Source organism: Pholcus phalangioides, unplaced genomic scaffold (genome assembly GCF_987345545.1).
Source record: "Pholcus phalangioides strain wild (caught in Gottingen) unplaced genomic scaffold, Ppha-v1.0 ptg000007l_1, whole genome shotgun sequence".
Classification (NCBI taxonomy): domain Eukaryota; kingdom Metazoa; phylum Arthropoda; class Arachnida; order Araneae; family Pholcidae; genus Pholcus; species Pholcus phalangioides.
This window is the reverse complement of record NW_028301600.1, coordinates 34151669-34283533: the sequence shown is the minus strand read 5'-3', so window position 1 is coordinate 34283533 and position 131865 is coordinate 34151669. Positions and strand designations below refer to the sequence as shown.

The window sequence follows — 131865 nt, the reverse complement described above, 5'->3', positions numbered from 1 at the left end:
AAATTTCGCAAGGTAAAACTTTTTTCATCCTCAACTATATGTAAGGACCAATAAATATATTTTAAATTATACTTTTGTTGTACAAGTTGTATACACTCGTAATTAATTGGTCAAGTTTGAAACTGAAAATTGTACGAATTCCGTAAAGTCAAACTCTGAAATGAATCTACTACTTATGAATTTGGTTTGTATTTTAAAAATTGGAAACTGGGAAACACAGAAGAATAGCACTATGGTTATTGAAAACTATTGTGAAAGATGGTGATGCCATCTATTTTCCCCAATTAGTGATAGAAATTCTATAGTTGTCATGTCATTTAGTACTTTAGTATAACATTTTTTTACATAAACCTGTACTTACGACAAGAGAATCTGGAAAAAAAACTGCTGCACAGGCGGGGATGGACTTGAAGTTCTGGGGGGGGGGCATGATGATGATGATGATGTCAATTCATATATACGTTAATACATTAGATCAGTCGGCTTCACCTTTGACGCTGGGGGGGGGCGAAAGCATGCTTCCCCCCGTATCTCCACCATAGGCGGAGATAGACTTGGAAGTCTGGGGGGGCAAGATGATGACGATGTCAATTCATATACAAGTATACATATATACATAAAATCAGTTGACACTCCACCTTTGACGCTGGGGGGGGGGGCATTGTACCCCCCCCCCCCCCCCGGTATCTCCGTCGTCCATGATCTCCACCGCTGTAGCTGTTAGTTCAGCAACGGAGCCAATCAATTTTGCAATGAAGAAGAAAACTCGATCATTATTAAGTTAATTGAAGTTTAGAGAAAATAAAACAATCTTTCCGTCAGTTACAGAGGAAAATGGCTTTTCTTTTGTCCGTAATTAAATGATCTTCTTGGGAGATACAAAGTATATTTTGCTTTTCCAGTATCGTGTATCATATATACAGGACGGTTCAAAACTATGTAAGAATTTTGAGAGGACATAAAAACAAACAAAATATAAATCATATTCACATAATCTTTATCTATCCTAAAAGTTTCTGAGTTTTGGACCACCCTGTACTAGTTTTAAAATCATTTCAAATTTAAGTTAAACCCAAGTTTTATCATTTTAATTTTTTAATATATTTTTACACCTTCTCTAACTTTCAAACTAATTTAAACTAACTCAAGACCGTATAGAATGCAATAAAGAAAAGTAATCAACAACAGTTTCCTCTTAAAAATGACCATACCGATGACTATTACGCTTTGTTAGTTCAGTTTTACTGTACTTTACCGAAAAATTCATTAAACTTTTCTGAAAACATCCTTTTCACTATGCCCAAGGGACTGTCTTGACTATATTTCTCAAAGATTAGCAAACAAATCCTTACAGATATCTTCCCAGAAATGTAAATATGCATAAAAATCTTTCTTTATTTTGTTGATACTATAAGCTGGGACGTGTTAAAATGCAGATCTGATGCCTTAAACAGAGAAGTTCAGTTTAATACTACACTAATATTCTCGCATGAAGAAAACTAAAATCAGCTTAAAAATGTTTGTGATAGTCTCTCGTATGAAAACTTTTCATATTTCATAGATTCATAGAAATCTTGCTTATCTTTCCTAGAAAGATTATTTCATTTATGTGTAAAAGAAATATTAACTAGCAGAAACTAGTCTAAAAATTTTGTTTAAGTATTTCAGTGATAGTAATAATGATTCATTAAGCCACGGTACGTGCAAACGTCCCACAAATATCGGTCTGAATTGGAAAATGACTTTTATTAGTTGATCTATATCTCGATTATTTTTCATTTCGCATTGACTATAGTCTTTCCAAAATTATCAGTTTGCTACGTAGATCAAACATTGACTGGACTGAAAAATAATAATAGTCTGGGTTTTTTGAGTTATTGTTAAATATATAACAAATATACACATACAAAAGCCACAACGGGCAAATTGTCCAACGAAGTGGCTGAATAGATTATGCCCATAAAAAATATGTATCCCCCAAATATAACCAAAATACAGCAACCCGATTAAATAGCATGTATCACCAATAAAAAAAATTAATAATTAATAATACACTATATAATACAGCCCATAAAAAGATTATGGTTGTCTTATCAACGTATGGATAGCTTCTCGATTTATCCCACTATTTCTATCGTACTTCTTTTTAAACGTATCAATTGTGTTAGAATTCACAACTCCCGGATGTAAGCTATTCCATTTATTCACAACCCTATTAAAGAAAAACTCCCTGTGACACCACAACCTAGAATTGTTCCTTACTAAATGATACTGGTGTTCTCTCCTTTGTCGAAGCAATTGATTGACGGTGTATTAATAACTCATGGTATACATCCTATCCACCCCGTTGAAAATTTTAAACAGTTTGATCATATCCCCCGACACCTGCGTTCCTCAAATGCAAACATATTCAAGAAGTCAAGTCTCAAGTCTTTCTTCATAGCTCAATCGTTGTGTGCCAAAAAGAGCACGCGTAGCTCTTTTAAGTAAAGTTAAGCTCTTAGTAGTAAAGTGAAAGAATTAAGGAAATAGATATTTTTTGGATTTTATGCCGAGGTGAACTTGGAAAGAAAAGTCATCTGGTCTCCACGGGGACTCGAACCCAGGCCCTCTTGCATTCCGGGCGAGCATGCTATACGTGGAAGAATCCATTTAAAAGAACGCAAATAGACCTTTTTCAGAATGAAACAGAGCATTCTATTCGCTTTTCTGACCACCGCTGAACAGTGTTCAGAAAACCAAAGCCGGTCGTGAGAATTCCCAAATCCGTGGCCCTATGCTATGGCGTCAATAGCCATCGCTATCAGATGAAGCGGGAGAGTTCCAGTTTCCAGCCCAATATAATATAATAATAAGAGAAAAGGGAAAAGGGGACTTAAGCCATTTAAATTGTACAAAACATGCTCTTTCGCCTTCATCACCACTACTTAATTTTATGGCAACTTACTTAAAGGGCCCCTTCAAAGTTTACCTAATAGCCGCTCCGTATTCTTCTTTTCTCTATCTCTCCCCTATATACTGAAGCCTATTGACCATTGTATTGCCACCTGCAGGCAATTGACTTTATTTCTGACTTTCTTGCTTCCTCTCTACTTTTCTTTTCCTTCTTTTTTTTGTACACCCCCCCCCCCCCCCCACAGAAAACGTCTTCCTCCCATATGCTTCGAAAGATCGTAGGGGGTGAACCTTGACCAATGATGTCAATATTAATACTAATTTGTACCTACGTAATCGTCATCACCCAATGGAAGGATCTTTCTTTGAAGCCGGACTACCAATTAGAAATAGGGGGTTGGTACCCCTCAAAACTTTCCTTTTTGGAATCTTTGAAAAATTTAAAGCAGATTGATTAGTGTAAGCTAGAAATCAAGTTGAAAAAAACGATGTAGTTAGATTTTTGTTTTTACACATTGCAATCGATGAGCATCAGGAGCGGCGATCATCCGTGATGAAAGGGATGGAGGAAAGGTAGGAAAGAAATTCTTACCACATTTTTAGTGAATTGTAGAGGTTTAGTTAAAACCTAAATTAGGAGGAATTAACAGGGGGCAGATGGCGAAATTAGGTATAAAAGTGATTAAAGAGAGAGTTATTCCAACATCAAGTTAAAATTATTATAATTGAACATATAGTATTCTGTCTATGTATTATGCAGATTTTGGTATCGTGGAAATGGATTTTTTAATTGACTTTTATTTGTGTAAATAACTCGTTCTTTTCATATGATCATTTGGTTAAATATTAAATGCTATTGAAATTTAACTGATTCTTTCTTTTCATGAGTCATCGTTTTATTCTAAATGCATATTGGACCACTAGGAGCCTGGGTTAATCTAGATAATTACATATATACATATTCTTCCAGTGGTTCGATATAACACCTAGTTGCATCCGGGGTAGTGATACCATTCAACTCGTAAGTGAAACGTGGATTGTTCGAACCGAAACGTTTTAGCGAACTAACTATCGTTAGCGAAACGAAAAAAACGTTCTAAATTTGGCATTTTTAAAGGTTATTTTCTTATTCAAGAAGTATTGAAAATTAAAAAGAATGGATCGTGTTCTTGTATAATTTAAGTGGATATTCACCACGTAGTACACTATAGTTAGAAACTGACATGAGAAATGTTTGTTCGTGTTTCGCGTTGTTCCAGAGATAACCGCATTATGACGATTTATATCAGGGGTGGCCAACCTGCGGCACGCATGCCACAAGTGGCACGCCATGGTATCAGGAGTGGCACACGAAAGCTTTTCAAGCCGAAAAAACAATGCAATGCACATTCCCTCTCCTGCGTACATGCTTGAGTCCCGTATATACTGTACGACCAGCAATTTTCATTTTCAGCCCCCCCCCCCCCAATGCTTCCTTCATGTCGACACCTCTGAAATAAGAATGGTTTTCTGAAGAAGTGCATATAATATATTATGCTAAAACAGTAGCCGATTGTTCCAATAAATTTATTCTACACATGACACCCAACGTAGCGAATGAAGACTACCAGCAGATAGATATTTTAGCCATCTGAAGCCGCAACAACACTTACACACCTGTACATTATCTTTGTACCCAAATGTATTACTGGAGGCCTTTTCCGAAAAATATTTTTTCAAAGACTTGCCATGGGACGGGCTCATAGATGGAAACGATCATGTTAATAGACAACTACTTCTAGTGCTAAACCAACAGACTTTTGGTTATGTCATGCGAACTTTAAATGCCACCAGTATAATCCGAAACATGCAAACTTCGGCAACATAAATATGTTAGGGCGACGCATATACACACACCATGTTCCTGCATGTAACAATTCGTTAGAAATTCCCCAGAGGAATGTTTGCAAGTTGCATGCATGGCTAAGTAGTAGTAGCAGACTTCAAATGTAAAAAACAAAATGTTGGCACTTGAACTTTTCAAGGGTAGCCATTAATTTAAATTAAAAACAGTCGGAATTATACTTGAAAAAAAATGCGGAGTTTTTAGTAAAAAATTAAAAATTTTTGATTTGAAATTTTCTTTTCGAATAAATGCGAAATTTCTGATTTCAAAACTTTTTTTTTGCGAAATGTGCTTATCTCTAATGATGATAAATATAATTCACTGAAATCTCACAAAACAATCCAATAAAACAATAACTAATTGCCTATGACAATTTCTGTCATACTCCAAAAAAACAAAAAAAACACGGGACAAGTTTTTGGATATACGGTGAGTTGTTGATTTGAAATATAGATGGCCGCAGCTATTTTGACGTCGTCGTGCACATGATTAGAAACATTTGTCATCAGTTATTCGCTGCTGTCTGCAACAGATGGCGCCACTACAATAAGTGCACTTATACAACAATCCACCTATAACTAGAGTAAACAGATCCGAAAACAGAAAGGACGACGTCTGCGCACGCACCCTTAGTGACGTCACTTATCTCAATTTTCCCAATGGATGGCAACACTATTCCGACCAATAAAATCACCCACAACAATATTTTTTCCCAACTATAAAGCAGAACTGCTAAAAAAAGCAGAAACAGAAAAAATTCTGGAAATTTAGATGGCTATTGGTGAATGCGTGGGCGTAAAAAAACGCAAAACACTCATATCAATGAAGAAATATATTGTTTCAAAGTGGAGAAAAAAAATTTTCCTCAGAAAAAAAAGATTAATTCCGGAAACCCGAAAAGGAGGACAAAAGGGTGAGTTTTCCGAAACGTAGGAGGAAGCTTGAATCATTAAGGAGGACGGTTGGTAACCCTACCTGTAACCGATTGTTTGCACAAGAAACTATTCTCGTAATGCCCCTGGCGGTAACGAATTCTAACACAGTTTTGTGATAACCAACAGAATCATTCGGAGTCACTGCAACAAAGTTTGATTACATTGGCCAATACTCGTAATTCTTTCGCTAAAACTACACAAGTGACCCCCAAAAAAATTCAGGACAGCAATGGGTCATTCTTTGAAATTCCGTCCCTAAAACCCTAACTAACAAAAAAAAAGATAGCGGTCTTAATAAACATAAATATTCAACATTATACATCCCACTGTAGATTCTGACCCATTTTTCATTTATACAGATGAAACAAAAAAACGATTCTTCGTAAAAGCATGGTGACATTTTTCGCCTATGATTTTAGTATTTTTCCTAAAAACAAATTTGTTCTTATTTTTTTTCAATATGAATAAATAAAAAAATATAAAAAAGTATGTTAATTCTTTTCCCGAAATGGAATAATAGCATCACGTTATTCCGGCGTATTAGAGAGCGATGATTGTTACAAAACCAACGGGGAAAATCTTATTATCAATTTTTTCCACGTTTATTTTAAAAAGAAGAATATATAATTAAATCTTTAAGCTTCGAGTTACTCATTTAAATTTTAAAATAAAGAAAATAAATTTATAAAACACTTTTGTGTGCGTGTGCGAGCATTAGATCAAATTTTTCTCTTTTAAAACTATTCATAATTGGTATTGCAGCTATGAAGTATTAGTACCAGAGGATATTAATTGATAAACTCGCATACCTAAAATAATTTTAATTATATCTTGACAGCTTCATTAATTAATCTATGGAACGGCTTGCATTCAGGCTGTTGTTAAAAGGAGGGAAAAAGGATAAAGAAAAAAGAAAAAAATTGGGAAAAGAGGGAGAAGAATTTCAGGCAATTTTTCGGAGAAACATACTGCATCATGAACAAAGATTATGGAATGTAATAAAATGGTTTAGAGTCAAATTTCACTGCAGTTTTATTTAAAAGAAGAAGCTTATGTATATAAAGATTGTAGTTTTATTATAAAAAGGTTTTTAAAAAATAAATATTTTTCTCAGTTTCAATCGAATACAAACCATAGAATCTTTCAAATATCAAAAACTACAAAAAAATTCGTTTCCAACTACTATGCATTTTGGATAAATATCGCTTTATTTCATGTTTTGTATCATAGAAATTCGTACATAACTTAAATATTTATTGTTTGTTGTTTCGAAATCTCATTGGGTAAGGTGAAATAAAAATGAAAAGATATTTTGGATGTTTCCGATCTCCACGAAACATATATCATTTACTGCATTTGTAAGCTTGATCGAGAAGATTTGAAGAAGATTGAGAAGATAGAGAGAAGATTGAGAAGATAGAGAGGAGATTGAGAAGATAGGGAGAAGATAGCGAGAAGATAGAGAGAAGATAGCGAGAAGATAGCGAGAAGATAGAGAGAAGATAGCGAGAAGATAGCGAGAAGATAGAGAGAAGATAGCGAGAAGATAGAGAGAAGATAGCGAGAAGATAGAGAGAAGATAGAGAGAAGATAGAGAGAAGATAGCGAGAAGATAGAGAGAAGATAGAGAGAAGATAGCGAGAAGATAGCGAGAAGATTGAGATGATTGAGAGAAGATATCGAGAAGATAGAGAGAAGATAGAGAGAAGATATCGAGAAGATATCGAGAAGATAGAGAGAAGATAGAGAGAAGATATCGAGAAGATATCGAGAAGATATCGAGAAGATATCGAGAAGATATCGAGAAGATTGAGAAAATAGAGAGAGGTTTGAGAAAATAGGGAGAAGATTGAGAAAATAGAGAGAAGATATCGAGAAGATTGAGAAGATAGAAGATTGAGAAGATAGAAGATTGAGAAGATAGAAGATTGAGAAGATAGAAGATTGAGAAGATAGAAGATCGAGAAGATAGAAGATCGAGAAGATTGAGAAGATAGAAGATTGAGAATATAGAAGATTGAGAAGATAGAAGATTGAGAATATAGAAGATTGAGAAGATAGAAGATTGAGAAGATAGAAGATTGAGAATATAGAAGATTGAGAAGATAGAAGATTGAGAAGATAGAAGATCGAGAAGATGTAGAAGATTGAGAAGATAGAAGATCGAGAAGATATAGAAGATTAAGAAGATTGTTGAAGAAGATTAAAACTAGTCTACTTCATGAACATTAGTGATTTCGATGAATGTGAAGGCTTGAATAATTTAAGTATTGAATAATTTTTTCCTTTGTTGTATACGTTGGTATACGCAAATATATTTCACACACAGAACTAGTAATACAAATTTATATATAAACGTATATTTTTTTTAATTGTCATATTTTGAATGTAGCTACTCATCTGGGAATAAATCTAAAAATGAGAAGCCCTGTTTGAAACGTAAACTTGATCACGTAAGTCTACGGAACAATTTTTTTTTTTTTTGACACATTTTATGCTGAAGTGCTATGAATTAGGAATATGCAAATTTCGCATATGCGTCTTTGTATAAATACTGTAACAAAATTCCAATAATTGTCATGCTATCTGATTCATGCATGTCGAAAAGAGAAATATTAATACGGGGTTACAGTATATATATTGCCTGCGCATATATCCAGGAGGAAATATCATTGAATGGATTTTATCATGGTATGGGGTGATGATGTAAAGCTGTAACAACTCTTCCCAAAGATGAAAAATTAATTTCTGCTATTTTTAGCTTGTTGGTTAAGCTCGATGGTTTCTAGACTTTTTGAAGCGTGATCCTCTTTTGACAAAATTTTATCGACGGCTCCCTGCATAAAGTGACTATATGTACCGGATAACCGGAACATATCAGAAAATTTTTGTTAATAAATGCGCTGTAGCTTCCATAGTCAGTAGTAAATGCAATAGAATTATTTTTCAGCATTTAGTTGCAGAACTGTTTTAGTATGAAATTCCAAATTACCCACATGTTTTTTTTTGTAATTTGAATCGCCCGGACGGTGTGTCATAAACACAGCCGTGAATTAGAACGGAATGCGTATCCTGCGCATCGTAATGATGCAGAGTGGATAACTTAGTAACCAAACTCAGGGACACCATTCCCAAACGCAGGGCCCGATGTCAATATATTTTCGGATTCCTTCGTAGGAAGGATTAATTTTAGTTTATTTGTGTTTATTTGTTATATTATTTTTGAATATTCATAACATTTTCATGGTTGTGGCACAGCCATCCTTTTTTCATATTTCAATCATAGCAGTATTTTTTATTTATTTATTTAGTATACAAACCTGTGAAATGCCAACGGGCTCTGACTTCACTAGGTGCACAATACAATCAATGAAAATGGAAAGAAAAAGCAGGGATATCAGTAAAAAACACTAAACTAATCAGACACACGTAGAGGGGAAAATACATAAAAGATGACGCTAATAAATGTGTTAAAAGAATCCCTGAATATGCATAACAACCGAAAAAATACACATGCACATACAAATAAAATTCAATCAAATACAAAGTCTTTCACTTTTCGTACGGACACCTTATTTGCGAACAATATTCCAGGATGGGTCGCATAAAAACTGTAAATGCGTGCATGAGTGTTTTGCTGTCACATTTATGATAGGCCTTTCGTAGAGAATAAGAAGCGAGTCTCGCTTTACACACTATATTTAAAATAATTAATTTTATGTAGGTCGAAATTTCCGGTGTTGCAAATGGTGATTCCCAAGTCTGTGTAGGAAGTGAACTTCTGGAGCTCTTCGCCATCCATCTACACTGAGCTTGAATTCATTCGGTGTCCCCCTATGTACATGACACCTCTTTTATTAACTGATATTGGAAGACGATTGACTTTTCTATTATAGCAAGCATCCAGTGTACTCCCCCACAATATTTTCAGCCCCCTTCACCTTCTTCCTGATATATTTGAGTCTTTCCGATGTTTCAATAACTTTACTTCTTCATCAAAAGAGCTTCATAAACGAAACATTAGCGTTATTAATTGTTCATATTCCAAAAATGTAGGCATTTTCCCTTTACATCATCATTCTGTGTGTTTTTAATTTTAAAAAATTATAAAAAAAGTTTAAATCGAATGATTCTTTCTGAAATCCTTGCACAAATATTAACGATCTATTGATTATTGTACACATAAAATTTGATAAATAACGGTAAGTAGTAGCTGTTTAGCTGAGTTGAGCTATTTTCTAGTTTTGACAAATTTTTACTTACGTTCCGGAAAATAAAAATAATTTTCTTTTTGTTCGGACGTTTTCATTTTTGAGAATCTCTCGCGACCCCCCTCCCCTAGTTCATTAACTTGCTGAGCTATTCATTAGCTTGGTGAAATATTCATTAGCTTGGTGAAATATTCATTAGCTTGGTGAAATATTCATTAGCTTGGTGAAATATTCATTAGCTTGGTGAAATATTCATTAGCTTGGTGAAATATTCATTAGCTTGGTGAAATATTCATTAGCTTGGTGAAATATTCATTAGCTTGGTGAAATATTCATTAACTTGGTGAACTTAGTTGATGAACTACGTTTGCTTAGTTCGTGTGGATCGCGACCCACACTTTGGGAACCATTGGTTTTGCTCAAAGTTATCGACAGAATAAGAATGGGTCGGCTACGCACTCTGAGACAGAATACTGAATATCTCAGTTTAAAATCAGTTTTAAATCAGTTAATCTTTGTTTGAAAGCCAATGACGCCAAATCAATTAGGTAGTCTTGAAGCAGTGATTCGAACTCTATGGAACATCTGTGGAGAATTCTGGCTGAAGAAGTTTTTAAAATCCTCGAGAAACATCCTTTTTGAACACACCAGAAAATTCCATATGTTGATACAGATGACATGTAAACACGTTCATTTTCGTGTTGATATTGAATAGATATTTCAATGAACCCCGTGTCATTAAATTTAAAACTGTGACATGAGTGTAATAAAGAAAGTACCTCATATACGTTCACTGCCATACGTTTGGGAGTCACCCCCTTCGCTAATGGACGAACCTAGACTTTTGTGATGGTCAACGATATTTCATGCGAATTTCTTTGGGTCGGTAGCAATTTTCCCCTTACTATGAGAATTAAAAATGAATAGGAAAATAGACATTTATCTCGTACGTGTGCAAAAGAAGTGCGGCTAATTCTTGAAGCAATAAGCACGCGATCGTCCTAGACTCATCACTGTGTTAAAGTTTATGGTGATTCCATTAAAAACACAGCTCGGCAGCGGCGTGATCTTTTCATGCACTTTTTCTGCGAAGAACACGTTTTGGGAATGAAAATATGCTGAAGATATAGGAAAACTTGTGTGTGTATCTCTCGGAAAAAAAAAGTGTCTGGGATAATCTGTGATATACTTTTTTTTCAATTAAAAATTAAAAAAAACACGCTTCTTAGAAGTACTTTGAATGTTCTCAGTAGCTTGGTATTAACATCGATTTTTTTTAACACTTCTTTCACTTTTCCATGTCTTTTTTTCATGTTTTCCAACATTCACAATATAAATACAGTATATTACAAAAAAAACTGCCGCCACTGTCAATATGCCTAACACGCGTAAAGAATTCAAAACGTAGACATACTTATGAAACACAGAAAATATTTGTTTTTAAACTTTTTTTTAATTAAAACAAATAACAGATCACAAGATACAGATACAAATATATAATATCCAAATACATAACATAAATTACACAAAGACAATGACACAAAATACAGACATATATTACATGCACCATGTAACCACAAGGGAATGTAAGGTCCTTGCAGCAGGTCTATATGATTTTTATTATTAAATTTTTTTCAGCTATAGCTCTTTTATTTATATAAGATATATATATATATATATATGTATATATAAAATCCTAGGCTCTAGAACCTAAGGGCTGAGGCCATTTGAGCCGTTTTGATATGAATATTTGATATGAATAAATATTTGAACTGAATAAACTTGTAGTCTGCCTCATTTTTCAACTACACTCAAAATTTCTCGTTTATTCACACAACATTTTAATTTTTAAAAAATTTTAAGAAATACAAAATCTTCAAACGACAAAAATAAACAATTTTGAAAGATTGAAATAAAATACAAAAATGGAAAAAAACTAACAATAAAAATAGAATAATACAAGAAATAAAATAAAAAAAATTGAATGATTAAATAAAAAATAGATTAAAAAATGTATAACACACTAATACATATAAAATAATGAAAATAGGGAAAAAACGAAATACGTGAAATAACAAAGACAATGAAAAGATTAAATAATAATATTAGTGTCATGTTTTTTAATTCACTACAATTTGCAGTAGCGCTTCATTTCCCGCGATTGGTGACTTGTCTGTGATTTTAGTACGAGTTGGCAACTTTGTTTTGGCATCATTTTTTGGCGTAATTGGCGATGTCCCGTATTTTCCCGTATATCTCGTAGCCCGATTTCCCGTATTTTTCTCGAGAAAATACGGTTAGCATAATCATTATATACGCGAGTATAGATCTTCAAAAAATAGTACTTCCTTGTGTTATGAGGTAATAAAATAATAACAATGAAAAAAATAAAAATAAAGTGAAATATAGCAAGTGAAGTAAATATTTTTAGTGATTCAAATAGAAAATGAAATAAAAATTAAGTGAAATGAAATGGATAAAAAATGATAACAATGAAAAAATAATAGCATGAGAAAAAATACAACAATGAAAATAAAATGATGACACAAAGATGATAAAAATCAAATAAATAAAATAAAAATATAACGATGAAACAAAAAGAGAAAAAAGTTTTGAATGAAGAGAAAATGAAATAAAAATAAAATAAAATGCATAAGCAAGTGATACAAATAATTTTTAAGTGAATGAAATAAAATAAAGTGAAATAAATAATTTTTTTAAGTGTTTGAAGTGAATAAAAATAAAATGGATAAAATAATAATAACAATGCATAAAAATAAAATACATGTAATAATTTTTTATAATTTTTGTCGCACCACAGTCATTTTCTGCACACGATGGTTAATTTTTTAGACCGGGACCTACAGTTTATTGCTGATTCCGAACGGCAGGCCTGATCTTACACTCATCGAGAGGTTGGTGCGCTAACCCTTCGATGGGGGATTCCTTGCGGTAACAGTTTTTTCTGCGGTTATATCGCCGTTTCTGTTGTACCTCTGTGTCAGGAGAGTTTTCTGACAAGGACGAACTGGGTATCGAACTCGCGACACCTCTAAACATCCTTTGGTACTTAAAGCCAGGTTTTCCTACGTAGAAGCAGATTTCTACAGCGCGTGCAGCGTGAAAACTCTGGTGGAAAAAAAACCTGAATTTCAAGTTTTTAACCAATCAGCGTTTTCACGCTGCACAAGGTGCAGAAATTCTACTCCTAGGGAAACCCGGCTTTAGGCGAGTATCTTATCGACGTGGGCTACCGCGCCCTGGAATAATTTTGAAGTAATTGAAATACAGAATGGTATAAAAATAAAATAAGCGGAATAATTTTTTAAGTCATTGAAATAAAATAAAAAAAATGAAAATCAAAACAATAAAAATAGAATGATATATTAAAGAGAAATAAGTATTAATTAAACCTAGAATGAAACAAAATAAGTGTTATAAATAATTTTTAAGTGTTCGAAGTGAATAAAAATAGAATAATAAAATTGGGATAAAAAAATAAATTTTCTCATAAGAGACATGCTTCTCACATAACGGTTCATTTCGATGAGAAATCGGGGACTAAAATCAAGTTCTTTTATAAAACCGATGAGTATTTAATTATGTCGAATCAGAAATATCATGAATTTTCATATTCATCATTTTCATATCATGAAACAGAAGAAATCGCGATGTCTAAATAAATGCCAGAGAAAATCGGGACGACATCTAAAAGTTTGATAAAAGTTCTTTTATATCACAACGCACGGAAATTAAATATCGGTAGTGTTGCCATCTGGTAAAGAATTATCTCGTCATCAACCTGGGTCACGTGATCAACCACCTGATCATTGGATTTTCTTTCACCATTAATGTATTCTTGACACGGTCGAACACAAAAAGCTGCATTTTTCTAAAGATTTCAAATATTGAACAGTCCATGTGACGGATGTCTCTGGATATAATTTTACCAGATGCAAGTTGCCACTGTGTTGAAGAAGTATGGACACAGAAGTGTGCTATACCAAAATATCTCCTCTGAAATTACAAAAGGAACAAAAATTGTAATTTAATTCAGTTTTTAATGAGTAAAATTTATGAGAATTGATCACAACATTTGCAAAAACGGCTCGAGTCATTTCGTATTACAGAGCTAAATAGTGTGGGGTTTGGTCAGAACATGATATCTCCAAAAAATGACTTTTTGATCTAAAAGTAAGTCTTGCTAATTATAACTAATTATGAGTGATATAAATGCACAAATTCGCATGTACGGCTAAACAACATGATAATGTAGGACATTTTCATTTGTGTTTGTGTGTATGCTTTATTTTTAATTTTTAAATAACAATGAAAAATGCTTATGTCTCAAAAATGTGATTTTGGAGTTATATTCTGGCCAAACACCTCAGAATTAAAATACTATAATTATTTGAAAACTCAATTTTTTGCACGTAGATCAAGCCAAGTAATATTCAAAGCCATCTATGAGGTATGAACTTTTTTTGTCTGAAAATACTGTATGAGACACATATTGTCTCGAAATGAAAAAAGAGACAGCGCACAATTGGCAAATAATGAATTTTCAACACCAACATATGTTCCGGCACCCGTGGGTGCCGTTTTCAAGGCGGTGCTAAAGAACTTCTGTAAAAAACGAAAACCGTGGTCGGAATGAGGGAGCGTCAGCAGGGCTAGGAAGTTAACAGTCCGCTGTTTATTTTCATTTTCAGCGTCAGAGTTGTTACCTTCTGTTTTAATGACGTCATAGTGTGTCTTTTTATAGATACAAATTACCACAGGCGGAACGATAACTTATGGGAGTTTCCCCTTCAGAAATCTGAAGTTTGTGTTTTAATTCAGCGGAACAGAGAGGTTCTAGTTTAGGTTAACATTTCTAAGAGTTAAGCCATATTAGGGTGTGTGTGTGTGTGTATATATATATATTCTTCATTTCAAAACATTTCATGTTTGACCACACACTTGTAAATTGAATGTTTTTGTCTGCATACATCATTTTTATCTGATCTGGTACACTTTTCAACTACCATAGCATTCAAATCGCGAAGAGCATTATTTGCAGTTTCGTAAAAACTTTCAATCTTTTTATAAATAATAACTGCAGTGGAATTAAAGTGTTTGAAGGTTTTTAAATTTTAGTCTGAGCTCAACTTGACATTGTTCTGAAGACATTGGGCAATTTGGATGTACCTAAACAAATAAAGCACGTTTGTGTTGCTAAGATGGCAGTTTAAAAGCAAAGTTTTTTGAACGGTGAAATCACCTGGGTAATAACAGGCTCTATACTTCTTTTAATCCACAAACACTGTCTCATTAAATGATTCAACGCATATTTAAAAATACAACAGTTCACAAAAATTATATCCTGGAAGGCAGGAATTCTGTCTTTAATGCCCCTGATCAATTTACATATTTTCACTGGCATTTACTAGCAGATATCTGACAACTTATCACCAGGTTTTTTAATTTTTTCCAGCATTAGATTATAGCTACACACCTTAAGAGAGATTCTTGGTTAGTAGACAATGAAATAAAAGAAGTCAGAAGTAATAGAAAAAAGCATGATAAACGCCAATAGCGATTCAGACCATTTTTTGAAGCGACGGCAAACGAAATGTCTGCTAGAACAAATATTCTGAGAGAAAATATTCCGCGAACACCCGGACAATGCATGATTGATGATTGGATAATGGCGAAGAAGCTGTGTTTTTATTACAAACTAATGACTGCTGCGTTTTGAACGTGATATCAGAGACTTATTGTTGTAGGTACGAAAATCGACGCACCTCAGTAATAAATCATCCTTCACTGAAGCCATACCGATGTAATCGAACTAGTGTTCTTATCATAGAACGACCATTTGAGAATTTTCAAACATTTTGTTCAGTTTTGTTCAGATTATGACCAACATAAAAAATTTTCGCTTCCAGTCACAGACTTTCAAAAAAAAAGAAAACCGCTATTGGATACAATAGGATACAACTTATTGATTGCATGTTTGTGTTCACACTCTTCTTATATTTTTTGAAATAAATATAATTACAGATAATCATCAAGAATACTCTATTGTGAAACATTTTTGAAACATTGTATAAAATAAAAGGTATTTTACGTATAATTTAAACATTCGATCTTCCAATTAAATGGAAAAATCTTAGCAATTATAGCAATTATAGTAGGAAAAATAGAAGTGACAGCTTAAGCGCTTGATAGTTAGGACTAGAAGAGATTATTATTTCTTGAGAAGAAAAATAAAAACATTAATAGTGAAACCCTTCAAGGCATTAGTATCAAAGAAACCATTTCGTTTCCTAGAAGATAATAACTGCAATTTCTAATGGATTTTTTCCCATTTCTTTCGCAGGCTAAATCGATGACAAATTTTTCTCAGAGTTTAGACGTTCATTTGTTTCTTTAAAAAAAGTGGTATTGGTATCCTTTTGAATAAATATGTATATTTTGTTTTTATAATTTTTTCTTGATAAATTTAATGCCTCTCGATTACATTTCATTGTTACAAGATACATTTTATTGATTACTTTTTATTACTTACAAGGAATTCTCAAAAAACATTTGATATGAAAATAGCGGAAATTCGTTATAACGACAGTTCGAGGAAAATTGCCGTTATATATAACGGATTTCTCGTTGTTAGTTAGCAGAAGTTTTCAAAGATCGGTTGGAATCAGTCGGGGCGGTAAGTCAATGGGAAGAATTTAGTACGACGATATCTTTCTTTTGCACGACGTTATTATCTTTGTTCGAAAAAAGCGTGTTTGTACATCGCGCCCCCTATGGTTCACGGATAGTGTGCGGAACCTTTATCTTGAAAAGAAAAGAGCATTCAGAGAGTATAAAAGTGGACGAGGTGACCTATCATTGTTTACTGATAAAAGAAGGCTGTTGAAGAAAGCGATAAGGGATAGTAAAAAGGAAGTTGAATCTAGGTTGGCAGACAACATTGTCTCCGACCCAAAATAATTTTTTAGATATGCCAATAATAGATGTAAGGGGACAGTTGGTTCCCCTCTTGAGAGGAGGGTCTAGGTTAGAGAGCAAATGTAGGTATGTGTAGTGCTTTCAATGACTTTTTCGCATCGGTTTTTAATAGAGAATACGATATTCGATGTACGGGTGTTGCATGGAGCAATAAAATTTTCAACCATATTCAAGTGGAAGATGTGGAGGTCCTAAATCTTCTAAAAAATTTATGTGCGAGCAAAGTACAAGGACCAGATGATATCTATCCAAGGGTCCTCACGGAATGCGCTAATGAACTGTTGGGGCCAGTCTAGCAGATTTACAGGAGTAGTGTTGCTGAGGGTATCGTCCCAAGGGATTGGAAACTTGCTAATGTTGTTCAGATATTTAAAAAGGGTAGTAGAGAGAGGCTGTGTCCAATTGTCGTTCAGTGAGTTTGACGAGCTCCCGTTCGAAAATTTTGGAAATTATTATCTAAAAGCAATTGGTGGAGTGGCTAGACGAGAATAGTGTATTGTCGGATAATCAGTATGGGTTCGGGAAGGGGAAGTCATGTGTAACTAACCTCCTTTGCTTTTATGATCACGTGACTAAGGCTTTGCGTAAGGGTAAAAATGTAGATGTTGTTTACCTTGATTTCCAGAAGTCATTCGATCGGGTCCAACATGGTAAACTCTTCAAGCATTTACACGAAATTGGGATTGGGGCAACTTGCTGAATTGGACAGAATCGTGGTTGAAAGATAGATCACAACAGGTCATGGGGAACGGGGAATTCTCTGATTGGACAGGCGTCACTAGTGGACTTCCTCATGGAAATGTCCTAGGCCCCATACTTTTTTCACTTTTACACGTTTAAAAAGAGATACGCATAAACATGTTGGTGTAAATCGAGAAGCTATCCATACTTAGAATAAGACAACCATAAATACATTTATGGCTGTCTTATGGTTGTCATTAAACGTCTTATATATATATATATATATATATATATATATATATATATATATTTTACAATTTTTGTCATTGCATTTTTAATTGGGTTGCTATATTTTATTACTATACATCCATACTTGTTATGGGCATCTTTTTCTCAGCCACCTGGTTGGGCATTTTACCTGTTGTGGCCTTGTATTTGTATTTATATTTGTATTTATTTGTACTAGTGAATTTCCATTTTTTGCTCTGTTAGGTTATAAAAATGATAAAATATTGCTGCTTTATCTGCATTAAAACGTCTTATAGATAATTTCGTTTGATATCAACGGTTATCGCTACTAAGTTTCATGGCTTCTTGTCACCATTTTCCTGCTAATCGTCAAGTTTTTTTTAACATTATTCATTCTGGATTTCGGAAATGACTTTATATGAAGTAAGTTCTGGTTCCGAGGTCTCTTAGTCACTGCGAGAGACAAAAGTCGAATAAAATCACCATATATCACATGTGTGCATTAAGGAAGCCCAAAAATTGGAAGAGAGGAGTTAAAAATTTTGACTTTTCTATGACCATGTCTGCTAGAAGTATCTCACAGTAATTTTAACGATTGATAGGCGTAATCATGTTGAATTCTTGAAGAGAGATAGAAAGAAAAACTGAGTCTTTTTTTTGAGAATTTTCGACGTTGTAGTGAATGCTTCCTAATTTTCTGCTCTCTATAACTAAATATTTTCTGTATCTTTAAAATTAGCTATTCGACAATCGTTATAGCGAGATGGCGTAATAAACCGTACTCTTTACATCGGACTTTCACTGTACATAGAAACTATTCACACGGGATTTGCGGAACAATGTTTGAATTACATTTAGCGTAATGTGGCTGTTTAGTTGGTGTGTGATACTCATGCGGTTGATGCGAAGAGATCATACATACGAATAATACAACGTCGAGAGCATTAACACGTTGAGATCATTCCATCAAAGTCGATATACATTTTCAGAACAACCTTCTGAGGGATCGTTAGAATACGAGGGAAACTATCCGCCTCGAGTATTTTCCATTATTCCAAACTGTCTAGAAACTTGAGTGGCATGTCGCTAGAGATGGCTATTAGCATGACCGTCGGTCCATCAAAGGGCAGCTGGGTTGGTTACGTGAAACTGATTAATACAATGGCTAGAATAATAATATATTGAGCTTAAAAAATTTTTCGAAGCCCTCAAAGTGGCTCATATATGGTATATGGTGCCAAGAGAAATTATTATTAATATAAAAACACGAAACACACACACCAGGAAAGAATTTTTTTATTTTTTTTAAAATCAGAATTAGGGCTGGTCCGATTAAATCGATTAATCGGGTCAGTTACTGGATCAATCCGATTCAAATTATTATAAAAATTTCGTAATTTATTTGGATTTGTTTGGCAAAATCGATCAGATGTCTTAAAATTATATTCCCACATATAACATTTCGGATAACTGACCATATTTAAAAATATTTGAATCAATATTTTGATCAAATTTTTACACAAGCGAGAAATACAAGTCGATTCTACGAAAAAAATGGTGATGTTTTCAGTTTTAAATTAGATTTGATGAAAGTTTTATAGAAGACAAAATTTGTTGTCACCACTATGAACAGCAGTTTTCGTATTTGCAAAATATCAGCCCCCCCCCCCGTTGCTACTATTTGGGAGTAGTTTTAAGGCGAAAATGTAACAGTATAAAAATCGGAAGTAGTTGCGACTTACCTAATCAGTGACTAACTTAAAATTACTGATTTTCTGAAGAGGCGACAAGATCCTAGAGAAGAAATTTCAGGATCTGACAAAAATGTTCAGTATCACTTCAAGCGTGCAGCCTTAATTTCTTAATCTATTCTAATATTTGTTTAATTCTAGCGAATAGGTGACTGAAAGAAAAATGAATAAAATATATTTTCGTAGCATCAGTTAATTAAAAAAGTTACCAAATAATTTTATTGTAAAGTAATAGCATTTAAAAATAGTCGATATTAAAATTCGAATAGAGTTTTTGATTAACCAGTTGATTAATCGATTCCCGGCCCTAATCAGAATGAAACAAAACACTTTATCTTTTTCAAAAAAAGAATGAGTTTCTTTTTCGAAATAAACTTTATTGGTGGAAAATCGAATGGATTTAGAAAAATTTCTTTTCTAAGGTAACGAAGACGTGAGACACCTGCCAGTGTGTTTGGAAATTTAGTATGTCGGAAAATCGGGGGGAAAAAAGAAACGACCAAGAAAAGTGCAGAAATTCGTCCTGTAGTCGTATCTTTAGTTCACATCGTGACAGAAGGGATGTCGGCAAAAAAAGAAAAGATATCTCTTCAATGTCAGGGAATAAATCCACTCCTGCAATTGGCAGAGAGATGGAAAAATGTAACAGTTTCCTCGCAACCATTATTGGGGGACAAGAAGCCCTCATAAAGATAGCCCGAAGGGAAAGCACTACAAATACAAAAAATAATAATCGAACAGAGCAGTTCAGCTCTGGACTTGAATATTTCATAAGTTTCGGTGTGATATTACAAAACTCCTTTCATTTTTTTTTTCTAGCTACCCGTTCTCGTTTCTATCAAAACATTCAATATAACGAAAGAACAGCAAAGAGTTGAAATATGTTTTATGGATTGTATATTAAAGAGAGGTGACCAACCTATTTTCAAGCCGTGCCACAATTAGGGTCTTTTCCTTATCACTGCTCACTAACTCCGGTCACATATCGTCATATGGCAATTTACTACCGATCGAGTTGGGTCGAAAATCTTTCTCTTTAGAGGGAGTCATGTTATACTTCTCTCTTCGTTTTTGATATAGGGGCCTTTTATCGAGAGCATGCTGAGGCACCTTCTCTCGGTGGTCGCGTCAGTTCCGATAGGAGAAGAACTTTTGTAGCAGTTTCCTGGGATCGAACCCGTGGACCTAACAGTCGCCTTCATGGTGGTAATCGAGCATTTTACCAATGCGCCACCAGTGGTCCTACAATTGGAACCATTCCCGATGTACGTGCCACGTTCTAAATTTTAACAGGTAGACTACCTCCCGCTTTTACGGGAAAAGATCATCTCTCCCTTCCCAATGTATTTTGGCTATCTTCTCTTTTTCATAAAAATGTAAATTGAAATGTTCACGCTGTCCATTTTTTGAGTAAAACAAATGCATTTTTTTTTTGTTTATGAATCACAAATTTGATTATCGTAATTCACATCGTGTATATGATAATATGATATACGAATACAAATACAAAGGCCACAACAGGCAAAATACCGAACGAGGTGGCTGAAAAAAAGATGCCTATAAAAATATGGATGTCAAATATATAACCAAAATAAAGCAATCCAATATAAAAGCATATACGTATTACGAAAGACCGTCGTGAGACAGGTTAGTTTTACCCTACTGTTGACAGGCCGGGATTCTACGGATCGATACAGGGGGTGAAGCTTCACCTTGGTTGGTGCACGTTTTGCACTAAGCCCTGGGGTCAGCGGCTTTAGCTCTGCAGCTATAGCCAAAACCACACGACGGACATTAAGGGGGGGGGCGACACCTCCCCCTCGAATCTCTCTCTACCGGCACTCGACTCGGGATTCATTTCCGTTTCGTCCTGCCAGAGAATGTGCTGAGCAAGCATGGTAGCGTCCGATTTACGAAGTTTACCTACATACCTTTAGGGCTGGGACAGGGGTGTATCAATGAGATACGTATAACGAAAGAAAAATTAATAATTAATACTATATAATACACAGCCCATAACAAAGAGCTGTCTTATTCTAAGTATGGATAGCTTCTAGATTTATCCCACTATGTTTATCGTACTTCTTTTTACATGTATCAATTGTGTTACAATTCACGATCCCAACAGGTAAGAAATTACATTTACTAATAACCCTATTAGAGAAAACTCCCTGCGACACCACAACCCGGAGTTGTCCCTTACTAAACGATACTGGTGTCCCCTTGTCGAAGCAGTTGATTGACGGTGTATTAATAATTCATGGTCCATTCTATCCACCCCGTTGAAAATTTTAAAAACTTCGATCATATTTCCCCCTCGAACACCTACGTTCCTCCAATGTAAACATATTCAAGAAATTAAGTCTTTCTTCATAGCTCGTGCCAACAAGAGCACACATAGCTCTTCTCTGCAATAAACATCGATACATCGATAAAAGTTACGAACGTCATGTTGGGTATATAAGCACCGGAACCTGGTGGTAAGGGGTACTTGGGCCCCCAAATGAACCTTGCTTGGAGGCCGAGCCCCTCCCCCCCCCCCTCCGCCAATAATTCATGAATATGCAATGCATGCTTCTTTCTTATATGAACGGGACGTCCAGCAACACACCCCCCTCCCAATAAATAATTTCTTCGCATCACATAGTCTCTGGATATTTTCAGCATGAGATACCTCACAAAAACACATTAAATAAAGAGCTATTCATAAGCGAATACAGGCTCCTTGAACAAGAATCACCACGGGTGTGTATAATGAACGAGGGAGGGCAAATGTCCACAACCGCCCTTCCTCCTTATGTCAATAATACAATTTTTTCTTACTGTACAGGGAGGTCGATTACTCCTATTGAACCCCCCGTATCCGACTATGAAACTATCACATAATTATTGTTTAGAGAGCCTATAATACAAATGCTACAGAATACAAAATGTCCAACGAGTTGGCTGAAAAAAGATGTCCATTTAAAATATGGATGTCGAATACAGCAACCCTATAAGAGAAAAATAAAAAACCAATAATTTCATTGATCATTTTTGTCGCACCACGGTCATTTTCTGCACACGAGGGTCAATTAGACCGTGACCTACAATTTATTGCCGATTCCGAACGGCAGGCTTGCTTTTTATCATGGAGTTTTTATCATTGTTTTTCCCTCATCGAGAGGTTAGTGCGCTAACCTCTCTGCGGTCATGTCACCGTTTCTGTTGTACCCCTGTGTCAGGAAAGTTTTCTGTCAAGGAGGAACCGTGTATCGAACTCGCGACACCTCTAAACATCGTTTGGTAGTTTAGGCGAGTATCTTATCCACCTGGGCTACCGCGCCTAATAAGAAACCAATAATTATGATAAAATATAAATATACTTTTCCATAAAAAATTATGGTTCATCTAATTATGAATACACCTTCTTCATTTATCCCAATATGTTTATCATTTTCTTTCATGCGTGTCAATTACATTAGAATTCGCGACCCCCGGAGGTAAGCTATTCCGTTTATTCACAACTCTATTAGAGAAAACCTCCTTGTGACACCACAACCTAGAATTCTCCCTTACTAATCGATATTGGAGTCCCTTTATCGAAGTAGTTGATTGACGATGTATTAATAACTCATGGTCTATTTTATCCATCCCGTTCAAATAGGTGTATATTTTTGGTATATAATTTGGTACCCTTTAGAGCCATATGGATAAAAAAAGATCGTTCACAAAAATTGTAGGAAATTTCTTCGAATGAAAATCGAAAAGATTTCAAACAGAATTTCTGAAACTTTTGAAAGAAGCCTTTGCGGAGCACTTGTGGTACGCGTGCCACAGGTTTTCCACCCCTGGACTAAATCCTTTTTCTGATTTCGTATATAAAAGCTTTTCCATTCGTAATCTATCATTTGAATAAAGAGACGAAAATGTCGAGTTAATTAATTGTATTAAATGTAATTAATTAGCTCGAATCAACTAATAATTGATATATTTTTAAAATCAATTAATATTTTTTCTCAAAATGCTTATTCAAAAGTAAAATCTGCACCATGGTTTTTTTAGTTAAATACAGTAAATATATCCATATGTTGAGCGTTAAAAAAACCCAAAACCCTATGATTACGTGTCTCATATACGTGTCGTATTGCGAATAACATAATCAATATTCATCAAGAATTCCCGGAATTCCGAGAAATCGTCATCAAGAATGAATAGGGGAATTGTTGCGTGTTTACGTCGTGATTCGTTTGGTAATCATTATGATGAAAGTTTTAAATAGACAACAGGTGCGACAAACACAATTGGCTAGGAAATCATATAAAAAGACCAGCCACTAAATTGCAATATAGTGATATGGCCAGAGTTGGTGTTTGATGAAGTAGCCATGGACGGCTGAGGATTAAGTTTGTTTTCTTCAGTTCCAGTTTCTTGGTTGATTTTGAAGATAAAATGGCACTGTTCATGAAGCTCATTGTTGCTGTTACATTCGTGCTAGTCCTTTCGGATTTCATTTGTAAGAGATATCCTTTTCATTATTACCATTTGAATTGAGTTATTGGAGCTTTTGTAGTTAAAATAAATCATTTTAGTTCGTTTTCTTTGAAATTCAGCTAATTTCTCAATCGCATAAAAATTTTCGAATCGAAGAAAGCACTAATTAAAATCTGTTTCTTCATTTTATTTCCCTCACTGTTAATTAAAACAAAACACATTTTAATTTTAAAAAAAGCTAGAAAAATTATATTATCGTAGTATTTTTGTCGGAATTTATGATATTTTTTGGGAGCCAAAAAAAGAATCATCATAATGAGAAAAGTTGCGGAATCATCAAAAATATTGATTTGGTTTCGTGTGCTGGTAATTGATTTAAAATTAACTGAGATTTTATTTGTGCAGATTGCCACACAATCCGGTAATCAATCGACGTATCGATGTTGGTATGATGTGATGGCTTCTGATCGGATGGGTGAGGATCGGAGTATTGGAGTTCAGAAGAGGGATCGGAATTCGAAAACGCGTTGGTCATTTTAAGTTTTAATCTTGGTATTTTTTATGCCGGTTGCCATGCTGTGCTCAAATATAAGTCCTTCTTCCTTCAGCCCAAAAAAAAACAAAACCAACGCGCTTTCGAATTCCGATCCCTCTTTTGAACTCCAAACCTCCGATCCTCCCCATCCAATCAGAAGCCGCCACGTCATACCAACATCGATACGTCACTTGTTTCACGTCACAAAAGGCAAGCAAGGATTATTGCTGCTGGAAAGATCCAAGCAGACTCATCATCCGCCATCACTTCGCACTGTGACATACAATGTATTATCGCTACAGTCGCTATCTGTCCTCTATCAACACCGTCTATAGCAGAAAGCCTCCGCGCGAAGCCCGTGACGTCACTGAAGTCGTTCATTTCACTTATAGTCATTGGATATACTGCCAAAAAAAAAGGTACAGCTTTCGCATACGTCAGCCCGCTATATCCAATTGCTACGGGTGAAATGGACGACTTCAGTGACGTCAAAGCTTCGCAAGGAAACTTTCTGCTATAGAAGGTGTTGCCTCTATATCGTTTTTTAATGACCAGACGTCACTTTGAACTGAAAACTGGTTTACCCGCCATAAGATGAGCCCGGTAGGGTTTCAAGACGTCTTAACAACGATATGATACAGATTCTCTCTCACTCTTTCCGTCGCGTCTTCAGCGGAAGCACCAATACACTATTCAGGAGGTCGTTTCGTCTCCTTGCTTGCCGTCACCTGCACACCTGCACCGATGACGTCCAGTAGTCAAGTAGTGGACGAACCTTCTGCTGACAGAGGCCTTGAACACGACCTATAACTGCCCAAAAAACTCCGGCTGTGAAAGCCTGCCTTCTTACATCAATGTTACTTTATAATTGTAATACAAGAATTGAATAAATATTTTCAGAACACGAAATATCGATGAGTATTATCATTATTTTTCAACTTTGGTAATTGTACCCTATTTCAGTGGTTCTCAAACAACCGGGGGCCGCTATGTCGCCCCCTTATGAGAATAGGATAACATAAGGAAGCACGTTCAAATGGATGGGGAAGCATGACAGGTTGTTAAGTGGAGGGGAGGGGCACAGAGAGCTGTGGGGGAAAAAAGTTTGGTTGTGAAGAAAAATGAAGATCTCGAATATGGGGGGTGCGAGTATATATATATATACTTTCAGAATCCAACAGAACCAAGACCATCTTTACACAGGGCCATAAAGCCAGGACCTTTAAAGCAAGCCAGAAAATTATTTCTGGGGGGGGGGGGGGCAAAGTGATAAAACAATATACTTAAGCATGTAATTCCACATACAGGGTGATTCTAAATTCATGGGACAAACTTTAAGAGTGGATATAAGACACCTAAACAAGAATTTTTGATCATAGAATGTGCGGTCGAATCGCAATAGCAAAGGCGATAGAGGGTGTTTTTAGATAGTGCTCAACAGCACTTCACCAAAAACAAATAACATATTTTTCCGATGGATTTGCTACGATATGTGCTATCAATCATTCGATGATGAATATGCACCTTCGAATTGGACTGGAGTTTGTTTTTTATTGGTGCAAGGACTATCAAGGTTACGCTCTGCCAACAACAAGACTTGCGGTAGAATTTGCGTTACCCAGGTTGCACCATGAGAAGGCCTACCACATTACAATACCCTGCACCCTCGGTTGATTGCACTTATTGCAGCAAATCTGTCAGAAAAATACGAGATTTGCTTTTAGTGAAGCGGTATTGTGCACTCTCTACCGCCTTTGCTATTGCGATTCGACCACATATTCTAGGACCAAAAATGCTTGTTTAAGAGTCTTATATCACCTCTTAAAGTTTATCCCATGAATTTAGAATCACCCTGTATAAATAGAGTGATTTTAGGGACATTTTAGGGTGATTACAGGGTGATGATTAGGGTCACTTCCTAACATTTCGGAGGAGTAACAGACGCTTTTGTTTCCCTACGGCTTTGCCATTAGGCATGTCATCTGGACATATCTCACCTAGGGAACGTTATGTCCATTAGGCCGGGATTACACTATAAAAAAAGCGTTTATAAAGCGTATAAAGCGTATAAAGCGATTCTACAATGTTAAGAATCCTCAATGGACGGTGTTTTATAGAAATTTTGTATTCACACAGCTTTTCTGGCAGTGCGCAGTAGCGCACGTGTAAAACATGGAGGAAAACGCTGTTTACGACTATGTTCACGTGTGAATACCTTTGTTTCCTATTTTCCCCCAAGCATTTTTAAAGCAAAAAATAGATTATTTAAATGCTTTCTACTGCCGTTCAAAAATTATCCCATCTTTTTTATAAACACCCTGTATGTTTGCTAAAGCCGGAACTGTAAGGAAATACGAACGATTCTGTAGTCTAGTTTTAGAAGAGATAAATAAATTTATTAGAAATAAATCATTTTATTTTTTCTCTCTATCTTCTCTTCTAAAAAATGCACTCATAGTAAGTTTAAAATCTGGTTAAGCAACGAAATTTTCAACTGTGGTTAAAATAACCGTTCTGTAGTTCTAGTGTTAAGGCAGCATATATATACGAGATATGTTGCCTCCTTAAAAGCCTTTTATTTGAGCATTGACAAGCCTATATATTTTGTAAAATTTATTTCTCAATGAAACACTTTTCCGTATACCCCTGACTTTGCACCAGCTGAAAATTGGTGTACTTCAAGAAGAAACAGATGTGGTATTTCGACGGGGATTTAGTGATTTCTGCTGTGCCTCTTAAAAGATTAATCTGTGGCACAATTCCGTTAAGTTGTTAAAGAATGCTGTCAGAGTAAATTCTGAACAGTTTTGACCCTTTAAGCGGCATTGAATAGATATCTCGATTCCGTAAAAGCCCCTTATTTGCAAGGCCATATGTTTTGTAAAGTTCATTTTTAAATTGAATACTTCCCCTATACTCCTTACTTTGCACCTGCTGAAAATCGAAAGGAATTACTTCATTGAAAAGGGTATGACATTTTGAATGAGGTTTAATGATCTCCGCTGTGCCGCTTAAACGGTTAAAATGATATTTAATTAATTGATATTCCAATTTTATACTATTCTTACATATATTTCTTGAAGATAGCATTTTTTGAAGAAAAAAAAATTACGTAAAGTGCCGTCAGAATTCAAAATTATATTTTAATTTTTTTTTCGCATAAGCCAAGATATGCCGTTATTGAGGTTGCACTTAAAGTTGGATGAAAAGTACTGTGTTGGCAATTTCATGAGCAAGGACTTTTAAGATAATGCAGTTCTATATATGCTTTTTTTAGTATATACATGCATATACATGTGACTCTATACTTCGGTTAAAAGTATCAGGGACTTCAAAAAAATCAAATGAACTACCAGCTAAAGCTCTAACTAACCTTGTGTACAACACTTGTCTCGTGTGAATGTTTTTAGTTCCACATAGAAAAAGAATCAATTCAACTCTTATCTTTTCAATTCTATTGTGTCTATGGTAGATATGGAGAAACTTGGCCCATGGATGCCAAGTGACGTATCTCTGGGGGGTGGGGGGCGAGGTCCTCATTGTAAAAAAAAAGCAGGCGTCCTGTATTTTACAAGACAGGACATTTTATTTGCATTTTTCTTATATTAAACAGGTTAACCTTTGTTTTTTTACACCAAAACTGTAAGAAGGGCGATCACCACCTTTGGCCTTTTCCGGATTCGTTTCTGTGATTTTGAAAGACATTCTTGTGCATGCAAGAATTCTGTAATGAAGTAAGTCATTCGACTCATTGATATGCCGATAAATCTTCTCACAGCCATCTGGCAGCTGTATACTGAGCAGTTTTTTAGATTAACATTTACGGATTGTCTAGGGTCTCTTACACCCCTGTGTACTCAAATGTTTTAGGTCTTTCTGCCTTACCCAACACAAAAACATATTTAAAAAAATTAAAACTGAAGGGAATATGCCGCTTCTCATTTTACGGCGCTGTGCAGCTACACATTTCTCATGTCTAAATACGACCGTGCTGATTTTTGTTACTAGCGTCACACGTGATTCTAATATTAAACATCCTCCATTGTAATATTGCATCAAATTCTTCATTTTATATGAGCACCCTATACATACAATTTACATTCCCAGCTGCTACAGCTTGGTCGAATTCAAGAATAGTTTTACGTTCGAAATAACAATCCTACATTTTATTTGAAATGATATTTTAAGCGCATTTTTACGCGTGAGTCCAACGTTCAGTTATTTTCCCCAAGTGCGGTGAAGATTTCTATTATATTTCTTTAATATTTTATGTATTTATTATACGCTTAATGAATTCTAAATTTTCAATTCCGTTTAATGTATATTTTTTTCTTTTGTTGCAGGTTGTTATAAGTCTGTGTTGTATCTATCACCGTCTTTCTGTATGCTATTTTAGTGCTAAATTTATTGTCTCTCCAAGACTGCCGTGCTTATTTGTCTCATATTTTATGTCTTTATTGCTCGGTTCATCCTTTTCCCGCTTTCATTCTTATTGTGTTTTCTTGTGTTGTTTCCGATGAAGTGGCTTTTATTTCCTTAGTCTAAGTCCACATTGTTCCTAACGTATATATATTTATTAATAAAAGAAATAAATCTACTTCCATATCATAAAGATAAGGCTATTCTTTTATTGGGAGTCTCGGTGGAATTATTCACATTTATGTATAACAAAAGTTCTTTTTAACCTCACTCACATTTTTTCAAGTCTGCATGCATGTACAAAATAGAGCTAATAATTCGGATGAAATGAAACTATTTCCTTGAATATCGTCGTAATTTTATAAGTCATGTCAGGTTTTCTTACTAAATCGAAAAACTGCGATCTCGAACATATTAATCAAGTCTCTAAATGTAACTTGTACGATGTGATAGAAGTTCCTCAAATATTTTATTTGCCACAAATCTGATACTAACGTACAGCAATACGAATAACAGAGATGAACGATGATTTTGCTCGACAAGATGAATGAAACCACTGGATATTATGCCGAGGTGAACTAGCAAAAAGACAGTGCCATTCTCTCTATTAAGAATCGAACTCAGGACCTCTTTTATATCGGAAAGGCGCACTGATCATTATACCAGAGAGATACAAGCCTTTTTTCCTTAAAACACGCGCAGTGTCGTGACTTGCTAAGTAGAGACAAAAGCCTTTCAATTTCAGATTATGGTCTCCAGGCTGCAGCAGTAGAGATGGATGATGATTTTTGCGGATTTTGCTAAGATGTACATACACGAAATCAATAGGCTATCTAGATATTCTGCCGAGGGGAACTTGGGAGGTCTCTCTCTACTCAGCAAGTCACGCTACTGTGCGTGTTTGGAGGAAAAAAAGCGTTCGTCTCTCTGTGGTATAATGGTCAGGGGTCTTTCCAGGTAGCTTGTGCAAGAGGTCCTAGAATCGATTCCCGGTGGAGAGAGCAACGCTTTTCTCCCAAGTTCATCTCGGCATAATATCCAGAGAGTCTATTGATTTCAAATACGAACAATATTTTGGAAATGTTTTCGAGAGATTGTTAATAAAAACAAAAACAATTGTCGGTACAAAAGCAATTATCAATCGGAAAGTAGTTTATAGCACTTTATCTTAGATCAGTGCTGATTTAGACTCGTATATAGACTCCCTTTTACATTATATGTATATTGTCTTGTTGGTAATAAAAATTAATTTCCTTTCCCATGCCCGTCTTAATTCTTTTTCTCTCTATACGCTGTCACTTCAAGATGACATTTGTGACCCTGAATTCCTATATGATTCCGATTTATTCACCCTGTCACTTCTCTTCATATGTATTTCTAAAACATTTCAGAAATGCCGACTGACCAAACATGACCATAGTTTTGAAGACTCCTATTGATTGGCCTAATGCCTGATTTTGGCCAATGCCCACTGAAATCAATGTTGGGACTGGGGACTACTGTTACTATAAGATACTAATACATTAGAAATAGATAATGATTTTTTTCTCGAAGCCCATGATACATCAAATCATTGGACTTTCTGGATATTATGCTGAGGTTAACTTGGGAAATATTTCTGTTGTCTCCTCCGAGAATCGAACTTCGGACCTCTTGCAAACCGGGCAAGCACACTGGTAGGTCTACACCATAGAAGTGATATATTTTCCCTCTTCAAACATCCACAGTAGCGTGACTTGCTGAGTAGAGGCATCATTATCCATCTGAAAAAAAAAATCACATCCTAAAAGAATCCTTATCCCTCTCTACTACCACCACCTGGGGTCCATTCGCTGAGCAGTTGAGACTACAATGTCTCTTCTAAGCAAGTCACGCTACTGCTTGTGTTTTAAGACGCAGTCAATTCCCTCTCTAAGGTATGATGGTCAGTGTGCTTGCCCGGTTTACAAGTTGTCCTCGGTTCGATTCACAGCAGAGGCAACGGACCTTTTCATCCCAAGTTCACCTCAGCATAATATCCAGAAACTCTATTGATTTTGATATACTAATACGTTTTCCATGACTCTCTCTGGTCATTGATTATACAAACTATTGAAGTCCAGTGAAATCCCAATGCAACGACATTTTGAGGACCAGGAGAAATATCGTTGTAGAGAGATTATCGTTATGTCTAAACAGCATTATCAGCATCACGTCCACCAAATTATATAATTCTGTTAAAATCCCTTTTTTAAATAGGCATTGATAGTACACCAGAAAATGCACTTTCAGTGTTTATTCACTGAAAGCATCAATGCCGAAACCAGCTCAAAATATACAGGATCTTTATAATTCCACTTTGAAATGGCCATAAAAGGATAACTACTGGACAAAATGTTATGTTGTCAAACTTGGTAATAGTTTACAGGAGGTAATAGGATTCAATTTTCCGCAAAAAAAGAAAAATGTGTGTGTGTGTGTGTGTGTGTGTGTGTGTGTGTGTGTGTGTGTGTGTGTGTGTAAACGAAAAAAATAAAAAACAGTTTGCAGGTTTAGTATTGCTAAGTCACGGGAATTTTTTAAGACAGGAAAAATAACTCAAAAATCCGATAGGTGTCGCTGACGTACACAAGTAAAAAAAAAAGATACGCAAATAACGAACAGAATGCCTCCAAATCGTTTATTACAGCAGTATGTGTTCCACATGACCACCACCACAGGGGATAACACATTGCAGGCGAGTCACAAATCCAGCAACGGCAGGCAGAGCGCAGAACGCCCACATACACGGTTTACAGCGGTGAACTGTTTGTGGATTAGGAGCGCAAGTTCTTATAACTGTCTCATTTGCATATTTCCACCGAAGTCACTCATACCAGCGCCAAGTTGATAGTACACCTTAAGTACACCACAAGTCCCTCATACCAGCGCCACCAATCGGTTGTTTTTTTAGTTATTTTTTCCCTGTCTTAAAAAAATTTCCGTGACCTAGCGATGCTAACCCTGCAAACAGTTTTTATTTCGGTAATTTTTCCGGTTTTTATTCATTTTTAAAGTTTCTACGGATTTTTTGCCCACCATATTTATTTATATTTTACTTTACGCCAAGGGCCAATGACGCCGCAGGGTTTGAAGAAAACGTGGCAGAGTTTAAAGCCACAAGTTTGTTATCTGTTGCACCTGAGCGGGAAGGAAGCTTGTTGCTTGTTTCTGTGGAAACCGAGGATGCTGCTACATTAGCAGTAGAGGAAGGCACACACGGAACGTGCGGCGTAAGTGCTGTTGCAGGTCGAATGGACTTACCATTGAGTACGGTGTACAAAATCGTTCGTAAAATAAAAATAAAAAATTTTTTTTTGCCGAAAATTAAATCCCATGACCTGTAAACTATTATCAAGTTTGATAACATTTTGCCCAGTAGTTTTCCTTTTATGGCCATTTCACAAAGTGGAACTTTAATTATAAAGACCCTGTACAATGCCTCTACTTGCAAAATGTACGAAACTCATGTTGTGCTTGAGAGCAACACTGACAAATATAGGGTAAAAAGAAGTAATCATACACTATATTACTTCGAAAACATTTTTTTCAAATAGTTTAGTGCACCCATTAAGTTCATTATTAATTCTGAAAGGTAACACACACAGAGGGTGAATCAATTAGTTCAGATTTATGGTCATAAAACTGCTTTTTTAGAGAAAAAACTTAATCTCCTCCAACGGTGAAATCAATCGAACGATTCACTTGTGTGAAACATTTCCGAGGTTAGTTACATCTTTCGGTTCACTTTGGCACAACATACATCACGATCAAGATAATTACTTATCCAATTCTGAGTTTTAGAACCTTCCGAATTAAATTCATTGGATCTAATAGATGGACTCGCATTTTGAAAAAAAAAAAGAAGATATTTTTGAAGCATTTTGATGAGTTTTGTTCATTTTCTGTATAACGTCTTGAAATAAAGAAGAAAAAAAAAACGATTTATACAAAAAAAGGTATTACAGAACTTTGAAAAGTCATTTCGTTTTGGTTCTGCTGTCACGTTTCATTCCATAAAATTCTTTAAATTCTGCAAATTCTTTTTCGTTTCTAACCACTTTTTTTTTCTTTATAATCAATTCCAAACCATCCAAGAACAAGCAAACAATTATAACATAAGAAAAGTTTTAGCCATTGAAAGAAATCGTTCAAACCGAAAGAGTAGAGATTATCCATTTTTTTAGGATATGGAGCGAAAAACAAAACTCATTCGAGTTACAGTATATAACTCTAGATGAATTACTAAAATAATGGATTAGATCATAACGTCTTCTAATATATATAGATGGATTTTTCTGTGGGCACAATTTTGCGTATACACACACACACGTAATTGCTTTCGAGTCGAAGTTTTGGACATGTAATTTTTCTCGGGAATTGTTTTATAGATCATAAACTTGTTTTCTTCTCAGCCAGACTTAATAAATAAGAAAAAAATAATACTTTTTTTTTTGTTTACTGTTCACCTCCATGTATAGCTTCAGACTCCTCAAAAATATACATAAAGACAAAAATTTTAAGATTTAATAATCGGTTGAAAAGTTTTATATAAGTGGATGCTTATGGTATAAGTGTTTTTGAACAGTAAAAAAATATAATATATATAATATCCCAAATTACCTATATTTACTCTAAGAACTTCGAAACTTTTTTCAGGAAAAGGCATTATGATTTTTTATTAAGTACTGAGAGTTAATCTATTGTAATTGATTTTAGTATTACTTAGGACAAGTCCCATAAAAGAATAATCTAGGAAATCCAGCTGCTTTTCTTAATAATGGTATTTATTTTTTTAAAATAAAGTAAAACATCTCTTGAAAGGATCTTGTCTAACAATAATTTGCAAACACTAGCCATAAAAAGTCCCGTTCCTCGATATTGGAAATGATTTTATTGTGTTACGTACAATACAGGTTTATGCACTTATAGTAATTCATATTAATTTTTTTTGTATGCATTTATGTATAATTCTATTATATAAGATATTTACTCTATAAAACATATTCTTCTGAATTTTAATTGTATTTTATTTGCCTATCTAAATAGTATTCATGTAACTATAATGCAACATATCACTATGGAGTATCTAACGGATTCACAGTAAATACAATAAGTAATTGATTCTTTTCGCTGGTTTTATTTTCCTTCTTTTAACTAGATTATCAGCCAGCCAAGAAAACCTCTGGTGGTTGAAATTCGCTCTGTTGTGGACGAGTTAACTCGTGTCCGATTAGAATGAATATTCCTTGTTGGTTACCATAAGGGGGATTGGAAAACGATTTCCTCATTTAATTCATAGTTCCCAAACTTCTTGTTCCATCGCCTCCTCCTTCAGAAAAAACAATTCTTCTCATCAAGCCGACCCACGAGGTCCAATGATAAACCAAAAACTTCTACCGTACCCCTGGACCATTCCGACACCCCCCCCCCACAGATCCCCTTTGGGAAACACTGATTTAATTCATTAATCGTTATTTTCTTTATTTTTTTTGACTGAAGAGAAAGAGATTAGAGTTCTGAAATGATACCGGTTTGACTATTGATAAGTTATCGAGTACCTTTGTAAGGCAATTTGCCTGTTGTGGCTTCAAAATTTGTGACCTTGCTAATGAAAAGAACAATTAACCCTGCTTGATCCCTTCCCCCATTTCCTAAATGTTAATAATGTCATCAATGTTGTCAATGATACCCAAACTTTTAAGGTTTATCACCGGAACCTAAACTATGGTTCTTCCAAATCTGTTATCGAAAACCCATCAATAAAGGGGTTAATTTCTCGGTTGCTTTTTACGTAATATTACGATATTTTTTTAATGTACACAATACGTTTCATAGATCGCTTGAGAAAGTCTCTTGGGAAAAAAATTTGAATCTAGTCATTGAAAGAAACTGATCATGGACTATAGGAAAGCGCTCTTTTATTGTCATACATATGTTCACTATAGGAAGGCCACTCCCAAAGCAGCTCCACAGGTACACAGCGAATACTACGGACCGATTACGACATCAACTACGGAAATATCTGTTAACAAGGAAAGGGGGAGAGTACACATTTTAGACTCCTAGTTAGTCTTGCAGCTTTATAACGATAACTTACAGGAAAAAAATTAAGTTTAGTCAAACCTTAGCAAAAACGGAATCAGCAAAAAAACTTTCGACAAAAAAAAATGATAGCATTATCCGAAGTCCCAATAACTATAAATGAATTTTTTCCCATGTTATGATATTGGTCTGTCCGGTTTCTTGCAAAAACAATACCCTAATTATAATATTATCCGGGGTTCTAATAAGCGGCGTCGACTGTATATCCAAAGTAACCCAACGAACGGAAATATATATTTTTTCAATCACAATGCCATCTTTTAACTTCTTCTCCTGTTTGTCCACGGGGTTGTAAATAACAGCGGGGAGGAAGACACAAAAATGTCTTTGGTTATCCAACTACTTTACAGTCCAGAAAATTAGTCCTCCTCCTGCTAACCAGATAATGGCCCCCGCTCTGTCCCAATGAAAAGATATAAGCAAGGGGTCAAAGAGGACCTGACCATGCTGAAAAATGCGCATGTATATGTTGCGAGCCTAACGTAGAGTTTGTTTCTGTGCAATGTTGGTTATAGTGCTGCCATCTGCCATGAATTTTTTAGAGTGAAGCGTACTGTTTGAATAATTATACCGTTGCCGGAATGTTGTTCTCTGTGGTGGGGGTTTTTAACGGGGAGATCGGCTCTCGCATTCGCGCGTCGAAGTTGGGAACCACAGAAAACCAACTTCAGTCGACCACCACGGCGACGACAGTGGGAGAAAATCGATCCTGAATACTTATCCAACTATCAATGTAAAACCATTATTTTTTTTTTCAATCAGAACTCCCCTCGTCTTTTTTTCCCCTGTTCCCGAAAAATGTTAATTAAGATTGCATTTCTGGTGATATACTGCCGGGGGGTGGGGGGGAAGACTGAAATATATTTCGCTGAGTAATGGTATGAATAATGAAACAGCTAAGAGCGGATAATATTTTAATGAGTGTTTCCCTGTTACTACCGATAAATGATTCCATAATATAGTGGTTTTTTCACATCACCTTTGTATAGAGTGTGCATAATTGAAATCGTCTATTCTGAGCTGTCTACAGCAATAACTATACATCAGAAAACTATGAAACTTGGGGAATGTCTTAATGATGAGATGGGGCAAGAATCTTGAATAAAAATAAAATAGACTCCGATATTTTTACTATTTTAGGGTGTTTTTTATGCAAATTGTAGTGCATGTGCTAATTTTTTTCAAACATGTGACCAAGCAGCTATAAGTTTCATGCCAAGGTATCTAAACATCGCCTGTAGAATCATTCCCATTCTCATCTCTTCACTAAAGATTATGACCTTGACTTTACGAGAACATGCTTTGTTGGCTCACGGTGATTCCACACCAAAAGCTATGCGGAGATTTTCGGTCTTTAAACAGGCTTTGAAAATGCTTCCCATATCAATTCACTGAGACGTTCCTAAAGTTTCGTGATTTTCTTATTGGAAGTTCATTCTGTAAACAACCAACGGCCATATTAACCGACAGTGTAAATAAGTTTCCAAAATTTTTGTTCCATCGCCCCCCACCTTCAGAATTTTTTTTTTCTCATCTCCCCCCAACTCAAGCGTACCCATACGATCCTATGTTATATTCGTCTTTTCTATCGCCCTCCTGGATCATTCCATTGCCCACCAGGGGTCGATATTGCCCACTTTGGAAAGCACTGTTTTAAACAATAATGTTATGTCACAAACATAGTGCAGGCAGCTTTTCTGATTCTGACAGTCGGGGCGCTACGGATTGGTTAAAAACAATGATCGGAACATCTGTTTGCACTATGTTTGTAACCTAAGATCATTGTTTAAACCCTGTCGGCGAATGCGGCCATAAGAACAAAGGAACTTTAATTATGTGCACACTGTATATTTTGAATTAAATGTAAAATATAGTACTACGAAAGTGGTATTCTCTATATTTATTGAAAAATCATGCTAATATTATGTAAAGAATTCATGATATGTTTGAAAACACGTTTCGAAATTTTAATAGAAATCTGTTTTATTGTCTGAATGAAAGATCTCTTTATGGATTTGTTTACCGTCTATTGAGAAATATTATATAAAAAACAAAGGAATGCTAATTTCATTATCTTTCATCACCACTCAAGTTCAAACAACTCAATAATTATTAACAAAGATTGTTAATTAAAATGCATTTCTTTAAAAAGAAATTTAATTTTCTCACCTAAACAATCGCACGCGAATTCCTTTAACATTTCTGATAATGAGTGGACTTTTAATATCTTCATTATTAAACATATATTAATCCAGACATGAGGCTTCCAGCAATTTTTGCTCTCATAGTTAAGTTTGAAGTTTTTAAAAGAATATATTTTCTTTGAACTGTGTTTCCAACTATTTACTATCGAAAGTTCAAAGAATTTTGATTTAACCCTGTGGGAGCAATTATCGATAAACCAAATAAGATAACACTTATTTATTTAAGAAGATGACAGTATTGGTAATATATTCAAAAGACTAATAAAAAAAATCAATGTGAAGCTGTATTAAAATTTTAAAAAAATGGCAAATAACGTCATGTGCTTTCGATTTGATCTCATCGTGGTTATTTTTCTATTTTTTCTTTCTTTAAAGGTATTTCCAATAGTGTATGTTAATTATATTTGGATGCACCTTTTTTTTTCTTTTTCTTGTACAATGATCGATGGATAAGAGATCGTCAACTAAAATACGTTTTCGGATAGTGGTGGGAAATAAATATAGTTTCTGAAGGAAAAGCTTTCAAGCAACGAAAGGGCTGATATTAGAAAACTTGCGATGTTGATGCAATGAAAAATTGGCAGAGCAACCGATTCAGACACTTCTTCTTATAAACGTATTTTCATTGCCAATTTTTGTGAGAATGGAGAGTGAAGGTTGGTTTAACGTTAGCATAAAATTATATGCCAAATACATGAAGTGCCCCAGACGTAATATTAGGCTAATAGAATATTTTTTTTTTCTGAACATCAACAAAAAAAATTTTTAGTGTATCGTTTAGACATTTCCTTTGGTCGCTATCGGATTTAACAAATGCAAGTAGTGTTCATTTTTGGCCATTACCGAAAATAAGTATTTCTCCTGCCGGTTATTTATACTCATAATCATTATCTATCTTCTCATGCTTCGAACATCAGCAAAGTTATATTAATCAAATCTGTACTGTTTGATTCGAAATATTAGAACATCCTGAATTGCAAGGGCAGTTCATGAAATGCTGAAATTGGAAAGCCCAAATTTAAAATATTGCCGTAATTTGCATTTCCTTCGTTTAAAAGGTTCATCTTAAGCATATCGGTGATAAAAAAATTGCATAAAGTAGATAGGTTCAATCCAAATCTGTACAGGAGACATATCGATATAACGTCTTGATGTACAAAATTCATGGTCAAGGTCAAAGATGGACACAGTATGAACAATGTATTCTTACGAAATCAGCACGCTTTTTTTCACACTGTTCAATCAAATTCACTCGTAATTTTGTATTTGTAGAAATGTCCTCTTCTTGTACCCGTAATGTTAAGATTGAAATGATCGAGCTTTATATACATCGCAACGAAAACTATGAAACACTTAATCGATGAAGTCGATGTCTATTTACATGAAAATATTCATGTAATAATCCATTCTAAGTCATATGTTCAAATTTTTTTTGAAACTCAGAGGAATCGACATTTTTAGGCGAATTCAATCTACTATATATAAGTTTTTTACCACCTATATGTTCAAGAAGAACCTCTTAGAAGATGGAAATACAAATCACACCATACTGTAAATATGGGCTCTCCAACATGAGCAACTTGAGAGTGCCCGTAATTTTTTTGATTTTTTTGAAGTTTTTTGAAACAAACGTGCACAGTTATATGTATGTCTGTATACTATGTATCTATCGCCCAGAAAATCGCATTTCCTACTCGTTTGCTCGAGACTACGTAAACATTTTGCCGTTGTTCAAAAAGACGTGGTCGAATCATCGTCAATGCTTCGTAAACTATAAAACCATAAAACAAGATTATTTCTTTCTCTCTCAATACGCAAGCAACACAGGCCCTTCCATTAGACCGCCACGTGTAAGTAAGTAAGCAGTAATGTTCTGGACGTCATCACAGGTGATCAAATATAAAAGATATCGTTACTGTTAGAAATCCAGCTTCCTCTAAGACAAGGGACAGCAGTTTATCATTTTCGCTCAGACGTCCAACGTCAAATTCGTTGGAATCCATCAAGACACCAAGATGCATGTTATTACCATCGTATCTCTCCTTTGCACAATTGTTTTTGGCGCAGCGGCTTCTGTTAAAAAAGGTAAGCAATAACAAATAACTGAAATGTATGAATAAAAAAGTCAGTTTCACTCATTTTATGCATTAATTTTCTTTAAAAAATAGAGAATTTTAGAACAAAAATGTGTGTATATATATATATAACCATAAAATAATTCTTCTGTTTTACAGTATGTAGAGGCTGTTTATATGAATAACGTCATATAAGAAATATTACAATACAAGTTTTACCGAACAAATTCTTCAAGTCAAAATAAATGTTTATCAATAAGTTACTGATAGGCATGATTAATCTATTCGTTTCAGATCATATAGGAAGAATTATAATCCATCAATTGAAAACATGTATAAAATTCCCACACACTTTGCCTTTTTTTTTACAAAACTTTTCAGTATGAAATAGGTTTTCTTTTCGAATATTCTTTTGGAAATACATGCCGTTTGTTGATTTCTAAATTGAAATCTAAAGTGAAAATACGTATAAACGAATTATAGTTTTAGGGCAATTTGATCTAGAAACAGGAGCCATTTCAAAAGAACTGTTGAGAATTTTCTCTTATCGGTTGAAATACTCGAGTTATTATTCCGATAAAGAGCAATTACTATCAAACCTATGACAGTCAACTGTATTTTCTCGTCTCCGTATCCACGTTATAATGTAATCGTCACGCATTCAGTGGGAAACTCAAATCTATTTCAATATCATCAATTTGTCTTGTTCATATAAAAGGAAAACTCAAACGCTACTTATCAAAAATTTTAAATGACATTTTGCTATATTTTATCAAATATCTAAGGTATTATGAAAATTCCAAGTCATTTTTAAATTATCATACATGTAACATCTACGACCGTTATTTTCCGAAAAATTTTAATTTTTCTTCCAGTTTATTAGTTTACATTTTACATCCCAATGATCTAAAATTATAAATCGTAAAATATGTATTCTGTAGCACACACATTGGATATTTTTTCTTAATGTGATCCTCACGTATTATTCCCAAGGGATCAGCAGGATCCGTCCAGGAAAAATGAATAATGAAATAAATAATGGATTGATATGTTTTTGCTGATGGTAGAATATTGTTATATGCCGTATTCTGAATAATAACGGATAATAAATCAGTAAAAATACGGTATAGTAGTTTGTCTTTTAAAACGTCTACATATAGTAGGTAATAAAGATAAATTGATGTTATACTGACATCAAAAATTCAGATTCATTCATTACACAAATACGAATACAACGCCACAACAGGCAAAATGCCCAACGAGGTGGCTGAGAAAAAGATGCCCATAACAAATATGGATGTCATATATTTCAAAAATACAGCAACCCAATTAAAAATGTAATTAACACAATATATATACATGATGAAATACTATACAATGCCCATAATGTATTTATGGTTGTCTTATTCTAATTATGGATAGGTTCTCGCTTTACCCCAACATGTTTATCGTATTTCTTTTTAAACGTGTCAATTGTGTTACAATTTACTACCTCCGGGGGTAAGCTGTTCCATTTATTAACAACCCTATTAGAGAAAAATTCTCTGCGACCCTGCGACACCATAACCTCGCATTGTCCCTTACAAATCGATACTGGTGTCCCTTTGTAAAAACAGTCGATTGACAGTGTACTGATACTTCATGGTCCATCCTATGCAACCCGCTGAAAATTTTGAACACTTCGATCATGTCTCCCCGACACCTGCGTTCATCCAATGTAAACATATTCAAAAAATGAAGTCTTTCTTCATAACTCAAGCCCCGTGTGCCAATAAGGACACGCGTAGCTCTTCTCTGCACCCCTTCAACCAAGTCTATGTCCCTCTGTAGATATGGTCTCCAAAACCTTACAGCATACTTCAGTCCAGGACGAACTAAGCCTCGGAAAAGCGGAAGAATGACTTTAGGAGAACGCGAAGAGACCTTTTATATACGTATTACTTTATTATATGTATAAAATTTCATGACAGTAAAACCAAAAATATATTAAGCAAAATAAGTTGCACATCAACAGTATTCAACAGTATATCAGATGGTTAGAAACCTACTTTTTACTTATTAATATTAGGAATAAGAGTTTGTTGAAATTTATAAAACAGTAATATGCATTGTTTTCAATAAATAGTTATATATGAGAGATTCTCAAACGTTTTGCATTCCGGAGCTTCAGGAAATGAAAGAAGAATTTCAAATATTTTGGATCTCGAAGCTCTTTAACACCACCTTCTAGTGACACAGCACACCGTTTGGGACTGTGCTGTTTCCAGCTGGGATGATGATTGTTTTTCTTCTATATTTCGATGGTATATATTATTTTAGAATTATTTCTTTTCCATTTTAAGGAGATGAAAAGCTGATGGAAGACATCAAAAAAGTAAGAAATATTTCATTAAATAACGTTCCGTAATTACTGTTTGATAATAAAACTCACAGTATTTCACAAGCATTTAAAATAAGCTTTGTTAAGATGCTTTAAGTACTATACATCAAAAGAGTGTATTTAATATATAATTAATATTAATCAGAGAAAATATATAATTTATTGCAGTCTTTGCCTTCCATGAAAATAACATGATCTATACTCCTATATTTAATATTCTTTGATGTAGACATTTATATGACGCTTAAAAAAGCATTTCAATATTCATTTTTCATTGAAAAGTAGCAAATGTTGTCCCTTTGAACAACATATGCAAATGTATTTGTTGGAAAATTTCCCTCTGAATATTTAAACTAATGAACATACCGTATATAATTTTAATTATTTGATCGTGATTGCAATACAGACATGAAAATTCACTTATAAATATTTATGCTTCAGAAATAACCACTTAATTTGTGTGAAATAAACGAAGATTTTTTGTAAAATAGTTGACCATAAAAAAATTTGTGGAGCCTTAGTTCATCCCTTTCTCAAAATAAATGATGGTAATATCATTTTTTCGTATAAGTAACTTCAAATAAACGCAAAAGATATATTTTGGTTATAATTTGACTGCTTTTATACTCTTTTAGTAGATGAAAACATCTACTATAATCATTTATTCCCGTCTCCAGCTCTATGAACGATTCTACCACGATTCTATCCAATTCAACAAGTTTCCCCTAATCCCAATCTCATGTAAACGTTTCAAGAGTTTATCATGTTGAACCCGACATCATCCACTTGAAAATCGTTGAGGGCCATGCTACACCTGTATTTTGGATATTACCTTCTCTATGAAAAACCAACGCGAAAAAGTCATTTAACGCATGACACATACTTATTTTGCAATCTATCTTAGGCCCATCTATCGAGAGTGGATCAACTGTTCCCTTACAAACATTATTGAGATACTTAAAAAATAATTTTGGGTCAGTGCCAATGTTATCTTTCAACCTGGATTCAACTTCCTTTTTACTATCCGTAATCATCTTCTTCAATGCCCTTCCTTTTTGCAGTAAATACTGACAGTCTCCTATTCTACTCTTATACTCTCTGAATGCCCTTTGTTTCAAAATAAAGATTACGCACGTTATCCGTAAATTATTAGCCAGAGGGGATGCAATGAACAAACTCGCTTTTTACGAACAAACGGTATATCACATCATACAAAACACAGAGGAGAGTCTTATCCCGAATTCTTCCCATTGGCTAACCACAACCACCGATTCCAACCGGTCTTTGAAAATTACCGCTAACCTTTCCTTCAAAAGTTCGAAGTTGGTTCTTCGAAAACAAGGAACCATTCTTTTGTTGCTAGGTATATTCACGAAGAAGCTACAAAAAAAGTTATCAACCCGATGATCACTAGAAGAAGAGTTGTCTCCAACCGAACCATGTTCAACAAGATCTTCTGAACTAGTGAGAATTAAATCCAAAATAGAAGTACGCCTAGCAGCTTCTGATACCTGCTGATACAAAAAATTTATCGGGCATCAATCTAAGAAGGTATCTTTCATATTGATCTCTAGCTGAAAGGTTCTCTCAATCAATACCCGGATAATTCAAATCCCCTAATATTACTCTACCCTCTTATACTCTTAGACGTGTAAGAAATTTCTTCACGAAGCTTGGGGATGTAATTTGGATCACGATTGAGTGGGTTATAGCAAACATCTAAAATAAGCTTATGAAGCTTTTTGTTTTCAAGCTCAACCCATGTAATTTCAATATCACTTCTCGGTACGTCTCACTCTCTAGCCTTCAAACATGATTTCACGTAAATCAAGACTCCAACCTCCCCTTCCCTATCATTTCTATTTCTTATAAAAGTATTGTAACCTAAGATGTGTAAGAAGATTCATCCCCATCGTTTGCACAAGATTATGTAATGGCTACTAGATCTAGGCACTACACAGCTCTCATAGTTCATAAAAATCTCTCTCATCACCCAAGCTCCTAGTGTTTATTAGCGCACATTTTAATTTACCTTGTGATTTAGTGTCAATCGAGAAGCCGTCCGAGTCAGAGGTCGTTAATTCCACGTCAATGCTGTTATTTTTTATCATTAACTAGCCAATATTCATATTCATTATTTTCTTATATTTAAGGAAAATAATGAAACAAGCACATTTTCTGTCATTTATGTAAAAAATGTATAAAAACATATTAATTTCATTACATTTAAGTCTTGAATGGCTTTTGTTCAAGTGAAATCGTTAAGCAAAAACGGAAGTAATGATAAATGTAACGTTTTGATACGGTAAACTTTAATTAATATGAATTATCGAAAACACTAAACAATCTGGAAACCAGTTTAAAAATTTATTTTGCTTTGAATAATTGAAGTAATGGGTTTTAAAATCAAAATTAATGCAACTTTTAAAGGAAGTGGGGAAAATACGTGCATATCTACATGAATGCTGTTTAAAAAAATATCTGCATGTTTCTTTGACAAATGTTATGTTGTAACGGAAAACAGTAGACGCATGTCATGAATAGAAAACAAACTATGGAACAATCGTTCCGTGAGACCATACTCAGAAAATATATTCGAAATCGATTTTTTTTTTTTTTTTTTTTTTTTTGCTCTAACGCTCATGGAAATAACTCATTTGAAATTCCGACACATTCAGTTCTTATATCAAAATTTAACATTCCAGGAAATGTATATTCTCTTACAAGCGATTTTCCCTTGTTTTATTGATCATGGTAAAGAAGCCGTTGAACATCCAGTGAACACTTCTAAAAGCTCTAGTGAAAAAGGGTGAATCTCTAAGTGTGGGAAAAAAATTTATCATTAAAATTTAAAAGACTCAGAAAATACAACAGGTTTGTGCCATAAAACTAATAACACTTTCCGGGAAAAGTTCTGGAATTTTCTAGTATGTTTTCGTATGAAAGACTGACTCTTATTTACATAACAGAAATGTATAGAGATTATGAATTATTAGGTGGATTGCACAAAACATCAATGTTCATGCATGGTAAATTTCTTTGGCAATTTTTAGGGACTTTTTAGGTGCAGGGTGGGCAAAAAGTCCGTAGAAACTTTAAAAATGAATGAAAACCGGAAAAATAACCGAAATAAAAACGGTTTGCAGGGTTAGCATCCCTAGGTCACGGGAATTTTTTTTAAGACAGGGAAAAAATAACTCAAAAAACAGCTGATAGGTGACACTAGTACGAGCGACTTCGGTGTAAATATGCAAATGAGACGGTTATAAGAACTTGCGCTCCTAATCCACAACCACTTCACCGTTGTAAACCGTGTATGTGGACCTGCTGCACTCTGCCACTGCTAGATTTGTGACTCGCCTACAATGTGTTATCCCCTGTGGTGGTGAACACAAACTGCTGTAACAAACGATTTGGAAGCATTCTGTTTGTTATTTGTGTATCTTTTCTTTGACCTGTGCACGTCAGCGCCACCTATTGGCTGTTTTGAGTTTTTTCCTGTCTTGAAAAAATTCCTGTGACCTAGCGATGCTAACCCTGCAAACCGTTTTTTATTTCGGTAATTTTTCCGGTTTTTTATGAATTTTCAAAGTTTCTACGGACTTTTTGCCCACCCTGTATAAACATATATATGAGAAGCATCCATTAAACATCTGATCTGATAGCAGCTATATATTTATTCGACACAGAAATCTCTATATCTCAGTTCTCTCACACAAGAGTATTGTGACAAATTAAGTTTAAACAATATACCAGTACTCCTTTATTTATTGAAAGTTGTTATTCATTATTTCCTTACTTTACTGGAACAATCCCGATGTTCTAGAATATTTTGTTCCCTTTTACATATCCCATGATATCCAGGAAACGCACATTTTTTGTGCTTTACTTTCCTGTGAATTTTTTATTACATTTTCCATTTGGTTTTGTTTAGTCTTTTTTAATGGAACATTAATCTATTTCTTCATAAGTAAAAAAGTACTCTTTTTAGAAACGTTTTCACTCAGAGAACAAATCTCAATCTTGTTCTTCATCTAGATTTTAACCATCTGTGTCACTTTCATCTTAATAATTTTTAAGTAAAATTTAATTAAGTCAAGTTAACTTTCATCATTGCCAGACTTTATCAACATCTGTAGGTGGATAATTATCTCGGCATATTAGAGCGTGGTCACCATGCCATGGTGAATTGTAGGTTCTTTGAAAAGCGCATCCTGTCAAGAGACAGCGGCCCATATTGCCCACCGGTGCTGTGTCCATCCTCAGCTAACATGGAAATGTTTTTGGTGGTTCAGTCGTTCTAGGGTGTGAAGTACCAAAATATTAAAAAAAATACTTTTATTAAAAAAATACAAATATACAAAATGTGAAGCCACAACACATAAATTGCCCAGCAAGGTTACTTTGGAAAAAAATAAATAAAGAGAAAAGGTCGATTCAGAAATTACAAGATAATTCAGAAATATGAGGAAAAAGTATAAACATAATTTATATAATAAAGAAATAATATTGGAAAAAATTATAAAAATATGGTTGCCAGTTGTAAATACAGCAACATGCTGTAATTATAAGTTTCAATGATAAACTACTATCAAACTGTTTCAAAAATGTCTGAATGTCATAGCACGGCACCAAAAATAATCTTGTATAAAAACGAAAAACATACAAAACAGTAGGAAACAAAATAAATCATTGAGATTAAATTTGCTAACGTTAAAAGCATTAATAACTTGTCGACAAAGTATGACACACATCCAGTATTTTTATAAAATGCCTGGTAGTTTCAGCAAAGTGTGAACTGTTCTCAATGATTTATATACTACTAAGATATTGAACCATTCTCTTTTCGAACACTACTGTGTATGATTTCATTTCTGCATCAGAATTCTAAACATTCCTAACATTAATTTGTGAAGTTGGAAACATACGATAAAATCAGAGAGGAATACAATATTTTTTCATTAATTTTTCATTCTGCAAATAGTCTCTATATCGCAAAACTGATCAATAGTGAATTTACCTCATAATAAAGTCATAGTGAGTTTTAGAAAGCTTTAATACTCATCACACGGTCCTGAAAACAAGTTCCAAGTCCATAGTCTTCATAAGACCAGGGCAGAGTTTGCCTTGAATATTTTAACATATAGTTCGTTTTTTCTCTCCCCTCTATCTCTCTTTTTCCTTGAAATCGACTCTTTGCTAAATGAAAAGATATTTTTAGATTTCTCGTGTAAAGCCATTTCTTCTGTTCCTTCATAGTCTCGAGAGTTTGCTAATTTCTTTCAAGTTCAAGAAAGCATAAAAGAACGCAGCAAACTAATTTTTTTTCTCTCTCTATCCTGATAATTAGCTTTCTTGAAAAACGTTGGCTAATAATGCTTCGGAAATTTTGAATTTTTTCGGTATATAATTGCGGGAAAAACAAATAAATGAATTAAAGCAAGAATAAGGAATTTAATACAATTAGTAATATGTTAGAAACAAGTAAAATTGTTTTAGTTTGAAAGTATTTCTTGTTCTCAGTATTTGCGTCCACCTGAAAACATCCTCATACAAATTTTGAGGATTTACTTAACGAAACCTATTCAAAAAATTTTTTTATTCCTTACGTCTATGGGGAAAACAACAGAATTTGATTTCGTAAGTCACATTGTTAACTCTAACATACAAAAAAAAAGTTTCTCATTGTTTTACATTTCACCATCTCTACACATCAAAAGAGTAATAAAATACGGACATTTCAAGACTTGAGATACATTTGGTTTAAAAAAAAATCGAATGTCTTAAATCCGGATTTAGATCTGTTCAGAAGATCTAGCAGAAAAAACTACTATTTCTAACTAGATCCTTCTATCTGAGAACATATCAGTTCACCGCCTATTCCAATATTTTTTTTTTATCAGCATCTGGAAGCAATCGAAGATCTTTTTCTTCTTTTGTGTGTGTCCAGTGTTCGATATTTTTACTTCGAGAACAAAACCATTATATGGACCCATTCTTCCACAGAAAACATTTTTCTTCGTTCCCACTACAAAACCACATCATCAAAGAGATGCTGAACTGCTTTTAGCAAAATCAGATACAGATGATCTTAAATTTTTTTATTCATTCACTTCGCAATTGTAGTTTCGGTTCCATATACTCACTTTTTATATCAATGCAATCTATATGACGCACATCTTTTTAATCAATTGAAGCCTCGTTCAAAAAGCTCCCCCCAAAATAGACTGTAATTGCATATATTTGATACTCGTACTTTTAATCTCCGCGTTTAAATTATAGGAAATCCAATTATGTACGCCATATTCTCACAATGTCAGTCGTTCGTGCTGGTTAAGAATTTGTTCTCGGGTGGGTATACCGATGCTGATATCTTCCACGAATTTCTATTATTTTTACGTCTTAGACCTTTCAATGTTTAGAAACGAACCAATCTGTGAAGAAGCCACCTACGTATCTCACCGATTAGAATATCATCATCAAGTCATTAGAATGTATTAGAGAGATAGTCTTTCATACGTATGTAATTTTAATTGGAATTATGTAGACTCCAGGTTTCAATGCAGAACCACGTACTATTTACGTGACGATAGTATTCATACGCGGACATGAATATCATCTATAGATTTAACCGAAGTACCATTCTTAGGCCGGTATTACACAATAAAATTTCAATAAAAGATCTTTTACAAAACTTTTATAGTGCAATCCCGTTGTTAGAGGAATAAGCATAATTTTTTTTGTTGCAAAAATAATGATAAAAGACGTTTTTTCAGCACCGAAATCCCTGCAAAAACCACTTATGACAATGACGTCTTGGTTTTATTCGTTTTCTTTCATAAATAATGTGAGAATGCGTGGCCAAAATCCTTAAAGCTTGCACATGGAAGATTTAGAACAAAGGAAGTCGCAAGTCTTTGATGTGAACTCGGCGTTTGGCGGATAAGTAACGAGTTCAGTAATGAAGGATGAAATATGTCTTTTAGTTGATTGCTTCTTTTGATGTGGCAGTTGCCCTCATTATCAATACATATATATGTCTTCCATCTAAGCTTTCGTGAAATTTTTTTTCACCCCCCGCCCCTATTAATTTTTCACACTTTTGTTATTAGATTCCGTGGCCATTTTTTATCCGATGCTGCTTCCTTTTCTTGGGTGAATCCGAAATGAAAAAAAAAACATTTCAGTTATAATAAGATACAACAAATATAGAAAGTTTCTGGACGCACCATTGATTACAGACACGTGATTTTCAATTTTTTTTCTTTATTGTGTTATCAAATCAAGGGTGATTTAATGTTTATATTTTGACACTTCGTTATAAATTACTTTCTCATCTAAAGCATTGAGGGCAAAATTTTTTTTTCTAGGTAATGGAGAAAGATAGAAGTCATAACTGTGCTTGATAAGAAGAAAGAAATGACATCCCAATGCAATAAAAACTTGTCTTAGTATTTTACTATGGTTTTCAGCAATACAGATTCAGTACATCTCTAAAATAGTTTGTTTTATGCATGATGTCCACTGTTCCCGTTGTCTAATAGCTAATACTTTAATGGGTTTTTCTAGTCTTCGAAAAAACTTCTAATTCTTTGAAAATGTTTCAAATTTTGTAACCTATCCTCTCAGAAGCAGTTTAAGCCAAAACAATTATTCCCGAAAACTTTATGTAATTCGAATTTTTATACGGTCAATGTCTTCTATACGTCATATCTGATAAAATATATTCTTGAGAAATACCCTGACATCTCAATCAAACAAAATCATTCTTTTATGACCAAAATTGACCGAGTTAATAGATGTTGAGTTTTGAGAATTTTAGACATGTTTCTTATTATAAAACGCCTCATTCCAGCCACGGGCCTTTAAAACAATTTATAACTTATAACCAATGCAATTTTCTTATGAGATTTTATTCTATTACGTAAGTTGTTAGGGTGCTCCTGATGAGTAAATTAAGCTGATCAAAATTATTTGTTTGTTTCTTGATGTTGTGTATTATCCCTACTTCTCGGGAAAAAAGATGCTTCAACTTCGATTATATATAACTCGGTCAACTTTTGTCACATAAAAAAAGACTTTTTTCACGTCAGTCCATGAAGAAATTTTTATTAAATATGACATTAAAAATTCAATTTTGTAATTTTTTTGGAAATAATTCTTCTGACTTGAACGCTTCTTCAAATAAATTTTAAGATTTGAGCTATTTAAACTACTCAATTCATCGATTTATTTTTCTTTCATGGGTTTATATTTCAAATAAATATTAATGAGTAATAGCCCTAATAATGTTCAAGATATCGAAACTACTTTCTGAAATGTTTGTAAAAAATTTTGATTTTATATCTATTTTAATTAAAAAGTAATAATAGAGACAATATCAAGATTTCTTATTTTCAACATTTTTCATCTATTTTTTGGTCTTCCATGAAAAATAGAGAAAGCCCATAAATAATGAAAGTCATTAAAATTGTCTTTTCCTTAACAAAGGAGAAATCGGGGAAAATTACCAACATTCGACACTTTAATCAAGAATGATAATCTCTAATTCATCATGTGGTGCATTCGAATATCTCTTAATAAACAGTGATAAAATGTTTCACGAGTGAATGATAATACTCACAAGCAGATTTTGAAATTCCTGGGAAGGTATTAGCTTACTCCATTCACACACACAAGCGCTTCTAAAACGAATTTATCAAGTTCCCACTTAATCACATTATCGTATTTCATCAAAGTGTTAAACAGATTGTGTGCCTGGTATTGAAGTACTGTAATAAAATTAATTATTCCCAGAATTACTGCGTAGAACTAACTCAAACACAAGGAATCAGGGAAATGACAAGTATTATATTTATATAGTTCTGTCTATGCTAATGATATTTAATATTATTGATTTTTGTCGTGAGAGCTTTCAAACATTGATTAAGTAGAAATCTTTCATTAAACATGAAACATAATAAAATTGTATTCATATTGCTACCGAAACCTGCAAATGCAACACCTTGAACGCGTTGCGCACTCGTTGTTTGAAATTTTACCAGGGATAGTAAGCATATATAGCATATATTGGCTCATGGCTGCCAACAATACCACCCAACTTAACCCTGTTTGTTAGATTTCAATAAATGCCAAAAAATCGCTAGCTGCTGTCTTGATTCCAATTACCCCGGCTGACCTTAATCAAAAATATGTGTAAAAAAATTTGAAATAAATCAGTGGTTAAGTAATATTTTTGATTATATTCTACTATAGCATAGTTTCTCACCATGATAAAAGATTTCAGACACCCCCCCCCCCCCACCCTTAAAGAGCTACGCGAATTTTAATTTTGTGGCAAAACATTTTTTTTAAATATTTTTTCAATAGTTTTATTTTTGTCACTAAATTCAAATTCTGTGGCTACACAAATACGTACAGCAAGTCATAGAAAATTTTGGTATTTTCATATCTTGACAGTTGCTGTGCATGCACCGAATTTGAAAAAAATCAGAGTCGATCGCATGCAACTAACTTTCAATTTTTTTTTGGTTCATTTGTAATGGAATGAGCCCTCTGTAAGACATGAAATAAAGCCCATTTCCTTTTGATTTTGTGATCATTTACTTATCTACTATTATCTAATTTCTCAGACAAAAATTTCAAATATGTAGTGCAATGCGTTCCTTGCATTTTTAATTTCCAAAACTGTATTTAGGGTCGAATGTTTTATAAGACAAATCTCTGTGGGTAAAGAAATTCCAAGACTATTTGTCAAGATAAATGGAAGAATATAACGCTCACATATACACACAAAGTGGGAATGAGAGATTCTATTGCGAAAAGCTATCAATACGTCGGGAGGGAAAATAAAAATGAGAAAGCAACCTAATCACGATCTGATATAGTGGTTTTATGAGGCTTCTTTCTTTACACGGTGCAGTTGGCTTTCGACGCTCAATGGGTAACGAAATCAGTTAACACGTGCGACAGCGTCTACAGAGACGTCTATCTATACACGATTCATACCTTTTCAATTTAGCAGAAATATTATTAGTCATCCGGAAAATAACTGAGAGAAACCAATGTTGTTCGCTCGAGAAATGCTTGCAACAACTCTCTTGGATGCATTTCGAATACTAAGTTATAATATTCATGCGGTTTATACGGAATCTTTGCACACGCATTATCAACGATTCACTTCCGAGAAATGCACTTAAAATGTGTGTCTTAAGAGACACCTACTAATTAGAGTGAGGAAAATTTTCCGATTCGAACCTCTGATTAAAGCCATTGAAATTAATTATACACTGCGAGGACGTTTCGCAAAACATTCAAGAAAGCATTGTGTTGGACTAAATTGATTAGAAATTCTTGATGCATGGTTCAAATTTAAGAACTCTAGACGTGTCTATTTAAACTTTTAAAGGTGACCTCTTTGTCCGAGATTAAGATTGAAAATCGGTGAAAGTGAAATCGGTTTAAAATTATTCAATTTATATCCAAAATAATTTGGTCATGTTATTTTTCGGTCTATGATGAAGACTTTGAAAACGAAACCGTAAACATTAAATTGCCTTTTAGTTTAAAAATTATTTTTAGTAAAAGAGTACGTGACATGCAAGAATGACGAGAAGACAAGAATTAATTCAGATGCTTCTATCATTTTAGAAGTGTTTATAGACTTATTATAAAGTCTATAAACTTATATAAAGAGGTATTTATAAGTATTTTAAGTACGTGATCACATTTACTCATCTCTAATTTTTCACCCGTGAATTTGCATTACTTATGCGTTAATTTTTTTTTTTTTTTTAGTGCTACAAAGCTGCAAAAACTCTACAAAATGATCCTGGGGACGTAAGTATTTTGGAAAGTCTTTCCCAATTAGTCAATATTGGTTTTTTAAAGGCATTGATTGGAATGCTTCATAGTAAATCATATTAAGTTCGTTACACACAACACGTTATGCAAATGCAAGGCCACTACAGGCAAAATGCCCAAAAAGGTGTGTGAAAAAAAAATTAACTTAACATATACCTTCAGAGTTTTTTTATAGACTTGTTTAATCATATATCGGAGTCATTGTTCCCTAAAGTGCTGCCCGTCCTTTATTTACCGAATACTTTTAGTAATCATTTCATCACTTTATATATATAGTTCTTACATAACTAAAACTTACCCCCTAAATATTGCATTAAATCTGCTTTTTCGTAAGGACGAAAGATCAGTAAAAGCATGAAAATATGTGAAAGAAATTGGTATGCTTTCGAAACTAAGTGGTATGTGAATATGAGCGGGGGAAAAAAAGCACATACTTTGATCTTAAGAAAGTAAAGTCTTATAAGGTATGATAACAAAAAAAAGTCTTTCCTATTTAACACTTCATAAAATTTTTCTCGCTGCCCATTTAGCAACCAATTAAGATAGCATTGTAAGAAAATTTCTATATTATATGCTAGAGTTGAAAAGCCGTGTCTCCGTTAATGCGCTTTATGTTGCTTTTCTTTTATGTCAGTTTCACGGTTTTTTTAAAAATCTTTTAAAGATTTTAGCTCCTCTATTAAGTATGTGGACTAGCAGCTAAATTTTTTTTCCTTTTTGTTTTTTTTTTTTTATTAAAAATTTTAAATAAAGCGAAATCGCGTGAAGAAATTTTCAAATCTGCTCCAACTACCATCGTATATAAACAGAAAAGAATTACTTCAATATTTGATTCATAAATATTGCCATGTCTGACTATAATTTTTTTTATTATTTGAACTAGCGGTGTTTCTCTGAAATGATCTCTAGAGATAGTCTCCCCAGATGTGTCGTTATATTTCTTTTGCATATCATTTGAATATTCTACTTTAAATATTCAAATCAAATATCTCGGTTATCGATGGGGAGTGAACCAATTTTTTTTTTTTTTTTTTTTTTTTTTTGCTGCTGAAAATGATTATTTTTACCTTTTTTTATTCCTTATTATTCAATAAATGAAATTCATGTGATTTTATTTTTAATTGAATCTATGTGCATGGAAATATTTGTTCCTAAATACTTCGTCTTCAACTTTCTATGCATAATTTAAGTTCAATATTGACAACTTCGTTGGTACAAGATACGAAATGTCACCATCTTGCAATTCTGGTTAATCAAATCGCATGTAACAAGTTTGGTTAGTGTGGGTTTATCAAACTTTCTGTTGTTCTGGTCTGGATTTATACAATAGAAAAAAGCATAGATATAGTGTCAAACCCCGTTATAGCATTCCTCTCAGGATTCAGCACAAAACTGTGAACGAAAGAAATTACAACGTGGTTGAGAGCATCCGATATAACGCCAAACTCAATATAGCGCTAGAGTTCTGCTAAATGTATGGTCGCCTTAGATAGAAGGTCGACTGTATTTTTGCTAATTTTTGAAATTTGCTGTGAAATGTAATTTCAGCCCGATTTCCGAATGGGCAGGCAGAGAATTTACCCAGGGATCCCATATTTAAGCACCGCATTCTGTGTTTGCTGATTGACCAACCATCCCCGATGCCTGCTTTGCCCAAGATCAAATGATTTGAGTTTGCTCTGCTTTGAAAGGGTCAAGTCTAAGTCTGGTCTAGCTTATTAGCTCTTACGAAGGAGGTGTACCTCGGAATTAAGATATTCGGCTACAGATGAAGAGGTCCCAAACAGTCCACTAGAGTGCGGGAAATGACCATGATGGAGATAAATTTTCATATCAGAATTTTTCTGAGTTTAATTCGAACACATAAAGCAATGGTTATTCTCCAAAATAGCGGATAAAGTTTTTGATAATTACCTCAGCACATGTAGACAACATTAAATGCGTATTACAGCATTATTTTATAAACGCAGACTGGTGTATATAAGCAAGCTGTTTTTTTTCCCAACCTCAAGTATATTTGCATGAAAAGACCGTTTTAAATCCTTCAGACATAACGTTAATTTCTGAAGTACTGTTTTAAATGTATATGAGTATAAACATACTTCTTTCTCACTTTCAGGACAAAAAAACTAAAGAATTCTTGAATAATTGTGAAAAGGTAAGACCACAAATAATCTACAGAGAATTTACTTTCTAAGCTATGAATGTGAATATAGCACGGTCATTAATTTTCTGTGCTCTCGTTACTCTCGTTGAAATTAATAGGACCTCCAAGTAGTTTGTTTGTGCATTTTAATTACACTTTTATTGTATAGTATGGAAGGTCGTATCTAGCAAGTTTACTCCAATCAAAAAACTTCCTCGTAGAGTGGCTCAACTAAAGATAATGAAGACGCAACCGGGATTGAATGTTCCCGAACACAAAAGACTAAATCAAGCGAATGCACAGACTTTTGCACACGAGTTTCGTATTGAAGCTTCTTACAAAAGTAGTTTTAATGAAATTCTCTTATCAAAAATTGAAGCTAATAATTGCTGAGAATTATTAGTACCTAAACTATGCTATTGAATGCCTGTCTGCAATCTATTTCCTAAAAGTATTTCTTCGTGTCGTTATGTTTAAGGCGATGCATATAAAAAAATTGAATTATGTTCTAGGGTTTTCAAAAACTAAAATTATTTTCGTCTTTGCAGTTTCTAAAAGATATCAAACTATCTGATGTCCAAAAGGCAGCTCTAGATAAGATAGGATACGATGTCGATAATCTTTTCAGTGAAAAAGGGTTTACTTTGGATTCAGAAGACGAAAAACAGAAAGACGATACTGAAAAATTGAATCAATCTAGTCAATCAGCAAAAATTTCCCAAGCTAAAGAAGAAAAAGTCACTGGAAATGACAGAAACAACGTTGTTCCAGAGAAAAGTGAAATTCCCGACGAAGAGGAAACAACAATTTCATTGGAGACCAAAGACGGCAGTCAAGACAAACCGAAAGATTCCCAACAAAAAGAAAGTAACGCAGAAAATATAGACGTCGAACCCGAAGCGAAACTAAATACCGATGCCAAAGGAAAATCTGAAAAACAACAACAAACTATTGATCACCAAAATATTGAAATCCCATCTAAGCCACAGGACGTTCCAACGCCTGTAGGAGAAACTTTCAACTACCAACCTGCTGCCGATGGGTCATTTAACCAACCTCCCGTCTTTTACCCTAGCGATGATGTGATTGCTCAGGAAAATAAAAAGCCAGAGGCAATGGAATTCAATCCGAATTTTCCTCACGCCGCAACTTACCAAGTGTGGCCTCAGGCTAATCCAGCCATTCCTGTTCAGCCGGGGGTTCATAACGCACCCCAACAACAACATGGTGTCCCGATCCATGGAGTACCCAACCATATTGCATGGGATCAACAAGCTGCTCAAATTCAATTTCAACAACAACAACAACAACAACAAGCATTTCCAACCCCTCAATTCTTCAATCAACCATTAGATGGAGTTCATAATCAACCAGGAAATATCCCCATAAACAACTTCCAGGGGAACGCATTCTATGGTAACCCTCAACAACCCCAGCAACATGTTCCTTTCAATGCAATTCCAGACAACTTTGGTTCTGCAGGTGCACAAGCACAAGCAAATTTTATTCCTCAGGTAAATACTCAACCAGAAAGACAAGCATGGAGTGGAGGAGGATTTGATTATGGTCAAGCGCAGCAGCCGAATGTTCAGGACTTTTATGCCCCAAATGAACCGCAGAACCAGAATGAGCAGCAGAAGTTTTATGGTAATAACTACCAAAGAGTTGAACTGTAATGTCTTAAATAGGTTTTGATTTAAAAACAATACAAAGGCAGCATCTATTTAAACTAGTTCATGTAATTGATTTTGTTTATGTAACCTCGTCGACTGTTGCGATATTTGTATTCATGAAGAAACCTGATATTTTGGCATCCCAGGGTATATGTACCGATTATACATTACTTAAGCATTGTAGCAAAGTAATATAGTTTGTAACGGTTTTCTCTTAAAATTGACTATATGTGCCAACAATAAATAACTTTTTGAAGTTTTATCGAGTATTTTTTGATATCAATACTTTTTATGTTTTTTCTATAAAATTTGAAATATCAAGTATTTATGCACAGTCAAACTACATAATTACGAACTCGGTTGTAACGACACCTCTGTCATAACATCGATAATTGCCGATTTTGGCTGATTCCCATAGAGAATAATGTTATAAAATCGATGAGAGAAACCGTAACGGACTCGGATATAACGACACATTTTTCATCGCTTTTACTTCCGTTTTATGGCGTTTTCCCAAGAAATACTTATTAGAGTTGGAGCTGATTGCATTCACGAAATGTTCGTCTATTTTTCTGTTGATACCCAATGATGAAAAAATATGTATTACATATTTCCTTCTCTAATTTTGCTCATTGACGTGACCCGTAAACGGGACATCCCGTATTTCCCCGGAATTTCGCCTTTCCCAACATTTTTTGTAAAAAAAAATGTCTTGTTTTCCTGCTTTTTCAACAAAGCTTATTTTAGTTTAAAAACCTTACAGAAATTTGTGAAACGAGGCTAATTTTCATAATTTATAAAGTATATTATCATGCGTATGACTATGTATAAATATAAATATTTATCATATGTACATTGCACCATGTTAATTTTTTTTTTCGTTAATACATTTTAATCCACTGAAGACTGTTAGTTTTATCACAAAACATATTGACTCAAGCATTTTCCCCTACTTTATCCCACTTGAAGTATTGTCTGAGGCTTTCATGGCCGGCATTCAATGACTTGCAAGCGGTTTCCGGCCTATTTAAAGCGAGAAGGCTTTAAGACTTTCGCACTTGTCGCGGAGACTTACGTCCGTTTAACCTCAGAAGATGCCTGCCATAGATGTGGGCGAAACGTTAGGAAGAAAATGTCTTACACCATAGCCTAATAAATCCATTGAACCAGTCAAAACAAGTCATTTATCCCACTTGCTTTTTGGGATGAATAACATTTTTTTGGAGTTACCGGTACTATTTTTTGACCCATGCATTTCACAAAAAACCTTGATAGTTAAAAAAAACAGTTTTTTATTCTTGATCCAGATGATATTAGCGTTAACCTCTTCACGTACAAGCTTTTGGAAAAAAATTTGGATGATCTCTATTTTACGAATCAGCGATAAATCTTGTAAACTTCTATCCTAACCTAACTCCACGTTAGAAAAAGGAAGGAGAAAGAAAAGAAATAGAGGGAAAGGAAGAAAAAATAAATAGAGAAAAAAGAAAAAACGGTATAATATAGGATAAGAGTAAATAAGAGAGTATTTTTAGTGGATTTTCTCTTTTTTCCACCCTCACCCCACGTGTTCTCTTTCGCTCTTGCATGTATATGTTACTGCCAAAGCCCAAAGTTGGCCAGTTGACCCGGCCAATGTCCGAATTTAGGGCTTTCGCTGGCCCCATATACGATCCCTATATATTATATATACAAATACAAATACAACGCCACAACAGGCAAATTGCCCAACGAGGTGGCTGACTTAAGAACATCATGGATCCCCGAGCCCCTACCTACTACTGCTACACCACACATGCACCCCCCCCCCCGCGGAACCCCCCCCCCCAACGAATCGGTACATGCGGGAATGTGCGTGTACGTGTAGTGCAACCTGACGTAAAGTTTGTTTCTGTGTAATGCTTGTTATGTGTAGTGCTGTCATCTGCCCCCAGTTTTACTAACTATGAGTGAAGTGTTATGGTTGAATGATTTACCGTTGTAGGACTGTTGCTCTCTGTGGCGAGACTTTTTAACGGGGAGATCGGCTCGCATTTGCGCCTTGAAGTTGGGAACCACAGAAAACCAACTTCAGCCGTTTGATGTATTTCTTTTGTGCGGTAATTATGGCCAATTACAATTAACCATAGATAATCCCAATTATTATGGTCAGTCACGGCAACATTAACGATCAAAGGAATCTGAATATCGATGTCTTAGTGACCCATATATAGGGATCGGTATATAGGAACCGGCAAAAACCCGAAATTCGGACATTGGCAAACACTAAACATGGCCCCCCGCTCTGTCCCTTGTTGGATATAAGCAGGCTAACTTACGGCTGGGCCATGCTAGAAAAAAAAAAAGGAAAAGCCCCGCCAGCCACCAAGACCACGGGCAGAACGCCGGCCGGCATCGCGCCACCGGACCTCCGACCCACGCAAAGGACCATAAACATTGACACCAAATATGGTCCCCGCTCTGAAGCAGATTAAGGACATTGGCAGGGTCATGGGCTGGCCAGTTCACGAACTGGGCAACTTCGAGCTTACGCAGTAACATATATACAGTCAACCCTCAGTTTACGAACGTCTCGGTTTAAGAGAAAAGAAAACGCAGAGAACTGGAATGAAATTATTTCACTGGCATTTGGACGATCGTAAAGGAGTTGAAATTTGGTATACTTACCTAAATTAAAACATGTATTGGATTCCTTGCACAAACGAAAGTTTGGCAACAATAAAACACGTGTGTGTAACAGGGTTATGAAAACAGTAGGCCTACTGCTGCAACCTGGCGGCGAATATTAGAACTCTATTGAAAGTGGGCTTGCCTAACTAGTGCTACGTCCTGGTGGAATCGCCAACTACTATACGAACCTGAAGCAATTAGATTGTAACACGAATATTTCAATGTTTCTTCTTTTTTGGGACAAAGTAACGCCTACCCGGGGGGGAGGGTCAAAATATCCCGTATTTATGATACATTAAGAAAAAAGATTTACAGAGAGTTTTAATAAATAAGTTCCGGACAGTGTGTAAGCCTGTTCCGGACTCTGCCACGAAGCTAGGCTGGAAGAGATCTCGGCAACGGGATAAATGCAGTGTCAAAGTTCTGGCGTTCATTCATTCAGAGGGTTTTAATGGTTCCTGCTATGATTCCTGCCGATTTCTGGTTAAGGGGTCTTGAAAACGTAACCTCGGGTATAACAAGAGAATTTCACGGAGTCTTCAATATCGCGTTATAACCAAGCTTGTATTTCGAATAATTTATACAGTGAGAAGAATTGAGAAACTTTTATATCTATCTCTCAAAAGAAATCTAAATTGACGCTGGTCATTTTGATTTTATTTTTCTCTTTCCCGGATTTTTCGCTGACTAAGGGTGTGAACATAGTGCATCCATATTTCAGATTCTGGAAACCCGCGTCGTTTCTGATTGGTTAAAAACCTGAATTTCAACTTTTTTTTAACTTCAAATTCAGGTTTTTAACCAATCGGAGAAGACGCGGGTTTCCAGAATCTGAAATACATACGCCCTATATTCACACCCTGATACGGAATCGATACTCAGTAACGGATTTATAGTTTTGCCACCTGTGAACTACATGAATTTTGCCTCCCTTCTTCCATTCCAGTCTAATTTTCTTGACCATACATTTCTCAAATTTTCCACCTTGAGTTATAACCCGCTTTGCTTCCGCCCCTGTAAATACGCCTTTGCCTCTGAGTCACTCTTTTGGTTACGCATATGCTTATACACGTTCTAGGTTCATCCCATGCTTACACACTGGCTAGGTCACTCCCACGCTTGCACACAGTCTAGGTCACTCCCACGCTTGCACACAGTCTAGGTCACTCCCACGCTAGCACACATTCTAGGTTCATCCCATGCTTGCACACACTGTCTAGGTCACGCTTTTGGTTACTCCCATGGTTGCACAGCTCACTCTCTAACATTGTCTCTCACTTGCTAAGTCACGCGTTTGGTCACTCATTGACCTAGTCCATTTGTTCTCTACTAGGCCATAGTTTCCCAAACTTTTTGTTACCCATAACTCCCTTCTTCAAAAATATTTTTTTATTCTCATCACCCCCAAACTCAAGTTAACCCATAGGATCCTACAGTAAACCAGTAGCTTTTACTGCCCCAGTGGAGCATTTCATCGCTCCCAGGGGTGATATTTCTCACTTTGGGAAACACTGCTCTAGGCGGAGGTGGATTTATGATTTTACAGCCTGGGGACTATACTAATTTTGCCACCCTTCTCCTATTCTATTAATTTTCTTAAACATTGATTCCCTAAATTTTCCACCCCTCCAAACTTGCCGCTCTGGGCTATATAGCCCGCAAGTCCCCCCAGTAAATACTCCTCTATCGATGCTCCGCTTTAAAAAAATAAATAAATAAAAATCTTAATTAAGACCTTTAACGTAAAAAAATCTCTAGGCAGTGGACATTTTTTTTCATGAGAAAGTTTTGTTAGTTAATATGTAAAAGAAGGATTGGGATGGGGAAGGAAAGAGAGAGAGGCAAAAATCCGGAATTGGTGTCAAGACATCGCAGTAAAAGTTGGACTGCATCTCAGGCCGATGTCTTTTGATTGGTCTAAACCACATTCTACGCGTGCTTTTATTAACACGCCTCGAACTAATGAGATGGCCCAAGACTTACGCGCGCGCTCTTTTTCTCACTAACAAAGTCTCTTCCTAAGGCGCCATCGATCCAAACAAAACCGTGTTGGGGGAGAGCCCAGTTGTTCTTCCCTTACCTTTCTTATACACATATATATATTCGGATACCCACCATGTGATGACGATCAGCGTTGCCTCGGCGACTGGTACAAGACCTCGGAAGCCGACGTTTCTCTCTGTTCTCTGGAGGAGAAGCAAAAAAAAATAATAGAAGTATAAAGTCTTGCGTACCAGAGCCCCACAGTCTGTATAAACGAGCCCATCCCGGTGAAGAAAATGATGCCTATGCGCGCCACCGAATAAAACTGTTCGCGGGCTCCGCTACATAAACAGAAACCACCGAGAAAGTGTCGAGGAAAGTTCTCCAGAAGGTGTTAGTGATGCGCTCTTGGACGGACGGACGTCAGCAACAAGCTGACAGCTAAATATCCAAAGAAGGCTCCGGGAAAAAACTTAATTTTTTTGCAGGTGAGATTTTACAGCTGCTGGTCAATTTTAACAAAAATTATTTTGCATTTAAATTGACCTAAACGAATAAGTTTTCGTAGAAATTTTACTGACATGCATATCCAAATCGAATAATTCGTGTTATCAGTAGATACTTAGAGTGAATATCTTTGATCTAAAAAATATCAACTAATTTTGTTTTGTGTTTGATTTAAAAAAATTTAATTTATTTATGAAACTCAATTTTACAGTATATAAAAATATATATTAGATAACTCTTCTTATAAAAGTAGTAAATATATACAATTAAGAGAAATTTACTAAAAACATATTATATTTTGCATGTGTGATGATGTAATATTATTTTGAACTTTTATGCATTAATACTATTTTGAAGCGTAAAAAAATTACTTTGAAGCATTTCTATTTGATTTGAGTTCATAAGAGTGAGAACTTCGATTTTTGGTTTGAAATATTTCGTTGTTGTTGAAGGATGTGTGTATGGCTTTTCCGCATGGCATGCATGATACTTTTGAAAAATACTATGCCGGAGGTAAGGGACACCATGTCACAAAAGTGAAATTTAACTGGACAGCAGTTTATAGTTTTTCTTGTATTTCTTTATACTAGCATGATGTATTTTATAAAGTGAGAAAATATCTCTGTTATTTTTTTATTAAAATAAGACTTAGTGTCCTACAGGATAGACAAACTAAAAAATTTACATGCCCGACTTAAAATAATGCATGCTCGAATAAATATTTTATATGCTAGTGTAAGATATGTTATTGAAAAAAATAATTTCCCGGTCAAAATTTTTATATGCCCCGGGCATGTTGGTTCATTTGTCTAGCCCTGGTGTCCTATACTTCTGTGTAGTGTAACGAATGTACAGCAAATTAATAGCGTTATTCCAATATTGACAAAATAGGACATAGTGCCATTTACCTCCGTCATACAGATATAATGCTGTAAAACATTAATATGAAACTTCTAAATAGATTAGAAATTTGTATTTCCCAATTTCGTAATATCTAGGTTTTTTTATAGTGATTTTAATCATTATTAGTATAATGGTAAATATTCTAGTTCTTTGTGCAAATCTTTGCAATGAATCCAAGCGATGGATAAAGTAGGTATTATTAAATGCATCCAAATTTTGTTGAAAGAACTTTTTTTTACCTAAATTTAAATACTTCATATACATTTTATGAACATATATGAATAATGAGAAACTGCTCATAATATCCCGATTAATTTTTGAAGAACTTCAGAATAAATATGTCATTGCTTAATGAGAAAATTGTCTTCATATGCCTCATGCACAATCTCGAATCTCTTTGGCATTCATTGCTAAATATATTTATAAGATATGTCGACTATATAATAGATTGATAAGGTGGTATAGCTTATGTATATAGTCTTCCCTTTCACTAAGGATAATATTCCAGAACTTCCTATCATGAGCTTTCTGCTGCGTGAAGATATTGACCTGCCATCAAAATTGCTAACCTTAGTCAATTTATATTTCAAGTTAGTTTGTGTGTAAATAAGCTGTAGATTTGTTAGTGTTTGGACAGTTATCGGTGCAGCGTAGGCTGAACCTGTCCGAATTCTAAATATTGTGCTTCAAGTATTGTATGGTCTAACAGGGCCAAATCTGTTTAGTTTCCTTGCTGCATTCGTAGGTTTCGCGTAGGTTTTATGGTCACTTGTACGAGTAGGTGAGTATATTAGGTAAAATTTAGTAATAAAATTTCAAAAAAACTGATTAAAATCTGTCTCGCTCTTGAAAGCAATTTTTTCTCAAAACACGCATCGTACCTTATGAGTAAGTATAATATAATGTTTGACCAGAATATGTGAGGTAATAAATGAGTTTTGTTTGAGATACTTTTTTTAAAAGCAGGTAATATTTAGTCATTGTGTGCTGTTCTTCATGAATTATCGCTTTAGAGATTAGTGTTCTTTTTTTAACCTTTCAACATGTCAACTTGGCATCACATTGAACTGAGAAGGGGCAAATTTTTATTTTAACTAAGTTTTTATTGAGAATATGTTAACCGTAACATAAAATGAATTGATTTTATCACATTCTTGACCTTGCTTAGCTCACGAGCTAATTATCGGTATTTTGTTTCATTAGTAAATTGCGTTGATTTCTCAACCTACCTGAAGAATAAAAAATATTCACTACAATTTACTAAAACTGTTTCATGTATTAACTTGAATTTTTATTCATGTTTGGAGTGAGCGTATATCATGGTAAAAGCTGAAAACCAGTGGGAGAGAGAGTAACTTAAGATTATAACCTAAGTAAGCTGGTCGGTATGTTTCCTGTCAGCATTTACCAACACTAATTGGTGCAAAGGTCCCGTTTTTTTCAATGATGAATGAGCAGTCATGCGTTTCTATAAATTTTTCCCGTCATAATTAACTTGATGCTAATTTATTTTGAATCAGTCAGCCATTATAATTAGCAAATTAATTATGTATGAATTAATTACACTTACTGCAATGGTAATCGTAATGTAAATAATAATCAATTCTTTGAATGATTGAGCTCACATGTTTGGAAAAGAGATGAATTAATCACAAACTCGTAATAATGACGTTTGTAAATGTTTATATTTCAGAATTCTATATATATTTCACATTCTATCAGCTCGCTTTGGTGAACTTGGGTTTGATTGAAAATCTTTAGACTTTTACCATAACATACAGGGTGCACAGTAAAGCTCTCCTTACACCGTTTAGCTTTAAAACCGTTGATCATAGAAACATATTTCCAATTAGAAAAAATATTCAAATAATATATAAATGCATAATATATATAACATTCATTCTACAGTGGGCTGTATATATATATATATATATCAAAATAGAAACATTTCATTTTAAGCAGTTCCCCTACCTTCATTTCTGATTAAAACCTTTACATGCATCTACTTAAGAGTAGAACGCAAAATAATATCTCAATTATACGATTTTCACATTTACACGACGTTTGGCCTTAGTTGCTATTCGTTCCTTTCTGCATATTTTAATGTTAAAATATTTCATTTATTCGACACACAACCTCAATTATTAGACTTCTCTCTTTGACTCAAACTCCAAATCTTTAGAAAATGGCATCATTTTCATCCATCGAATCCACGTAATTTTTGTACATCATGAAAACGCATCGCTCAAACAGTTTTCATGCATTTTTGTCACTGCAAAAGTCATAAACTTCAAGGTGATGTTAGATAATCATTGAGTGGGTTAAAGTATTTCAGAGTGGACACTTGGATGCAGGATCGGATTTGAGCAGGTGCGAAGGATGCGGCCTCACCGGTCCATTAAATTTTTAGGGCCGCAAAACATGATAAAAATACTTTAAGTTCATTTTGACTTTAACTTCCTACAGTGATAATTTAAAACTCTGTCGAAGAAAGGGAAACCCCTAATATTCATACATTGAACCCTCTGGCCTAGAGTTTGACAGAGTGCCCCCCCCCCCCAAGCCAAGAAGAGGGTGTTGCAGATGGATCTGGTGTCCCGAGCGTTAGACCAGAGGTTGCGCTAAATTCTTCCTTCAGCCACTTATTCGAAATTGAAGGGTAAAATTGATAAACCCTGCAAGTGCTAAAAAAAATCAAACATCGTTTTTCACGTTAGTTTCAAATTATCAATGCTTTGCAATGTTCTCAACGTGAAAAGTGTCCGGTAGTCCTCTAAGGGGTTCAAAAGGGCGTGTAAAGAGATCGCCAATGTGAACGTCCCTATGGGCTGCAAAAACAGTTTCTTTTTTTGCGATTTACTATTATTTTCCCTTTTGGAACTTACAGTGTTTACCACTTTTACTATTTAGGCCCGCCCCTGTAACAATTCATTTTTGAGAATTCCTTAGACACGGAGCCTTGAAGAAACAGATTCAATTTGTTTGAAATGCAACCAGTGTTGCGGAATGTGCTTTCAGAATTTTTTCTAATGTCCACATCGTTATTCCTGGAGGGTAGAAAAGTGCATATAGAAACGTCCTCTCCTCAACAATCAATGTTGAGGAGATGAATCTTGATGACTCCGATGAATCTTGTCAATACAATATTCATCGAAAGACTGGTTATTTGTGGAGATGAAGATTACAAGAGAGACCGGGGCTCGAGTCCCCGGGAGAGCAATTATGAATTTTCTTCCTTGTAATCTTCATCTCCACAAATAACCAGTCTTTCGATGAATCTTGTATTGGGTAGAAAAGTGTATTGAAATCATTCGGAAGGCTAATAGAGAGCATGTACAGTATCGGCTCTTTCTTTAAAAAAAAATTTAAAGAACCGAACTCTACGCACTATTTGCTTTACTTAGAAATAGAAATCACTCAGAAAAATTAATAACGATAACGCTTTTTTAAAAATGTTTAAAATTACGTTTTTGTCTTAATTCTGAAATAAATAGGATAAGAGTACTCAAGATTGAAGCAACAGTAATGTTATGGCAATTGTAGTAATATGAACTGAGGCAAGTAGAACCGCTTTTTTTTTTCATTAGTTCAAGTTCAATTCAGCACCTACGTTTGAGAAGTCAACGAAAATTTTTCGAAATTTTTCGAATCATTTTTCGAAAATATGACAGCATGGTTTTTAAATCATTCTATTTTTAGGGCGCTTTTTCGAGGCTTAGTTCGTCCTGGACTGGAGTATGCTGTAAGGTTTTGGAGACCATACCTACAGAGGGACATAGACTTGGTTGAAGGGATGCAGAGAAGAGCTACGCGTGTCTTATTGGCACACAGGGCTTGAGTTATGAAGAGAGACTTCATTTTTTGAATATGTTTACATTGGATGAACGCAGGTGTCGAGGAGATATGATCGAAGTGTTCAAAATTTTCAATGGGATGGATAGAATGGGCCATGAACTTTTAGTACACCGCCAATCGACTGCTTTTACAAGGGGACACCAGTATCTATTGGTGAGGGACAATGCGAGGTTATGGTGTCGCAGGGAATTTTTCTCTAATAGGGTTGTTAATAAATGGAATAGCTTACCCCCGGAGGTAGTAAATTGTAACACAATTGACACGTTTAAAAAGAAATACGATAAATATGTTGGGATAAATCGAGAAGCTATCCATTCTTAGAATAAGACAACCATAAGTATTCTTTATGGGCATTGTATAATATTTTATCATGTGTATATATTGTTTATAATTTGTGTTAATTGCATTTTTAATTGGGTTGCTGCATTTTTGAAATATATGACATCCATATTTTTATGGGCATCTTTTTATCAGCCACCTCGTTGGGCATTTTGCCTGTTGTGGCGTTGTATTTGTATTTGTAGAATATTAATTGATGCTATAAAAATAGATTTCATTCATTTCAAGCACATATTTTCTAGATTTGAAAAAATATAGAAATAGATTAAGAAATTCTGGCCGCCAGCATGAGGCAATTTAACATGCTGAACATAATTTTGTCATATCCTGGGATTTCTGAACTCGGATCTTGTTTTTTTAGAAAATTGATTATTTTAAGTTAGTCACTAATTTCGAAACTACTTTCGATCTGCATACTGTTAATTGTTTCCTTTAGAAACTATAAGAAATATCTACCAGGGGGTTTCGCACTCAAATGGTACTGGGGGGGGGCATGTTTCCCACTCGCCAAAATTTATGTTCATAGTGGAGACATTATATATTTTGAGAGCTTTCTTTTTACCACACGCCGAAATTTATGTTCATAGTGGAGACATTATATATTTTGAGAGCTTTCTTTTTAAAATTCCAATCAAAAAATTTGAAATTGAAATCCTTCCCAGTTTTCGTTGAATTGGCTTGTATTTGCCAATTCTAAAAAAATTGGGGTAGGTTGTGTCATAAATACGGCCGCAAGTTTTGACGTGAACATGTTTTTTGTGCCTTAAATCGCGTGGTAGGTACAAGCATAATGGAATTATGTAATTAACGTCGGCTTTGTCTTTGGAATAGCGAACAAACGTTACCAAAGTCATCTATTTTCATTGTGAACTGCTCGAGATATAGCGAAAAACAATTTGTTACGAAATCAGGGCAGCAGCCCTATTGACCAGACAGGAAGAGGTATTGAAACCGGAGTAATATCGTTGAATGCACATTTGCAATTTGCATCTGGCGATACCATTGCTTTTGACGTGCGTTGGGTACTTCCTGAGATATGAGCGTCTAAAGAATTTCGCCACGAAACTTTTTGCAAATATGCTCGTAGCATCGTCTCTCAGATGATTTAAAAAACCTATTCACTTCCATTTGATAAAATTATTGATTCAAGAATATTCAAATATGATCACTTATCTAAAATGTTATGAAGAGGATTATCACTTGAGACATCTAGTCCGTTTCAAGTAAATAAAGGTAATTTACATACTTTTAATGAAAAATTTAATTTAATTTTAATCGGATTGATCGAGTCGATTAACTCAACTAAAATTTTTAACTACAATTAACAATTGATCGATTAATCGACCCGATTAATTGATTAATCGGACCAGCCCTATTTAAAATCATTTACAAAATGGTGATCATAAATGAATTACAAATGAATGAAGTTTAAACAAAGGAAAAAATTTATTTAAACCATAAAAAAATCAAATATATTTTATTATTCCGGCATGCAAAGCTAATTAAAAACCTTAGTATACAGAGAACTCGTAATGTCTATTAACAACTTCGGTATATATAGAGAAAACTCACAACATAATAATATATACCCTCTCCCCGTAAATATTAACCGACATTATACAGTATGAGGCGAATGAGAAAGGGAATCTGAATTTTCTCGGACTATCAAACTTGAGAGGTGAAGGAAAGGACAGAACTTCATCATCTCTAATGATACTTCAACTTTCAATGTTGAGTTATTGAAAAGTAGATGTGGTTATATATATATATATAGGCTATATATTTAAAAAAAAAAAACGATTCTTTTTCCAAATTTTTTTTCCCGACGAGTCTCAACTTCGGTTAGTTGCCCAACGAACACCATTGCTGACTTTTAATTTGTGAATTTGACGATAAGTCTCTAGAAGCAACTAGTGCTGAGAGAGAGAGATTCAGAAACTTTATCTCTTTCTTCACATTCGTACTACACTTGATAAAGTCAATGCAAGTAAGTACGGCATTAGTGTAAATGAATTGGGTTCCACTTGCCTCGCCACAGGAAAAACGGGAGGAAAGCGTGACCTCCTTAATTCCTCCTGTCCGTGAAAAAATATAATTATATTAAAATTACAGATAAAATAATAAGAAATTGCCACCAAAAAATCTATATTATGCCAACTCCCACCTTCAGAAATAGTCGAAATGTAAAGGGCACAACAGGTAGCGACATCACCATACACCATAAAATAACTAGTTACAAGCTTCTCGTAACCTTGTACGAGCAGCTATCGTCCCATTTACATTTTTTACTGAAAAATAGAGTAAGTACGAAAGCAATTATCCACAAGAGACTTCCCAGAAGCTAATTGAACTTCATAAATCATATGGGGGGTTCCACTTAATTTCCACTTGCCTCAGTACCTCACGTATTTTGCTATAATTTAAAAAAAAATTGAATTTCGTGAGTCTTTTGCTCAAGTATGGTTTTTATGTAACAAAATTTCAAATGAAATTAAAACCATTGAATTATTGTAATATTTTCTTTGATCTACAAGCGGGAAGGGGGTATTTTCAAAAAAGTTTGTTACGCGATGTTTGCATTTATACTAGTTTTTGACCGTGGCTATTCAACTTCCTATAAACGAGGCTTCACTGAATCAAATTGTCTCATTTCTGCACACAATGGTCTCTTAAATAATTAATTTCACTAGAAACATAAGACTTTTTTATTTGACTCATTAAATTAGGACGAAAGCTTTTTAGATATTATATAGTCTCCTTATATATTGTTATAGGTAAGAAAAAACCGTAAAAAATGAAAATTTGCGTTTTTTGGATATTTCTTCCTCACTGGAAGTATGTGTCTATTTTGAACGGTTTCAAAATTAAAGGGTTTGTGAAGATTTTACTCTATGCACACTGTATAAACAAATACTGCATGATGAATTCCAATATTTGAAATTTCCTATTGTGCACATTGTCCGTGGCATTCCACTAATGATCTCAGTTGAACAACTGAACCGAAACATAATTATTCATGATTATCAAAAGTTAGCTATGATCTCAAATTTCCAATAGTGCTGTTATATGAAATACTATATTTATTTTACTGTTATGTATATCCTGTACATAATATATTCACTTATTTTCAAATGCTATCTTCATTTTTAAGGATAATATTTTTCAAGATTTCTTTCTCGATGAATTAGGTTTGCTAATTAATCCGCTTACGTGCCCAAAACATACTCAGCAAATTGTGTTGGTTTCTATCTAATCCGCACATAGAAATTGAAATAATTGGCTGATGGAAATACGAGTGTTTTCCGATGATATTTCACAGATGGAGTTCACATAATCCGGGCCGTATTGCACTTATGGTATCGAATTTTGCATTCTGCACGAAATTGCAAAAGTTTAACTATTCGTGAAAATCTCTCGATCTGGTATGATGGTTGAAATGCCTACCACATCTGGTTTCTTTCATTCTAGAAAGCTGCTTTTAATAAATGACATCCTACTTGTGTGTGTAATTTACGTAATTGCTTACATTATGATAATTCCGTGAAATAAATCTAATACACAGTTTTCAATTACAAAAAAATTATTTTCAGCCCAAAAAATTCATTCTCAGTAATAAAACGCAGTCTAAGTGTATTTTTTTTTTTTTTTTGAGAAATGCTGGATGTACATAATTAAAGCTTCTCTGTTATCAGCTGTCTATACAGACTTAACTATTCATCAGAAAATTATGAAATTTTAGGGACGTTAATGAAAAGATGAGAATTTTTGAAGACCAAAGTTCTCTGTATAGCTTTCGGCGAGGAATCACCGTGTTCGTAAAAGAGTTTCACCAACAAAAAGCACGTTCTTGTAAACAAAACGTCACAAGTTTCAGCTGAAAAATAAGAATGGAAATTGTTCTGCAGAAGATGTTTAACCCCTACGATGAAGCTTGAGCAGTTTGGTCACGTGTTCACAAAAATACAGCGTTTGCACTATAATTTGCATAGGAAACATTCTCTAGAGATAAACGTCGGAACTAATTTTTTTGCTCTCAATTTTTTCCCATCCCTTCATTAAGGCCAATGTTTCCAGTTTCATAATTTTCTGTTGAATAGTTCCGGTTGTTGACACCTTCTCTCTGAATAGGCGAACTTTAATTATGTACCCACTGTATATCTTTTCAGCAAATTTACAGACAAATGTCTACACATTGTAACGAGCCGAATACATTTCTAAATCACGAAACCAATTCGCAATTCACGGATCGTAACCGGTCTAACGGCGCATGGATAACTATCACCTATAATAAAATTTTATCGTGAAACATTCTACATAGTTCTTGAGGGTGCCATTTTAACAAATATAAATTTTCAAGATTATAGCGACTAAAAAACTGTTCTTTTTCGAGATAAAAAAATTGAAAATAGTTATATATATATATATATATATATATATATATTTCTACTGTGCCATCACGCAAAAAAAAATATGATTAATGATATTACTTTTTATCAAAAGAAAATTAATTCGCTCTACATATTGCTTTCTTTGTAGCTAAAGGGTAATGATCAAAAAATATTTTACGAGTTTTGAATAAAGAGGAATAGAAATTGATGTTACTCTAAGGAATCGTTTCCACTCTTTCAACTTAATAAATAATCAAAAATGAAACTTGAGTTTGCAAAAGGAAGATACGGCTTTTTTAATCTATTTTCTCAATCTATTGATTGCAATTTTTCCCCCCGTATATGTGATAAAAGCAAGTGTCAAAAATTTTTCTAGGAGTCGCATAATTTAATAAGTGTTGTTTTTTTTTAAATATCTTATGCTAAATAGATTTCACATCGATTGCTCAGATGATAAAATTTATTACGTCCACGTGTTAGAAGTAAACATGGTTATTCACGAAGAGTAGAGATCTTTTTCGTTCAGGTCCATAATAAACTTCATTTCAGAAGATGTAGTCACTTTCAATGTGAGATCTGTTCTCAAAAAATGCTTAGGGAGTTTGCACAGCTTCGTGCGAGTCGGCCGAATTGAATCATGATGCCCAAGTTTAGTGAGAGCGTAATTTTTTTTTCTAACTTACGTCTTCCGTGATGTCTTTTTATCCATGTAATCGGAACTGTCGTCAAGTTTAACTTTTTGTGTTGATTCAGTTGCTGTTGCTTAATCGGATTCTGTTGGATAATCCGTAAACGGAAACGTTGTCCAAGGATAAGAAATCGGGTTTTCTTTATTACACTGTCCTTAGGCTTATCACCCATTTCCAGATATGAGTAATTGTTTTGTACCGATCTATCTCACACTTCTTTAGTACGCATTGTACAGTACATCGTGATATTTTACTTTTCGTGATGCCAGACAGTTGAATATACACGTTACTTTTCTGTAAATCATAAAATCAAGTGCTGTAAAATAATCACTTCGAACAAAATAATGTAATTCATGAAAGAATTATACATTGGAAAATATAATTTTGCAGAAATTCAAAAGCAAAGAAATATCAAAATTTATATAATGTGCATTAAAACAGCAAGAAGATGATTGTAAAAACACAAAAAAATTCAAAATATAAATACAGGGTGCATAGCAAACAGGGGTATGGCATTTTACTGGCGAACCGTTGATTCTAGAGGCATACTTCCAATTAGAAAAAGTTTCCAAACAATGTGTTATACTCAGATATGTCATTCATGTTTCGAAGGGTTGTATAGTAATTAAAATAAAAAAATTTAGTTTTTTATACTGTTCCCATATGCCCCAAACCCAATTAAAAAATTGTTGCCCTGTCTTCTGATGCCAACGGAAAAAAATCCATGTTTCCAAGTGCAATATTCACCGAGATATTCGAATTCGAAAAACAGAGGAAAGTTGGGGAGAACAGCTATAAATGCTTAAAAACAGTTTTACTCGCATTTAACGCTGTTTTTCCCCTAATTTCCTCTGTTGTTCGCATTCGAATATCTCTACAAATAATGCACTTAGAAACGTGGAATTTATTTTTATTTATTTATTTATTTTTATTCTTTGGCATCAGGAGAGACGGGGCAACAACTTTCCAACTGGGTTTTGGGGCACACGGGGACTGTATAAAAAGTTAATTTTTTATTTTAATAACTATATAACCCCTTGAAACATGAATGACATATCTGAATACTAAACGTTATTTGGGAACTTTTTCTAACTCGAAGTATACCTCTATGAACAACGGTTCACCAATAAAATGCCATACCCTTGTTAGCTATGCACCCTTGATATATATACACACATATAATAAAACACAACACAAAGAGATTTAAAATTTAAATTCAATACCGTTCTTGTAAGAAGCTTTCCTGACACAGGTCTACAACAGAAATGGCGACATGATCACACAAAAATATTGCTACAGCAGGGAGTCACACATCGAGGGGTTAGGGCACCAACCTCTCGATGAGTATAAAAAAAATGCTGCCGTTCGAAATCAGCAATAAACTGTATATCCCGGACAAATTAGCCCTTGTGTGCAGGAAATGACCATGGTGCGACAAAAATGATCAAATTTAAAAATGATGGAAACATAAAAGGCAGGGAAAAAATTAAAAGCAAGAAATAATACTTTTTTTTTAAAAAATAAAATTAATGCAATGCTTAAAATATCCAAGTTAATGCTATTAAATAAATTTCTAAAATTTGAGAATTAACATTTTGTCCAAAATATTTATTCTAAAAAAGTTAATGGAAAATAGATGTTAATTTCTGATGATATAATTAAAATATACATTATTGCATTATCGAATAAAATGCGTTATCGAATCAGAACAATTTGACATTCACGTCAACTCGATTAGTAAGATATATTACACTTCCTGGTTATAGAAAGATAAAACATGTACAGAAACGTAGACATCTCGACCTTCCGAGGAATTCAAATTCCCGAATATTCGAAAATATTTCATAGTATGTAGGATTTTTATTTGAAAAATTGTCGGAACCATCTAACTTTTTTTTTCCAGGAAATGAAAAGTAAAAATTTCAGATATAATCTAAAAGAAGCAGCAATGGAATGACAGTTACGTTAAAAACAAATGTTTTTGTATCAGAATACAAACCTATGCTCCATCAATCAAAAATATATTATTTTTTTGTTATATTATTATTATTATTATTTTAGAAAAAAAAGAAGTCTTATAGTATTTTTCCTTATTCTTATTTGCATAAAAATATATTTTCGAGAAAAATTTTATTTCGAAGAACAAGGATAACTTATGTAAGATAATGGTTTTTTTTTCAAACAAAAAAAATATTCCAGAAAATGCGATTTTGTAGAAAAAACTCACTAAATCATGACAAGATTCGGTGGGTTTTTTTTTCCTCATAACATTCTTTTCTGCATAGTAATAAGAAACTCGAGTACTAAAACGAGTTTTCTTACTTTGTACCCATTTTATAAGAGATCATTGTTAGATTTTTAAAATTCTATGAATATTAATATAAGTTTGATAAAATGATATAAAAAATTCATATCATTATGCAATCAATCAAAAAGACACCCAATCATTGCCATATCTTCTTATATTAACCAAACTGGTAAACATTCAAGTAATTTTCAGAAAAATATCCGGGAACAGGTAGTTTTTCTTAATAACGAGTCTCGTAGTGAAACATATCATCTTATGGTGAGAGAAGTCAAATTGCGTAAATCTCTGAATGCGATATTTATTAACATTATTTGTAAATGGCAGGTTGGCACTTACATCACATAGAGGGAAAAAAGACACATATAGAAAATAAAAAAAACATTAAGAGATAAATGAATAAAATAGGATAAACAAGCATGTAAAGTAATTTAAAAAAATCTAAAACTATTAAAAGAAGTGTATATAAAACTGAAATTACATAAAACAATAGAATTATAAGTTAAAACCACAACAACGTAATGATAGCTGGCTCAAAAATGATAAAAACGGTGAAAATTAAAAATTTAACAAAATTAAAAAGCACAGTATTGAAGATATCGAAACGCATCATGTTTTTTGGCAGCCTTGAACTGATGGATTGTAGGCTTCGTCACAGTCTCATCGGGTAATGAGTTCCATATGCGACCTGTGCGAATGAAAAAACTATAGTACCTCATTATTTTGGCAGAATGGAATCATGATAGTAAAATCGTGGGCTCTTGTTGTTGAATTAGTGTAGGCAAGGGGGTCGACTGCTATGGGGTGACATGCAAGGTCGGGTGCATCAATGCGTTAGGACGGCACTGCTATTGACACACCTGTCTATTTCATAATCAAATTTAGCTCATTATTTCGAGTTTATGCTGACAAGTTTAGAACTGATCGCTTTAAAAATTAATGCCTTTTCCTATTCCATCGATCCTTTAAATTGATAGATTTATATTTCCTAACTACTCACGTACACCATAGTCATTTTCATTCATCAATTTTAATTTTCTGAAGTCTACGTGAAGTATCAGGTGCATTTTTTCCCCTTACAGTATAAACTTGACTCAAAACGTGCCATTTTATACAAAAGAAAATAAATGACACTTGAAATTAGCCGGTGATCAATCTTAACAGAACAGTCAACTTCCAATTAAGTTTAATTAAAGTCCATTCACTCAGTGATATTCAATATTTTTTTAATTCCTCTGAAAGCTTCAGTTTATTGTGCAAATTCCTTAGAATTGTGTAAGTACAGCTCTTTAGTCGCACGGTAAAATGTGCATGGAAAATTACCAAAAAATAGATTTTTTTTTCAAAATACATCAGATGGATATAATGAACTATATTCCGCTATCTTTTTTCCTGAATCATGTTACAAAAATAAGTTTAATGGTTGGATATATGAAGAATGTTCCGTATAAATGTCTGAATATGTGACACAAGTAGCTCTATGATAACACGTAGTTCTTTGTAAATAACTCACGATGTAGTTCTCATCAATCACTGATTTTTTAAAAAAATATCATGCTTATTTTTGTATCTCACATAGATTTCTCTCGAAACAATGATAAATCTTCATTTTAGTTTAGTCTAACTATTGAATAAGCATATAGTCACTGAAGATAACGTTCCACGTAAAATGATTAATAAAGCAAGTGACGTAAATATGTCTCGCAGCAGTTAATCAATCCGTACCAGGAAAATGCCATGCATTCAGAACTATCATCAGTCAATTCCTAGATCCCGTTGAAGGAGTTAGTAACAATGCAGTAAAGAAGATTATGTACAAAACTTCTACCGATCATTATACAAATATCATTCGTGTACCGCAATAATAATTCCAATGGTAAAATATGGAGACGGAAATTCCAACGCTGATCAAAAACTGACAAACTAAACTAGAAATTATAACTATATGATTTGAGGATTAAATTTCTATTGGCTACCATGCTTGAGAGTCTGGGCTACAATATTCACAGTTATCAGGTCAACGATTAGAATCACTATAGCAGCATTCGTGTTTATAACCGTTTGTAATCAGATTTATTTTATAGGTCCTAGTTGAATTTGCCCTCGTTCGCATTGCTATGTGACAAAATCCATTAAGACCAGAGTTTGGAATAAGATTGTTCCAAAGGGATTTTCGGAAGGAGTTCTGTGTGTGCACCAGAGATATCCTGATCACAATTACAAAGACGATTTATTTGTACTAGCATTCACTTTGAACGTTAATACATTTGACGTCAGAAACTGGAAATCGAAACAGATTTAACGTTGATAAAGCGCAACGCAACAGCGGCTTATCAATTGCGAATTTTGATGTCTTTGTAGTCATATAAATTATTGATTAAGCAATATCATTAATAACAAAAACCATTGTTTTTCCGGTAAATATCAATTTTCAAACAGAGGTTAATTCTTTCCTATATATGTATATATATATATATTGTATTTTATATAAAATGTAATGTCATGTGTAGCGAAAATATCTCATTAAAACAGTGCATGTGCATTTTTTAAGTTAGTTTCAATAAAATCCAAACCTTTAATTCTTTCAATCGTTTCGAAATTCCATAAAATAATACTTTCTAAAACTTTCCGTCGACAAATTTCATGGGTTAAACTGTTCATTAAACTATCGTCAATATTCTGAAGCATACTTACGTACAGCCCTTTCACTAATACAGATCTTGTTATCAAATTGCACTTAAAAAAGGCTTAATTACCCAAATTAAAACGTCTCTTCCAATAGCTTTAAATACTAAAGCACTTAACGTATTATTAAATCAGATTAACTGCTGAGTTCCAAGGCCTGAAGTATTCTTAACTCACATTTTAATATATCGCAGACAAAAAAAACAGTTCAGGTTAGAAATATAAAACGAATATTTTGAGTACATTTTCTCAGAAAATGGAAAAATAAAGCTAAATTTAAAATATTTGTTAATGGGAATCAATGACAGTGCTTCCAGAAAACCAGTCTCGGTAGTAATCTGTTTATATTCCATGATATCATACTTTCATTCATGCTCATCAAAAAATTTTGTATCATTGCCTTAGTCATCTTCCGCGCGTTTCAGTTTATAATAGTTCTTAACGGTGAATTTCGAAACTTTCAATCCAAAAACTGCATAGGCCTTAATACTATTATACAACGACCTAAGATATTTAAAAGTTTTCCAAGATCTTCAGTTTCTAATCTGATCTTAAGTTTTTCTTCACATATACAGATGTCACCCTTTCAGTAATATAGATCTTTCTATCAAACCGCACTTAAAAGGCATAATTAACACATCTCTTCCAATACCTTTGAATATAAAAGCACTTTATGAGTTATCAAATGAGATTAATTGCTAAGTTCGAAGCCCTGTGAATTTTCCTTAATCTTCCTCCAATTAAGCTTATAATGATTCTTGACGGAGGGTTTCGAAACTTTTATATCCCAAAACTGCATAGCTTAATACTATTATACAACGCCCGAGGTTATTTAAAAGGTTTTCAAGATTTTCAGATCCTAATCTGATCTATCTATGTGTGTGTGTGTGTGTCATCACATCATCATCATCAACAACCATTTTCAATCCACTGCTGGATGAAAGTCTCCTCTAAATTTTTCCATTCTGCTCTGTCTGATGCTTTAGCCATCCAGTTGACTCCTGCCACTTTCCTGATATCGTCAATCCATCTTGCGTGGGAACGCCTTCACGGACGTTTAACACCACGCGGGTACCAATCTAGAATACTTGTGGTCCATTTGTTGTTCTGTCTTCTTGCAATATGTCCAGCCCATTTCCATCTTAAACGTTTAATTCTTTCCATATCATATACCTTTGTGTGGTTCCTTATCCAAGTGATTCGTTTTCTGTCTCTCCTTGTGATGCCTAGCATACATCTTTCCATGCCCCTTTGTGTTGTCTGTAGCCTTTGTATCGTCTTGCTTGTGAGTGTCCATGTTTCAGCTCCATAAGTCAGTGCTGATAGAACATACTGGTTAAAAACTTTTCTTTTCGGGTATAATGGCATGTGACTCTTCAGAATTACACAGTTTTTGCCAAAAGTGCTCCATCCAATCCTGATCCTTCTGTTTATTTCATTAATGATTCCGTTGTCCATGGTAATTTCTTGTTCCGGGTATACATAGCTTTCTGATTCTATCTCTGTGTTGTTGAGCAAGATTGTCCTCTTCAACGCAAAGGGGTTGAACATAACTTTAGTCTTTTGCAGATTCATTTTCAAGACCAAGTGAATACTTGCCTTCGCCAATTCTTGTATCATCTTTCCTCTAGTTCATCTGGATTACTGCTGATAACAACAATGTCGTCTGCAAAACGCAAATGGTTGAGAAATTCTATATTTATTTTAATTCCTTTTTATTCCAATCCAGTTTCCTGAATACTTCTTCTGAAACAGTGGTAAAGAGTTTTGGTGGGATAGTATCACCCTGTCTAACTCCTTTTCCGAAGTTAATCTTCTTCTCTACCCCAATTTTATCTGGAGCTTTAACAACAGCAGATGTGAAGACAGAGTCAAACACTTTCTTAAAATCAATGAAGGTCATACACAATGGTAATTCGTACTCCTTGTGTCTCTCTATACGTTCCTTGATTTTGTTTGGATGTGATCCATTGTACTGAATCCACTACGAAATCCTGCCTGTTCTTTTGGTTGCGCTTCGTCCAATTTGGATTCAAGCCTATATGTCAGCACTTTGGTGAAGATTTTATAAATTACTGATAGGAGACTGATTGGTCGATAGTTCTTGATATCCTCCTTTTCACCCTTTTTGTAAAGAAGAACCATCATTGCGTTATTGCAATCTTCAGGCACATCCGATTTTGTAAGACAATTTGTGAACAAAGCAGCTAGCATACAGGCAAATTCTTCTCCTGCTTCTTTAATAATGTCTATTGAAATCCCATCTTCACCTGGGCATTTCCCTTTTTTCATACATCTTATAGCCTTATAGACTTCCTCTTTAAGCACAGGCACTACTTGTACAAATTCGGCTCCATTCTCTTTTCTTCCTGCTCCCTTTCCTTTGTTCCGATCCTGTTCTTCATGTTTGTATAGAGTATTATAAAATTCCTCAACAATACTAATGATTTCATTTCCATCTTTTGTGTGATGGTTCCATCTTTCCTTTTTAGTGCAAAAATTACCTTTCTCCCTACACACAGATTTCGTTTTGCTGATTTTAAGCTCCTATTATCTTCCAATGCTTTCTTTACAATATCACAATTAAACTTTCTGACATCTTCTGTAATCCGCTTCCGTACTGTCTTGCAAAGTTCTGCATGTTCCACTTTTGATTTAGGGTCATTCTTAATCTGAAATTCTCTCCGGTCTTTCATAAGTTTCTTTGTTTCTTCTGTTGTTTTCTTCACCGGTTTGATTTCTTTTTCTCCAGAGATTTCTTTTGCTACTTCTTTTAGAATACTGGTTAAAGTTTTGTTCATCGTGGATCCTATAGGATCCCTTGATGGATTTTGTTTTGTTTGATTTATATGTTTTTTAACAATAATGAGACAATGAAATTGAAATTGAATTTAACTTACTTTAATTAAGGATCATTAGCAGTCACTCATCAAAGCTGACAGGCAATAAGTATCGAAATAACTACATGATTTATTAATTCCAGGTAAGTCTCTTTTCTAATTACGTATAATGCAAGGAATTCGATTCCCGTAGGCCGTAATGAATAGTGTACAATGAATGTTATTAATGTATGGATAATATTTTTGTCTCTATTTATCCTTTTTCTTTTGTGGAAATAATAGTATAGGATGATAATTATTTGTAGTTATATAATAAAACATCAACTTCATCACTGCTAGAATTGCTAAAAATTTGGTTTTTTCTCCTACTCCGGTTCATAGCATACAGGAAGATAAGGAGGACACAGGGAGATATGCGTCGTTTTTACTCATTTTCCCGGACTTTGAGATTTTTTTCAGTAGCGCCGTGCCATGTGTGGGACAACTCGACTTGTTCAAGTCAACTCAACTCTCAAGTTGAAGCTACTAGAGTTCAAATTGAGTATTCCCGTGTGAGAGGAGGCCCTAACAGTGAGTTTCGAAACTTTTGAAGTCCAAAAACGGCATGCGACGTAATACAACTACACGGCATCTGAGGATATTTGATAGGTGTTAAAGACTTTCAGTTTCTAATCTGATCTAAAAATCTTACTTCATATTTAGGAAATCCGTTTGCTATTTTATTTTAAGATATCCTATTAGGTAACATTTAGGAGTAAAGCCTTAACTTCCTCTTCTGTTCACGTAGGTTAATTAACTGCCGAAGGACAAACGCCTCATTTAAAGCTCCGGAAATGACGTTGATTTAATGAATACTGGCTGCTTTCGGAAGCCAACCCTAAATTGCGTTGAACATCTAAATTGAAAACGTTATATACATATTATGCGGTACATGTTTGCATTTCATTTTTTCCCCTTTAAATCATTTGATGACTTATTGGTTATCCTCTTTAATGTTTATTCTCCAGAGAAATAATCTCATCGATATAGCTACGTAATAATTCACATCAAATCTTTTTCAACATGGATTTTCGAAAGTAGAGGCAATTTATTCAATATGTGCAATGATGAGATTTAGCAGTAAAATCTTAGTATTAGAATGAGCATCAGATTTTAAATTTTAGGATTGATCATAGACAGTAAACCGTTATATTCATTATTATTCAGTGCAACTAAAGAATATGGGGTTGCGTAATATAATAAAGGATATCCGCGATCTGAAATCATTCTTATTCTGTTTCTGATTCGGTTTATTCGACCATTTCTTCAGGCTTTCCCAGTCTGAGAGGATAATACTCCAGGGATTATGGGAAGAAAAGATCTGTAGAAGTACTCGGTGTATCTCTCAACTCGCCTTTATTTTTCCACGGTGGCTTGTTCTGGTTTGTAATCAGACAATGGATCTGAATGCCTTAAAGACGCTACAGAGCGTTTCACGTGGGATTAGTGTTTCAGCCCTCTACCACAGCTGGAGAAGTGGCGTGATTAACTGGTCCCTTGGTGACTATTCTTTTTCTAACCTTGTTTTGATCAATTAAATTTTGCTTCAGCATGATTTAGCTGTATCTTAGAAACATGTTGGCTTCCTTTGTGACTCTTTAAAAGTGACTAATGTTAGAAAATGCCAGAATTCAGTGAAATTATTGCTGAGCAAAAATATTGATATCTAATAATAAATATTGTACATCAAAACTATTTTTCTTTTCAAATTATATATGTTCAGGATGCTAAGGAAAGTCCCTTGGCCGCATTTTACTTGAGAACCGTTGATTCCAGAGGTATACTTCCAGTTACAAAAAGTATCCAAATGAAATGTAGATATGTCAGATATGTCATTCATATTGTAAGGGGTTGCATACTAATTAAAATTAAAAATTATCTTTTTTTTACAGACAGGCAACATCAGTTTAATTACGTTTTCGAGCTCAGGGTGTCAGTATGAGAAGTTAATGTTTTTATTTTAATAACTATAAAGCCCCCATGACGTATCTGAGTTTCCCACGTTATTTGAATACTTTTTCTAATTGGAAGTACGCTTCTAGGCTCAACGGTCGTCAGTATTTTGCGACGAGAGGTGTTAGCTATGCAAGGGGGAAAACAAAAACAAGTTGGGAGGCCATGTCTCTCCAGGAAGTTTGACCCCCTGTGTATTATTATGAATTTAAAAGTTTGATAAAAGTTCATTTTTCAAGTTTTATAAAAGAACTTTTCTAAAGCTTTGATAGTGTAATGCCGGCCTTTTTCAATATTTTCACATCAAATATTTTAAAGAGTTTTCAAAAAAAAAAATCAACCTTCCATTATACAAGTATTAGATTAAGATTTGATATTAACTCAGAAAATATGATTAAATACTGAAAAGGTTTATATTTTTCCATACATGAAAACTAAATCATAATTGAATATATATATCCGAAAGCAGAAATATGTTTGGGTATGGGGTCCAAATATCGTCCACTTAAGCCATTATATTAATCAGAGGACTAATCTATGTACAATTTGTCTAAAAATAATTCTAATCTGTTGTTTAACTGTTATCCAAAAATAAACCGAATTACAACACTAACACATAATTTTAACACACCCAAAATAAAAAATTTTGGACCGTGGCATTTTTCCTTTAAAAAAAGTGTTCTTAATATCTCCCACTACATTCTCCTAATATCGCCTACGTCTAAAATGGGTTGAAATAAAGTTTAATTTATGTTGCGATCATACTTTCTTTATTAAACGTGAAAATTAAAACACAACAAAACTAAAAGCAGCTTTTTTGTACTTAGAAATAGTTAACATACTCTTTTAACACTTTCCGTAAATACATCAAAATATAAAAAAAATTACTCAAAAGAATTCCACACAAACGCAAGTTTTTGTTTCCTTTACTTTCCTCTCTCTTATCTCATTTTTCGTGAGACCATTTGTTACATATATGACATTTTAATGTTATATATTTAAATAATTTTTGTTACATATTGTAACATTTTAACCATGTTTCTCCATAACAATCGTGTGAAGTCCATTACAAATTGAATATTGGGCATCATTATCTTCTTCACCAGGACTTCTGTTGTTGTCGTCTGTTTACCCATATGGAGGTTCTTCGTCATCTTCAGAAGAGGAAGAAACTTCCGCCCGTTTTCCTATTTTTCTAGAGCTGGTTCCTTTACAGCTTTGCTTGACAATTTTCCCGAAGTTGACGGACTTTCAAGTGATAGTGCTTTTCCCTTTTTTTCCAGAGACAAGGCAGGGTGTCTCTTGAAAAAAAAAAGGAGCCATTTCCTATCTGAACTTTTTGTTTATATGAGAAAGTGGGTGGCGTAAATTATTTCTAATGGCAAGTTAAAATGACATCCTTGATAAAACAAGTCTTCGTCCCAGTGGCACATCAAGTATTTTTAAGGTTTTTTTACGTAGTCTGTTAATGTAGATCCAAGTACTAGAAAAGCTTCCGATGCTTTCAATAGTCCCAACTCTTTATTTTTATACCGCTATTACAACCTCTTTCATTTTAATCTTGTCCCACGTCTTTCTATATATACGTGACATCTGAAAAAAAACCAACTTCGAAAGTGCTCGTAATATCTCCTAGGGTGATAATGGGAACACTCAAGTGGATGATATTGTGAACAAACTAACTCTCAAACGTGGCGGCCGCCGCCTTCGGGATCGAATCGCGAACCAAGAAACAAACTACATCAAAATGCAGCCTATTACAGTCACTATCACTGCCTCAAATGATATAACATTAGCACTTCAACTTTATTGATTATACTAAAAGTAATTAAACATGTTTATTTAATGTGCACGAAAATAAGAAAAAAAATCCCAGAGAAAAGAAAAACAACACAGGTACGTCTAGCTTCTCCACAAACAACGATTGAAGGAGAAAGCTTGGTAGTTTCGGTAGTGGCCACCAGCTACTAGCATTAATCAAGAAGCAACCGTGGTAGGCGATATTTGGGCCCCCCCCCCTACTCTATATATCAGATGTCTGTGGTATTGAATGCATAGTATTTTAATTAAAATAATGACACGCAGACTCAGCACTAATTCTATAGCATGAAGAAAATTGAGAATTTATTTAAATTGGTGAGGAGCAGATAAGAGCTGCTCTGCCTGCCTTTGCGAAAGACAAACCTCAACTGATGTGAGTATATGGGTTTCTTCTATACACTCCCACGCACAGACACCGTCACCCCCAGACAGCATGACCTATATTTACACTACCATTCCCAAACACAGTCAAAAAAATGGAGGCATCAGGGAACGTTTCTTTATAATTAGAATATACAACATATACTCCCCCAATAACAAGAGTGAAACTCTGCAATTTAAAGGGAGGGTCGCTGAGAATACACAACAATAAGAATATAAAAATATATAAGGGACAAATATGAGAATGTGGCATTGCAAAATTAAGAAAAATATCACAAAAATACAAAATCATAATTTCTAGAGTAAATAAAAAAAATACAAGACTCAATGTGCTCTTTTGGTTATGAACAAGTCCTCTGACAAGACTGTTTTGAGGGATTGTAAGCATATTCGGAAAAATTGATATGAAGCATGACCTCACATAAATATTAATTATTAAAGACATTTTTAGATGATTGCAACATTCTCTATATGACACAAAACCATAAATTTTCGTTCAGCATTATGCAAACATGAAATAGGAAGAAACAACAATATAGCAATAATAAGAAATGAAAGGATTTTTTTTGAGTGAAAAATATTATTAATTTTACGCAAGCATCACCAATGTCTGAAAATGAACATTCTGAATTACCAGCAGCATAAGCATGTTGATTTTCAACAGATTTATGCTCAATCGATAAACTGCTCGAAGAATTTCACGGTATAAATTATGGAGCGAAAGGAGCTGAATCATATTGAATTTGTTATAATTTAAGAGTTTGTTCATTATCAAAAAATAGTAATTCACTAAAATAACTTAATTTTTCAACGATGTTTTCATCTTTAACATCACAATAATATGGTTTTAATTTATTCACGTGTATAACTTCACTACTAATTCATGTAGGTTGGTTCGGTTTGTCTATTTCAACATTTTGTGGACTTAATACTGATATTATAGTATAATGTCCAGTGTAGCTGGACAACAGATACCCTTTACGTTAGAGGTTCCGTAAGGAATATTAACGTGGGTATCAGTCTGGTAGTTCAAGTGTAGCTGGACACAACTTTCCGTTATCTGGATGGGGGAAACACCTTAACCGTGACCGTATCACCTGATTGAAATTATGTGGTGAATGTTTCTTATCTCTCTTGTGGAGAGCAGCGCTCTTTTCATGTTGTTTTTGGGATTTAGAATATGCTAAATGTCTAGTTTCTCCAAGAGGCGGATATGCGTTTACATGCTCTGTCAAATCGGAAGAGAGATCCCCAAACATGAGATACTGAACTGAGAATCCTGTAATTGTATTTTTTTTTTTTTTTTTTCAAAATACGGTATTTTTAACCTTTCGGTTCAAGTTCTATTTAACTTTTACTCAAACCATTTGTAGATGGGTTGGTGCTTGATGTTAAAATATGTTTTACCCCTTTTTACTTGAATACTTCCAGAATCTGGGACTCGTAAATGAAGGTGCTCTTTCGGTTAGTAATAGTTTTGAGTTTCCGGTTTCAAAAGTCTTATTCAGGCATTGGATATACGCATTAATGGAAGGAGATTTTGAAGGGCATCTCCTTGCAAATCTACAATGGTGATCTACAACTACATGAAGATAAGATTTCGTTCTTCCATACTTAGTCAAACCTCTAATTGTATCCATAGTAAGTAAATCAAATGGTAATTTGGCTTCCGGTAAATTTCCGAAAATCCCTAATGTTGGTCCTACAGTTTTTTTTTTTACAGTCTGACAAGTTGTATTCTATAACATGAAAAAAAATTGAGTATTTATTTAAATTGGTGAAGAATAGATAAGAGCTGCTGCCACCCTTTGCAAAAGACAAACCTCAACTGATGTATGTGGGTTTCTTCTATACACTCCCACGCACAGACAGCGTGACCCCCTCCCCAACTATATCAAATTACATAACGGAAAGTATAATGCAGACTCAACTTGAAAGCATTTATATATTAAAAATTTAAAATTTTTGGATGTCAATGGTTTTGTAATCAATCTCAATTTTTTCATCAAACATCAATTTTTTCAGTCCTGTCCTATGTATTTCTAAATATGATTGAGTAAAATTCCAGTTAAAAATTCCAATTAAACGTTCTTTTTTCGAAACCTTTGAATTTGAAAGATTTCAATCAATTTGGAATGAAAAATCGAAAATATGATTCCCTGCTTAGGATTACTCTTTATCTCATTTTTGAGGACAATTCTTTTATTATTCGGTGATAGAAAGATATCAAATTTACAAAATTAAATGGAATTTGTATTTGAAACCAAAAGTATACCTATCAAAAATATTCGTATTACTCTATAGAAGCATAGAGTTCTGTCTTACATAACGAAAACTCGACTGCTGTTCACAAACAACAAAAAATAAGTAGATTCTCTTCCATGAAATAAAATTAATTGGATATGAATTCAGCGATGCTACCAGTCGAGAGAGATTACATTACATTTTATTCATTAAACTACGAATGCATACGTTTTACATATCGAATAATAAATTGAAATAATGACATTGAATACCTGACGACGTGGGATGTACTCACTACTTTCACTCGCTACTGTTTTCGAAATTCTTAACTTTTGCTTCTTACACTAATATGGTATTAATACTAAGGGTGAGTTTCTGATGTTCGAATCTGATAAGAGAAAATATTCTTAAGTACCATACAGTTATCGAAAATAAATTGAATGGCGAAGGAGTCTGAATAGAAATCCACATGATCAAACTAATATCTTTCTTCAAGATCGATGATTATTGAAGACACAAAAATTCTACGTTGGAATATTTATTCGCTAAGTTTTTTAGTAAACGCGACATATATCCAAACCGTTTTTTTTTGTTTTTTTTTTTGGCCGACAGAACATAAAAAATGATGACGTTCAACGTACTGCTCTCAAAGTACCTTTAACGTAAAAAAAATAAAAAATGAACCCTTCAAGTACTCTCAGGGATGTTTCTTTTCGCAATTTCTATTCAAAATAGAAAAAAATTCAAATTCAAGTATCGATGTGTTGGTAGAAATTTTATCTTATTTTAAACGTACATGAAAGTGACACTGAAATTCCAAGCATGAATTTAGCCATTGCACTTGAAATATTAATATGGCAAGTGTAAGATAACAGATGAGATGGCATGGGGGGGAGGGGTACTCAATTGCTTTTAAAACATACCTCCATCCTAATATGTGTGTGTACATTCATCTTAACTAAACCCCGAAACTTCTCCAACTCCTAATACTATCTCGTCTGTAATCACCACAAAATTTGTTAATCGCGACCGTACCCCATTGTCCGAGGAAAATATGTTGTAAAAGTTTGTATGTTTTTTTTCTTTCTTTTTTTTTGACACAAAATAAAGTGTTCTAGACTCTGCCACGAAGCTGGGCTGGAAGAGATCTCGGCAACGGGATAAGTCCAGTGGCAAAGTTCTGGCGTTCATTCATTCATGCACTTTAAATGTATGTTTTTTTTATTTTCTGACCTTTTACGATATCTCGAGAAACTGAATATGTGCAATTCCTATTTTTGTGATCAGAAGCTGGAAGCTGAAATAGATCAGTTGAACGATCCAACTAGATTTACAGAGATTTAAGGTATGCGGCATCCTTGAAAATGAATTCCAAACTCACCACGACACACATTTTGGCTCTATAGGACCGCAAAAAAAGGTTGGAATTCACTGTCCTAATTACTACTTCTAATATAATTATTTAAAAGTATTTGTCAAGTCCCCAAAATATCTCACAACATATTTCGCTAACATTACAGTGCTGATTTACATTTTTTGGAATCATTGGTATGTAGACCAAACCACTTATGAAAACACCAATAATATAGTAAAAAGTTCTTAAGTTTGAGGAACATCGTTATCATCAATCAATTTTTCCGGACTGTAAGAGCTGTGATCCACAGGAAATTATTCCAAACGTCCATATCTTCAGTGGCGACAAGAACCGAGATATCTAAGACAAAACGTTTAGAACGACACCCCACGGACCACGGACTTATCTATTTTCCGGAAGCCTCTACTGAATACTTGAGCTGTTTCTATAAACGAATGATTCGATATTTTATAGACTTACAAAGTATCGTGTTAGAAAGTTCAAGACATTCAGTAAAATTGGAAAGAAGGCTAAAGTATCACACAAGACACGTTTCTCATTTCCGTTTCCGAACGTTCAATGCATGTTCGATTCTTGAGTGTATTTCTTTGCCCTGTTAGTTCTTACGGTGATTTGCAAAAGCTGATTTAATAGAAAAGAATACTTTCTGCAACACTTTTACTTTGTTTCCTTTCGTGAAATATAATTCAATGAATGCTGATGCTACAATTGAGGAAAAAAATTTCATCGAATAAACAGTTGAATGTGCTTAACGTATAAGTACAATGAAATCCAAACTAAACTTGTTTAATCTAGATATCTGAGCCAGAATGAAGATATCTTTTAGTTCTTTTGAAGAATGTAACTTTTGCATCTCTATTTCTTAAGTTACCATTGAAGATCGTTAAACATTTAAAGTAAGTTTGAACTAACAATTTAGATTAAAAGTTTGCCTGGGTTTCAGAACTGTGATAAGAATATTACCAATTTTATAGATGCGGTACAAATACAAACGAAAAGTCGCAACGACGCCTAAAAATATAAAAAATGCCCATAAAACCATAATTAACTACAATAAACCGTAATTTACTAATATTGAAGTGGAACTTCTTTAGTGAGAGCATAGCAGTGAATTTTCAAATCTTCGACATAAAAAAGTGAAACGGAAGTGCTTTTCTTTTCCTCAAAACCGGTTCTGTAAACAGAATAACGTTTGGGTTGGTGGTGGTGGAGGGTATGTCTATGAAGCTCGGGTCATGTACGATTTGAAGAAAAATAAAGTTCGGTTGGGGTATGAAGGTTTTATCTACCGTCACTCACAATAGGCAAAAAATATTGTATCCACACAAAAAATGAACGAACGAAACAAAAATTAATAAAAATTTTAAATTAATCAAGAAATAAATAACTTTAGAACTATTGAAAAACTTTTGCCTGATTGAATGTAATAGTATCAGATTTGTTCATTCTTCCATCAATTTTGAATTTTCGTATATTCTGAAGTCCAAAATCAATGAATAAATTTATTGAATATAACTTTTTAAGATATAGTTATTTACTATTTAAAAATGAAATAATCAAAACTTAGAAAGAGAGAGAGAAGTGGCTTTACAATTGATGAAAATGAGAATTTATACAAGACATATCTTCCGAAATAGTGAAAGCTTTCAATAATTTCGGGTTCCTAAGTTTGACACAGGGGACCCCAATTAGTTTGATCTTATCGGTGATGTCACAGTCACGTTTTAAGTTGCATCATTTCGCGACTATAAAAACCCGAAATGGACAAAACTCGGGAGCCATTTGATTTCCAGGAAGGGAGGGAGTATAAGTTATATACGCTGTTAGGATTGAATTTGTGAGATTTCTAAGCGTTTCAAACGCATGTTCAACCCCTTACAAGCGGTATTCAGAATGGTTTGGAATAAAAGTTTTATATCTCATTTCAGCTAGCACAAATCAACTTGATCCTTCATTCTTAGATGACGAATCAATGGCGATATACTCTCTCTCGACGTAATAATAAAATATTATCTACATAATATTATGTTATAGAAAATATCAGGACATTTTATATGAAATAACATGTCCTAACTGACTGATTCATCATCGCCGAGCCGAAACTGATGAAGCTATAAAACTGAAATTCTGTCAGTAGTTTCATTTCATTATGTAAAGACTCACTAAAATTTGGTTTTTTAAAATTTGACTCCCCAAGTTAGTCCAAAGGTTATATAGGGAACAGCCGCAAACCTCAAGCTATAATTATTAAATCGGACCGGTAGTTTTATTTCATAACGTAAAAACTAGCTAAGAAAGATTTTTTTGAAATCCGACCCATAAGGGGGTTCAAAGGTAACATAGAGAAATAACGCCGAGCCGAAACTGCTGGAGCTATAATTATCACTTTTGATCGGAAATTTTATTTCCTGACGTAAAGATTAACTAAGAATGGGTTTTTAACGAAATTTGACCCCTAAGTGGGTCATAAGGGGTGGGGGGTTCCAAAGTTACATAGAAAAATCACGCCGAGGCGAAACCGCTACAAATGTTAAATTTAGTCTTCAGATCTCCAAGCGCGTCAAACGTCCATTCAACTCGTATTCATTCGATAAACTTGAGTGAAAAGTTTTTATGTTCAATTTCAGCTTCCGCAAATCAACTACGTAGTTAGTAGCAAGTTGTCAGTTTCACTTAGCCGGACAGCATAGGTGCTTCACTTCTATCATACGTACTTTTTTTATTGCATCAAGTTTGCCCTCTATTTGCACGTGTTGCTGTCAGGCGCCCAACATGAATTTCATATTCAGGGTGGGCAAAAAGTCCGTAAAAACTTTAAAAATGAATAAAATCCGGAAAAAAACGAAATAAAAAACGGTTTGCAGGGTTAGCATCGCTAGGTCACGGAAATTTTTTTAAGGTAGGAAAAAAAATAAAAAAACAGCCGATAGGTGGCGCTGGTACGAGCGACTTCGGTGTAAATATGCAAATGAGACGGTTATGAGAACTTGCGCTCCTAATCCACAAGCATTGTTGTATGTGGACCTGCTGCACTCTGCTGGATTTGTGACTCGTCTGCAATGTGTTATCCCCTGTGGTGGTGGTCATGTGAAACACATACAGCCTACTGCTGTAATAAATGATTTGGAGGCATTCTGTTCGTTATTTGCGTATCTTTTCTTTGACTTGTATACGTCAGCGCCACCTATCGGCTATTTTTTGCGTTATTTTTCCTATCTTAAAGACATTCTATGACCTAGTGATGCTAGCCCTGCAAACCGTTTTTTATTTTGGTTATTTTTTCGGTTTTTATGAATTTTTAAAGTTCCCACGGACTTTTCCCTCCCTGTATTTTTCAAATAAAGGCCTTGTATATTTTGAGTTCGTTTCGGCATTGGTGCTTCTAAACAAGTACTAAACATTCAAGTTTTACTTATGAGCTGTTTATGAAGTTTCTATAATTACCAACAGAATGGCTCAAACGTACACGTCTCCTATTGACAAGCCAAGCAAGAACGATTTTTAACCATTGAATTACGGAGGACAATACCATGTGTGGAAGAAACATATTGCTGTGCATTCTTCAACAATGATAGAAAAGTAAGTTGGCAAATAAACAATAAATGACATTTGTATACTAGTCAAATCTACATGAATTATATAAATACAGTGTGTTCCCCGAAGTTCAACATCGTATATTTTTTCAAATATTGATAACAAATTTTTCTGTCATGTAATAGCATTCAAGGCACCCCATTTTCTTAATATAACACCTCAAAACTTTTTCCTCTGGAAATTACAATGCTTGCCCATTAAAGGGTTAAATCTCTGATAAATTCGATACACATAGACTCGGGTTGTTTCCGAGATGTATTCATTGTAATGCTTGAAAACATATAATGCACTCGCTGTTTTGTAAGGTATCAGATTCATAAGATTTCGCATGGTACCGTGTGAGACCGCACAATTAAAACTGATATGGGTAGAGAAGACCGCACAATTAAAACTGATATGGGTAGAGAAACATGCCATAATAAAAGCGATTAAAGCAAAACACCCCGTTTCCTCCATCCACAAGGAGTAGTAGAGATTCTCAAGATTTGTGTGTCTCAAATAGCAATTCATTTCCTCTCCTCTACTGGAGAGAAACTGACCATGTTTAATATTTCTGTTCCTCGAGTGTTTCTGTATTGTGCGATTAATGTGCCTTTCAGACTTCCTAATTGCGAAACGCAAAGGTCTGAGAATTTTAGTACAAATACGGCTATGTGAAATTGCGTCAAAACGAAGATTCTCTACATTCTTAAATAAACAAAAAAAAAAGGAAAAACAACTCGAAGTTCATCATAATCAAAACTGACACCGATGCAGAAGTTTTTTTCTACCAATACTTGACTAATTTGCATGTTTCAAAAAGGATATATTTTATACATTTCAATAAAAGATTGTCAAGAGTATTTATATACATTCGCAAACTTTAAATGTTTTGTATATTTTACAAAAGATACAGAAGGATTTCTATCAACAATCGGATTATAAAAATCTAATCCTTATTTATTTCTGAACTTAAAAACCTAGGTTTTCAATCGTTTTAAACGATCTGCTCATGTGAACAAATTTTACAACTTCAAATACTATAAAATTGAATCTGTTTAGATTTGAAAGTATTTTTTGCCTTGGTAAGAAGGTTAGATATTTTTCAAAAAGCAAGTGTTTTGCATGAACTATAAAAGTAAGAGGGGATTGTTGTTTATTAAGAGCTAATGACTAAAAAATACTTTTAAGTACTTTTATATGCATCCCTACGCAATTTTATTCAAGAATTAAACAAATTTCTGATGATGAAAACAATTTTGAAATGCCTGATTTTGAGGCTTTCGTTAAATTAACCTAGTTGAGATTTTCTCTGTATAATTCCTAAGCTTTCGCGCCGGCACGAACATTCTGAATTTTAATAGAAAATTATTTTCACACGGCGAATATACAGAATCGTGTGAGTTCTAATTCAGAAACTGACGTATTTCAAGATTTCAAAAAAAAATTCAAAGTTTATAATAACAACTCCAACGACTCACATAAACAGGAATTTTGTCATAAGCGAAAATAGAAAATGTTTCGCAATTATGTAATACTAATGTAAAATACAATTTATCTCAAACTACTTGAGGAGATGTAGAAACAATTTGGTTTGTACTCGAGTTTCTTTTCTAGAAATCTTTGAAGCATGTCATTTCTGTTATTTTAGACAGACATCACCAGAGTACCAATGAGCATTAAACGTTTTCCATTTAAGCCTTATAAGGATTGAATTCGAAGAAGCTATTAGTCAATGGTGATGACTCACTATTTCACAGAAATAATAGTTTTCCACCCACGATTTCGTTTATTTTCGGAATTTTCATAAGCCCTTTCTGTCTTTTTGTTTTTACTTCTCTCTCATCAGTGGCATCCACTCTGATGTGCGTCAAATTTTTCTACTCTTATGGATCGCAGGTGCGACGGAACGAAATTTCTCAAAGTAAGCTAATGGAAATATTGATCTGATCTCTGTTAGCCAAACGAAAACTTGAAGGTGCCACGAAAATCTTTCTTACTTTTTTTTTCATTAGATTCATTTTAGAATGTCAAAATCAACAAAAGAAAATGTTCTTTCTAGCATTAAAATTTTAAATTAATTCTTTTTCGAAATTAGAAGATTTTATGAAGAAAAACAGATGTGTTTATAATACGTAGCATACAATTAAAAATATTTTTGGCTTTTCTAGACAAAACGAATTTCATTTTATGCATTCAATTTATATTTTCATGATACCTGACAACGTTGTAGAATAGAAAATAATTTAAATTAGTGATGACTTTTAATTTAGCAGTGTGTTCAATCGTATGATCATATTAGAGGTTTTCTTGTATGAATAGAGGAAATTCAATCGATTTCATCTCCATATTTCATCTTACATATATCTCTGGAGATGACATAGTCTCGTGGAAACTCACAGATTGGACCGTAGTATACAAAAGTAGTTTCAGCTCAAAATCTTTTGTACACATATTTTCTCTTTCCCGCAATTTATTTCTCATTAGTTCGAAATTCGTGGTGGGATTCCGGAAGCCATGTTGTCATAGAGCTAATCGATGGCAGGCTGAAAATTGCTACGAAAATCTCGAATGTATTGGAGTGGCTCGACTAAAACGATTTTTAAATACTTTTAAGCTACAGAAAGTTTGAAACTAAAGCGGTAATTGTTCGAAATTTTGAAGAATATCGACAGGATGAGCCATAACATTGTCTTACTCTGACAGTCTGATTTCTGTTCCGGAATAACCTAAGATTGTTATTTGAAACAGTCAGATACCTTATATTTTCTAAACAATGAATGCATTGCATCCAGAATTTTTAAACATATATTAACTATTTTTTGGAGCAAAAGTTATGTTCTCATAGTTTTCGAAGATTAAAAAAAATGAATTTTCTGACACATTAACAGAAAAAAATAATAATGGGAAATAGGGCAGACAAAAATTAATAGAACAAACGTAATTAATAAACCAAATGTATTTAAGTGCATCTTTTTAGCGTCTGCATAGGCAAAATAAATTCACATATTTTTATAAATTGTTTCGATATTTTATAATTTATACGTATATTTCAGGAAAAAATGCAGTTGATAAGAAAGTGTGCATGTAATGTGCACCGTAACTTTATTAAGTTACGATCCATAAATTAGGTATAAAAATCTAAATATTTAACACGTAAAGGATCCTGTCTACCACCAGTGAACGAATAAATTGGTATAGAGTACTTAACTGTAATTACACCCTTCTGAATCAAAAAGGACTTAAATACGAAAGAAATGTTTTTCTTCGAATACATTCTATTCAAAAAGTGTCTCCTATTTCAATTTCATCTAATCGCTTCAGAAATTTTCCGTGATGGACCAATCCTATCGAATATTTTCTTTTAATCGCTTTTTTTTCCTTATCACAAAATTTTATTTCTATTTTAGTTACTAAACTCTACGTGACATTTGATTTTGTATTGACTCTTTCTTCAATTTAGGTTTATCCTTCAATCAGTGGAAAACGATCTCAACTTTCGCGTGTATCTAATCATAGCATTCTCTTGCGAGAATATGATTTCTTATTGATTCTTTCATCACTAAATATAATCTTGGTGTTCTTCATCTTCTATCCTGAGGCTATGTTGGTGTTTGTCACCACAGAACCTATCTTCCATCGTTTTCTTGGGCTCGCCTCATCATCTCTCTCCTCTCAGAAATCCTATTTATTATTTAGTGTGACGACAAAGTTCTGTGATAATCGTTAGGTACGACAATACCACTGTAGTCTTTTTTCCTGTGATACCTAGTAAGACTTTTTTTTTCAGAATTCATTTTTCTTTGCATGTTGTCTTTCTTTGCACAAATAAATATTAATTCATTTATATTTTCCAATTTGCATTTCTATGTAGCTTCACTTCAATAATTTACTTCGACCGACAACAGTTATTTCTATATTATATTGTCATATATAGGTTGTCATATATTTCAAAAATACAGCAACCCAATTAAAAATGCAATTTTTAATTGGGTTGCTGTATTTTTGAAATATATGACAACCATATTTTTATGGGCATCTTTTTATCAGCCACCTCGTTGGGCATTTTGTCTGTTGTGGCGTTGTATTTGTATTTGTATTTGTAAATGCTAACAACTATATAGTTGTGTTTTTTTTTTCTTTCTGCAAAAAGGTCTCTTCGCGTTACCTTGAAATGATCCTTCCATTTAGCTTAGTTCATCCTGGATTGGAGTATGCCGTGAGGTTTTGGAGACCATACTTACAAAGGGACGTTGACTTAGTCGACGGGGTGCAGAGAAGAGTAACGCGTGATTTTGATGGCACACGGGGCTTAAGCTATGCAAACACCAAACATTGCTCCCCGCTCTGTCCCTTGTGGGATATAAGCAGGTTACCTTGCGGATGGGCCATGCTGGAAAGGGCTTGAAGAGAGATTTGATTTCTTGAATATGTTTACATTGGAAAAGCGCAGATGTCGAGGGGATATGATCGAAGGGTTTAAAATTTTCAACGGGATGAATAAAATGGGCCATGAGTTACAAATAATCAACTGCTTCACCAAGGGAATACAAGTATCGATTAGTAAGGGACAATTCTATGTTGTGGTGTCGCAGGGAGTTTTTCTCCAACAGGGTTGTGAATAAATGGAACAGCTTACCTCATGGGGTCGTGAATTCTGACACATTTAAAAAGAAATACTATAAAAATATTGGGATAAAATCGAGAAGCTAACCATAATTTTTTATGGGCAGTATATTTATATTTTATTATAACTATTGGTATTTTATTGCTCTTATTTTAGGTTGTTGTATTTTTGATATAGTTTAGGTATATATTCGACATCCATATTTTTTGTGGGAATTTTTTTTCAGACATTTCGATGGGCATTTTGTCTGTTGTAGCCTTTGTATTTGTATTCAATCTCTCTTCATTTATTCCCATGCAAGTTTACTTGGTCTTACAGTACTTATATATATGTGTGTGTGTATAAATAACTTCCCATCACAACCTTCCCTTCAGAGGATGCATAAAATTTTAATAAAGTTGAAATTGAAATTTAATTAACACATAATACAGAAATATACAATAACAGACAAATACAGAACACAGATACACAAACAGTTATTGTATTCCGATATTAACCCGAGGAATCGTACGATCCGTCCAGGGTTCATTAGTGCAAAACACATTTACTTGGCCACAGACCAACTAGGTTGAACAGCACTCTTAACTTAGGTACAAAAAAATTAATATTCACTATGTTTGCATCATTGATGAAATTGATGTCAAATTGATTACAAATTAATATTTGTAATCGTAAATTTTCCATGCTCATTTGAAATTCAAACTTGATCAGATTTTAAGACACAAAGTTATCTTGTAGTTATAGACCGGAGCTGTATTTGATCCCGGCGATCCTTGCAGGTGAAGTACAAAGGAATTGAACAAAGCATTCAATTCCAAGTTTCACACACCGGGAAAGCATCATGATAAGGAAGTATATTAATAAACCATACATATATAGGCAAATCAATGCTCTTAGCGACAATAAGGGTTGCACATGAGGTCTCTATATTTTCCCACACGTTTCAGCATGTTTCTTATGACCTAATATAACATTCTGGTGTTATATAATCAGACGGCAACAGCAGTTTCATTTTGAGCTGTTTTATGGGACGCAAATTGGTTTTTTTTTCCGGTCTGTTTTAAATATCTCCACAAAATGCAGTTTTTACTGGTGAGATCTGCTGATCTTATTGCCTACAGTTTTTTGGAGATAATTTTGCCACCAAAAAACAGTCTTTCCGTATCACCATTGTGGAATTTGTGGTGTAATAAATCACGCAGTCTCGCTCAATCAACAGTCCTGTGCCCCCTTAAACCATCTCAGTCACGTTCATCTTATCAAGTAAGGCTATGAACTCCCTCGCTGTATTTTTGTGAACCTATGTCGTTAAATTTGTGCTAATTACCATCACTAAAAATGATTTCAGTTTGATATTCATCAACGTGTGGAATGCGGTACAATTTCAAATTGAACACTGTAATAGTCGCAATTGTAAATAGATAAACTCGTATTTTTCACGAGTGTCTAAGATCTGTAAATAACATCAACACAAAACTTAGAAGCTTACCAGCATACCAGCAGGAAAGGTTTCGAATTCTCTAGAGAAGCATTTACCCATGCCTATCCTACAACTATTTCAATAAATATATTTCATCTGCTATCGTGACAGATTCCCTGATTGAGGTTGTTCTCAGAGTTTCTATTCCATGCTATATTACATGTCTAAACCAATAATAAAAATCCAATTGATAACTTCCCTTGCTCAATTTGATCTGTTATCTAGCTTGAAAATATGATCATCGTTAACATTCAATCTTTATCAGATTTTCTGAATTAGATCTTCAGTTAGTTTCCACGTAATCTCTTTGTCACTTACATATCGAATTCTGGCATACTAATTTTTCTATATTTGGTACGTGATAGTTCTTGATTACACTCGTTTGGAATGCTGCAAGTGCGTTACATATATACTACGAGAAACACAACTCCACTTTCTTTATTTCACTCACAGTATTGTGACGAAACAAAGAAAGCAGAGTTGTGACTGTTGTGGTGTATAGGTAGCGGATTATCTGGATTACAAGAGGTCCGGAGTTCGATTCCCAGTGAAGACAACAAACTTCTTTGCGAGTTCACCTCCGCATAACAATGTTATTATATTTATTTGTTATGTTATTATATTTATTTGTTGTCATGTTATTATATTTATTTGTTGTCATGTTATTATATTTATTTGTTGTCATGTTATTATATTTATTTGTTGTCATGTTATTATATTTATTTGTTGTCATGTTATTATATTTATTTGTTGTTATATTATATTTATTTGTTGTTATGTTATTGTATTTATTTGTTACACATTAATTGTTATATTTATTTGTTACACATTAATTGTTATATTTCTATCACATTTCTTTTTATACTCTCTACAATTTTTTATCGTAATCGATACGGTGAAATTCAACACACTTGATCTACTTCTGTACCAAGAGGAGATTTCACGCGTGAGCTTCAAATTTGGTTAGTGATAGCATGTGGGCTAATCTCCACGTTCACCGGTATTTAATTGGAAATATGTCAGCACACCCCGTGAAGGTGGAATGATTAAAAGCAAAATTACATCTAATCATCAATACATCGGTGTTTTTTTGTGAAATTATATCAAGAATTCAACATAAAAATTCACTTTACCACTCAGTCTTCTGTCGGGATCTGATCACTCTTGTCCTTGGTTCAAATAACATGCTCATGCATACTCATTGAACATCCAGTTTTATTTTCGATCAAATAAAATTTTCTTGCCTTCTAGTAATAATACATGCAAAACATCTTCCAGATACGACAATTCAAAAAAATAATCGAAAAATGTGATGTCTCAGAGCAAATGTTAGGACAGATAATTTCAATAGCTTCGTTGATGCATTTTATTTCAGAGACACTTCCAAACTTATTTTTCAACCTTTAACAGGACTTAAAGCTGTAGACACATGATCGCATGGCTCCCATAACATCTAGTCAAACACAAAAACCACTTAAGTTATAAAAAGGGTTTTTTTATTATTGAGTAAATATTGAGAAGAATTTAGGAAAGAGACTCGGAAGCAATCATATCTTTTTGCGTATTATCAAAATAAAAAGTAGGATCCATGTTTTTTTATTTCTGAAAATAACTCCAAAACATTTCTGATAAGCAGACGTGACTTCATCTTGTTTTATTCTAGACATGTTTTCGTGTTTCTAAAAATTTCTCACGAAACGAATTTTGTGTTTTTTTTATAGCAAGACTTCATATTTTTATGAAAAGTCATGAAGTAATTTTAAATTCGGTTGCGTAAACAAAATTGGTTAACGATAGCCATCCAGTTTTAGGGTCAGCATTTATATGAGTGATTTTACGAGGTACAATCGAAATACGAAAAGTATTTCTTGGACTACTTCCTAAATATCATGGTTTATATCTTTAATGTTCTTCTCTATTTAAAAATTATCATTATAATATATGAGTTGTTTCGGAAATTAGACTTCCATATGACGGTAATGCAAGTTGTATTGTGTTTAAATTACTAAAGAAAATCCAAGGTTCAGTATAGAATTAGTATCAAATTTGAGTCATAAGAAATTTAAATTTTAAAATGTGAATATATTGCAGTTTTGTTTCTAACAACCGATCACAGCCCCAACGTATCGCAAAAGGTGATTTTATATGGTTTAGGGCTGGGTCAGAAAATAAATGTTTATGCCGAATTTATAAAAGATGTTTCAACATTTTGCCTTAAACTTGATATTGAATTTACTTATTTTTCAAATTTCAATATTATTGTATGTTACTAAGAAAGACGGGGTTTTTTTAATCAATTATAGCAAAACATGGGGAAAAATGTTCATTGACAATTTACGCCATAGTCTACGACTGTCCTTTCAGGGAATCAATAATAATGCTCTATAACTTTCTATTGTCCTCGATAACCTGATTCAGGATTACGAATAGTGTACTGTTACTCATCACAATAGCTCCTGATCAGTTAATACGCACAATGCAATCGATCTGATTTCAATACAGCTTCCAACACGAATTTTGATACCATTTGCTCCGTTGCAAAGGATATGACACAACTAGATAATTTTAATTAAATTTCCGCTTATATCGCTGGCACCAATAGCAAAGAAGCAACGCGAAAAACCGTCATCTGCGAAATATTTGGCTAAAGCAATATACTCCCTTCCCTCACTTGGCCTAAATGATAATTGAATGTGTTGCGCAAAGTTTCGTCGAGATTATGGAACACATAAAAAAATCTCATCTACTCTGAATGATTTCCTAAGGGATGACGAAAAGATTGCATTAGACCTATCACTTTGTATGTCTCAATAATGCAAGTTTTATAAATACAGTATGTCGTCAAGGTTTCACCAGTCTCCTGCCAGCCAATATATGCTAGATATTTCTTTCTTTAGTAACTTTTCTGATAATGGGACTTGCAGCCATAAAAAAAGAAAAACAACTTTTGGAGAAAGGAAGAAAACTTTTTGTGTGTTATGTCCTTTTCCACATTTCCTATGTTGTATGTTTTCCATGTTAGCATTGGTCCCGAAATTGATTTGAGGAACTCGAATTTCACCAGATAATTATTTCAAACATATTATTTTTCTTTCTCTTGATATTTTACCTTTCTTTCTTATTCTTCTTCCCTTTGAATGAGGAGTTCTATCACCCAAAACTAATTTAAAAGTTAAAATGAATTTTTTTTTTTTAATCTTGAAAATTTGACTTAACGGAAAAAAAACGAACTTGTGTGTGTGAAAAACGTAAAAAAAGATAATTTAATATATTTATTTTTCATTTTTTCCAGAAAAATTTAAACCATTCAAAGCTGTTAACCACATTTTCTCCATCAATCCGAGTTAACCCGTTTTAGCAGAGTTCACGCAAGTTCACAATGTATGTTATCAGTGGCATATGGCTGAAAATATTTTTTGTTGCCGAGGGGATGAACGATTTCACTACTAATCGACCGACAGTGGTGTAAACCTGTTGAAAGAGGATAAAATCCTCCACCATTGACTACAATTTTCTTCTTTTGTGCATGTTATTCTACATTTCAATTACTGTGGGATATTGTTATTTTGTTCTAGGAACGGATGCTCTACAAGATATACAGCAGAAAATTTTGAATATGCAGTATATAAGAAAGCAACACGCTTCTTTTCCTAGAACAGCAGTATTTTCCTGATTTCTTTCCCATTTTTAATCAACTCGAATTTACAAATAACATTCTAAAGCTGAAACTGGTGAATTGCCCAACAAGTTGGCTGGAAAGAAAAATAAATGAAGAAAAGGCTATGAAATAAATTAATAAAAGAAATAACATTCAAGAAAGAAATGCCCATAACAATATGGTTGTCATAGCCTTTAGGCTATTCCTGATCCTTTAAAAGAATTCTAATAGCTTTTAGGCTATTTTTATTATTCCTAACTTTAACTTTTATTATTCATACGTTACGAATAATTCATAAAAATAAACTAAAATGAGTTGAAGGGATAATTCACTATACTAGGGAAACAACGTCGGTTAACCCAAAATAAGAGAACAACAGTTAGACGTTTTTCGGAACTGCATGAAGTTCCTTCTTCAGTAGCCAAGAAAAATTTAAAGTTAGCGTAAAGGCAAATACTCCATAAAGCGAGAGTTATTCGCTGTTGAAGACAAAGAGTCAAAATGAAGTCGAAATGCCAACACCAAACCTCGCCATTCTCAATCAAGTAGGACTGCCATCATGGTGGTTAAGAAATTATGTGATAACCCCGACCTAACCATTTTCATTTCATTTCATACCGTGCACCGCCCAGGCTCTATCGACCATTTAAAATTACTCCCTGACCTAACCTTTCTTTCTTTCTTTCAAACCGAGCACAATTCAGGTCTGTCACCATCTATGGGCAATTTACTACCTAGTGAGCTGTGCCGGAAGTGTAACTGTGCGGGTGTACCTAACGGTCTTCAGTGCGTATGTAGCGTTATGTTTGATTTTTCAGTGCTGCCATCTATCTGCTATGAAAGCAATAGCAGTCGATCGCGACTACCGCAACTCCCTGATAGACAATCTACACAGCAAATTAATCAGAAATACTTCCGCAACCAAACCTAATCCCGAATACAAAAACTTGATCATTTTGCCTTTTTCTTACCAAAAACCACACACACACACACAGCCAACGTATTGCACAAATCCTCCGTAAATATAATTTTTCCGTGATCTTCACCCCCATCAATTAAATCAGCTTCTCTAAACTAGAAGATCCCATCGACCGACTCAACAACTAGGGCGTAGATGCCCTAGTTGTCCGATCCCCGGATTATCATATATATAGGTCAAACTAAACGTGTCCTTAACTACCGTTTAAACGAGCATAGAAGATACGTAACCAACCAAGACTTTAATCGCTCATCCATAGCCCAACATTGCTGCTCCTTTGACCATAAACTGAACTTTTCATCAGCCAAAAGTATTCAAAAACGCCCTCACCGTTTGACTTGGAGTTCTATGAATCATTACACATCTACAAAAACTCAAACCAACTCGTCAACGACGTAATTAGCACACCACCCTTCTCAAAAATCTGGCAACAGTTTCTAGAATAATTTTTTCTCCATCAGCATCACTATCACGTTCTCATCTGTGATTTGCTCCACCATTTTTCTTAATTCCAGTTAGCATAACATGTAGCTTGCCATTCAATCAGATTTCATCAAAACTGCAGTGCGAAGTACTAGAAGCTCGATCTCGTTTTTTCCGGAAATCTCTCAATTGGTCAACCAAATTTTTTACAAATTGCGGAATCACTGTCACTTTTACATTCACTATCTATTACCCTGATTTTTCACCTTCTTACACCTCTTACTTCATCGCTATGTTCATCACTGCTTTCCTCATTTCTATCGTCAAGTAGTCTATACATAGACGTAATTTCGTTCTTCATCAACGAAAAATCCAACTCATCTTCACTTGAACTGATTCATCGTATTCCATGCTTATTGGGCTCCGTAACATTGAAAATAATATTCCTATTGCCACACGACTGTCGAGTTCGAACTAACGCGAAAATTCATATATAACAATAAATCTAAAAAATATATTTAAGATTAAAGATTAGAAGTTGTTTTATACGCATATATTGTTGAACACACTCGTGAAGCGGTATTGCCCAAACCAAACCTAAATAAACATCGTTACCGCTCGAATTATCGCGTCAAACCGAGTAGTGATCGAGAGTCACCTCTCGAGTTACCGCATCAAATCAAGTGGTGACCGAGAGTCACCTCTCGAGCGCAAAGGGTTAATTGCATTTTGTTACTCCTCATTTAAATGTCTCACATTATTTTCCCAAAATTAATTCTACCAGAAATAGAAATATTCAGGTTCTTTGTTTCTTTGATTTATAGGGCATAATTTTAGTTCTTTAAGGCATTTTCAGTTTTTTTAGGACATAAATGCATTTTTTATGGAGCATATTTTGTCAGTTTTTCGGTCATAAAAATTCTAACTCTAATAGTAATAAGAAATTTCTACACGATTTCAAAAAATATTTATGAAGTTTAAAATTCATGTGAAATTAATTTGTTATTTTGAATTATGCTCATTAAACAGAAATTGAATGTGAAATGGAAACTACACTTTTACAATTGTAGTATAAAAATCAACGCACCTTTTAATATAAAACCACGTGCACTTACCTATGAAACCGAAGTTTATTTTCATTCCCTTTAATTTTCCCCATTGGTTGGTGCAATTATAGGCAGAACACGATATCACCATTTGTATATGTGCAGATGGACAAGTATACTAATAAAATAATATGAAAACAATTGAAAGAAATTAAAGAGACTGCGCTAAAAAATACTGAAGATGGAAGTTTCCCTATAATTTAAATGCTGAAGTACTACACATACGGAATGCAATGTTTTGCCCTCTTCGCTTCGACACGCCCACTTTTGCATTTCTCCGCGTCTGCTCACACACTTCCTTGTTATTGTATAGGGAGTCTTCACTCCAGTTTCGCTATAGCTCAGTGGTTGCCAGTCATTTCTCAACTGCCATGCTGGTAGTCCTACTTGATTGAGAATGGCGAGGCTTGATATTTTGACTTTATTTCGACTCCGTCTTGAACAGCAGGTAACTCCCGCTATATGGAGTATTTGCCTTTTCGCTATCTTTCAATTTTTCTTGGCTACTGAAGAAGAAGCTTAATACAGTTCCGAAACGCGTCTAGCTGCCGTTCTCTTCTTATTTTGGGTTAACCGACGTTGTTTCCCTAGTATATTGTCTCACCCAAAAGGTAATTTATTTCTATTTTTGACGTCAACGGATAATACATACATAAATGCCCATAAAAGTATGACGGTCAGTCACTTAAGTATGATTAGCTGCTCGATTATTCCCACCAAGCTTATCGTATTTTCTTCCAAAGGTGTCTATCGGGGGTGTACTCACGGTAACAGAATACTATTCCATAGATTTACATCCCTGTTAGGAAATGAATCTCGTAACACCACCCAAATTCTTAGAAATTATTGAAAATCCTAAGTACTTCAATCATATGTCCTGGTGCCTATGTTCTTTTGAAGAAAACATGTTCAAAGAATTAAGTCTCTCTCTTCATAGCTCACGTCCTGCAACTTACATTGATCGATCTTTTAAATTGAGGTTTCGTTTTCACTCAAAGAATTCAGTTAAATCATGAGGGGTTTTTTTTCTACACAATATCATGCTATCGTTACTTTCCATCGAAGAGGGATGTTATGCTTGTATGACTTCAGGATACCAACTGAATTACATTTTGAATCAACTGGAGTTTTTGGAATTTCAATGTTAAAAAACAACTTCCACAATGCTATTTTTTCAACAACAAAAAACAAGACATTCTTTAGCGCTCCAAGACTTTGCGAAAGAATTTTCTTCGCTTTTCCGAAGGATAACATGTGGACACATAACACGCGTACTAAGCATGCCAAATAAAATCCTACCATCTAGGTTTCAGCCCAAAAAAGCCATGTAAAAGTAACCGAGGGTCTTTACTGATCGAATTTCTTGAGTCCTGTAGGACGACCCAACAGAAAATAAATTCCATGAATTCTTTATCGAAAAAAAAAATAAAATTGGAGGAGGCGAATGCATAGGCAAAATTACACGACGAATAGACATGGTACGGTTATCTCCATCAAACTTCTGTATAAGCCATTCCGAATTTATTATCTTGTTTACGAAAGAAGAGGCATTCGAAGGGAAACAAAGCGAAAATTCCACTAGAAAAATGTCGTCGGGACAGGAAAAATCGCAAATTTATACCCATGTAAACTGAATGGAAGCATAATATAATATAAAAGGAAAAGAGTTAACCTCTACGGTTTATTTTTTGCGCTTTGTTTTGATGTTTCTTCATATCGACGTGAAGTTTCCTCTTGGGCTTCATGTTTCTCTATAGGAATGCAACAATTTAATAATTTCACGCTTTAAAAAAACTTGGAGGAAGAGAGAAATATAATACTATCTTTTCAATACTCTTTTGCTTTGAATGTAAACGATACGTCAAGTGTATAGGAGCAAAGTTGATTGTAAATGACAAATACACAGCATAGAGTTTTTCCTACTACCATACCATAAAGCTTACACGTTGCAGTAATTTTTTTTACCCACTTAAAGTGGCAAAGCGGAACTCTAAATGGCTTTTTTCCTGACATTTATTCACGTTAACACTGAAAATGCTCAACACAATGGGGGTTCATTTATTCGAATTCTCATGGATCGCAATCACGTATGAATACGTATAAGAACAGAGTGTGAAATTCTAACAAAAAAACATTTTGTTTAAAATTTCGAAGTAAAATATCATTTTTATCAATACAATTCAATTCTGTAACTTCTACTAATGTTATTTTCAAATATTGAATACAGGGTTTGTATTTCTTTGGAGACATTTCTTTTAAACGAGATCTCTGGAATGTTTATGGCTGAAGCAGACTTCAATACATTTAATCATGATCAAAAATTTAAATAAATCTTATCAGTGGAGTGGAATTCTTCAACCAAATTCCTAAACTAATGGAAAAAAATTAATTTAATTTTAATATTTGGTTTGCATGTTTCGGTTTTGCGTAATCCCGTTTGGTCAATATTGACAGATGAAATATATGCCGGAGAGTGTACTTATACTTTTGTCGTATTTGAAAATAAACAAGGTACATTCGAAACAAATTTTATTAAATTTCATATATTTCACATTTTTTTTTCCGTGTATGTCATTTTATTAATAGTACATGCATACAACGACGCAGTTGCGCAGTTTTTCATCACGAGCAACCCAAAGTTTTTTCTAACCAATATCAATATTTAAACACGCCAGGAATTATTAAAATTTTGCTTCGCTTTTTTCCCCCATCTTTCCAACTCTCAATAATAATATATTAATATCTTAATCATACGTTACGGAGTCAAATTTCCTGTATTGAAGAAATAAAAAAGTGTAAAGGTACGAGTATAAAAACATAGTTCACTCTAAATATTTATTCACAGCCTCAGGTAATAAGATTTTGCAAGAGACATTTTCTACGGTTTTTTATTGTTTAGTTCGATTTAAATATTGCTAACGATACAATAAAATAAAATTTAAAAAAATAATAATCTTTCAAAAATGAAACTCACGTTGTAATTAATACTCAAAAGTGTCTCGCCTAAAGAAACAACAAATATACCGCATTTGTACTCAACTTTTCTCTGGTCTCTTTTTCCACATGAAAATGCAGTCTGGCGTGGATACATCTGTGTTTTTAGCTTTAGATTTCCATAAACACTATTTTGTTGGGACTTCAATGAAATACCACAGCACTCGAAAAATATTTTTCTTAGAAGGCGAGTTGTTTCCTTCGAAAAATGCTTTTTTTAAAAATAGTAATTATTACTTGAACTAACTTCCCTTCAGGCAAAATGGGACTGTCAGAGTTTTGAGTTTACATGTTTTTATGTATGTAACTGTTATTTATTGTTAATACGTTCTTCGAATTATTTACATTTTATTGCTTTTAAGGGCATTTGTCTCACTTTTTTCCCCAAAATGAAATTCGTGTACCTGTGTCCAAAACTTTTAGGACGAGGTTTAGGGACGTGGGAAAGAGAAAGAAAAAGTTACTTTTTTTTGTCAGATGAATTAGAATTCAGTTTACAGCGATTTTCATTGTAACATAATTTTGTGAGGACCTATAAAAAACACGTTACATTTCTCAACATCACAGAACGAGATCAAAATCTGACCGGTAGTATTTTAGTCTGGGTACATATAATACTGTATTTAACGGTAGTATTTTAGTCTGGGTACATATAATACTGTATTTAACGGTAGTATTTTAGTCTGGGTACATATAATACTGTATTTAACGGTAGTATTTTAGTCTGGGTACATATAATACTGTATTTAACGGTAGTATTTTAGTCTGGGTACATATAATACTGTATTTAACGGTAGTATTTTAGTCTGGGTACATATAATACTGTATTTAACGGTAGTATTTTAGTCTGGGTACATATAATACTGTATTTAACGGTAGTATTTTAGTCTGGGTACATATAATACTGTATTTAACGGTAGTATTTTAGTCTGGGTACATATAATACTGTATTTAACGGTAGTATTTTAGTCTGGGTACATATAATACTGTATTTAACGGTAGTATTTTAGTCTGGGTACATATAATACTGTATTTAACGGTAGTATTTTAGTCTGGGTACATATAATACTGTATTTAACGGTAGTATTTTAGTCTGGGTACATATAATACTGTATTTATGAAAATACAGCCCTCCATATTTTCAGAGAAAGTTCTTTTGATACCACAAGACACTAAGATGAGGTTCTCGGACCTCGCATTCACCTCTTCCAAAGTGGAACAAATGCACGGTTCTTTTAATGGGCATTGACATGAAGCCACGTCATTTTCTGCTTATCGAGTAATATATCTTGAATGCAAAGATATTTATTTTCATGTAATGGCTAGAAATAGTTCTGGACTTGAAACTGTATAGGCAGGCTGGGTTTCATTTACATCGCCCCGAATCAGGACGAGCAACGAGCACACTGATTGTAGTACGATAGAATTTTTTTACTCACTTTTCAGTTTATCTATTTTTCTTTCATCGTATTGCCTCCACCAGAGTAAAAACTTCAACAATACAACTTTTTTTACTTTTTTGCGTAAGTTTGCGATAAATCGTTTTCTTTCTGTATTTCTTGATTGTTCAGCGTTCAGATCAACTAACTTATATCAAATTTCTATACATTTTGATTTCTACTTCATACAATATTGAAATAAATAGCTGTTATTCTTATTCTTTGGACACGCTGCACCAAGGAAATACTTTTTTTTATATTATTATTTTAACAACACAACACAGACACCGTACCATGAAATATAAAATACAAATACAAATTAAAGACAGCACAACAAAACAATACATACACTATGCAGCTCTTAGGGACCCACTTGGTCCGTCCTAGAGCGTAAAAAAATTTCTGTATATAATAAACTCACGCTCTTGATTTATTTCAGTTTTTTTTAAAAGGCATTTCAAATTTTGCCTTGGTTACTATTTATATTTTTGATAAACATTTCAAAATTCGTTATAGAATTTGAAAACATAAAAATTTCTTTCTTGAAAAATTTCTTTCTTGAAATTTTTATTCCAAGGTCATCATTTTTTTCCGAATTTGTTACAAATGGTTGGTCCTAGGTAATTTATACTTTTTTGAACTACGTATTTATTTGTTTTTGGAGTTGAATAGAAGAAATTGTATCTATATTTGAGGTTCTATCGTCGTTATTTGTGAGAAATAATTTCTGGTTTTTAGCCATGAAAATTATCATTTTAAACACATAAATTTACCTTAGGTCAAGTACTAAAATTTCTGATTTTAGTAAATTTGCATTATTAAATGTCATTATCTTACGTCTTATACGATTATAGATGTTAATTAAGTTCTTGATGTTATCGTGGTAGGCACCTCCCCACACTGTAATAGCGTAATAAGTTACTCCTGATTGGATCCAAGCATGGAAAACTGTTTTAAGGAGTTCCGGACTTATAATGTTTCTTAATCTATATAAAGCTGCAATTTGTTTTCTTTTCTTATTACAGACATTGTTAGATGGCTATTCCATTTCAAATCGTCTTGTATAACTACACAGAAATAGGTATATTCTCTTACTCTTTCTATGTCACTGCAAGAGCAGCTTTGAGAGGGGTATTTGCAAGCGTGCAATCTTAGTGATATTGGTGTTTCTGGTTTTATATCTTTAATTTTTAGACACAAATTTTGTTTTTCTACGTTTGGAAGTAATTTATTTTTTGCTAGCCACGTGTTAATCTGTGTAAGGTCACCTTCAATTTTTCTTTTCGTCGTCTTTTGCAATTTTAGAAGGCATAATTCATTTATATAAATCAGAAAGGGAGTGGGACCGAGTATTGTTCCCTATTCCTCTTTTTATTTCAAGATAACTACTTTTTCATTTTCTATCTGAACTGCCTGTATTCGTCCATAACAGTACATCTCAAACCAACGCAAAAGTTCACCACGGATTCCAGCTCTCTCCATCTTATGTAACAACAGAGTTAGATCTACATTATCAAAAGCTCTTTTCAAGTCGATAAAAACTGATAATGAATAATTATTGTGGTTGAAGCTCTAGTTAAGGTATTCATTCACTTTTTTGCGATTGCTATTTCAGTGATTTTTCTTGTTTGAAAACCGTACTGATTCTCAGCGAAGAAGTCTATACGTTTCAAGCAATTAACCAATTTTGTTTCCACACCTTTCTCAATTATTGTTGAAAAAACTGAGAGTGCTGAAAAAAATAGGTCTATAGCTTGCTAGAAGGTTGTATCTTCTTTTTTAAAAATTGGGTACACAATAGATACTTTGAGTTCGGGATAGAAAATTCCTTCGATTAGTGATGTATTTATTAGGAATAGTAACAAGTCATTATGATATTCGTCTATGATTTTTATCATTTTTACTGATATACCACCATATCCTGTAGCTTTTTATGTTCATTTAGTTCAGATATTATCTTGTGTGGATGATTGTTTCCAATGGAAGATATCATCATTGAAGATATCGATGTATTGCTGTCATAGTTTGAAGAAGTTCCTATATTGGAATATTCACTAAGTTTCGATTTATAAAATCTGCATCAAAGTTTTCATCCAATTGTTTGCAGTTTGTTGTACCTGGCGGGGTAATTTTTTTTTTCTTCGTTATAGTTTGGTTTACAAACTGCCATTGTTTGCGAATATCATTTTATTACAATTTAAAATTTTTTTCTGAAGTATTCGTTTTTCACTACCTTGATCTCCTATTTCAGAGCTTTTTCGTAATTTTTATACGTATCTTCATAGTACTTAACATGGGGGTATTTTTATGTTTTCTGTAGAGTTTTTCTTTGATATTAATTTTATTTATTAAATGTGTTTATTAATTCAATTTTTATCATTTTTGCGTTTTATCGGTTTTTTTCTGTTTCCCATAGGTTTTTATTCAACGTAATAATATGATGGAATCGTTTATGTTTATTGAAAATATCATAATCTTCATATACGTTGTTAAGGTTTATATTTACTATAAATTTCTCAAATTTTTTTGTAATTTATTATTGTTTTGTTATTTATTTTTTGGGGAATTTTTATTTCACGTTTTTTAGAAATGTATCCTAATATTGGAAAGTGATCAGTTATTCTAGAATTATACACAATAAATTTTTGAAATGTATTCATTTTTGTTCTATAATAAACGTGATCTATATACAAGTGCCCCTATCTCTAGATTCTCTGGTAATTTGATTTATTAGTGAGATTAATCCGTTTATGCACATTGTATCTTTGCAGTAATTGACATCGGTGTCATCAACAAGAATATTTATATTACAATCTCCAATGATTAACATGTTACTTTTTTTGTGAGAAAGATATTCAACTCTAAGTTGAACTCACTTAGGTATGCAGATGTGATCTATATATCAACAAGAGATATTAGTTTTATATTATCAATATACACATTCATGACTTCAGCCGTTTTGAAGTCCACTAATTTTTCGACAGCACCAAGTTCATGTCTGACAAACACCTCTAGATCTGTTGTAATCATTAAATTTAACAAAACAGTCATACTCGACAAAGCAAACATATAATCATTTATATCATATATTGATATTTCATCTTCCTGAGCCCATATCTCAGTGAGGCAGATTACCTCAATTTGTACTTCAAGCGATTTAAAAAATACCAAAAATTCATCAAAGATTTTTGGGATGCTTCGAATATTTAAATTTAAAAATGTAATAACATCATTACCATTTCCCTCGTATTTCAATATTTGGAAAAATTTATATCTGTTTATAGATCTATAAGTTGAATCAACATTAAATTGATTAGTATTTAATGTCTGTTCAGCTGACATAAAGGCACAAAGATATGAATATATTATTTTCTAATATGAAATATTTACGATACGTTAGGAAAAAAAACATTTTCGTAACAATCCAAAAAATTTGTGGTTTTCCCTTCAATTTTATCCATTTTAACTAAACACATAGTACGAGTATATATATATACTAGGGGGACTCTAAACCCCCCCCCCCCCACTTCTCTTCACAACATATCTTGTTTATTTCGTCCCACTTCATCAGCGCGCTATGGAAAGAGACGTGTGAAAGCACCAGCTTACTGAAGAAGCGAATTTTAATAAAAATAATGATAAAGCAACAAAAAACAAATGAGATTCATCAAGCACCCCTAGAAACTGGGGCCCCAGATTCAATTCGCTGAATTTTAGTGGGGCCCACACTGGATATATCTCGGGCTACCGATGTGTTGCAAATTTTACAATGTTAAACAACAAAAATCAATGAGATACATCCAGGGGCCACGAATTAGAACCTATCAACATTCCCATGGAGCACTGACCTGGAAGCTTGTCGGACACACCCCTGTAAGGGGCCACGAAAATTTTTCATTTTTTTCAATTTTGCAATGAATAAAATACAGGGCCCCACATCCAGTAGCGGGAACACAATACGCAGATTTTTAGTGGGGAATCCAGACTGGATTTATCTCGGTTTTCCGCTGTTGCAAATTGTATAATGTTAAAAAACAAAAAGAATCAGATTCATCCAGAGCCCCAAAATGAAACCTGTAAACATGGGGCCCCCGACTTGGAAGTTCGTCGGTCATCCCCCACTGCGAGTGCCATGAAAAATTTTCATTTGTATTCGTTTTACCAACGAATAAAATCCAGGGCCCCCAACCTATTACCCGGGACACCAATTCGCATACTTTTAGTGGGGCCCCAGACTGGCTTTATCTCGGGCTTCCGCTGTTGCAAATTCTACAACAGAAAAGAATGAGATTCATCCAGGGCCCCCAAAATGAAACCTGTAAACATGGGGCCCCCGACTTGGTGACTTGGAAGCTTGTCAGTCATATCCCGCTGCGAGTGCCATGAAACATTTTCATTTGTATTCGTTTTACCAACGAATAAAATCGAGGGCCTCAACCAATTACCCGGGACACCAATTCGCATACTTTTAGTGGGGCCCCAGACTGGCTTTATCTCGGGCTTCCGCTGTTGCAAATTCTACAACAGAAAAGAATGAGATTCATCCAGGGCCCCCAAAATGAAACCTGTAAACATGGGGCCCCGACTTGGAAGCTTGTCGGTCATCCCCCGGTGCGAATGCCATGAAAAATTTTCATTTGCATTCGTTTTACCAACGAATAAAATCCAGGACCACCCACGCAACTACCCGTGACCGAATTCGCAAATTTTTTGGAGCCCCCAGACTGGATATGTCTTGTGCTTCTGCTATCGCAAATTTTTCAACGTTAAAGCAGCAAGAAAAGAATGAGATCCATCAAGGGCCCCTGGAAATGAAAACTTTTAACTTTCCCATGAAGGTATACGTACAATCCCCCCCCCGGGTACCCCGACCCTGTGTGTTGGGAGCACTGTTGTTATATGTATATTATACATATACATACCTCTCGGCATGACCCCCCTCCCCCCACAAGGGCAGGGCTGATAGGACCAGAACGATTCTTATCACTTTTTGATTTTTCACACTATAAATTAACCACAGAGGGGCCCTGAAAAGCTGGTTTGGGGGCTCGCCATCTAAATTCCAGCCTAAGGGCCCTGCTGTAGGATGTGGGAGCCTCTCGGTACATGCACATAACATGGTCCCGATGGGTCAAATGGGTCCCAATATGTGTTAGAGTTAAATGAATACTTGACCCAAAATCGTAACCGACTTCCGTAACACAAAAACGTAACAGATTTCCGTCACTCAAAAACTTCACCCAATTCCGTCACTCGGTTGCTTAGCAACAGGCCCTTTTCGAGTTTGTGATTTTATATTATAGAGTAGATATATTAGTTGCATAGGAAAGAAAATTAATAAAATATAAACAAAACCACACACACACTTCTTTGAATTTCATTCATTACCTTGCAATGTGATGTGGATTTCTCCGATTGTTCAGAGGCTCCGCTTTCATCATCTTTGATTTTTAGTTGATCCGAAAAGTCCTTGTTCCATACTCGTATCACCTTAGATGTTGGATTTTTCCTTCCTTGACCCAGGAGTAGGCGTAATCGTTGTTAATTTCAAATTGCCTTGCACAATAAAACAATCTCTTGACAGCTACGGTTAGATGTTCATTTACGTATATCCTTCGTGATCCGAATTCAGGATCGATTTTATTAGCACAGTCAGATTTTCCGATTTTGCTTTGCTTACATTTCGTTCTAGATTGTCCTGATGAAAGTCGCACTATAATCGGCTTTGGTTTTTTTTTTTACTCTTAGTTGAAACCCGATGCATAACTTGTATAGGTGTTAGGTCGGTTATCCCCAGTTCATTTTTTATAGTTTCTACAATGTGTTCAATATTTTCATCTCTGTCCTCAGGCACTCCATTTATCTCGATATTGCATGCTCGGCTTTTCGTTTCCAATGAAGTTAATCTATCGCTCATCTCGTATAATGCCGGTTTGAGAGAATTGTTTTCCGCTTGAAAATGCTGCATTTTTTTTTCGACATTGTTCACCGTTGTTTTTGTGTTGTTGAGCTCCTTTCCGAGGTCTTTTATAGATGCAAAAATGAAATTTATCGATTGCTTGATATCCTCAAATGTGTTTTCGTAGATGTTCCTGCTTTTCAAGTACACTGTTTATAGATTTCTCTACCGTGTAGATCATCTCAGTTAGAAAATCCCGTATCATTTTTATTCGCAACAAAAAGTTATATTTGATTAATTGATTAATAAAATTTAGTAAGTTGTTCTACGCTGTAAAGCATTTTACCGCACAGCACTTTCGTGTAACTACACAGAAAATAGCTTGACGGCAACTTCATTTACACTTTCAGACGGTAGATAATGCAAAATAGTGATGTTATTACACACCCTCGAAAAAACAAACTGATGAGGAATTTAAAATATATCGAAGGTGGTTTCGAGTGAAATATAAATAATGTCGTTGCAGTGGTTAAAATATCGTTATAGAGGGAAAGAATATCGTTCTATCGAGAGAAGCTTAACGTTACACTATAGACAATTCCAAACAAGATTTGAAAAAATATCGTTGTAGAGAGATTTATCGTTATATCGACTATCATTGTGGTGAGGTTTCACTGCATTACTTTTAGAAAATAATCTTAATTTATAACTATACACTAGCATTCTTATTTCTGTAAAGCCTAATTTCAGAATGACTTTCAGTTTTTCAGATTATTTAAAAGACATGAATATTAGTTACATCATTCAACATGAAAATTAATTCTTTTTTCTGTCACACACTGTGTCGAATCAGGTAGCCAGTAACTTTATACCTTTTTCTGTTAATGTAACTTCTACATTGAATAACCCATCACCATTTCTAATGTATAAGATCTAGAAAGATGTCACTTGCACGTCACTTGTTAATTGCATACACAAAAGAACATTAAACATTCTTTCGTATAAACCCCATATGAAACGAATACCGACCCACATTGTCATACGAATAGCTGAGCCTAATGTTAGTCTATCTTCCAACTAAATATTAAATCTAACATAATATATTTAAGACCATTCCACAGCAAATATATAACCGTGCATTTTTATTTAGTTAATTAATCAAGAATATAAGTCAAAACGTTATTGTAAAACGCATGTAGCTCATTATCATCGAAAAGAATTACATCAGTTTCTACCTTCAATTCCCAAATGATTTCAACACAAATAAAATGAAAATTTAAATATGTTCTATGAATAATAATTTCGAGACAGAAAAAAAAATCTTATTAGCATTTCTGATTAATGCTTGGACGATTTGAAAAATAACAATGATTGTTATGAAACGGGAATTTCGTTAACTTTGTTTCAGTTATTTATGATTCATTGCAGAAAAAAATATTAACTTATTTGAATAATAAGACTGACGAAATTAATAACGCAAAGAATTTAAGTTTTACAGATATTCGACTTAATGTGGGTTTTGTTTTTGAAACGTCTCTCTCGTGTAGTTATAAAATTATTCAATTGTTTATTATTTATTGAAAAGAAAATATCTGAAATAACGGTAGACACGCGAGTAATCCTTGAATGTTTTGACACTTCTTGTGTCAGTTTAGGATTTAAAAATTGTAAAACAAAAATAGTTTTTTAGACAAGTCATTTTTATATTTAATGAACTTTTCTTTATTTTTACCAATGGTAGCTAATCGATACTCAGTGAAGAAATCTGGGCTTTTTTGGCTGTTTGAAGTCATTTTAAAAATTTTCCAACTGTTGTATGCATGTTTACCTAAAGAAAGGTTTATCTGAGAACATTTAGTTTTTCCTGAAAATGAAAAAAAAATCGTTGCATCACTGAAAATATTTTGACTCTTCCAAAAATATTTTTTTCGCTGGAGATCGAAAATGAGAGACGTAAAATATTTATTGAATTAAATTCTTCCTAATAGATTATAGAGAACTCAAAGATGAATAATTATACGAATAACAAACGTGGTTCAAGAAAACTCTATAAACGAGAAAGCACTAAGCAAAGATCGAAAATAGAACTTATGTTTTGATTAGTGAATCCTCAGTTAGGACCAGCTGATGCTTCAAAATAAATGTTTGAAAAGCAAGACGTATAAGCCATTTCCCACGTTTCGAAACGGTATCTTCGAATGGAAATTCAATTTAAACGCAAGAACTCTTTCAATATCTCATTAGCATATTAAACTGGTGGAATGTACGTATTATTGATTATATCGAAAATAATGCATCGATTTTAAATGGTCGATCTGGAGAGGAAAATCTCCGCGTTTCCAGCTTCAAAAACAGTTTATTGACAGTTCTGACAGACTGGTGGATGGAATGCAATGAAAGAGAGATGCAAATTGAATAACGATGGCATATTACGTTCACAAAATCCTCGCTTATATATCACAAATACCGAAACTTCTTTTTGAAAAATTAAATAAATAGAATAGAGAGTTTCTAGTATTTCAATCTATGCCTCAGTGACAAAATGTCGTTATAGAATGTCGCAAAATAGAACATGATGTATGTATATGAGCTTAACTGTACGTTTATACTGAATGTGTTTTTTGTGTCATAAATGCATACAAGAAAATAATTATCTATAACGTTTTTTAATCCTTTAGGTTCCGTGTATATTTCAATATACAAAGTAAGTACATGGTCGTAAGACCCATTATAACAATTTTTCTCCATAATTTTTTTATAGTTTAGAAAGTTTTAGTTAAAATCTTTTAGCACCATTAAAGGATAAAATACCGCTATACAAGTAAAATATATATTTTTTTAATTTAGAAAGAGTTGATCCCTTGTCGGTGTCATTTTTTGAGCACTGCTAAAATTTTACGTGTTCAGAGATTTATAAAATCACACCAAATTGAAGGAATTGGAAATAAAATTCAAGGAAACAACTATTCAACTTTGTTAAGCAAGATTTTTTACCCCTTTATAGATAACATTAAAATCAAGGCAAACTGTATATTTCACCCTTAATTAACCATTTTAGCTAATTAAAAAGACTGTAATTAATTAAATTGCTGAGTTGATGTATTTTTTCAATTAGAAATATACTAACAGCATCAATTTACATCCGCTTTCGTAAAAATAAAAATTCAATCATTTTTTATGGGGGTGAAACATAAAGGGTTAAATTCACTCTCATTTCAAATTTTTTAGGTGAAAGTTAAAAATACCAATAATCAGACTTTGAAACATGTATTCATCATAAGTTTCCGTTTAAAAGTTTTATCTTCGACCAATTTTGAGGTTGGTTCAGCTGACGTGAAATATTTGATGTCTTACGAACCAAAGATGAAAACGTGAAGAATAATATACACTTCATAATTTATTATAAGAACCAATGAGTCAATATTTGATGTATAGTCACGTTATAATGAAAACGTCCATATACGTTGATATCATAAAAACATTTATTCCATCAAATAATAGATTTTTAGGCCAGAATAAATATTTTGTTATAAATTTATTGAATTTTCTTTTCAGCATTTATCTTCTGAGCATGAATCGCAAGAATCTGTTAGATTCTCTAAAGGAAAACAGAAAAAAAAGCTGCTGAGTTGGATACATGTGTAAGAATACGAAAACGAAATAAAATACACTGTTGGAATATTTTTACTTTTATTCAGAAACTTTGATCTAGGAAAGTTTCGCCGAACTAAAACAAAAAAAAATGACTCTTACACATAACGTATGTCCCATCTTTACACGAAGGATATATTCCTTTAATAAATTTTAAGCTTGAAAGCATATATAAGCTCAGTACCACATTATAAATTCTTTTTAACAGAGCTTATACAAAAAATATGACGTTAAAAACTTTTCTTTTTCTAGAAAATAGAATTGCGGAGACCCGGACATCTTTTTGTGCTTTTACTGGGACTTTACTTTTTTTCTTCAAAAATACATGCATACACATCAAAAACAAGATAATGCATCACTTTCTTGCATAAACTCTTCTAGTCTAAGAGAAAAATTATAAAGCAATGTACGTTGTGTTTTTCCTCTTTCCAATAAAAATGCAGATAAGGTTCATTTTTGAAAATGATTTCCCTTTCTACAAGAGAGACATTCAAAAATAATTTTCTTTCAATATATACGAGAATATAATTCATATCAAACAGCGCAAGTTTCTTTCGCAATCTTTTTCCACTTGGTCAAGGAAATGTTTTTAAAAATACCATTGAATTTATTCAAATCTCCTGAACTTCCTTCGCGTCGAATAAAAATGAAATATAAAAACTAACTTACAAAAGTTATGGAAAGAGCGAGAGAGAGAGAGGAAAAACCTAAATAGATTCACCCAAACAAACTTTATAAACAAACGTTTTATTGAAAGTGTACGAATGTGTTCCGTACGTGCTGAAGGATTGTCTGGGAATAACGATGAACGAGCAAGAAAAATCCAAGAACCTGATTTCACAAGACTTTTTTTTTCCCCTTTGAAGAAAGGATTTAGACTGTGTATAAATCTCTCACGAATTCAAAAATCCATGATTTATCATAATATTTCGACGTGAGTATTGTTTGACAAAAACTAAAATATGTATGAAGTAGAAAGCAAAAAAAATAGTAGTCTTGCTATAGAGTTTTAAATGATTGAATCGAATTTGAATTAAATGATAGTTCTCGGAAACAACTCACGGGTAAATAGGTTAGCGTATTAGAAAAACTCAATAGGCCATACATAAATTACATTAAAAACAAAATTACAAATACACGTTCATTTTGATGGCCCCAAAGAGTCTGATAATTCTTTTTTTTTAATGCGCATAGGGACCGTTCAAGTATTACGTCATCATCGATGGGGGGGGGGATTCCCGATTTGCTGACTTTTGATGACAAGTGGGGGGGGGGGGGGTTTGGATAATGCTTACGTCATCAACCACTCTTTATGAAAATATGAGTTAGGATTCAGAGGAGCAGAGCTGATGACGATATTTTGCTGATAAGGGGAGGGGAGGGGGTCAAAAATGGCTAAAAATTTGCTTACGTAATACTTGAACGGCCCCATACATACTATTTCTTCGAATTTCTCATTACTATATTTTTTTTCATTTTAATGACTAAGCGTGTTATTGAAAAAATTCTTTGATTGAATGAATAACTTCAATAGATACACTCTGTTTATTTATAAATAGGCAAAAATTCATTGTTATTTTCCTTCTTCTTTATGTGTGGTTAAGTTTCTTCAATCGAAAATGTCAGAACACTGATTTTTTGTACGTTGAATCATTAGTTGAACTAGGTATTTTTCCAGCTCTTGTAAGCTAGGAAATTCTCTTTTTATAGTTGAAAAAAAGCATCAGCATAAACACATAATTAACAAAATGCCTTTTTGAAGGTTCGCGTTACGTTTGCATTAGTCAAAATTCAAGTGTGTGAAGGCGTGTTTTGCATATTTAGCTGAAATAATTTTTTTATGAACTGTTTTTTATATAATCGCCTGTACTTTCACGAAAATTTATTACAATTCTTTGAAAAAATTCATTGGCTTTATTTTTTTTTCAATTTATACTTCCATTCTAAACGTTAATCTTCAAGTTTTTTCAGATATTTCATAAAATTAAAAATTAATATCTCTTAGAGACACAAAAAAACATTGTAATCGGATATTTTGAAGCGTGTTTTTTTCTGTAGTCGTCTTAAAGAAAAATGATTAATTTTTAAGTTATAAAGATTGTATTTTATTTTTTGAAGTATTTATAGTTTTACATTGCATGTTTGGCAATTGTTTTATGAACTTTTATAGAAAATTAAGATGATTTACCATTTAATATTCTGCGACATACATTCGTTTTTTATTCAAAGATTCAATTTTCCTTATGCCATTCGGAAAACTACGAATAAATAATTAAACAATTCCAAATAAAAATGAAATTATTTTGAAATTGAATAAAAATTTTAAATTTGAGTGAAATTTAGAAAATACATTCAAGATTTTATTTCAGACGTACATCTAAATTGATATAGACTGAACCTTACGATTAAATTTATTTTCTTGTTTTATACTCAAGATGGTTTCATTTATGAATGATGATTGAACTTTTTTATTTTCTGTTTTTGTTTTTAAACACTACAAAAACTAAAATAAAAATTACATTAACGAAGAAATATATTTTCTTTCATCAAGCCTAATTTTACATGAAACCTATATCTTTGAAAATAGGGAAAAAATTGAAATATATTTCTTAAATGAGTATTCGAATGTACGGGAGTTCAATGACCCATTGAATTCGATTATTTCCGTGAATCGCGGGAATTGAACAGATGTTACACCACTTCTCTCAACTGCATCATCTTTTCACACACACACAAGACTACTTTTTTTTTTCATGAAAAACTTTCAAAAATTCTTTCATATTTGCACCATAAGTTCGTAACCTAAGCTTCAAAGAAATTAGAACGTGTTCACCATATCGAATGTGAGAACACTTGAAGAGTTTAATAATTCTCTTTTTTATGTGAAATGCCACATGTTTTACAAGTGTGAAAAATTCAACATTTCTCCCTAAAACTAGTGTAATTTTTAGCCATCCTATTGTAGGAGGTTTATAAGAAACTTGGACCATAAAACGATGTCGATAAAAACAAACATTTTTCCTGTGATGAAACCAAGTCTGAATTTTTATTCTTGCATTCAATCCTTTAAAAACTGAAAATAAACAAATGACATGGTAATATTAAAACAAATACAGTATACTTCTTTTGAAAGTGCTGGCTTCTATGAGAAAGTATAAGATAAAAATATATGGTGTGTTTTTTTGACACTCGGTTGAATTTATGTCTTATGTTCAAGAAAAAATTGTTTTAACGATTTGTTCTGAAAAAAATAAAAAAATTGTAAATTTTAAAAATATCCATTTCATAATAATGGAAACTCTCCTGTGATTCTTAAAGATACATTTCCAATAGGAAATGAATTTGCTTCTACAAAGAACACGACAACACTTATGAGACGAGAGAAGTCGAATAAGAAAATATAGGACGCTAATAAAAAACGTCTTAACCAGCAAGAAATCTGAGAAGAAAAAAAAAATTAAAATTATATAAAACTTGCAAGTGAAGAGTTTGGGGAAAAACTAACATGAACTTTTTCGATGAAAAGCCGTCAAAAAAGTTTTCGGCGCGAATAATAAAAATATTTTTATAACAAAAAAGGGAATCATTTTACTTGTCAAATAAAACTACTAGGATAATGAATAGGTTTTAAGAAAGGAAATGAGTTTCGGACTAAAAATAGCTCGTATCTCTTCTCTGGTAGATCTTGTTCATTGAAAACTACTAAGCTCTTAGATAACAAGAGTATAATGACATAGTATCGACATAGTTTGTGAAAGATTCTTTTACTTACTAATTAAATTGAAAGAATAAAACCGTTCTTGATATATTTCGAAAATGAACACTCATTAAGTTAATATTGCATGTTTAATGTGCAAATTTTAATCACTTAAGAAATTTTTCTCGACTTTACGGAAAAATGTGCACGATACATAAAAGGAGGGAAAAAATATTTTCTCTCAAAGTTAATTATTTTCTTTGTTTATTCTATAATTTGATTATTTTGGGTGTTTTCAGGAATCCACGGAAAAAAGAAAATTCAAAAGAATAGCCACCCTTTGAACAATGTGGAAAATGGAACTGAACAAGAACATTTAAGCTGTTTTGTATCATGAATGAATGAACATTTCTCGTTATAACTGTACGTGACAAGATACGACTGACCTTATATTTAAAACTTATCATGAGCTACTACGTGAACTAGCCTCTATATATACCAGAATATTTTTATAAGAGAATTTTTTTAAGTGGAAAGAATCATGGCACTAAAAGAAATTCCCGATAGATACTTGGGCATGATTATTCATTTCATAATGAATTTCCATAATGACACATCGGAGTTCAATCGCCCTCACATAAGATTGTCTTTTCATTCTTCTTACATCTTCTTCGTCATAATGTATGCTCTTCTTGTCATTGCTGGCGTAGTGGCAAACATTTATATGCTGAAAAGCATCATTATTCATAGACAGCAATGGGTGAGAGCACATAAGTATCTAGCTTGCAATGCTCTCAACGATTTGCTGAAAAGCGCAATCGTCTTGCCCATATCGTTGTCCACTACACTGCTACAGAACTGGGTTTATGGCAATTTTCTTTGTCATTTCTTCCCTATGCTGCAAGATGTCCCTTTTCACGCAACAATGCTGACATTCTTATTGATTATATTTGATCGCTACCGAGAGATACTATACCCCATCAAGCCACGTATGCCATCTTGTTTCTGCATAATAAGTGTTTGGGTCGCTAGCGTGTTTGCTGTGCTCCCTTACGCAGTATATACACGCTACTTGAATTTGGAAGAATATTTGGGATCCCAGTTCCGGGGAACAGGAATATGCGCAGTAAATGTAGAGAATAACATAGAGGAGTATATCCGAGGACTGTTCATCTTAATGTATGTCTTGCCACTTGGCCTGATTGCATTTCTGCACGTTAAATCCTCGGAAGAGATCAAAACTCGTCAATCTGCTTATACAGTCGTGTTCCATGAAACTACCAATCGAGGCCGGACTGGTAATGAATCTCCCACGTCGCTCACCCCATGCATGCCAAATACTACTACTACTAGTGCCAATGATGATTCGAGGAAACCCTCGTCGGTAACACTATCCGTGCCATCAAATGTTTTATCTGCACGTTCGAGCACAGATGAGCGTCCTCCCCAAGAAATAACTTTACGTATAGCGACAGCAAATGATGGAGATGATCATGATTGGGCACTCGAAAAACGCATTCAGTCTTATCTTGTCACAGTTATTGGTGTATACGCTGCTTGTTTATTGCCGCTTAATCTGGTACGCCTACTGAAGCATGTCATTTATGAAACATACGAGAATAGCCACCATTTTGACTACACCTTCATTGCCGTCGTGTGGATAGCTTTCATACCTACTGTGGCAACTCCTATAATTTATAAGACGAGTAAAATATCTGGTAACAGACCCGCTGATATCAGTCGCTACTTGAGATTGGGAAGAGCTTCTGATGTATCATTCTCAACTTGCGATTCGAATAAGCGAAATTCCACATCCAAAACCGATTGCCCTGGTGAAGGTGCCAGAGATATCTAATCTCTCAACTAAATTGTGCATTCTTGAATATGTTATTATCGTGACGTGCTATATTTTTTCACCTGCTCTTAATGAAATCCTGAAACAGTTTCTGATGTGACATCCAAAAACGGTTGTTTTGTGATGAAGGTACCAGAGATAAGTAATTATTCAGTAAATTGTGCGTTGTGTGTATTCCTAAATCTCTGTCGTTATTATAACGTGTTATACTTGTTTCACCTGCTCGTGAGTTTACTTCAGTTTCTAACGTGCCACCTAAAAACGATTGCCCTGGTGAAAGTACCAGAGATATCTAATCTGTCACTAAATTGTGTATTCTTGAATCCGTCATTATTTCGACGTGTTATATTTTTTTCACTTGCTCGTGAGTTCACTTCAGTTTCTGATGTACTATCTAAAACGATTGCCCTGGTGAAGGTACCAGAGATATTGAATCTCTCACTAAATTGTGTATTCTTGAATGTCATTATATTGTAACCAGTTATATTTTTATTTACCTGCTTATGAGTTTACTTTAGTTTCTGATGTGCCAGTTGCATGGGAAACGTCTTTTAGCATACCAACAGGTGTATGTAAATGGTATGTCTATATTGAGATCGATGTTAAAATAAAGTAAAACATAAATCAGAATCTTCAAACATAATACATGTTAAAAACTCCATGTTGTCCTCACTCTACATGTATACTCTTTTGTTGTATAAGTTTGAGTTCAATAAAGTATGTATGTGTGGTTATTATCTTGTTTTTAGTGTACACATATAAAATTAAATCAAGCAGTGAAGAAGTGGATTCCCAAAAAAATGCAACTATGAACGTATATACGTATTATTATTATTATGACTCCATAAACAAACGTTGTAAGCTTCAAACATTTAAAAATCTAAAATTATCATCGAACCTTTCTTAAAGATGAGTCATTTATCTATCTGTTAGTTTGAACAATCTTCAAAGCTGCATCCTATCCTTAAAAACAAGCTATAACTAGTCTTGAAGCCAACGGAGAATAACCGAAATTTTCGATGGAACTCGTAAAAGATGTGAAAGGGTCATAAAAATTTGATTAGCCTCCAGCAATTTTTACAAATATAAGGCCTCCACAAGGCGTAGATCAGATCAAGATTAAAGGCACTCAAAAAGACATTTAAGACATCTGCAAAAACTTATTTTGTAAAAAATAAGCACTTAATAGAAAACAATGAATTCAAAATGCCAATGAAAATAATGTTAATCAACTCGTTATTGATCGATACTTTCATTTAGGGGCATAGTTTTTCAATCACCATTCCAAGAGAAAGACGGGAATTTTTCTGCAAATACACCACTGATCTCTCAAAAGAATTCGTGTCGACACATTTAAATCAATTTTTAAAAAAAAACATGCACATAATTGATATTTATTTATGAAAAAAAATCAGAAAAATAATTTAAATTACTAAAATTCTCTGTTTGAGTAATAAGCTCCGAATATAAAGTACCCTAGATATATATGCATTTAATAAGAATAACACTTTTTCATCATATCTAGTTTTCAAAAGGTTTAAGGTAAATGAATCTCAAAATTTTTCTCACATAATCTCAAAACATTTCAATCTGCGTGAAATGTTACTTTATAAGGTTAAGTATATTTTACATAACAGTAATGCTGATGGTGAAAAATAAACTTTTAACAATTTTTCAACTGTACTTATGATGGGAAATACGTTTTTTCCCTCGTTATTACAGTATTACTCGTTGTACAGTATTTTTAGATTTCGGTTACTTTTATTTTTGTGATGAGAAAGAATTTATTGTAATCGTACTCAACATATTTATATAATTTATGCAATACCCCCAGATGATCAAATATCATGTAAACTCTTCAAGAGTATACATGAGATTGGGATTGGGGGCAACTTGTTGAATTGGATAGAATCGTGTGTGATTGAGGGATAGGTCACAATGGGTTATGGTGAATGGAGAATTTTCTGAATTGGACAGGTGTGAAAAGGAAAAGTAGAGTCCCTCAAGGAAGTGTCCTTGAGCTCGTACTTTTTCACTTTTATCGATAAACTCGATCAGGGTACTGATGGAATTGTTAGCAATTTCGCAGATGACGTGAAACTAATGGGGGTAGGTGGGAATCCTAGAGATAGGGAGATACTCCAGACGAACTTGAATACGATTGCAGCATGGGATAATGAATGGAACGTGACCTTCACTGTAGATAAGTGTAAGGTCACTCATTTTCGTTCGAACAACCCTCTTTTGACCTACGAGTTGAGAGTACGTTATTACTATCCCTGATGCAACTAAGGTCACCGATATGGGAATTCTCATTGACGAGCGACCTAGGTTTTCTGAACGTATTTCAGCGATGGTAAAAAAAGGAAATAGAATTCTCGGTTTCATTCTTAAAAAGGTCTCTTTGCGTTCTCCTAAAGTCACTTTTCCGAGGCTTTGTTGGAGTCCTGAAATGGACTCCAATGTGAATTTTTTACATTGGAAGAACGCAGGTGTCGGGGAATATGATCGAAAAGTTTAAAATTTTCAAGGGGATGGATAGGATGGACTATGAGTTTTTAATACACCGTCAATCAATTGCTTCGAGTAGGGAAAACCGGTATCGTTTAGTAAGGGCCAATTCCAGGTTGTGGTGTAGCAGGGATTTTTTCTCTAAAGGGTTGCCGATAAATGGAATAGCTTACTTCCAGGAGTAGTGAATTCTAGCACAATTTTAACGTGTCAAAAAAAGTACGATAAACATATTGGGAGAAATCGGGAAGCTATGAGTACTTAGATAAGACAACCATAATGTTTTTATGGGCTCTGTGTATATATTATAATCATTTTCCGGTGGGTTGCTGTATTTTAGTTATATATTTGACATTCATATTTTTATGGCCACCTTTTTTTCAGCCATCTCGTTGGGCAATTTGTCTGTTGTGGACTTTGTGTCTGTATTTGTATATATTTAATTATTTCTGTATGCTAACAATATAAATTGACAGGGATGAATTTCGTCGAGAATAATGGTTTTTAGGTAATGATTTACACATTTTTGTCCTTCATCTTGAAGAATTTTTTCTGATTCAATCCCTTGGTAAATGGAAGAATGTCGTTAGTCAATATCAAGATAAAAAAACTTATAGTCTCTAATACCCTCAAGAGAAGTCATTTATATTTATACATATATATTACCAACTTCTGAACAAACCTGAAGAAAGGAGTCATCATTACTGCTTTGTTTTAATGATTGCAACTTGATACGTAGCTAAACTGATTGTGGAAATCTGACATCAAGAAATTTCTAAATAAAACGTCATTTTAATGGAAATTGCCACACGTATTAAAACAAAATAACTAATCAAACTAACATTTAGTTTGATTTATTTTCACCGCAACTTCTTTATTTTTTTACTGTGTACTAGGAAATTTTATGCACTGAATTATCGCGAATGATAAATTTCTATAAAACGCCTACTTAGTGTGTAGATTTAACTAATAAATATATCTAAAAGACAACGCCTTATGAATTTCTTTTTTTATTTCCGTGTACCAAGGTATCGATTTTTTGTCCTTCGTACGTAAATATTAATGTATGGATGTCGCTGTAGCTCATGCACGAAAATAATGATTAATTTATTTTCAATTTTGGAAGTTTCATAATAATTCGTGAGATATTCAGAATCTTCTCAAAAGAAAGGCGAAAAATAAATATAGACTGACTGATTCACTGATTCATCATCGCCGAGCCGAAACCACAAGAGTTAGGAATATGACATTCGGTCAGTAGTTTTATTTTATGAAATAAAGACCCACTAAGAAAGGAGTTTTCGAAATTCAACCCCGACTTAGAAGGGGTTTTAAAAAATTTAACCCTGAGGGGGGTCATGAGAGCGTTCAATGGTTACATAGAGAAATCACGCCTAACCGAAATCAGTAAGCTATATTTATGAAATTTGGTCAGTAGTTTTATTTCATGACATGAAGACTCACTCAAAGGTTTTTCAAAATTCCACCCTTAAGGGGGTCATAAGGGGTTTGAAATGCTATGTAGAGAAATTTTGCCGAGTGAAAACCGCTGAAACTATAAATTTGAAATTTGGTCAGTATCTTCATTTTATGATGCAGACTCGCTAAGAAGGGATTTCTGAAAATTCACTCCCTAAAGAGAGTCTCAAAAAAGAATTTTCGGATTACCAAATTCACGCGAGATGATTACTGGGTAATAAAAAAATACTTAATTCCCAGAAAGTACTAGCGTTATCATATGGTCACAGAATTCATTTTTATTCTCCGTAGCCATATATACAGTCAAAATCGGATATAACGACCTCGGTTGTATATTTTTCTTTGCTATAACGTCAAAAATTGGTGGTCGCAGCTGATTCCGGTGAAGAATAAGGTCAATGAGAATGACGTTAATTTTGGTATATAACATCAACGAAAACGCAACAACCTCGGAAATAATGACACATTTTTTGTTGCTTTCGTTTCCATTTTCATGGCGTTTTTCCTTGAAATTCTTATTATTACAGCTGATCACATTCAGGAAATGTTCACTTGTTCTCTCTCTACCTAGCAATGAATATTTAAGATCATATGAGACCCGTAAACGGGACATTATCGTATTTTTCTGTAATTTTGCCCTTCCCTTATTTATAATCTTTACGAAAATTGGAGATAATTTGCGTAATTTACAAATTATGATATAATGTACTATGATTAATTATGTTATAAATATTCATCACACATGTGCATTGTTCACCCTTTTTTTTTCTTGAATGCACTTCAATTCACTGCAGAATTGCTGTAGCAATTTATGTATAGCCAACGGCTGTGTTTATAAACAATAATTGGTAATTTTACTAAAAATGGGCAACATTTTTGGCAAGAGTTAGTGATGTCGTGTGTGTGTGTGTGTGTGTGTGTGTGTGTGTGTGTGTGTGTGTGTGTGTGTGTGTGTGTGTGTGTGTGTGTGTGTGTGTGTGTGTGTGTGTGTGTGTGTGTGTGTGTGTTATAATCCTAACTTCTCTCATTTCTCTCCATAAAATATTTTCACTTTAATCCTAATGAAATTTTAACTCTATGTATAGTATTTGATTTCATCTGATTATATTTTCCACCATTTTAGACGTATGGAAAATGTCAACCTCGCTTGTAACTATAACTTGGTTATAAGGACAAAATTTTGTTTAATCTCCGATGTCGTAATAAGCGAGTTTGACAATGTGAAAAGAAATAAAAGTTTCATATAGTTCTTCTGGAAATGGTAATAGTTCGAATCATTGCATGCAGATGGAATATTTAATGATTTGTATACTGCACATCCAGTAACATTTTAATTAATCCATTTTTCAATGGATTAAAATATTAAAATGCAAACCATGGACATTTGATCGCAACTCGTACAATCAATAAAATTAAATGAAATAATTTATTATTTAAAAATTTATATTCTAATGAATCAATTGCACTTTTATACATAAAAAGCAATCAAGATTCTCATATCCACGCATTTCAAAAATATTCGTTTCCACATAAATCACAAATAGCGGCACACCTATCCCTTTTTTTATTCCAGATGTGAATGAACTTCTGAAGATTCTTTTTCATAGTCAAAAGATTCTAATAGTGGAATAAAGAATGGTAGGAGTAAATATATATACATATACGAGGAAAATTTTACGTGTATATTCACTATATCTTCTGATCCATAGAAATATCACAATCTTATACAATGGTAAGAAAAAGACTTGAAGCTAAAGCTTTGACAGTGTTCTTATCAATAGTATCGTTTTCCTTGATTGAATGCATCTTCACCAATGCATACGAATATATATATTTATTTTTATATCATATCTTCCCGATACATCTCTTATTTCACCACAGGAAATTTTTTTTTCCAATTCCATATTATATATATATATATATATAGGCTTGCGTAGGATCAGAAAAATTTTACTCACTGGAGTGGAAAGAGAAATGCGAGTATAAAAAAATTCTGTGAATGTCATCGGAATAAGAAATACTCCTTTATTTATTTATTTTCATATTTTATCCTTGCTAAAGAAAAAAAAGTAAATAAATAAAAAAATATACTACTTTTAACCAACACAGTAGCTTGTCCAAATCCGCAAATAGTTTTTTCGACAATTTTTCCCCTGTTACATAACAGAAATAAAACAAGATGAAAATATTCAGAGAGAGAACGGTCTTTTCCAAATATTTTCCCCCTCTGTTTTTTCTTATCTGATTTATCTTAAAAGAGTCTTCAGAAAGAGAAAAATGAAATTTCCCAATATTTGAATAAATAATAATTTCGAGGGTCTGCAATTTTTTTTAAAAATGAAATGTTTTTTCATAGCATAGCAAGCATTCATTAATTCAGGTTGTTGAAATAATGTAAAAAATGGATGCAAATTCTTTTTTTAGCGAGGACGGTAGCACTCATCTTTCATCGATGTCTGTCACCTTTTATAACCGAAATGTCCCTTAATACTGTACTACTTTTATAACTGTAATAATATGTATCATACACGATGATACCTCATAGATTTTTTAACTAAATGTTCCAGCAACGGTTTCATATTCTTTCTTAACAAAGAAAAGTTACATGTTTATTCCAAGGCTGGAAAAAAATGTAAGATTGAATTGATAAGTAAACTTTTATCTCCGGTCCAAATAAGAAAATACAATGATGAAAGTACAATCCGGCAATTAATATTTCCTGTTTCGTAAAAGAAACATCATAAACATCATCTTTGAAAATCAAAATAAGATCTCTAAGGACAAAAAGAAACAAGATATAAGACAGTGAAGAAATTATCTATAAAAAGACTTTTTCCTCATTACTTAAAATTAATCAGATTGTTAGTTAATAAAAGAAAAAAATTCTTTCTTTAACGAATTTATTTGCACTTTGAAGATGAAAATACTTTTAAATTTATCTAACTTGACGATTTATCTTTGCTAACATTTTTAGTTGTGATCTGAATTGATGTAATACTAATAATAACTTAATTATTGATATAATATTTAATAATAATTCAATTATTGGTATAACATTTAATAAAAATTTAATTGATATGATATGAATATATACTGGTAAGCATATAGAAACGTCCTCTCCACTTGTCAATACAAGATTCATCGAAAGACTGGTTATTTGTGGAGATGAAGATTATGGAGATGATGAATCTTCATCTCCACAAATAACCAGTCTTTCGATGAATCTTGCATATACTGGTAAGACTTCAAAACGGCTCATGACCGACTGGTTAACGTAACCAACTGCAACCAACTGCTTTTGGTTCAACAGGTCTGGTTTTAAACCAATGGAGAGGCACGGAGGAACTAAGTTTGGAATATGCTTAACAGTGTAGACCAAACCCATTAACCTATGGCCCGCAGGCGAAATGTGGCCCTTGGAGCATTCTGATGTGGCCCACGACCGTAAACACAATTTTGTAAAAAAAAGTCACCAAATCATTATTCATACAAGTATTGTTTGGCTATATGAACAGTGATTGTTCTACATTGTTCCCTTTCACTGTGGATGTCAAGGGCCTGTGGTTAGAGTGGTATCAAATTCCGACGGGGAAATACCTCCCATTAAAAAAAATTATCCTGGTTTTTAATTTCAAAATCTTCCATATTAGCTACATAAAAATTGATAAGAAATTGAAAATCACATAAAACATTTTGTAGGATTGTGACTCGCGACAATATTAAAAATCATTTAAATGAACCACGGCGCAATTCCAGATCATTTAAGTGATATGCGGCATATTCTAAGATCACTTGAAAGAGCCACGTCACAGTTCCAAATCACTTAGGTGGACGGTGCCACTTTGTGCCTGTAAGATGAAGTCCACGGACCCCTTTACGAAATAATATCCAGTTTATAAAGCAATGTAACAACAACGAGTTGTTTTATCATCCAAGCTTACGACCCTCCCCGAAATGTCATCAAGGATCCCAGAGGGACCACGGACCCCTGAGTGGTACGCGGCACATTCCCATATCACTCCGCGACACGTTTTCAAACCAATGAAGTAGCCCGTACTCTCCAATAGGTAAAGCACCCTCTTGGTGTAGGCCATACATTCTCCAACCCCCCTCCTCCCACCGTCTTTGAAAAAAAATTTCTCATCGCCCCTGCAACTCATGCCTACCCATAGGATGCTATGCAAAACTCATAAGTTCTACCGCCGCCCCCCCCCCCCGGATCATTCCATCTTCCTCGGGGGGGCGATATTTCCCACTTTGTGAAACAATGCTGTAGGCCCTCCGTTTAATTGACACCGCCAGCCCTCGTTTGCATAAAATGACGGTAGAGTAGCAAAAGTGATAAAAATAGACGAATGATTTTTCAACTGAAAATTAAGTGTATTCGTTAACGGGTATTTTAATCATCAACTATGATTAAACGGTAACATATAAAACATAATTTCTGAGTCATATTCAATATGCATTATGATGGACTCGTGAACGGAACGAAGCTCAGCGTTTTCTGAACTAACGCCCTTTTGTCTGAGGAAGTTTGATTAATCAAATATGTTTATAATACACCCTCTTGAAGTTACTTCATTAATTTTTTAATAGTTTCATAGCAACTGTGTTATCAATTTTTCACTTTGATAAATTTCAACGATGGTAATCTCTACTTTCAAATCCTTTACGTCTGAACGTTTGTTGGCAGCGTAAACTATAAAAATACATTATATGCTTTATCATCATTGAGTAGTCGTTGTAAACTCGTGACATGTTTGCCACTTGGATTTTTGTGGCATTGTTGCAATATTTCATTTGTCAAAAACCTCTTTTTGTGCAAAAGCGTTTTTTTAAACTAAACTTTCGTCGATTTTTTTTTGAATTCGGTGTGTAGTGTATCAGAGAAAATGGTGGATTTACTTTCTTAGAAAACGTTTCAAAAATGTGCTTTGACTCTTCCTACAGAAAATGTTTTAAAAAGATTTCGGGATCTCTATTGTGCAGAAAGAGTTTAAAGTCTTTGAAAGAAGATACT

The 131865-nt window shown here is 33.8% G+C and overlaps 2 protein-coding genes across 7 annotated transcripts; both read left to right on the top strand.

The window, feature by feature from the left end:
• The first annotated feature begins 39290 nt into the window (after nucleotides 1-39290).
• LOC149085220 (uncharacterized) lies at nucleotides 39291-56759 on the top strand. Of its 2 annotated transcripts, XM_089233096.1 has the most exons (6): nucleotides 39310-39445; nucleotides 41778-41809; nucleotides 49186-49300; nucleotides 52613-52654; nucleotides 54798-54836; nucleotides 55373-56759. In XM_089233096.1, the coding sequence occupies exons 3-6, from the start codon at nucleotides 49277-49279 to the stop codon at nucleotides 56498-56500; spliced, it is 1233 nt and encodes a 410-aa protein (XP_089089222.1). In that variant the 5' UTR covers nucleotides 39310-39445; nucleotides 41778-41809; nucleotides 49186-49276; the 3' UTR covers nucleotides 56501-56759. The 2 variants fall into 2 exon arrangements, with proteins under 2 accessions (XP_089089221.1, XP_089089222.1); XM_089233095.1 differs by lacking the exon at nucleotides 49186-49300 and having other exon boundaries at nucleotides 39291-39445.
• A 4433-nt stretch (nucleotides 56760-61192) lies between these two features.
• On the top strand, nucleotides 61193-123589 carry LOC149085219 (orexin/Hypocretin receptor type 1). 5 transcript variants are annotated; one of them, XM_089233089.1, is made up of 4 exons: nucleotides 61193-61638; nucleotides 116331-116356; nucleotides 117208-117293; nucleotides 121300-123589. In XM_089233089.1, exon 4 carries the CDS (start codon nucleotides 121542-121544, stop codon nucleotides 122853-122855), a length of 1314 nt encoding a protein of 437 aa, XP_089089215.1. In that variant the 5' UTR covers nucleotides 61193-61638; nucleotides 116331-116356; nucleotides 117208-117293; nucleotides 121300-121541; the 3' UTR covers nucleotides 122856-123589. The 5 variants fall into 5 exon arrangements, with proteins under 5 accessions (XP_089089215.1, XP_089089216.1, XP_089089220.1 ...); XM_089233091.1 differs by lacking the exon at nucleotides 61193-61638 and adding an exon at nucleotides 91033-91053; XM_089233090.1 differs by lacking the exon at nucleotides 117208-117293.
• The last annotated feature ends 8276 nt before the right edge of the window (nucleotides 123590-131865 follow it).

Bases quoted from the DNA above. Each gene is read 5' to 3' on its own strand.
- LOC149085220 (XM_089233095.1), top strand. From the start codon at position 39,376: ATGCATGTTATTACCATCGTATCTCTCCTTTGCACAATTGTTTTTGGC. The intron at 52,655-54,797 runs GTAAGTATTTTG...TCTCACTTTCAG, and splicing joins TACAAAATGATCCTGGGGAC to GACAAAAAAACTAAAGAATT. The intron at 54,837-55,372 runs GTAAGACCACAA...TCGTCTTTGCAG, and splicing joins TCTTGAATAATTGTGAAAAG to TTTCTAAAAGATATCAAACT.
- LOC149085219 (XM_089233094.1), top strand. From the start codon at position 121,542: ATGGCACTAAAAGAAATTCCCGATAGATACTTGGGCATGATTATTCAT.